Source organism: Aquarana catesbeiana, linkage group LG01 (assembly GCF_042186555.1).
Source record: "Aquarana catesbeiana isolate 2022-GZ linkage group LG01, ASM4218655v1, whole genome shotgun sequence".
NCBI classification, from domain to species: Eukaryota; Metazoa; Chordata; class Amphibia; order Anura; family Ranidae; genus Aquarana; species Aquarana catesbeiana.
The window spans coordinates 811,726,330-811,870,508 of NC_133324.1; the positions used below are offsets into that span (position 1 = coordinate 811,726,330).

General features: G+C 42.5%; 1 protein-coding gene across 1 annotated transcript; it reads left to right on the forward strand.

Moving 5' to 3' along the window:
• The first annotated feature begins 34,647 nt into the window (after positions 1–34,647).
• Positions 34,648–99,188, forward strand: MSR1 (macrophage scavenger receptor 1). Its single transcript, XM_073608231.1, has 10 exons — positions 34,648–34,801; positions 37,540–37,653; positions 39,573–39,680; positions 45,257–45,603; positions 50,101–50,287; positions 65,726–65,788; positions 67,850–67,909; positions 68,416–68,529; positions 87,065–87,247; positions 98,748–99,188. Exons 2-10 carry the CDS (start codon positions 37,548–37,550, stop codon positions 98,879–98,881), a joined length of 1,302 nt encoding a protein of 433 aa, XP_073464332.1. The 5' UTR covers positions 34,648–34,801; positions 37,540–37,547; the 3' UTR covers positions 98,882–99,188.
• The last annotated feature ends 44,991 nt before the right edge of the window (positions 99,189–144,179 follow it).

Consider the following 144,179-nt stretch of genomic DNA (forward strand, 5'->3'; position numbering starts at 1 on the left):
CCATGCTGGAGAGGTTATTGAAGGGCAAATATGTATGAAGGACATAAAATAATAATTACATAAAAATCCAGCATGCATGAGAACAAAGGGGACATTCACAGCATATTACAATCATGGTCATTAGGGAATGAGGAAAAAAATACAATATATTAGCAAACATTCAATACAATAAAATGTGATATAAAAGGAAAAAAATCTTACCTTCATATACTCCTTCTGCAGGACCTGGATGATGGCAGAACAGGTCTCTGGGATAATGATCCCCAGAGCCTGGGGGGAGATGCCTGTCGAGAACTTGAGGTCCTGCAGGCTTCTCCCTGTGGCCAAATACCGCAAGGTAGCGACCAACCTCTGCTCCGGAGTGATGGCTTGCCTCATGCAGGTATCCTGCCTGCTAATATAGGGGGTCAGCGAAGCCAACAAAAGGTGAAATACGGGGTCCGTCATCCTGAGAAAGTTCCTGAAATCATCAGGATTATTCTCACGGATCTCACGGAGCAAAGGCATATGACAGAACTGGTCACGCTGAAGCAACCAATTCTTGGTCCATGAACTCCTCCCCACCCTGTTCATGGACTGGACTTGTGTCAAGGTCAGGACCCCAACACCAAGCCCCCGCACAGCACGAACTCTACGAGGAGTACGCATACGAAACATGGCTAGAAAACGGTCGGCTTCTCAGAACGAAGTAACAGAACGCACTGAAGAACAGCAAGGCCTGTGAAGAGCGACCTGAAAACCAGTAACGAACGAACAAGAATACAATGACTCCTTAAAGTCACGCGGAACTTGCTGCACGTACTGAAGAGCAGATACAAACCCACAAGCACAAACTGAACGGCAAAAAACGATCTGAAAGCCACGAGTCTGAAAAAGCGCGAATCGTCTCTCACCAAACTTTTACTAACACGAGATTAGCAAAAGGAGCCCAAAGGGTGCCACGCTTGGTTCTGAACCGGCCTTTTCTAGTCTCGTCGTACGTGGTGTACGTGACCGCGTGGTTGTCAATCGGAAATTCCGACAACTTTGTGCGACCGTGTGTAGGCAAAACAAGTTTGAGCCAACATCCGTCTGAAAAAATCCTAGGATTTTGTTGTCGGAATGTCCGATCAATGTCCGACCGTGTGTACGGGGCATAAGTGGGATCCAAGGATGTGCCAATTAAAAAACAGGGATATCACAAACCAAAAAGACCAATAAGAAGGGTCAAATGGTAATCTGCAGTGGACCCCGCTGTAAAGCACGTGTGGTGTAGCCACCGGCCGCCATATCATCCCCCACCTCCTGCTACGTGCAAGGATACTGCTTCTCATAGACGCTGACGTCATATCCAGTGCAGCGAAACTTGCGGCGTGTGCATCTGGCTGATGCAAAGGTGCCACCATGCATTATGCAATCTCATCTGAACCTGAAGCATGCAGGTGCATGACCCATGATTAGGGAGTGGCACAAAACCTTCCTGGACCAGAGTTCATAGCCCATAACAGAGGATGTGAAACCCTCCACAGAAAGCACGACACTTCAGACAGGAAGGTACTCCCCCACTCCAGGAAAACCTGTGCGGGGGCCATGCATGCTGGGAATGGTAAACTGGAATAAGAAATCAGAAAAGGGATCACAGATGCTGGTCCATAAAAAAACAATAATAATAATAATTATACAATGGCCAAAAATTAACCAGGAAGTATTATATTCAAAAAAATTGTTATATAATATTACAAAGCAAAATATTTACTTCAATATAATCAACAGAAAAGAAAAGAGAAAGAAAAAAAAAAAAAGGAGAGAAGAAAAAAAAAAAAAGAAGACCAAAAAGGACTGGAAAAACAGTTACTTCAAGTATTCAGTTTTGCCAGAGGTGAAGCCCTCCAGAAAAGGTAGATAACTAAAGACCTCATTAAGTCCTGGTGGGTTATTTGCTTGAGCAAAAAAATCCAACGAGAATTCCTCTGCAATATTATCCTGTTGTCTGGATCTACGTGTTCCAGAGCCCAGAATAGGAGTTGAGGAATATGATAGTTATGCTTCTGAATAGGGATGAGCTTCGAGTTCGAGTCGAACTCATGTTCGACTCGAACATTGGCTGTTCGCAAGTTCACCGAACAGCGAACAATTTGGGGTGTTCGCGGCAAATTCGAATGCCGCGGAACACCCTTTAAAAGTCTATGGGAGAAATCAAAAGTGCTAATTTTAAAGGCTAATATGCAAGTTATTGTCATAAAAAGTGTTTGGGGACCTGGGTCCTGCCCCAGGGGACATGGATCAATGCAAAAAAAAGTTTTAAAAACGGCCGTTTTTTCAGGAGCAGTGATTTTAATAATGCTTAAAGTCAATCAATAAAAGTGTAATATCCCTTTAAATTTCGTACCTGGGGGGTGTCTATAGTGTGTCTGTAAAGGGGCGCATGTTTCCTGTGTTTAGAACAGTCTGACAGCAAAATTACATTTTGAAGGAAAAAACTCATTTAAAACTACCCGCGGCTATTGCATTGCCGACAATACACATAGAAGTTCATTGATAAAAATGGCATGGGAATTCCCCAAAGGGGAACCCCGAACCAAAATTTAAAAAAAAAAATGACGTGGGAGTCCCCCTAAATTCCATACCAGGCCCTTCAGGTCTGGTATGGATATTAAGGGGAACCCTGGCCAAAATTAAAAAAAAAAAAATGACGTGGGGTTCCCCCTAAATTCCATACCAGACCCTTCAGGTCTGGTATGGATTTTAAGGGGAACCCCGCGCCAAAAAAAAAAAAAAAAACGGCGTGGGGTCCCCCCAAAAATCCATACCAGACCCTTATCCGAGCACGCAACCTGGCAGGCCACAGGAAAAGAGGGGGGGACGAGAGTGTGGCCCCCCCTCCCTCCTGAACCGTACCAGGCCACATGCCCTCAACATTGGGAGGGTGCTTTGGGGTAGCCCCCCAAAACACCTTGTCCCCATGTTGATGAGGACAAGGGCCTCATCCCCACAACCCTGGCCGGTGGTTGTGGGGGTCTGCGGGCGGGGGGCTTATCGGAATCTGGAAGCCCCCTTTAACAAGGTGACCCCCAGATACCGGCCCCCCCCCCTGTGTGAAATGGTAAGGGGGTACATAAGTACCCCTACCATTTCACGAAAAAAGTGTCAAAAATGTTAAAAATGACAAGAGACAGTTTTTGACAATTCCTTTATTTAAATGCTTCTTCTTTCTTCTATCTTCCTTCATCTTCTGGTTCTTCTGGTTCTTCTGGCTCTTCTGGTTCTTCCTCCGGCGTTCTCGTCCAGCATCTCCTCCGCGGCGTCTTCTATCTTCTTCTCCTCGGGCCGCTCCGCACCCATGGCATAGGGGGGAGGCTCCCGCTCTTCTCTTCTTCTTTTCTTCTCTTCTGTTCTTCTTCATTTTCTTCTCCGGGCCGCTCCGCAATCCATGCTGGCATGGAGGGAGGCTCCCGCTGTGTGACGGCGCTCCTCGTCTGACAGTTCTTAAATAACGGGGGGCGGGGCCACCCGGTGACCCCGCCCCCCTCTGACGCACGGTGACTTGACGGGACTTCCCTGTGGCATTCCCCGTGACGTCACAGGGAAGTCCCGTCAAGTCACCGTGCGTCAGAGGGGGGCGGGGTTCACCGGGTGGCCCCGCCCACCCGGTTATTTAAGAACTGTCAGACGAGGAGCGCCGTCACACAGCGGGAGCCTCCCTCCATGCCAGCATGGATTGCGGAGCGGCCCGGAGAAGAAAATGAAGAAGAACAGAAGAGAAGAAAAGAAGAAGAGAAGAGCGGGAGCCTCCCCCCTATGCCATGGGTGCGGAGCGGCCCGAGGAGAAGAAGATAGAAGACGCCGCGGAGGAGATGCTGGACGAGAACGCCGGAGGAAGAACCAGAAGAGCCAGAAGAACCAGAAGAACCAGAAGATGAAGGAAGATAGAAGAAAGAAGAAGCATTTAAATAAAGGAATTGTCAAAAACTGTCTCTTGTCATTTTTAACATTTTTGACACTTTTTTCGTGAAATGGTAGGGGTACTTATGTACCCCCTTACCATTTCACACAGGGGGGGGGCCAGGATCTGGGGGTCACCTTGTTAAAGGGGGCTTCCAGATTCCGATAAGCCCCCCGCCCGCAGACCCCCACAACCACCGGCCAGGGTTGTGGGGATGAGGCCCTTGTCCTCATCAACATGGGGACAAGGTGTTTTGGGGGGCTACCCCAAAGCACCCTCCCAATGTTGAGGGCATGTGGCCTGGTACGGTTCAGGAGGGAGGGGGGGCCGCACTCTCGTCCCCCCCTCTTTTCCTGCGGCCTGCCAGGTTGCGTGCTCGGATAAGGGTCTGGTATGGATTTTTGGGGGGACCCCACGCCGTTTTTTTTTTTTTTTTTTGGCGCGGGGTTCCCCTTAAAATCCATACCAGACCTGAAGGGTCTGGTATGGAATTTAGGGGGAACCCCACGTCATTTTTTTTTTTAATTTTGGCCGGGGTTCCCCTTAATATCCATACCAGACCTGAAGGGCCTGGTATGGAATTTAGGAGGACTCCCACGTCATATTTTTTTTTTAATTTTGGTTTGGGGTTCCCCTTTGGGGAATTCCCATGCCGTTTTTATCAATGAACTTCTATGTGTATTGTCGGCAATGCAATAGCCGCGGGTAGTTTTAAATGAGTTTTTTCCTTCAAAATGTCATTTTGCTGTCAGACTGTTCTAAACACAGGAAACATGCGCCCCTTTACAGGCATACTATAGACACCCCCCAGGTACGAAATTTAAAGGGATATTACACTTTTATTGTTTGACTTTAAGCATTATTAAAATCACTGCTCCTGAAAAAACGGCCGTTTTTAAAACTTTTTTTTGCATTGATCCATGTCCCCTGGGGCAGGACCCAGGTCCCCAAACACTTTTTATGACAATAACTTGCATATAAGCCTTTAAAATTAGCACTTTTGATTATTCATGTTCGTGTCCCATAGACTTTAACGGTGTTCGCATGTTCGAACAAACTTTTTTCCTGTTCGCATGTTCTGGTGCGAACCGAACAGGGGGGTGTTCGGCTCATCCCTACTTCTGAATAATGTGATGTCCAATTGGAGAATAGATATTGCCTATTTCGGCCGCATGTGTGTGCTCATAAATTCTTCTCCAAAACTCGCGAAAGGTCTTGCCGATAATAAAGCCCCAAAAGGGCAGGTTATAATATAAATTTGGAGCAAAAAGTGCATCCATTTTGAAGAAGGGGGGTGATGTTAGGACAGATATATTTGCAATAATTGCAAGTGCTGCATGCAAAGGTGCCCAACTGTGTTGGTATATCAGGTGCACCACTCGCTACAAAATTGCTTGACACCAACCTGTCACAAAGGGATGGAGCACGTTTCAATATAATCTGAGTACATGAAAGGACAGTCTTAGCGTTTTTGGGATCAGACATGAGAAGATGCCAATGTTTTTGCGTATATTTAGTAGCCCCTGTCAAGGAGGCAAAGTTTGAGTTCATCAGCAGCTTTCTTGAATTTTTCCCCATCAAGTAATTGTGCGCAAATACTGTGAGTACGGAATAGATTGTACAAGAGGTTTGGGGTGGAAACTCTGTGCTTGCAAAATTGTATTGCCAGCGGTGGGATTCCTATATAGATTACTAGTTCAGGGTGCCAGCATTGTTGACCTCAATTTCCAAGTCCAAAAAAGTAACTCTATGATAATAAAATGACATGGTGAACATGAGGTTATAAGAATTTAAATTCATGGTTACAAGACACTCATGTAGGAATTCAACAGGGCCATTCCCATATTACAAAAATGTTGTCTACATATCATTGCCAGGTGAGACAATTGATGACATATTTTGCCATATTGTCTGAAAGTAAAAAAGATCGCTCCCACTCACCCAAGTACAGATTGGTGTAGAAAAGGGGCACAGCAAGTCTCCATTGCTACGCCTTGCACCTGGGGAAGTGGAAATCCAACACTTGAATCACAAAATCAGAAAGAATGTTGTATGCCCTGATCAAATACATTTGTAAACGCTTTAATGCCATTAGAATGTGGAATAGAGCAATACAAGCTTTCCACATCAATTGTTACCAATATTGCACCCGGGGGAACAACAAGATCCTCAATGATTTATGAAAAATTAATAGTTTCTTTAACATAAGATGATAAACTTAAAACAAAGGGTTGTAAAAAGGTATCAATCCATTTACTGGCATTTTCAGTCAGATTAGAGTTACCCGAGATAATGGGTCTACCAGGGTGATCTTCTTGTGATTTGTGAATTTTAGGTAACGTGTAAAAAGCGGCAATTTTTGAGAATTTATTGTATAGATAGTCCCGTATAGATAGTTTTTCAGAGATAATTCCATTGTCACAAGCCATTAGAATCAGAGACCAAAAGGTTAAATTAAATCTATCAATGCATGTTACAGAGATTGGACAATACCAGTTAGGATTGTTTAAGATGTCCATGCACATCCTACAAAAGTCAGTCTGGTCCAAAACTACAGTGTTCCCACCCTTGTCAGCAGCCTTGATGACAAGGGATGGGTTATTCTGTAGATTGTAAAGAGCCTCAATATGTTCACGGGACAGGTTGGAGTCAACGACCCCACAGTGGCGGATTCCCTCAATGGCTTTGGTAACGCACCTAATGAAAGCTGAAACATTGGGGTTAGAATTAATGGACGGAAACTTATGAGACTTTTTCTTGAGCAGAGTATGGTCTGGGAGGGGGCCTTTTGTCTGGATATCTAAGAGGAGTTATTCAAGATCTACCTGATTAGACATGTGCACTGCCAAAAATGTGTTTGTTTTCATTTCATTTGTTTTTTTTTTTTTCATTTTTCGGGTCATTCGTTATAATCGCAATTCGTAAATTTGTAAATTCGAAAATTCGTTAATTCCAAAATTCGTAAATTCGAAAATAAGAAAGAAAATCTGAAAATTCGAAAGAATACCTAACTAATAATAACTATTAAAATTATAGGTACTGGCATTTCCTTTCAAATTTGGCTGTTAGTAATGTAACGAATAGAAATTTATCCGAGGTTACAAATTATCCAAAATAATAAATACCATATCTAAACAAATGGAATGAAACAAATTAATAATTAAATAATAATAATACGTTTTAAGCCAAAGCCAAATTTGAAAGGACATTCCAATACCTATAATTTAATAGTTAGTAATAGTTAAGTTATTATTAGTTAGTTATTATTTCAGATTTTCACATTTTCGGATTTTCGGATTTTCAAATTTCCGAATTTACTAATTTATGAATTTACTAATTTTCAAATTTACAAATTTATGAATATTCAAATTTACGAATATTCGGAAAAATTTGTTAAACAGGTTTTAGTTAATTTAGACATTTCTGAATTAACAAATTTGTTGAAATTCATTAAAAAACAAATTTGGAATGAAACAAATTGCACATGTCTATACCTGATCAATGAGATCCATCGAGCCATCAAGTCAAGATGAATCATGAGTCTCGGTGGAATTGCTCTCCTCATACAAAAGGATTAAATCATGGAGAGCTCCACACTCACGCATTAGCAATTTGGCCTCAGGTTCAGGTTCTGAAGTTTTATCAAAAAGTAAACGTAGAATGATTTTACAGGCAAATAAATGTAAATCTTTAATAACAGTAAATTTGTCTATTGCGGCCATGGGACAGAAGCTGAGGTCCAAAGAGAAGACCCGCGTCTCCTCCAAAGATAGTGAGTGAGATGATAGATTGATTACCTTTAATCCCGCTTCACTGTGGAAGGAAGATTGGTGAGGTGAATTTCGATATTTTTACCTGTTTTGAGGCGGTGAGGGTCTAAAGGGAAGTGAGAGGTGATAGAAGGAAAAACATTAGTGGTGGAAGCTGAGGATTTGGCTGTGGCACCTGATGATAGGGGAGGAGGGCCAGCATGAGGTCCCCCAACAACAGGTGATCTCAATGCAGCCATGGCAAGTGAGGACCCACCAAGAGTGTTACCTGACCCAGGGGGTCCCTTTTGGGTTCTGATGTTTCTTTTTTGAATGGAGAATTTTATAATTCATGTATTTTTTTGTATGAATTTTCATTTTCCATATACTTTTGTACGTTTTATATAATTATATGTCTATTATTGGTGCCTTTAAAGTCCCTTCCATATTTCTTTGCTTCTTTACAAACTAGCACCAATTTAGACAAGAGCCAATTAACCACTTAAGGACCAGCCGCCGCAGTTGTACTGCGACAGGTTGGCTCTCCTGCGTGAATCGCCGTAGCTGTACAGAGGCTCACACAGGCGCAGTTGTGGGCGGCACGCTCTCGCACCTGCTGCATACTGCGGGAGCGTGCCCGCGGGTCAGGCGGACTCAATGTCCGCCGGTGACCCGCGATCGTCTAGTACAGAGGCAGAACGGGGATCTGCCTTCGTAAATAAGGCGGATCCGCATTCTGACAGATGACATGACAAAGATCTACTGTTCCCAGTGATCAGGAACAATGATCTCTGTCATGTACCAGACAGCCAATCCCCCAGTTAGAACACACCTAGGGAACACAGTTAACCCCTTGATTGCCCCATAGTGTTAACCCCTTCCCTGCCAGTGTCCTTTTTACATTGATCAATGCATTTTTATAGCACTGATCAATGTAATAATGTCACTGGTCCCCAAAAAGTGTAATTTGGGGTCAGATTTGTCCGCCGCAATGTCGCAGTCCCACTAAAAATTACAGATCACCGCCATTACCAGTAAAACAATAAAAAAATAAAAAAATCTATCCCATAGTTTGTAGACCCAATAACTTTTGCGCAAACACATCAATATACGCCTATTGGTATTTTTTTTTACCAAAAATATGTAGAAGAATATATATTGGCCTAAACTGATGAAAAAATTAGTTTTTTTTATCATTTTGTTTTGGATATGTATTATAGCAAAACGTAAAAAAAAAACATATTTTTTTCAAAATTGTCGCTCTTTGTTTATAGTGCAAAAAAAAAAACTGCAGAGGTAATCAAATACCACCAAAAGAAAGCTCTATTTGTGGGAAAAAAAGGACGTCAATTTTGTTTGGGTACAGCGTCGCACGACCGCGCAATTGTCAATTAAAGCGACGCAATGCCGTATCGCAAAATATGGCCTGGTCATTAAGGGTGTAAATTCTTCCGGTACTTAAGTAGTTAAGCTATCAGTAGAGAGCCTAGAGGAAAACCACACAAGTAGAGGGAGGACATACAAACTCCATGTGATTTTATTTACCAATCTGTAGAATAATAAACAGATACATTCATTTGTATGTTCATGGTACATATTATTTTCAATATAAAGATGGAAAGCAGATGGAAATGTTGCAGAAGTTCCTACAATTAACAAATAACACAATAAAACAAAGTAATATAACATTAAAAAGCTTTTTTGAGAAAACAAAAATCATCTTCACGTCACTTACAAAGATTTTGTACCTGCTTTTGCTCCACTCAGTCCCAACTAAACACACTTTTAGCTGGGTAAATGCTCTTAAAAAAATAACAAGCAGGTTAATATTTACCTGCTCTGTGTAATTGAATTTCACAGAGTAGCTCAGGCCCCCCCAGCAGTGCTCCTGGCTCCCCCCCTCCACCGAGTGGCCCCATAGAAAGCTGCTTTCTAAGGGAGCACTCATGCAGGCTCACTCCTGAGCCTCACTGCCTACCTATTGACACATATAATGGGATAATGCCCCCTGCTCCCTTATTGCTTACTTTGATTGACAGCAGCGGGAGCCAATGGTTCCCACTGCATCAGAAAAGCCCAAGAGACCAGGAAGTGAGGTGAGAGGGGAGCTGCAAATGGGCACAGGGTTGGATTGAATGAGGGCTCAGGTAAGAAAAAAGGGGGGGGGTGAGGTGGGATTCTGATTCCTAAACATGTTTTATCTTACTGCAAGGAATGCAGTAAGGTAATAAATGTTTAGGCTTTATAACCACTTTAATTTACAAAATTGCTAGCACTGCATATCAGTTTTTTCCACAAAAGTGTTCTCCTTTAGTTTAGTGACTCATATTAGCATGGAAAATACTGTCTTTGTCAGGCTAATAGATTTACAGAAGTTTGCATTTCTGTAAATACATGTATCATCAACATTTATAAGTCACAGGTCATTGCATAATATTTGGTTTATATTATTAACAATAAGTCCATAACTTCTCGTTTGACTAAATTCAATTTTCGTAACCAAATGAGGAACTTAGACTTGAAGTTTATTTTCATATGGAGTTGATGTGGAAACAAGAATGCACAGTTTGTACTTCAAATTTTATTACGTAATAAATGTATTTATAATACCAGCAGTGTCTAGGTAGTGTACAGGAGCTTTGTAAAAATAAAATTGTTTATGTTTTTGCATATTCAGCATTGTCCTGAAGAATTCCACAGCACAGAGAAGATGATTTACTTAAGAGAACATTTTCATCCTCAAGCAGGTGCTGTGGGCTCTTCTTTTTATTAGTAAAGTCACCTGAACATGATTATTTTTTTAAGTTAACAAAAGTAATATAAATTACTAATTTTCTAGAGTAAAGCTAAACCCCTATCAACTAGGTAATTAGTAAAGTAAAGAAAAGTACTTTTATACATCTGTTATAAGTAACTAAATTCTCTTGGTAGCAGTCTCATGTAATCCCTAGAACAACAGATTAGAAAATGCTTGGGGCCAACCAGGCTCTACTGCAGTGGACATACTGCATAAGGACCTATTTTTGAAGAGTGAGAGATACCATGTCAAGCACAGGGAGCTATATGTGGGAAAAAAGATAGAAAAGACCACCGTTTTTTTCTGGGCAGCACAATTAGCCAGTGACCTCTTGCTACATCCTGTATCTATAAGTGAGATCTCTGAGTGTTTGGCATTTGGACTCAACACAGATGGTCACTTTCACCCAGGTATCCGCTACATTATAATTCCTCAGACAGGACTCAAGACCGGTAAGATATGCTGCTTCTCTCAGTGTAGTCACTTTCATCTATTTTAAATTCATATTTATATGCTTGCCTGGAGTGTGCCTTTGGGGCTTCTCACCCATAGACCTGTCAGATTGAGACCAGCAGCTATGTCCATGCATTTTCTGCCTCTTTATAGACTTGAATTCGGTTGCCTGAACGTGTCACCTGGCGGCTCAAGCTGTATATGCACCAAACCCATGCAAAGACTATGGATCTCAGCGCCCATGTAAATGAAGCTTTGAAAGGGCTGATAGAAAATAAAAACTAAAATTGCCTGGTAAAGAAAAGTTAATTAAAAAGTTATTACTTGGTTTGAAGCTTTGTATTTTCATGGGATCCTACCAATTATTTCCTTTTTTTTGCTCAGTGCAAAGAGGAGACTCTAGATTTGAATGGTCAGTCTTGGATAGCTTTTCAAAGCACGTGATGATTCTCAGTACTCCTCAGGTGACTGTAGGATATGCAAGTTTCAATTCTTCTCCCTTTGCACTATAAAAATAATTTGTAGGTTTTTGCTTTTACTGCTCGAAAATTGAATGTAGCAGGAAATTACTCCTTTCAGATCCAACCCCTTACAGAGTTTTGTTTACTCAGTAGGGTAGACACCTTTGTAAAGACATTCCCTAGTGCCTATTCTCCAGCAAACATTGTCTTTCCACCTTGCATTCCCTGATACCCCCCATGTCCACACTACATTGTCTGGTAGCTGCACCATCCACACTAGAGTCTCTGGTGGCCCTCTATTGACCAGTTATAGTATGTATCCATTCTTAGGAGATTTCTACTGCAAGAATAGAATATTGCATATCAGACAGTTGTTTTTAACCACTGGGCACTTAAACCCCCTTCCTAACCAGGCCAATTTTCAGCTTTCAGTGCTCTCACATTTTGAATGACAATTACTCAGTCATGCGACACTGTACCCATATGAAATGTTTGTCCTTTTTTCCACACAAGGAGTGCTTTCTTTTGGTGGTATTTGATCACCACTGGGTTTTTTATTTTTTGGCCAAAATTTATACTGCTACATAGCTTTGGTAAAAATAACCCAAATAAGTGCATGTTATTTGGTCTTTGTGAAAGTTATAGAGTCTACAAGCTATTGTGCCAATCACTGAGAATTGATCTCACCTGATATCACCTGATGTACTATGGCCTATCTAATGTCTTGAGACCCTAACAGGCCAGGAAAGTACAAATACCCTACAAATGACACCTTTTTAGAAAGTAGACAGTCCAAGATATTTAGTAAGAGGCACTGTGAGTTTTTTGAAGTTGTAATTCTTTCCCAAAATTCTTTGCAAAATGAAGATTTTTTTTTTCTCTTCTTTTTTTTTTCACAAAATTGTCATAACACCAAGTTATGCCTCACACACAGCATATGCATACCACAAATGACACCCTAAAATACATTCTACTACTCCTCCTGAGTATGTCGATACCACATATATGAGACTTTTACTCAGCCGGGTCACATACAGAGGCTCAACATGCAGGGGGCACCATCAGGCGTTCTAGGGACATCATTTCTAGACCACCTCTTACACTTTTGAAGGCCCTGGAGCACCAGGACAATGGAAACGTCCAAAAAAATTACCCCACTTTGGAAAGTAAACACCCCAACGTATATTTTATGAGGCATAGTGAGTCTTTTAAACATGTAATTTTTTCCACAAGTTTATGGAAAATGTGTAAAGAAAATGAAAATGTATTTTTTTGTATGGATGTGGCATGAATGTGGCATGGATGAGCACTGATGTGGCATGGATGTGGCACGGATGAGAACTGATGTGGCATGGATGAGCACTGATGTGGCATGGATGATAATTAGGGATGAGCCGAACACACCCCGGTTCGGTTCGCACCAGAACCTGCGAACGGACCGAAAGTTTGCGCAAACTTTAGAACCCCATTAAAGTCTATGGGGCTCGAACGTTTGAAATCAAAAGTGCTAATTTTAAAGGCTAATATGCAAGTTATTGTCCTAAAAAGGGCTTGGGGACCTGGGTCCTGCCCCAGGGGACATGTATCAATGCAAAAAAAAGTTTTAAAAACGGCCGTTTTTTCGGGAGCAGTGATTTTAATGATGCTTAAAGTAAAAAAAAAAAAAAAAAAGGGAAATATTCCTTTAAATATCGTACCTGGGGATGTTTATAGTATGCCTGTAAAATGGTGTGTGTTTCCCGTGCTTAGAACAGTCCCTGCACAAAATGATATTTGTAAAGGAATAAAAGTCACTTAAAACTGCTTGCGGCTTTAATGTAATGTCGGATGCCGGCAATATGGATGAAAATCAGTGAGACAGACGGCATGGGTACCCCCCCAAGTCCATTACCAGGCCCTTTGGGTCTTGTATGGATATTAAGGGGAACCCCGCAACCAAATTAAAAAAAGGAAAGGCGTGGGGCCCCAGGCCCTATATACTCTGAACAGCAGTATACAGGCGATGCAAACTAGACAGGGACTGTAGGTTTGTTGTTAAGTAGAATCTGTTTGTAATTTTGAACTGGTACATTTATAAAGTGTAGATCCAGCCAAAAAAATCTATTTTTCAGCTTTTTGGAAAACACAGGGAAGGGTTATCACCCCTGTAACATTTGTTTTGCTGTCTGTGCACCTCTTCAGAAGATTTCATGTTTTTCCCATTATTAACTCTTACAGGAGAGAATTTCCCTTCCTAGGGGTAGATTTCATCTCACTTCCTGTTGTCTCCTTCTGTTTGCCAGTAGGAGTCGTTTTTAAGTTGGATGTTTGAAAGTAGGGGCCTGCCCTATATATTCTGCAGAAATTGGGGCCTTAGGTGTTGGTGAGGGCCTTAGCCCTCACAGTTACTCTTAGTGGGCACAGGAACAGGCCCTGCTGTGAAATATTAGATCAAGAATTGTAATTACATGCCATTGTTGAACAGTGGTAGAAAAATTGAGCCTTTGGTGATGGTGGTGGTGGTGCTGGTGCCACAACACTGTAAGTCCTCACAGCTACTCTTAGTGGGTGCTGGAACGGGCCCTGCTGTGAAATATTATATCCAGAATTGTAATTATATGCACCTGTTGAACAGGGGCAGAAAAATTGGGCCTTTGGTGGTGGTGGTGTTGCCACAACACTGTAAGCCCTCACAGTTACTCTTGGTGGGCGCAGGAATGGGCCCTGCTGTGAAATATTAGATCAAGAATTGTAATTACATGTCCCTGTTGAACAGAGGCAGAAAAATTGGGCCTTAGGCACTGGTGCTACAACACTGCAACCCCTCACAGATGCTATAGTATAGTTGGAGCACAGGAACGAGCCCTGCTGCAAAGTATGGCATCAAAAATTGTAATTACACTCCCCTGTGAAACAGGGGCTGAAAAATTGGGCCTTGGGCACTGGTGCCACAACACTGCAACCCCTCACAGATACTCTAGTTGGAGTGCAGGAATGAGCCCTGCTGCAAAGTACTGCATCAAAAATTGTAATTACACGCCCCTGTTAAACAGGGGCTGAAAAATTGGGCCTTAGCCAAGCCACTGCTGCCACAACACTGCAACCCCTCACAGATGCTAACGTTGGAGTGCAGGAATGAGCCCTGCTGCAAAGTATTGCATCAAAAATTGTAATTATACGACCCTGTTAAACAGGGGCTGAAAAATTGGGCCTTGGGCATTGGTGCTGGTACCACAACACTGCAACCCCTGACAGATACTCTAGTTGGAGAGCAGGAATGACCCCTACTGCAAAGTATTGCATCAAAAACTGTAATTACACGCCCCTGTTAAACAGGGGCAGAAAAATTGGGCCTTGGCCACTGGTGGAGGTGCCCAGAACCAAAAATGTTCTTACAAGCTATCAGCATGAAAATTGAGGAGGAAGAGGATTGTCACTCAGCATAACAGGATAGTCACTTAGCATCAACATAGGCAGTCTTGAAGGGATCTCACATTAAAAAAAAAATCAATCGGTTACATCAGCATCAGGTGTTGGGTAGCTGGTGATCCAAGACTGATTCATTTTTATGAAGGCCAGTCGATCGACCGATTCAGTGGACAGGCGCACCCTGTGATCGGTTACAAATCCTCCAGCTGCACTGAAAGTGCGTTCCGAAAGAACGCTGGATGCAGGACAGGCCAGTAGCTCAATTACATACTGTGCAAGCTCTGGCCAGTGATCCATCCTCAAGACCCAGTAACCCAGAGGATTTTCGGTGGGAAAGGTGTCCGAGTCTGATTTTGAACCTAGGTAATCCTGCACCATGTGAATCAGACGCTGGCAATGGTTGCTGGAACTGATCAGACCTTGGGGCTGCAGACTAAAAAATTGTCTGAACGCATTGGTCAGATGGCCACCTTCTCCACCGCTCCTTCTGTGACTGACCGAAGCCTCAGCAACACGTTGTCCAGAAGGACCAGGAAATTGTAATCTCCCAGGCTCTGGAAACGCATTGCACAAACCTTTCTGCAAGGCCTCCCGAAGTTGTTTCATCCTCTGCTCCCTCTGCGACGGCAAGATAAGGTCTGCAACCTTACCCTTGTACTGTGGATCAAGGAGGGTTGCCAGCCAGTAATGATCCCTCCCCTTAATACCACAAATATGAGGATCCTTCCACAGGCTTTGCAGGAACAGGGAGGCCATGCAGCATAGGTTTGCTGAGGCATTCAGTCCAGAGTCCTCTGGGTCACTAAGGATGACATGATCCGCAGCCACCTCCTCCCAGCCACGTACAAGTCCATGGGTTTCTTCGGACTGTAAATGATCCCTTGAAGACTGCTGCTGATGCTGAGTGCCAGACTCCACCTACATGCTGACACAATCCTCCTCGTCCTCTTCCTCTGTGATCGGCGGGCACGCAGGAACACTGTCTGGATAAAGGGGGCCTTGAGAGGTAAGGAAGTCCTCCTCTTCCTCCCTCTGTTCTGCCTTAAGTGCCCTGTTCATTATTCTACGCAGCGTGTGCTCCAACAGGTGAACAAGAGGGACGGTCTCACTGATGCATGCACTGTCACTGCTCACCATCCTCGTGGCCTCCTCAAATGGTGACAGGACAGTGAATGCATCCCTGATCATAGCCCACTGATGTGGGGTACTAATAGGATCAGAAGAACACCACCAATTTTCTTCAGGTGCACACTGTGCAGAAGACACAGTACACTAACTGTAAATACTGTAGCTGCCTGCCTGTGGTACTAATAGGATCAGAAGAACACCAGCAATTTTCTTCAGGTAGCTTTAGGTGCACACTGTGCAGAGGACACAGTACACTAACTGTAAATACTGTAGCTGCCTGCCTGTGGTACTAATAGGATCAGAAGAACACCAGCAATTTTCTTCAGGTAGCTTTAGGTGCACACTGTGCAAAGGACACAGTACACTAACTGTAAATACTGTACTGTAAATACTGCTTGTCAGTAGGAAGAGAATAACAGGAACAGATCTAGCTAAACTGAATACAGTGTGTGTATATATATATATATATATATACAACACCTAGGATGCATATATATATATATATATATATATATATACATATATACATATATATATATATATATATATATATATACACAACACACTGTAAATGCAGCTGACTCGCCTGCCTACTCTATCTAACTTAAATCAAATGACACTGTCTCTCTGTCTATCTCTCTCCGCTGGCCTTATATAGTGTGATAAATGTGCCATTGATTATCACTGATGTGGCATGGATGAGCCCTGAATGAGCATGAATGAGTCATGGATGGGGATGGATAATCATGGAGCATAAATAAGGATGGATGATCCAGGGATGAAGCATGGATGAGCACTGCTGTGGCATGGATGGGACATGGATAAGTGCTGATGTGGCATGGATGATCACTGATGTGGCACGGATGAGCACTGATATGGCATGAATGTGGCACAGATAAGCACTGATGTGGCATCGATGTGACACGAATGATCACTGATGTTGTATGGATGCGGCACAAATGAGCACTGATGTGGCATGGATGTGACACGGATGATCACTGATGTGGTACGGATGAGCACTGATGTGACATGGATGTGACATGGATAAGCACTGATGTGGCGAGGATGTAACACGGATATGGCACCGATGTGGCATGAATGAGCACTGATGTGGCATGGATAAGCACTGATGTGGCATGGATGATCACTGAGTGGCACAGATGATCACTGATGTGGCACGGATGAGCACTGATGTGGCACTGATGATCACTAATGTGGCATAGATGTGGCATGGATGAGCACTGGTGTGGCATGGATGTGGCATGGATGATCATTGATGTGGCATGGATGATCACTTATGTGGCCTGGATGTGGCATGGATGAGCACAGATGTGGCATGGTTGTGGCATGGGTGAGCACTGATGTGGCATCAATGTTGCACAGATGATCACTGATGTCGCATGGATGTGGCATGGATGATCAATGATGTGGCATGGATGTGGCACAGATGATCACTGATGTGACATGGATGATCACTGATGTGGCACTGATGTGTCAGGGATGTGGCACAGATGATCACTGATGTGGCATGGATGTGGCACGGATGATCACTGATGTGGCACGGATGAGCACTGATGTGTCAGGGATGTGGCACAGATGATCACTGATGTGGCATGGATGTGGCACAGATGATCACTGATGTGGCATGGGTGTGCCACGGATGATCACTGATGTGGCATGGATGAGCACAGATGTGGCATGGTTGTGGCATGGGTGAGCACTGATGTGGCATCGATGTTGCACAGATGATCACTGATGTCGCATGGATGTGGCATGGATGATCACTGATGTGACATGGATGTGACATGGATGTGGCACGGATGATCACTGATGTGTCAAGGATGTGGCACAGATGATTACTGATGTGGCATGAATGTGGCATGGATGATCATTGATGTGGCACAGATGATCACTGAAGTGGCACAGATGATCACTGATGTGGCACGGATGAGCACTGATGTGCCACGGATGTGCCACGGATGATCACTCATGTGGCATGGATGAGCACTGATGTGGCATGGATGTGGCATGGATGAGCACTGATGTAGCATGGATGTGGCACAGATGATCAGTGATGTGGCATGGATGATAACTGATGTGGCATGGATGTGACACGGATGAGCACTGATGTGGCATGAATGTGGAACGAATGAGCACTGATGTGGCATGGATTAGCACTGATGTGGCATGGATGTGGCACGGATGATCACTGATGTGGCACAGATGATCACTGATGTGGTATGGATGTGGCACGGATGGGCACTGATGTGGCATGGATGTGGCATGGGTGAGCACTGATGTGGCATGGATGTGGCACGGATGAGCACTGATGTGGCATGGATGTGGCACGGATGAGCACTGATGTGGCATGGATGTAGCACAGATGAGCACTGATGTGGCATATATGTGGCACGGATGATCACTGATGTGGCATGGATGTGGTACAGATGATCACTGATGTGGCATGGATGTGGCACAGATGATCACTGATGTGTTATGGATGTGGCACAGATGATCACTGATGTGGCATGAATGAGCCATGTATGAGCATGGATGAGCCATGGATGGGGATGAATGTGGATGGATGAGCCAGGGATGGAGCATGGATGAGCATGAATGTGGATGGATGGGCCAGGGATGGATCATGAATGTGGATGGATGAGCCATGGATAGAGCATGAATGAGGATGGATGATCCAGGGATGGAGCATGAATGAGCCAGGGATGGAGCATCAATGAGGATGGATGAGCCAGGCATGAAGCATGGATGAGCATGAATGTGGATGGATGAGCCAGGATAGAGCACGAATGAGGATAGATGAGCCAGGGATGGAGCATGGCTGAGCATGAATGTGTATGGATGAGCCAGGGATGGATGGATGAGCCAGGGATGGGCACAGATCAGCACTGTGGGCACTTCAGATCCAGACCCCAGCTCTACTGCACTGGCTCCCTCCTCACATGCTGTATTGATCGGCATGAGGAGAGAGGAGGAGACATCCAAACACGCTCTGGTTTGTTTACAAGTGATAACTCCTTCATTGGACAGGACGATCATGTGGTAAAGAGTTGCTGTCATTGGCCCTTTACCCTGATCCGTGATTAGCTGGGTCTGGGAGACCCGATGGTCATGGACATTCCCGGGTGCGCGCCCCAGGGGGCGCACAGGAGATGCGATTCTGGGAGGACATTATAGTATGCCCTCCCAGATTTATCCGACCGCGCTGTAATCATTTTTTGGCTATGGCCCGGACGGTAAGTGGTTAACCGCTTGTCGACCAGCCACCGTCATTATACTGCGGCAGGTTGGCACAGCTGTGTAAATCGGTGTAGGTGTACCTTGGCCGCTCTAAAAGACATAGGGTGCTCTGCGACACCAGAGCTGATGCGCGTGGCCGGCGGCTGCGATGTCTGCCGATCACCCGTGAAAGCTCCACAAAGAGCCAGAACGGGGATCTGTGTATGTAAACAAACAGATCCCCATTCTGACAGGTGAGCAAAGAGAGATTTGCTGTTACTAGTGATCAGGAACAGCAATCTTTCTCCTACTCCAGTCAGTACACTCCCCCCCCACTGTTAGAAACACCTCCCTAGGGAACACTTAACCTCTTGATCATCCACTGGTGTTAACCCCTTCCCTGCCAGTGACATTTATACAGTAATCAGTGGCTATTTTTAGCTCTGATCACTGTATAAATGTCACAGGTCCCAAAAAAGTGTCAAAAGTGTCCAATCTGTCTGCCGCAATGTCGCAGTTCTGATAAAAATTGCAGATTGCCGCCATTACTAGTAAAAAAAAAAAAATAACAATAATAAAAATGCCATAAATCTATCTCTCATTTTGTAGGTGCTATAACTTTTGTGCAAACCAATCAATATATGCTTATTTCCATTTTTTACCATAAATATGTGGAAGAATGCATATTGGCCTAAACTGATTAAGACTATTTTTATTTATTTTTTTGGATATTATTATAGCAAAAAGTAAAAAAAAATATATTTTTCTTTAAATTGTTGTTCTTTTTGTGTTTATTGCACAAAAAATAAAAACCACAGAGGTGATCAAATACCACCAAAAGAAAGCTCTATTTGTGGGAAAAAAAAGGACTTACATTTTGTTTGGGTACAACGTCACACAACCGAGCAATTGTCAGTTAAAGTGACACAATGCCATTTCGCAAAAAATTGCCTGGTCATTAAGGGGGCAAATCCTTCCGGTCCTTATGTGGTTAAACAACAAAGATCCATAAGCCATGTCAAAATAAGACAACAAACCTAATAATGTGTTATATGATTGTTTTCAAAATCAGAGGAAGCATCACACGTTAATTAGGATGGTAACATACAAGACCCTGATTTAGGTTTTACCTTTAGAACTATATGTATTCTAGTTTTTATTCTGACCAAGGTGACCCTAGAATAAATGTCATCAAATGCTTGGTAGGAAAGCATGTCTTTAATATAGGATTCAAAACATGCAGTGAGAGTAATGTTACATATCATCTGTTTTACCCACATAAGGCCAATTATTACCTTGTAAATAATTTAGTTTAATTTAAAAATATACCTTGAAATTCTAAAGCAGATGACTAAAAACAGGTTTACGTGCATGTAGAGCTATATTATCAGAAGCTAATTTTATGTATAAAAATGTTGGTTGCTTTAGATTTTTTCAGGTTCTATTTTGAGATTTGCTCATTTGTCTTCCCTTTTCTGCCAGGGCTACATTAAAAGACTAGTAAAATATGCTTCTAGTAATAGTGAGAGTAGTTTAACCACTTCAGCCCTGGAAGGATTTGCCCCCTTAATGATCAGGCCGTTTTTTGCGATACAGCACCGTGTCACTTTAACTAACAATTGCACGGTCGTGCAATGCTGTACCTAAACAAAACTGACATCCTTTTTTTCCCACAAATAGAGCTTTCTTTTGGTGGTATTTGATCATCTCTGCAGTTTGGATTTTTTGCTCTATAAACAAACAAAGAGCAACCACTTTTAACTTTTTGCTATAATGCATATCCAAAAAAAAATTTACATAAAAAAACAAATTTATTCATCAGTTTAGGCCAATATATATTCTTCTACATATTTTTTGTAAAAAAAAGCCCAATAGGTGTATATTGATTGGTTTGTGTAAAAGTTATTGCGTCAAAAAACTATGGGATAGATTTAGGGACTTTTATTTATTTTTTATTGTTTTTACTAGTAATGGCGGCGATATGAGATTTTTAGTGGCACTGCGACATTGCAGCGGACAAATCTGACCCCAAATGACACTTTTTGGGGACCAGTGACGTTATTACATTGATCAGTGCTATAAAAATGCATTGATCAATGTAAAAATGACACTGGCAGGAAAGGGTTTAACAGTAGGGAGCGATCAAGGGGTTACCTGTGTTCCCTAGGTGTGTTCTAACTGTAGGGGGGATGGGCTGCCAGGGACATGACAGAGATCACTGTTCCCGTTGACTGGGTACAGTAGATCTCTGTCATGTCCCCTGTCAGAACGGGGATTTGCCTTGTTTACAAAGGCAGATCCTCGTTGTGCCTCTGTATTAGGCGATTGTGGGTCGCTGGTGGACATCGAGTCTGCTCGACCCGCGGGCACGCTCCCATAGCAACTGCACCTGTGCGAGCCGACGTACAGCTGCAATGATTCACGCAGGAGAGCCAACTTGCCGCTGTATAATGACGGCGACTGCTTGGCAAGCAGTTAAAGAAGATGTATGCTAATTCATTTTTTACATTTAGATATAAAAGGCTTCAGCTTCAGTACATAATCTTTATTGCCAAGAAGAAGATTCTATATTTCCTACAATATCCCTGAACTGAATTAAAGGGATGTTAACCATTTGAGTCCCTGGCCTTTTACTCAAAAAAAAAAAACCCTCTCCCCTCCCAGAGCATTTTTTTTTCATTTTGTCAATACAGCAAAACCTTGGATTGAGAGTAACTTGGTTTGAGAGTGTTTCAAGACAAGCACATTTTTTTAAATAAGTTTTTACTTAATAAACAAGTGATGTCTTGATATACAAGTAGCATTGTAGCATCATGTCACAACTGAGTATAAAAGAGAAGAGATGTGCCTCTAAGTGTAGCGATATGGTTACATTTAATGAAGGTACAACATTTAGCAACTCACATGGTTGTTGATTAAAACAGGCACATGTATGCAGGCATCTGGGGTAAAGCTGTCCACATAGACCATCCCCCACACTGCACTCCACGAGTGCTTCTAGCCTCACTTTCAAAAAACAAGGAAAATGGGGTGCCTCTGAGTTTGTATCAATAAACATTTATTATAAAAAATTATATCCACTCACATGGAAGATAGCATATCTGCATTCAGTCATGTCTCTGGATGAGAGGAGAGGGACTGCAAGCTTCAGCATGTCCACAAACGGCTGGCGAATCCACATAGGATGATGTGAGGTGGTGGGGCACAGCGGTTCTTCTCCTTGGCACACAGAACTGAGATGTGATGGTATGTAGAAGCATCCAGGCATGTGTGGGTTCCAGTGGAGAGGGAAGGAGGACGCCGGGTCCTGTCACAAACAGTGCTGTGATGTTGTCAGTCTCCTCTGGTAGCACGGCCGTGGAGAGGGAACCAGAAAGAGGCTTGGCACGCACAGCAAAGTGTGATGCGGAGCCGTGACGTCACCAATGTGCGACGCGTTTCCGAGTATACAGGCTATGGATGGTCGGCATAGCACCACTCCTTTGTCAAGCATGGGGTGTGTGGGTCTAGGCAAAGTTTTATAGTCTTAACAGGGGGAGGGGCCAGATAAATACACACTAGGTTTAACACATTGTAGGCACAAAGGGGCTGGAGGATAATCAGCATATCAGGAAACAATGAGATAAACATGGCAAAGAAATACTTGATGGAAAAAAATGCATGAGAAATAAGTAAGCATTTAAATAAGTAAAATGCAGTTTAATAAAATAAATTAAAATAGGGAGATAATTAACATTTATAATAAATATCATTATCCAATGAATACATGGACCACCAGTCAAAAAATAATAAAATATAAAAATAATTAAAAAAAAAAAAAAAAAAATATATATATATATATATATATATATATATATATATATATATATATATATATATATATATATATATATAGTAGGGTATAAATATGTGTGGGGTACATTAAATAAATGAGAAATGGTAGAAAGATAAGGGATGGGGTTAGAGAATCCATATATTAATGTTTAAAAACGGGGAAGAGGGGGTGAATATATTATTATATAATATATTACACAATATGTTTTACATGGAGCATAGTGGGGAATGTAAGGGAATATATATATATATATATAACAAATATATATGAGACAATATATATAGGTAATAGTCACTGTATGATGGGAGAGGAGAAAGGGGAGGGGAGAGGAGAATGGGGGGGGAGGGAAGGGGAAGGGGTTGGGAGGGGAGAAGGGGAATGGGGGAAGGGGGAGGGGGTATGGGGGGGGAAGGGGGGGAAGAGGGAGAAAAGAAAAAAAGAAGAAAGGGAGGGAGGGTGGGGAAGGAAAAGAAGGGGGAAAGAAAGATGGGAGGGGGAAGGAAGGGGGGATAGGGAGGGAAAGGGGGAGGAAAGGGGGGAGGGGGGTGATGGGGGCATGCCAATACTTACTGGAAGGGACCGAATCAGCTCCCCCCATATATTAAAACATAATGTGTGAAAAAAGATACCTGTAGTGAAAAAATGGCAGAGAATGGGTGAATAAGAGATCAATGTAAACATCCAGGCTAATAATAGATAACTATAGTACGGTAACAAGTTATAACACTGTGGCGATTTCAATAGCCTCGTTTAAACCACCGGGCGAGAGGACATCTAGAGTGTAGATCCAGAATGTCTCTCTCGCGCACAGGTTTTTAAAACGCTCAGCTGCAGTGAGTGATTTGGAAATTTGCTCAATCACCCAAACTTTTAGGCCAATGGTGGATTTTTTATGGTGCTCAGCGAAATGTCAGGGAACGCTGTGCACGTCCTTGCCACCCTCAATCAACCTGCGGTGTTGGCCGAAGCCTTGTCTAAGGGGGCAGATCATTCGACCAACATAAATTAGGCCGCAAGGGCATGTGAGGCCATATACCACAAAGTCAGAAGAGCAATTGTAAAATTGATCTAACATGTAGGTTTTTCTTTTAGAGAGAAATGATTTTTGACCATGTTCGATGAAAGAGCAGGTTTTACATCAGATTTTTTTGCACTGGTACATACCAACTAAAGGTATAAGAACTGTGGGGTTGGTAGATGTATTAGTTGTTTTAATTTTGCTGGGGGCAATTTTGCTTTTTAGGTTGGGAGCTTTTCGGTATGTAACTTTTGGTACTGGGGGGAGGGTAGTTTTTAGGAGGGGATCTTGTAACAAGATATCCCAATGTTTGTTCAAAATGTTCTCCATTTTTTTGTATTGGAAGTGGAAAGTGGTGATGAATCTAGTAGAATGATCTATTTTATCTTTTTCTAGTTTGGTGGGTTTTCCTTTTGCATACAGAGCACGTGCTTCATCTACCAGCTCTTTGGGGTATTCTTTGTCAGCAAATTTTTGTTTGAGTGAAATACTAGATGAGGCATAGTTGCTATCCAAAGTGCAGTTGTTTCTTAGGCGACAAAATTGTCCTTTAGGTATATTCTTGATCCATTTTGGATAATGGCAGCTGGTATAGTGTAAAAAGGAGTTACCTGCCGTGGGTTTAGTGTCGTTTTTTGCTATTGTATTCTCACCTATGTGGCCTAATTCCAAATCGAGGAAGGCCAGGTTGGTTGGGTCTGAGACATGGGTGAATGTTAGTCCGTACGGGTTGTGGTTGCAATGATCAACAAAAAGAGCAATGAGGTTGGGGGGACCATCCCAGATGATTATTATATCATCGATATAACATCCAAAAAAACGAGATTGGGTGAGTAGGGGTTGTTGTGCCAAATGAAGTTTTTTTCCCAATACCCCATGTCTAGGTTTGCATAGGATGGAGCAAAATTGGCTCCCATAGCAGTCCCTTGGATCTGTAGAAAAAATTCATCATCAAAAGAAAAATAATTGTGGGTTAGACAGAATTTTGTGGCCTTCAAAATGAAGGCAACTTGTCTGGGATTAATGAGGGGTTCCTGAGCAAAAAAACATTCTAGGGCCATTAGGCCAAAATTGTGGGGGATGGAGGTATAAAGGGAGGCGACGTCAAGGGAGAGCCACATGTATGTGGGCTCCCATCTGTAGGGCGCTAAAAGTTCTAAGAGGTGAGTGCCATCCCTAATGTATGAGGGCAACTGTTGAACTATGGGTTGTAGAAATAGGTCAATGTATTGACTAAACCCAGTGGTGACGCTGTCTATGGCAGCCACAATGGGTCTGCCAGGGGGGGATGTAAGACTTTTGTGTACATTTGGCAGGTGATAAAAGTAGGGAACCTGATAAAAAATTTTCCGAAAAAAAGAGGGTTCCATTTTGTTGATCACTCCTTTATCAAAAGCTGACTGAATGAGACAGTGGGCCTCAGTAGAAAAATTGCTGGTAGGATCTTTACGAAGCTTATGGTAGTTGGTTTGATCTGAGAGGAGTCTGTGGGCCTCTTTCATATAGTCAGCTTTATTTTGTACGACTATACCACCCCCCTTGTCGGCAGTTTTGATAATAACGTCAGTGGTTTGGATGAGAGATTCTAGGGCTCGAGTTTCAATAACAGAAAGGTTGTGTACATGGGGAGGTATAGAGGAAGATGACTGGCAGAGCTTAAGGAAGTCTGCATTCACAACCCTATAAAAGCTTTCCAGGTAAGGGCCCTTGGACTGTGCAGGATAAAAAACTGACTTGGGTTTGAATGATGAATGTATGATGGGTGGTGAAGTGGCCAAATGCTGAGGGAAGAGGCTAAGTGTATCCTCATCCTCAGTAAGGGATTCTAGAACGTCTATTAGATCACCATCGTATTCAAAATGATTAGAGGATAAAGGGGGTTAGATGGGGCTGCGTCATTCACAGTGGGTTTGCTCTGTTTGGCGTGAAAGAACCTTTTTAAAATGAGATTGCGGATGTATCTATTCAGGTCCTTGAATAGAAGGAAAGGGTTGGACTTATTTATTGGGGCAAAATTGAGTCCCCTATTAAGTAAGCTTTTATCGGCAGTGGGGAGTTCGAGGGAGGATAGATTGAAGATCTTCATAGTTTGCGGAGTTTTGGTGTGTTTATCTCTAGATTTGTTGCCTCGTCCTCCTCTACAGCCTCTCCGGTAAGTTTTCTTTTTCTCCAGTTGGCTAGAGGAGGACTGTGCACTAAAAAAGAGGGATTGGAGGGCAAGGAGGAACATGGAACTGAAAGTGTGGATGTGGATGGGATGGGAGGGAAGGTAACCCCAAAACAAGAGGATCTGGATTGTCTCTCTTGCTGGATCTTGGGGGGTAGATACCAGAGGGAAGATCCACAATATTTCCAGATTGAGTCTCCATAAATTCATCTGTAGTATTACTGAGGGAATTTTGGTTAGGTAGGTCAGCAACTTCATCATGTTTGGTTGAAGGTGTGACTTCAGATGAGGGGCCATGAGTCTGGTGGGGAATGGATGTGTTAGTGGTAGTGGCGGGGTTGGTACCCTATTTCCTGTAGGAGGGTCTATTGTAAAATTTATTAAGAACAGCTAATAAATTGTTGGTTTTATTGGAGGGGGGTTTAGGTCTTATGTGTGTATTAGCACAGGATGTGGGCCACTGGGAAAAGGTTTTAGTAATGGAGATCCCCATGAAGGGAGGACGATATGATTGATGGGATGGTGGTGGAAGACGGGGCTGTGGACGAGTGGTGTGGGGAAGTGCAGAGGGAGGAAGGGAAGGGGGAGGGAAGGAGCGTCTGTGGTCAGTGGTGGATTTTTGTTTCCAATTGAATACCCGATCCAGATTAAAATCATCCAGATCTCTCTTGAATTTGCCTAATTTAGTTTTAACCAGAAAATCTTCATCTGATTTAGTATTTTTGTGTAAAATACCAAGCCAGGAGAGTGGAGCAGTGACTTGATGGTCCGTGATCTCTTTGGCTATGGTATGAGCTTCTGATTTGAGTTTCTTGTTAACAGCACACCAAACACAGAAGCAAACACATACTTTGCCATGTGAAAAAATGAGCGAAAAATGCATGAGCTAGTTTGCCACAGGTAAGACAACTCACTAAAATCAACAGGCTGCCCTATGCATGTCACAGTAAAAATGTGCCATAAAAATGTGCGCTTCCACTATGCTAAATGTGAATGGGGCCTGAAGGTGAAATCGGTTTGCTTACACAAGAGCAATGAGGCTGATGGTATATTGGTTTATAGGGGAGCTGGAATTTAGGGGGAAAAAAAAGTTGAACTTATCCTTTAACCTTTTTTGATTTTCTTCTGCAAATGTAAGTTGTTTATTGGTCTCTGGCTTTTTTAATACATTCTGAGTCTTGGCCTGCAATAAATATACAGCCAGTCAAGTCAAAACTCTTGATATTTTATATAATTAGGGCCAGTGAAGAAAGTGAGAGGTCACCAATCAGAGCCTACATTTTTCTTTTAGTGTCTTGAAAAAGTATTCATACTCCTTGACATTTTCCACATTTTGTCATTTTACAACCAAAAACATAAATGTATTTTATTTGGGATTTTATGTAATAGACCAACACAAAGTGGCACATCCATGTGAAGTGGAAGGAAAATGATAAATAGTTTTCAAAATTTTTACAAATAAATATCTGAAAAGTGTGGTGTGCATTTGTATTCAGCCCCTTTACTCTGATACCCCTAACTAAAATCTAGTGGAACCAATTGTCTTCACAAGTCACCTAATAGGTAAATAGAGTCCACCTGTGTGTAATTTAATCTCAGCATAAATGCAGCTGATCTATGAAGCCCTCAGAGGTTTGTTAGAGAAACATAATTAAAGAACAAACAGCATCATGAAGGCCAAGGAACACACCAGACAGGTCAGTCGGGGATAAAGTTGTGGATAAGTTTGAAGCTGGGTTAGGTTATAAAAAATTATCCCAAGCTTTGAACATCTTACGGAGCACTGTTTAATCCATCATAATCCATCAGAATGGAAAGAGTATGGCACAAATGCAAACCTACTAAGACATGGCCATCCACCCAAACTGACAGGCCGGGCAAGGAGAGCATTAATTAGAGAAGCAGCCAAGAGGCCCATGGTAGCTCTGGAGGAGCTGCAGAGATCCACAGCTCAGGGGGGAGAATCTGTCCACAGGACAACTATTGGTCGTGCACTCCACAAATCTGGTCTTTATGGAAGAGTGGCAAGAATAAAGCAATTGTTGAAAGAAAGCTATAAGAAGTCATTTTTGCAGTTTGTGAGAAGCCATGGGGGGAGACACAGCAAACGTAGAAAAAAGGTGTTCTGGTCAGATGAGACCAAAATGTAACTTTTTGGCCTAAAAGCAAAATGCTATGTGTGACAGAAAACTAACACTGCACATCACCCTGAACACACCATTCCCACTGTAAAACATGGTGGCAGCATCATGTTGTGATGATGCTTTTCTTGAGCAGGGACAGGGAAGCTGGCCAGAGTTGATTGGAAGATAAATTGAGCCAAATACAGGACAATCTTAGAAGAAAACTATTAAGAGTCTGCAAAGACTTGAGACTGGGGCTGGAGGTTCACCTTCCAGCAGGACAATGACCCTAAATATACAGCCAGAGCTACAATGGAATGGTTTAGATCAAAGCATATTCATGTGTTAGAATGGCCCAGTCAAAGTCCAGACCTAAATTCAATTGAGAATCTGTTCCAAGATTTGAAAATTGCTGTTCAGAGGGGCTCTCCATCCAATCTGACAGAGCTTGAGCTATTTTGAAAAGAATAATGGGTAAAAATATCACTCTCTAGATGTGCAAAGCTGGTAGAGACATCCCCAAAAAGACTTGCAGCTTTAATTGCAGCGAAAGGTAGTTCTTCAAAGTATTGACTCAGGGGGGCTGAATACAAATGTACGCCACAATTTTCAGATATTTATTTGTAAAAACATTTGAAAACCATTTATCATTTTCCTTCCACTTCATAATTATGTGCCACTTTGTGTTGTTCAATCACATAAAATCCCAATAAAATACATTTATGCTTTTGGTTGTAACATGACAAAATGTGGAAAATTTCAAGAGGGGTGAATACTTTTTCAAGGCACTGTAAGGAAGGTGCCTGTAGTTTGCTTACATAGTAAGTGTACAGACCACTAATGCTCTGTCAGATGACAATATGAGTCAGCATTCTTTATTAAAGGAAAGAAGTCTCATTTGAAATCCTAGTTTCATATGGAAATCTAGGAACGTTACTTCACTACTTCATCCTATTTCAGCGTGAAATAAAGGTGAGACTACTAATAATTTGATAAAAGTTATAATTTAGCTTCTATTAATCTAAATAAGCAACAAGCTGAAGGAACTTTTTATTTTCTTTTTATTCATGATACTCACACAGCCTTAGTGCACATTTTTAATTACCTATATACTTATTTTTAATGAGACTGCATAATGTTGCTTACATAAGACAGCCATCACAGTCAATGCTGCATCAAAAGAGAGCCATTCATATTTGTTGTGTGGTCTGTGCTTGACTTAATAAATGTCTCTATAGAGTTTGCTTTCCTTATTAAAGGAATAGAGAGGGCAGAGAGCAGATTAAATAGTCATAGCTGGCAGAAGTTCAAAGTGTAGAGTACAGTAATGACAATGAAAAATACCTCATTTGTATCCCCTCAAATGTTAAGCCTACAGTCCTTATATTACAATTCTATAAGTTCACTGTAGTTTTTGTTATACCCTGTTCATATTGACTTCTTTGCAGTGCTTTACAGATCATGTTTAGGTTTAATTTTTCAGTATTTAAAAAGTCATCAAATAAAACACAACATTTTCTGCTGAATCAATTTTGATATTTAATCACTTGACCTCTGGAAGGTTTTACCCCCTTCCTGACGAGGCCTTTTTTTGCTATTCGGCACTGTGCTACTTTAACTGGTAATTGCGTGGTCAAGCAACGCTGTACCCAAAACGTCATTTTCGTCATACAATTAGAGCTTTCTTTTGGTGGTATTTAATCACCACTGGTATTTTTATTTTTTGCGATATAAACAAAAAAAGGCAGACATTTAAAAAAAAAAACAAAAAAAAACAAAATTTTCTACTTTTTGGCTGGGTTCACACTGCTGCGGTGCGGCAACGCAGCGAATTTACTGCGGGTTTTCGCATCACACCAACTCGCACGGCAGTTCACACTGCCATATGCGAACTGCTGGGGAGTGTCATACAATGTTAATGACACCCCCAGTTCAGCCCGCATATCGCACTGCGAACTGACAATTCGGACATGTATGGGATCGCATAGGTGTGAACACCCATGCGATCCGATTCTGGTCCGAACAAAAAAAGGGTCCTGTACGAGTTTGGACCGAATGCGGCGCGATATCAGCCATACTATCTGTATGGCTGATATCGCACAGCACAGACATCGCATGTGATGTGAACAGCAGTGCGCTGCAAATCACATACGATGTCTGACACCGCAGCAGTGTGAACCCAGCCTTTATTATAAAACAAATAAAAAATATTTTGTCATAAATTTAGGCCAAAAATATATTCAGCTACATGTCTTTGGTAAAAAAAAATCCCAGTAAGCGTATATTGATTGGTTTGAGCAAAAAAGTTATAGCGTCTACAAACTATGGTGTATATACTGGGACTTATGCAACTTTTACTTTCTGACTGCCTATCACATTTCTTGAGGTGCTAAAATGCCAGGGCAGTAAAAACCCCCCTAAATGACCCCTTTTTGGAAAGTAAAAACCCCAAGGAATTTGCTGAGAGGCATGTTGAGCCCATTGAATATTTTATTTTTTGCTACAAGTTTCTGGAAAATTACAAAAATGTATTTAAGTTGTCACTTAAATGATATATTGCTTACTCATGCCATAAGTATATGTAAAATTACAACTTAAAATACATTCTGCTACTTCTCTTGAGTATGGGAATACTATATGTGTGAGACTTTTTGGGAGCTTAGCTGCGTACAGGTGCTGAAAACCAATCACAGCCTTCAGGCTTTAAAAGGACATACATTACTCATTTCACTTCCTCACTACCTATCACAGTTTTGAAGCCCTTGAAATGCCAAGATAGCACAAAACTCGCCCACATGACCCCTTTTCAGAAAGTAGACACCCCAAGGAATTTAATAAGGGGCATGGTTAGTATTTTGCAGGTCTCATATTTTGTCACAAGGTTTTAAAAATTGAAAAAAGGTTGTGTACATGGGGAGGTATAGAGGAAGATGACTGGCAGAGCTTAAGGAAGTCTGCATCCACAACCCTATAAAAGCTTTCCAGGTAAGGGCCCTTGGACTGTGCAGGATAAAAAACTGACTTGGGTTTGAATGATGAATGTATGATGGGTGGTGAAGTGGCCAAATGCTGAGTGAAGAGGCTAAGTGTATCCTCATCCTCAGTAAGGGATTCTAGAACGTCTATTAGATCACCATCGTATTCAAAATGATTAGAGGATAAGGGGGTTAGATGGGGCTGCGTCATTAACAGTGGGTTTGCTCTGTTTGGCGTGAAAGAACCTTTTTAAAGTGAGCTTGTGGATGTATCTATTCAGGTCCTTGAATAGAAGGAAAGGGTTGGGTTTATTTATTGGGCAAAATTGAGTCCCCTATTAAGTAAGCTTTTATCGGCAGTGGGGAGTTCGAGGGAGGATAGATTGAAGATCTTCATAGTTTGCAAAGTTTTGGTGTTTATCTCTAGATTTGTTGCCTCGTCCTCCTCTACAGCCTCTCCGGTAAGTTTTCTTTTTCTCCGGTTGGCTAGAGGAGGACTGTGCACTAAAAAAGAGGGATTGGAGGGCAAGGAGGAACATGGAACTGAAAGTGTGGATGTGGATGGGATGGGAGGGAAGGTAACCCCAAAACAAGAGGATCTGGATTGTCTCTCTTGCTGGATCTTGGGGGGTAGATACCAGAGGGAAGATCCACAATATTTCCAGATTGAGTCTCCATAAATTCATCTGTAGTATTACTGAGGGAATTTTGGTTAGGTAGGTCAGCAACTTCATCATGTTTGGTTGAAGGTGTGACTTCAGATGAGGGGCCATGAGTCTGGTGGGGGAATGGATGTGTTAGTGGTAGTGGCGAAGTTGGTACCTTATTTCCTGTAGGAGGGTCTATTGTAAAATTTATTAAGAACAGCTAATAAATTGTTGGTTTTATTGGAGGGGGGTTTAGGTCTTATGTGTGTATTAGCACAGGATGTGGGCCATGGGGAAAAGGTTTTAGTAATGGGGATCCCCATGAGGGGAGGAGGATATGATTATTGGGAGGGTGGTGGAAGACGGGGCTGTGGACGAGTGGTGTGGGGAAGTGCAGAGGGAGGAAGGGAAGGGGGAGGGAAGGAGCGTCTGTGGTCAGTGGTGGATTTTTGTTTCCAATTGAATACCCGATCCAGATTAAAATCATCCAGATCTCTCTTGAATTTGTCTAATTTAGTTTTAACGAGAAAATCTTCATCTGATTTAGTATTTTTGTGTAAAATACCAAGCCAGGAGAGTGGAGCAGTGACTTGATGGTCCGTGATCTCTTTGGCTATGGTATGAGCTTCTGATTTGAGTTTCTTGTTAACAGCACACCAAACACAGAAGCAAACACACATTTTGCCATGTGAAAAAATGAGCGAAAAATGCATGAGCTAGTTTGCCACAGGTAAGACAACTCACTAAAATCAACAGGCTGCCCTATGCATGTCACAGTAAAAATGTGCCATAAAAATGTGTGCTTCCACTATGCTAAATGTGAATGGGGCCTGAAGGTGAAATCGGTTTGCTTACACAAGAGCAATGAGGCTGATGGTATATTGGTTTATAGGGGAGCTGGAATTTAGGGGGAAAAAAAAGTTGAACTTATCCTTTAACCTTTTTTGATTTTCTTCTGCAAATGTAAGTTGTTTATTGGTCTCTGGCTTTTTTAATACATTCTGAGTCCTGGCCTGCAACAAATATACAGCCAGTCAAGTCAAAACTCTTGATATTTTATATAATTAGGGCCAGTGAAGAAAGTGAGAGGTCACCAATCAGAGCCTACATTTTTCTTTTAGTGTCTTGAAAAAGTATTCATACTCCTTGACATTTTCCACATTTTGTCATTTTACAACCAAAAACATAAATGTATTTTATTTGGGATTTTATGTAATAGACCAACACAAAGTGGCACATTCATGTGAAGTGGAAGGAAAATGATAAATAGTTTTCAAAATTTTTACAAATAAATATCTGAAAAGAGTGGCGTGCATTTGTATTCAGCCCCTTTACTCTGATACCCCTAACTAAAATCTAGTGGAACCAGTTGTCTTCACAAGTCGCCTGATAGGTAAATAGAGTCCACCTGTGTGTAATTTAATCTCAGCATAAATGCAGCTGATCTATGAAGCCCTCAGAGGTTTGTTAGAGAAACATAATTAAAGAACAAACAGCATCATGAAGGCCAAGGAACACACCAGACAGGTCAGGGATAAAGTTGTGGATAAGTTTGAAGCTGGGTTAGGTTATAAAAAATTATCCCAAGCTTTGAACATCTTACGGAGCACTGTTTAATCCATCATAATCCATCAAAATGGAAAGAGTATGGCACAAATGCAAACCTACTAAGACATGGCCATCCACCCAAACTGACAGGCCGGGCAAGGAGAGCATTAATTAGAGAAGCAGCCAAGAGGCCCATGGTAGCTCTGGAGGAGCTGCAGAGATCCACAGCTCAGGTGGGAGAATCTGTCCACAGGACTACTATTGGTCGTGCACTCCACAAATCTGGTCTTTATGGAAGAGTGGCAAGAATAAAGCAATTGTTGAAAGAAAGCCATAAGAAGTCATTTTTGCAGTTTGTGAGAAGCCATGGGGGGAGACACAGCAAACGTAGAAAAAAGGTGTTCTGGTCAGATGAGACCAAAATGTAACTTTTTGGCCTAAAAGCAAAATGCTATGTGTGACAGAAAACTAACACTGAACCATCACCCTGAACACACCATTCCCACTGTAAAACATGGTGGCAGCATCATGTTGTGATGATGCTTTTCTTCAGCAGGGACAGGGAAGCTGGCCAGAGTTGATTGGAAGATAAATTGAGCCAAATACAGGACAATCTTAGAAGAAAACTATTAAGAGTCTGCAAAGACTTGAGACTGGGGCTGGAGGTTCACCTTCCAGCAGGACAATGACCCTAAATATACAGCCAGAGCTACAATGGAATGGTTTTGATCAAAGCATATTCATGTGTTAGAATGGCCCAGTCAAAGTCCAGACATAAATTCAATTGAGAATCTGTTCCAAGATTTGAAAATTGCTGTTCAGAGGGGCTCTCCATCCAATCTGACAGAGCTTGAGCTATTTTGCAAAGAATAATGGGCAAAAATATCACTCTCTAGATGTGCAAAGCTGGTAGAGACATCCCCAAAAAGACTTGCAGCTTTAATTGCAGCGAAAGGTGGTTCTTCAAAGTATTGACTCAGGGGGGCTGAATACAAATGTACGCCACAATCTTCAGATATTTATTTGTAAAAACATTTGAAAACCATTTATCATTTTCCTTCCACTTCATAATTATGTGCCACTTTGTGTTGTTCAATCACATAAAATCCCAATAAAAATTTCAAGGGGTGTGAATACTTTTTCAAGACACTGCAAGGAAGGTGCCTGTAGTTTGCTTACATAGTAAGTGTACAGACCACTAATGCTCTGTCAGATGACAATATGAGTCAGCATTCTTTATTAAAGGAAAGAAGTCTCATTTGAAATCCTAGTTTCATATGGAAATCTAGGAACGTTACTTCACTACTTCATCCTATTTCAGCGTGAAATAAAGGTGAGACTACTAATAATTTGATAAAAGTTTTAATTTAGCTTCTATTAATCTAAATAAGCAACAAGCTGAAGGAACTTTTTATTTTCTTTTTATTCATGATACTCACACAGCCTTAGTGCACATTTTTAATTACCTATATACTTATTTTTAATGAGACTGCATGATGTTGCTTACATAAAACAGCCATCACAGTCAATGCTGCATCAAAAGAGAGCCATTCATATTTGTTGTGTGGTCTGTGCTTGACTTAATAAATGTCTCTATAGAGTTTGCTTTCTTATTAAAGGAATAGAGAGGGCAGAGAGCAGATTAAATAGTCATAGCTGGCAGAAGTTCAAAGTGTAGAGTACAGTAATGACAATGAAAAATACCTCATTTGTATCCCCTCAAATGTTAAGCCTACAGTCCTTATATTACAATTCTATAAGTTCACTGTAGTTTTTGTTATACCCTGTTCATATTGACTTCTTTGCAGTGCTTTACAGATCATGTTTAGGTTTAATTTTTCAGTATTTAAAAAGTCATCAAATAAAACACAACATTTTCTGCTGAATCAATTTTGATATTTAATCACTTGACCTCTGGAAGGTTTTACCCCCTTCCTGACCAGGCCTTTTTTTGCTATTCGGCACTGTGCTACTTTAACTGGTAATTGCGTGGTCATGCAACGCTGTACCCAAAACGTCCTTTTCGTCATACAATTAGAGCTTTCTTTTGGTGGTATTTGATAACCACTGGTATTTTTATTTTTTGCGATATAAACAAAAAAAGGCAGACATTTAAAAAAAAACAAAAAAAACCAAAATTTTCTACTTTTTATTATAAAACAAAAAAAAAATATTTTGTCATAAATTTAGGCCAAAAATATATTCAGCTACATGTCTTTGGTAAAAAAAAAATCCCAGTAAGCGTATATTGATTGGTTTGAGCAAAAGTTATAGCGTCTACAAACTATGGTGTAAATACTGGGACTTATGCAACTTTTACTTTCTGACTGCCTATCACATTTCTTGAGGTGCTAAAATGCCAGGGCAGTACAAACCCCAAGGAATTTGATGAGAGGCATGTTGAGCCCATTGAATATTTTATTTTTTGCTACAAGTTTCTGGAAAATTACAAAAATGTATTTAAGTTGTCACTTAAATGATATTTCGCTTACTCATGCCATAAGTATATGTAAAATTACAACTTAAAATACATTCTGCTACTTCTCTTGAGTATGGGAATACTATATGTGTGAGACTTTTTGGGAGCTTAGCTGCGTACAGGTGCTGAAAACCAATCACAGCCTTCAGGCTTTATAAGGGCATACATTACTCATTTCACTTCCTCACTACCTATCACAGTTTTGAAGCCCTTGAAATGCCAAGATAGCACAAAACTCGCCCACATGACCCCTTTTCAGAAAGTAGACACCCCAAGGAATTTAATAAGAGGCATGGTTAGTATTTTGCAGGTCTCATTTTTTTGTCACAAGGTTTTAAATATTGAAAAAAGAAAAGAAAAATAAATTTTATTTATTTTTTTTTATTTTCCAAACAATTGTGGCAACAAATGAGATCTGCAAAATACTCACCATGCCTCTTAGCATGATAATGTACGATAATGGTGGTCTCTGCGGTGGGTTCACAGCGAGATCACCGTTATCAGCAGCGGGAGAGGTGCCACCCCCCTCCCGCCGCTCTCCCGTGCCCTCCGCCGCTTACCGGAGCCGTCGGTAGTGACGCAGGCGATCGGGTCCTCTCACTTCTGAGGTATGGAGACGAGTGAGGCTAAGATGGCCCCCACCCGTCTCCATACCAAAGGAGGGCGGAAGCGACGTCATGATGTCAGCTCCGCCTATTTGTCTTAAAGGCACATTTTTTTTTGTCATTTTTTCAAACGACTTTTTTTTTTTTTTTTGCATTAAAGTCCAAATATGAGATCTGAGGACTTTTTGACCCCAGATCTCATATTTAAGAGGACCTGTCATGCTTTTTTCTATTACAAGGGATGTTTACATTCCTTGTAATAGGAATAAAATTGATCCAATTTTTTTTAAAAAACAGTGAAAAAATAAAAATTAAAAAAAAGAAAATAAATAAGAAAAAAAAAAATTTAAAGTGCCCTGTCCCTACGAGCTTGAGCGCAGAAGCGAATGCATACGTGAGTAGTACCCGCATATGAAAACGGTGGTCAAACCACACATGTGAGATGTCACCACAACTGGTAGAGCAAGAGCAATAATTCTAGCTCTAGACCTCCTCTGTAACGCAAAACATGCAACCTGTAGAAGTTTTTAAACGTCGCCTATGGAGATTTTTAAGGGTAAAAGTTTGACCCCATTCCACGAGCAGGTGCAATTTTGAAGCGTGACATGTTGGGTATCAATTTACTCAGCGTAACATTATATTTCACAATATAAAAAAAATTGGGCTAACTTTACTGTTGTCTAATTTTTTTATTCAAAAAAGTGAATTTTTTCCAAAAAAAAGTGCGCTTATAAGACCGCTGCGCAAATACGGTGCAAAAAAAAGTATTGCATTGACCACCATTTTATTCTCAAGGGTATTAGAAAAAAAAACAATATATAATGTTTGGGGGTTCTAAGTAATTTTCTAGCAAAAAAAACTGTTTTAAACATGTAAACACCTAAAATCCAAAACGAGGCTGGTTCTTAAGTGGTTTTAAGGAAGATAGAATTATACTTCGGGAATATGCAACTGCACAATACTTGTAAATTGTGTTATATTTTACAGTGATCTATATGGCAAGGTGGTCAAAAACATATGAAAATAATGAAGGCGTTACTTGCCTTGACCCAATTGAGGATCAGTTGGATAATGTGTCACAGAAGTCCCTTCTTCCATCTGGTAAATATTTGTGCTGTTTTAACAAAATATAGTCTTCTTGAGTTTCTTAACTCATTTAATGAGTTAAAAGCAATTTTTTTTCCCCAAATATTTAAAAAACAATTTCAAAGTAGAATATGTTTGCTTTTTATCTCTCTGGCAGAATTTTTCTAATGTCTGCTGAATCTTGAGGGATCATATTGAAATTGGACAGCTAAGTTAAAGTATATTTCCACTTTTACAACCAAATTGGGATAACAACTACTTTATGGTAAACACAATATTTAGAAACCGGTGCCTACCTTTTTACCTGCCCTTTTCTGAAAACTCTAAAACTGAAAATTCTGCTTAGCTCTCCTTATTATATACAATGTTTAAGAGGGGCTATAAAGTTAGGGGTTGATCTACTAAAGGCAAATAGTGTGTGCACTTTGGAAGAGCAGTTGCTTCAGAGCTTTATAAACGAGCAGAAGCTCTTCTGACTTTTTAATTTTCCTTGCACTTGATTGGGTATTCTTTGAAAAGTAAAGCTTTACCTTATTTACTAAGCTCTGGAGCAACTGCACTTGCAGATTGCAACTGCACTTTGCAAAGTGCACAGTCTATATACCTTTGGTAAATCTACCCCTTAGTTTTTACCATAAATAATTCTGTACTGTTCTGGGAGATCTCATTATCAATTTTAACCACTTGCTTACTGGACACTTATACTCCCTTCCTGTCCAGGCCATTTTTCAGCTTTCAGCGCTCTCACATTTTGAATGACAATTGCGAGGTCATGCTACACTGTACCCATATGAATTTTTTAACATTTTTTTCACACAAATAGAGCTTTTGTTTGGTAGTATTTAATCACTACTGGGTTTTTTTATTTTTTGCTAAAAAAACAAAAAAAAAAGGGTTTTCATATTTTGTTATAACATTTTGCAAACAGGTAATTTGTCTCCTTCACTGATGGGCACTGATGAGGCTGCACTGATGTGCACTGATAGGCTGCACTGATGGGCATTGATAGGTGGTACTGATGGGCACTGATGAGGTGACACTGGTAGGCATTGTTCAGGAGACACTGATGAGGCTGTACTGATGGGCATTGATAGACGGCACTGATAGGTGGCACTGATGGGTGCTATTAGGCATCACTGATAGGCAGCACTGATGATGAGGCGCTTATTGGCAGCACCAATGGGCACTGATAGGTGGCACTGGTGGGCACTGATAGGTGACACTGGTGGGCACTGATATGTGGCACTAGTGGGCACTGATATGTGGCACATTTGAGTGCTAAGGAGACAGAAGTTCCTTATAAAGAATCTGCGGCTTCTTTTACCTTAACGCTGACAGCGTGAAGGGAAAAAAAACAATAACCAGCACCTGTTTATTTCCGTGATCAGCTGTCAGCTGACAGCTGATCAAAAGCCTGCTATGATTGGCCCTTTACCCGATCTCTGATCAGCCGAGTCTCCCTTCTTTTGGCTATAGCGTGGGCGGCAAGTGGTTAAACTAGATCTGAACCATCTGTCCTAACAAAGGGTTATAGTTCTAAAAGCTGGGCTTTTCTTTTTTTTTTTATGAAAATATGTTTATTAGAGTTTTCATACCATACACATTAACCTGGTCTACTCCATCCTGAAGCTGGGCTTTTGGGATTGTATGTTAATATGGGAACTATATTCACAGTAACTTGCAGTCTGCCCAGAGGCATTCTCCAGAGAAACATCTAAAAGGTAAGAAATATTTTTTAAATTATTTTTAGGTTTGCTTTTTGAATGGAGATACATAACAAACAAATAGTGGTGTTTTCTCAAATTTGACTGAAAAAGTGAAAAAAATAATTGTTCTTCGGTGCCCAGATTGACTTCCAACCTTCTCTTGTTACATGTGTATAAGGATGGATATATATTTAAATCATTTGACTCTACACTCTTTTTTAATTTCAGGTATAACTACACCAAAAAATGAAAGGAAACTGAAATGTGTGATTGCTGCCATTGTTTTACTTTATATCATTGTACTTGGTCTTCTAGTAGCTACTCTCAGGCTAAAAGGTACAGTGCAGACATAACTGCAGAAATAAACATTAAAATTCCTTGTTGGTTATCCCAATTGAAGCTTAAAGTAGAATTCCAGCTAAAGCCTAACTGACTAACCTGTGTAAAAAAAGATGTATATACTTACCTATTTTGTGCATGCTCCATTGTAGTCACGTGATTTGGACCCCCTCTGTCAGCCAGTGGTGGTTGTAGGAAAGAGAAGGGACCGACTACAATGATTGCACCATTGGAGCCTATGAGTGATGTCATTGGTCCCAGCTTTCACAGCCATTGTTGGGCACTCTCTCCTCTCCCCTGACGCCATCACTGTCTGACAAGTGGGATCATGTGACTGGACTGGGGTGGGCTGAAAATAGGTAAGTATATACAGTACACCCTTTTCTACACAGGCTAGTTAGTATGGTCGTTGGGAGGGGGGAAAGAAGCATTTTTTTAAGACTATTTAGGTTTTATCTGGAATTCTACTTTAAGATGTGTGTGCAGGTAATATTTGCCAATGCCTAGGGTGATGCTATGGTAATGACCTTGGTCATAATATAAATAGTGAAAATAGAGACATAAATAACCCAGATTATAGTCATACATATGAAACACTTTAGGGCAAGATTCTGGACAAACCTGACAAAGAACATGTAGATTTAAAAAGACAGAATCCTTTTGACTGAGCAAATATATTATTTCATGTTAATTACAGACACATTGCTTCCAGCTCACCCTATGCCATTTCACCCTGTTTCAAAGGCAGGCAGTAAATGTTGCACTATAAGGCAAACACTCTTTTGGCAAGCTTAGCTTAGCCTGCACACAGGGACTGAGCTGTGTAGAGGATTTCCACTTGAGCAAACTATCCTTCTAGTACTCATGAACTTCTTTATTGCTGAACACATTAACAGCTTGTCAGAGACTTTTTCACAACTTATTATTTTTTTTTCACTTGTCATTCCTATCTTCCTTAGTAAATCTATTGTAACCATTTTGTCATTCCTATCCTCCTCAGTAAATCTGTCTGAATCCTACAGCACTTTTGCTCCTTATCATCAGAATCCAACACACTGAAAGGGATTAATTTTCCCTTTTCTCCATCTCCGTCTCTAAATTGTCTGTCCCAAGTGTGGAAACACACATTTTTATCCAAGTGAAGTAATTCATTCTTCACCTTGCCAGAATACTGTTCTCATAGTAAAACCCACTGCCTGCATTTTCAACCTTGAAAATTAATTTCACCACAATGCTTATAGACACAGAGGTAGAATAGGGCTTGTTTTAAGCTGCTTTACTGCATCTTTAAAATATGTAAATACTTTAGTGTGCACCATCTGGGCACAGGTCACTTAAACCCTTTCGCCTTCTCATGTCGAGCTGTCAGCTTTCTTGTGGAAGTGATTCTTGTTGTAATAAAGTCACCAGATCCCATTCACCTGTACTGTGAAGTGCCCCATTTGTCCTGTCATGTGTTATGTTGATTTATTAAAGTGATTGTAAAGGTTTTTTTTTTTTTTTTTTTTTTACATAACAAACATGTCATACTTACCTGCTCTGTGCAGGGGTTTTGCACAGAGCGGCCCCAATCCTCTTCTGGGGTTAACCGGTGGCCCTCCTTGCTCCTCCTCCTCATCAAGTGCCCCTACAGAGAGACACTTTCCATGGGGGCACTCCTGTGGGTGCGCTCCCGAGTCCTGCTGCTGCGTCCATTGACACAGAAAGCAGGACTCAGCCCTGCCCCCGGCTTCTGTGTCACTGGATTTGATTGACAGCAGCGGGAGCCAATGGCTCCTGCTGATATCAATCTATCCAATGAGGACCCGAGACAGCAGCTGGAGCTGCTGTGCTCATACCCGTTGCTGGATCGATCGGGTTAAGGTAAGAAAAAGGGGGACTCTGAGGGGCAGCTGCAGCACAGGAGGTTTTACAACTCCTTTAAAGACAAATAGACTGTGTACTCTGCACGTGCAGTTGCTTCAGAGCTTAGTAAATGAGGGAAAGCTCTGCTGACTTCCATCATCCAATCATGTGCAAGTAAAAATTAATTTCTCTTATTTGCCTTGCATGTGATTGGTTATGTAAATCAACACCATGTTGCCACCATTGTCTAACAAACAGCATGGGGGGTGGAGACTGCCTTGGGGGACATGTAAAAAAATTCCATTTGGTGTGGAGCACAAATTTTAGTAATACTTAAAGTGAAACATTACAATGCTAAATTCCTTCATAAAGCCTCGACGATGCCCTGACCATATCTGTGAAGATAATGATAAAAGTGTGTTTAAAAGGCTGGCTAGGTCCTATTTGTAAACAGAGTAGCCAGGCATTCTCCATCTATAGCAGAAGCATATTCTAGCTAAGGACCCTATATAAATGTTAATCGATGACCCCCCAAAAAAAGTGTGGCATGGAGTTCTCCCCCCCGGCAAAGCATGATGCCCTTGTTGATGAGGACAAGGATGCCATGTTGATGAGGACAAGGATCTCTTTCAAACAACCCTAGCCAGGCATTTGTGGTGATCTGCAGGTGAGAGCTTGTAGGAATTTGGAAGCAACCTTTAACACAATAGGGGGCACCCAGACCCATATCTATTTTAATGATTAAAGATTTCAAAATCGAACGTTAAAAGCAAATTAAATGTTTAAGTACTTTCAAATGACATTTGTCAAGTCATCTACTGAGAATTTCCATACGAATTTTCTACTGGTGTATGGCCAGCGTAAGGGGTACATAGTACCCCTACTTATTCACTAACAAATTGTAAAGTATAAAGAAAAACAAGCCATTTAGGAAAATAAAAGCAGAAACAGTCTCACAGTGTAATCCACTGGTAAACATCTAATCCATGTCAGTCACGATTCCTGCTGCAAGCCGCCCCGCTGAAAGAAAAAGACCCATGTCGGTTCCTGACTCTTTACTTCTGCCGAATGACAGCTGTTATAAACAAAGGGTCATGGTCTCTCGAGTGATGTCTTTGACCAAATATGGACATGACCATATTTGGTCAATGACATCACTTGAGCCCCCAAAAAATGTCAAAGCCATTTGCACACATTATAGTGAGAACATTAATTCTAGGGACATCATTTACTGTTAACTCTAAATGCCCATGGACAGTTTTATGGACTGTAGTTTTTTGCCATTTCATTGAACTACACACTTTTAAGGCTTTATGTATTTGGTATCTAAATTTGAGTGCTCCTCACTGGACATCGTGGTCACATGGTCATGCTGACCAATGAATGCTTGCCATTTCAGGCAATACCATTGCTAGATTTATGATGGATACTCACTCTGGGGCTGTTTATTGTGGTGTATGGATTGCTATATCGGCATCCTAGCTTCTATGTGAAGCGGGGTGCCACAAAAGAGTCCTTAATTTACCAGGTGTAAATTAGCTATCAATCATTTTTTCTATTGAAGTAGAGTCACATCAGTCATAACAAAGTACAGTACATGGCGCCAACATGAAAGACCCAGCACATTGCAAAATGTTAACCCACTGTTACTCCTGTGTCAGATCTACATCATCAGGCATCAACCATCATGACTGATGTGCATCTAAATCGCAGAATGGTGTCACTGATCTCTTTTAATTTACTGCCTATTTTTTTTTCAATTAGTAACAAGGGGAAATACCACCTCTATATGCCAGAGTTCCAGCTGCTCCAGCAGGAGGTTTGGCCAGTTTGTGTGCATGTTGGCAGAACAGGCTGAGTTTGGGACAAATTCATATACAACCAGAACCCAAAGCTCATCCCCATTAGTTACTGGTAGAGCTTGTGAACCTAGCTGTTGAAAGGAGGACTACAGAGCTTTTGCTGTGAACTTTGTTGATTCATTTCTCTACTCCACAGCTACAGTGAGGCTTGTTTTAAAGCATATTTACTGATTGCTACAAATATAAATAAAAAAACAGTAAATATTTTAATGTCCAGTGTCCATTTTGAAGTGGAACTTCTTAATAACTTTTTATATTCTTATAGTGGCCAGCCCACATTGACCAGACCAGTCAGCTCTGTTATCTACCTATGTGTAGTATGACCATTCAAATCACCACCCTGTAGTCCTTTAGAAAAATCCAGGTTGTAGATTTTGACAGCGTTGACAGGGTTTACCTCAGCTCTCCTTGCCCAGTTTGCTGTGCAATGCTTTATAAGTAGAAGGAAGGTTTATGTCTCCTAAAAGCCAGTCCACCGACTACCGTATATACTCGAGTATAAGTCGATCCGAGCATAACTCAAGGCCCTAATTTACCACAAAAAACTGGGAGAAACTTATTGACCCGAGTATAAGACGAGGGTGAGAAATGCAGCAGCTACTGTAAGTGGAAAAAGAGGGTCAACAATGCCCATCTGCAGCTGTATACCTCCCTGTGTCCTGTGCATGTGTCTCTGTGTATGTGTCCCTGTGTATGTGTGCATGTGTGCATGTGTCCTGTGCATGTGTCTCTGTGTATGTGTCCCTGTGTATGTGTGCATGTGTGCATGTGTCCTGTGCATGTGTCCCTGTGCATGTGTCCCTGTGTATGTGTGCATGTGTCCTGTGCATGTGTCCCTGTGTATGTGTGCATGTGTCCTGTGCATGTGTCCCTGTGTATGTGTGCATGTGTCCTGTGCATGTGTCCCTGTGTATGTGTGCATGTGTCCTGTGCATGTGTCCCTGTGCATGTGTCCCTGTGCATGTGTCCCTGTGCATGTGTCACCTACCTGTGTCCTGTGCATGTGTCCCTGTGTATGTGTGCATGTGTCCTGTGCATGTGTCACCTACCTGTGTCCTGTGCATGTGTCCCTGTGTATGTGTGCATCCTACCTGTGTCCTGTGCATGCCTCTGTGTGGCGATCTCCATCCTCCGTGTGCCGCTCTTCACCGATCAGCGTGCCATAATACAATTCGGCCATTCTACTGTTCAAAAGCCGCGCCTCCTCCTCGTCTGTGATAGGCAGAAAACTCCATTTCCCAGCAGTCAGTGCACAGCCTATCATGGACATTCTCTCATCCTCATACCACGGACGAGAATGAGAGAATGTCCATGATAGGCTGTGCACTGACTGCTGGGAAATGGAGTTTTCTGCCTATCACAGACGAGGAGGAGGTGCGGCTTTTGAACAGTGAATGGCCGCCGAATGGTAATATCACACGCTGGCCGCCGTCTGCCTGCATGACACGCTGATCATGTAGGCAGACGGCGGTGACTCGAGTATAAGTCGAGGGGGGCACATTCAGCCCAACAAAAAGGGCTGAAAATCTCGACTTATACTCGATTATATACGGTACCTTCATAATGCACAGATAAAGAAGGTATTTTCTGTAATACATTTTTGCCCAACGATCACCTTTAACACCAAGATGTAGTTTTCAGCATTTTAAGTTCTGTGTCAGGTGGCAATGAATATAAGACCACTCTGTTCTAAAAATAATAACTGAAACCCATCTCTGATTCAAACAAAGTTCATTTAGCTATCTTGTTCCTGTCACTGGCTTTTTGGAATCTTTCTTAATAACCAGTTTCTGGACAAATAAATCTGCGACTGGAAGTACATGTGAAATTTATAAATTATGTATTACTTTCTAATCTCTTTTGAAGGTCAGATCTCCCAGTTTGAAAAATACAAACACATTTGCGAGGAAAAGCATGAAGGAGAAGATGGCAAAGAATCAGAAACAGGAAGCCTCCATGATTACTCCATTATTTTGAGCCAGCTTATACAAAACCTCTCTGACTGTAAATCACAAGTTTCACTGAACTCAGCAAAACTGCAATCTCTAAGTAAAATATTAAATGAGAGCATATCACAGAGTCAGGAAAAGGACAAATGCATGCAGGACATACAAAAAACACTAGGACAGTTAACCACTGCACTGGATGACAGCGACATGAAAATGGATTATATAAACATGACATTTTCTGAAAAGGTTCACATTCTGAAGGAGGTAAGAGCATATGAAGGCTAGTTTCAAATGTTTAAGAAAAAAAACAGAAAACAGAATTATATCAAGAATACACATGTGAATTATCAGGAATTATTCAAATATTCATTTTGGAAAACCTAAAATGAGTTCCCTCTTTCAAGAGTTTAAATGAAAAGCTGCTACTGTTATAATGTGCACACCTACCCACACATAACTTCAACAGCCTCTCAACTCTTCCTTTCATGGGCTGAATATCAGCTTGTTTTAACAGGCAAAGCTTGCCTTACTCTACCGACCTTTTGTACATGCATAATGGCCAGAGAGGCTACTCATCATAGTGGTGAGCCAGTAGGAATGAGTCTGGGGGTTGGGATTAGGGGCAAGCTCCAACCTTACCCAAAAGCATCAGAACATTGCCTTTAAGAACTGGCCAGGATACTGTACTCACTCTCTGCTATACTGTAAATATAACCACTAGAGGTATATTAATAATGAACAGCAAACCATTTTTCACCTAGGCATACCTAGAGGATGAATCAAGTGGGTTTTGGTCAAATTTGCTCATTACACTTACTTCCAACATCTCTGAGTTCTTCAGCATTAATGTTATATAGTGGAAAGCAACATTTTCAAAGCCATCCATATTAGAAAATTACCAGCCCTTATTGTGCTTAAAATATAGCGTAATGTGCTTAAATATGACTTAATTGATCTGTAAATGTCAAAAATCCAATTTTATAAAAATTTATGGGTGCTTTTACAATTCAACTTTATTAACATCCATGGATGCATTTACTTGCAAAAATTGTAAATGTTAATAGCAAGACTGACACAAAATTGAACTTTCTATTTTAGGATTAGTGGTCCTTGAAATTATAGCATGTATTTCCAGATTATTACAGTATACTTCTGGAGGAACCACCATGTCAGATTTCACCATTAGTCACCAACCTGACAGCTGCAATAAGGGGTGTAAGTGGTGAAACTATGTTTAAAATGAAAAACTTGCTGAAAGTTTGGAGTTAAAGTTCCACCCTTTATTGGTTAACTTATGTTATGAAATCAGCAAGCTTTCAGGATAACATAGTTCCCTTATTAAGGCTTGTATGAAGCTAAAACAGTAAAATGCTCTATTCCAACTGTTTAAAATATACTTTTAGGAAAATATATAGCATTTGATATAACCTTCAGGCAGCTGGATTGATATCTGATTTTGCCATATATGCTTACACTACTATAGCACGTGTTTTGTAAATTAATATGTAACACCAGCTTTCTGTGGAATAGATACCTTCAAAAATATTATTTAGGCATTCTTATGTTCTCTTCTGCATATACACCTTTGCTGTATTCTAAGTCTCCCAATAGTCTATACGTTTTTTGTTTGTTTTTTCAAAATGTAGCTTGTTTTAATTGGGGAACTTGGGAGACATGGATGTGTCTAGGAAACACTCCCCTATTTACTCCCAGCTTCAGTGCCTTCTGTGGAAATGGCTGGGCCCCATAAACAATAGATATGGGACCTATAGTCTGGAATGCACAGCTAGACGACTGTGAAGGTTCCCATTCATCCAGCTAATGGTATAGCTGGTAGTAATTAGTCACATTCTACAGGACTTATTCTGTAGTGTTTAAGATAATTTGCTGCTTATCAATGCAGCATCTTTGTTTCTAATGTTATATTGTAGAGTATATGTATAGTGAGTATAATGTTAACATTACATAACTGAAGAAAACTGCTTGCATAAGTAACATGCCCAGTTAAATGTGACTAACTACTGGTAGCTTTACAGCTATAACAGAATGGCTCATGACAGGTTATTTTGCTCAGTGTGACCTCATAAGAAACTGTACCACCATGGCCAAGTGACTGTGTGTATCCACCTGGTGACTCCAACTGCTGTGAGGTGCAGACATCCAGAGGGCCGGTCTGACCCCATATCGCAAACTTACAGTAATAAAGGTGAAACTGCACACAAACTGCCTGGTAATAGAAATATAAAAACTGACTTCAGCTAGTCTACTCCCATGCCTCACCCCTTTGGTGCGTTTCACCTGACTAAGCCTTTGGGAGGGTGAAACAAGTCAGAGGGCCATGGCATGGGAGGATGCTATCTGAAGCCGGTTATTACACTTCTATTACTGGATGGATTGATTGTGTGTAGCTTCACCTTTCTTATTATAAGGTTATTTTGCTAATTATCTAAAGGGAAGTGCATGGAACTACATTTCAGTAACCATATTTGTTCAGCAATCCCATCTACAGTATGTAAAGATATCCTGCTCACTTTGTATTGCTTCCTTCGTGTGAAATTCCTGGCATTCCTGCTAGTCCCTCAGCTTTCCTGTTAAAAACTGATCAGTTTTCTAGCTATGCTGAGAACTCAGCCTGCTCGCCTCCAATGATCAGACTTGTCCTGACATGCCCCCCCCCCTGCACAGACATTTACTGGGAAGATTAGTGTACTGCTGCTTCTCCTCCCACCTACTTTTATGCAGCTGAGAACAGAGGGAAGGTACTCACTTACAGCGGGGATGGAAAGTATTCAGACCCCCATAAATTTTTTACTCTTTGTTATATTGCAGCCATTTGCTATTTCATTAATGTACACACAGCACCCCATATAGACTGAAAAAAACAGAATTGTTGACATTTTTGCAGATTTATTAAAAAAGAAAAAATGAAATATCACATGGTTCTAAGTATTCAGACCCTTTGCTGTGACACTCATATATTTAACTCAGGTGCTGTCCATTTCTTCTGATCATCCTTGAGATGGTTCTACACCTTCATTTGAGTCCAGCTGTGTTTGATTATAGTGATTGGACTTGATTAGGAAAGCCACACACCTGTCTATATAAGACCTTACAGCTCACAGTGCATGTCAGAGCAAGTGAGAATCATGAGGTCAAAGGAACTGCCTGAAGAGCTAAGAGACAGAATTGTGGCAAGGCACAGATCTGGCCAAGGTTACAAAAAAATTTCTGCTGCACTTAAGGTTTCTAAGAGCACAGTGGCCTCCATAATCCTTAAATGGAAGACATTTGGGATGACCAGAACCTTTCCTAGAGCTGGTCGTCCAGCCAAACTGAGCTATAGGGGGAGAAAAGCCTTGGTGAGAGAGGTAAAGAAGAACCCAGGAGATTACTGTGGCTGAGCTCCAGAGATGCAGTCGGGAGATGGGAGAAAGTTGTAGAAAGACAACCATCACTGCAGCCCTCCACCAGTCGGGGCTTTATGGCAGAGTGGCCCGACAGAAGCCTCTCCTCAGTGCAAAACACAGGAAAGCCCGCATGGAGTTTGCTAAAAAACAACCAAAGGACTCCAAGATGGTGAGAAATAAGATTCTTTGGTCTGATGAGACCAAGATAGAACTTTTTGGCCTTAATTCTAAGAGGTATGTGTGGAGAAAACCAGGCACTGCTCATCACCTGTCCAATACAGTCCCAACAGTGAAGCATGGTGGTGGCAGCATCATGCTGTGGGGGTGTTTTTCAGCTGCAGGGACAGGACGACTGGTTGCAATCGAGGGAAAGATGAATGCAGCCAAGTACAGGGATATCCTGGACGAAAACCTTCTCCAGAGTATTCAGGACCTCAGACTGGGCCGAAGGTTTACCTTCCAACAAGACAATGACCCTAAGCACACAGCTAAAATAACGAAGGAGTGGCATCACAACAACTCAGTGACTGTTCTTGAATGGCCCAGCCAGAGCCCTGACTTAAACCCAATTGAGCATCTCTGGAGAGACCTAAAAATAGCTGTCCACTAACGTTTACCATCCAACCTGACAGAACTAGAGAGGATCTGCAAGGAGGAATGGCAGAGGATCCCCAAATCCAGGTGTGAAAAACTTGTTGCATCTTTCCCAAAAAGACTCATGGCTGTATTAGATCAAAAGGGTACTTCTACTAAATACTGAGCAAAGGGTCTGAATACTTAGGACCATGTGATATTTCAATTTTTCTTTTTTAATAAATCTGAAAAAATGTCAACAATTCTGTGTTTTTCTGTCAATATGGGGTGCTGTGTGTACATTAATGATGAGGAAAAAAAATGAACTTAAATGATTTTAGCAAATGGTTGCAATATAATATATAATATATATAGTTATAATATATAAGAGTGAAAAATTTAAGGGAGTCTGAATACTTTCCGTCCCCACTGTATAAGAAAGGGGAAAAAAAGTATTTATAATGTTTTCTATATCAATACTAAAGTGTTTTGCCTTTTATTTCCGTTTTAAACTGAATATTTTTTTTTTTTTATAAGTTGAGGGTTTACAATCACTTTAACATTATTTTATTATACTAACATACAACTTCAGCCAAAGTGTTCTCTTTTTAAATGTGGGGGTAGATTAAAGCTTTGTGGGGAAGATTTTCACCCACTTACTGACCCTTTGAAAAAAAGGGTAAGAAATGGGTAAAACTTGTATCACCACTACAAAAACAAAAAACAAAACCCACAACTTTAAAAACAACTTTTAAAATTCCTTTATTAATTCTTCCTAAAGGAAATTGGTCAACAGTATACATACTTTCAGAATGCATCATCAGATATCAACATTGTAAAACAGCAGTATATGACAATGCAACAAGAAATGAAAGAGGAAGTGAAAACACTGAATCAGATTACCAATGATCTTCAGTTAAAAGACTGGGAGCATTCGCTTACACTGAAAAACCTAACAATAATTCAAGGTAAATACATTTACAAGTTTAATTTATTTACAGCACTGTCCATTTATTAAACTCAGGCTATAAGCACTGTGTAAAAAAAAAAAAAAAAAAACTTCCTCATATCACCTATAGTTGTGAACTATTAGGGCTAGGAGTTAATTAAAGTGTATATCAACCCCAGATTAAATTGTATATGTAACAATTTTCCAGTCCTTACATGCTGTGGTTGCATTAGTTATTTTTTATGGAATATTTCTCCTTTCTTTCCACCTGGTGATCCTGCCAGTAGCACACTTCCTGTCCTAGGGTGGCAATGCTTATCTACTGTATGATATCTATGGAGGAGCAGCATTGTCATCTAGAACGGAAGTTTTTTTCTGTATTCCACTGAGAAAACTGGGCAGGCATGATGACACTACTAACTGAGAAAAGTCAGCTGAGGCAGAGAGCATAGGGAGTTATTAGCTCACTTGATTTTTAGCAAGATAAACAGGTATCTTTTGCACTTGTTGAACAGATACAACAACATTCTTTCAATGGTATATTTAATAAACCAAAAGGGAACAAGTAAGAGAAGTTAATTGTTGAGTTTTACCTATACTTTAAGGAATTGGTTAGGCTCCATGCACTTTTAAAAAATGCTACTTCTCTTGGTAGAATAAATGCTCATATAAAACATTTTTTGTACAGAGTTTAGATGAGTTTAGGAGAGTTTTGTGTTTTTTCTGCCAGAAAGCTCCAATCAGAAATGCAAACCAGAAGTTTTTTTTTTCCTGCCTCTAAATGTTGAGCCTGAAATATGCCTGTAATCGTCCTAATGTACATGAACACATAGGATAGCATTGAGCTGCTTCTACAGGCAAAACACAAAACTCCTGTAGAAGAAGCAATTTTTAAGCCAGTGTGAATGAAGCCTTAAAGTGGAGCAAAAGTCCCACAAAAAAAAATTACAATAAGTTAGAGATTACTGGCAAAGGAGACATGCAACTTTTACTGTCTACAGCTCTGACTCATTCTTGGCATTTGTAAGGCGCCGAGAACAGACCTGAGTGGTGTGAATGACATAACCCAGTGCGCTTTTGAAGGAGTTGTATGACCAGTAGCTGACCAATGGCTAAAGAGGAACAGTGGTGATAGCAGTGGTGGGTGGCAGTGTGGCGACAAGTCACTGCTGAAGCACAGCGTAAGGTAAGTATGGTAAAATGTGTAAGTATATTTTGAGCAGTGGTGGTTAGGCGGTATTCCCACTACATCGCAGATCCGCCCGCTATTTGACAGCATCGAGGTGTGAATGACAATGCGGCACTTGCATTGGAGATGCCATTCATTTGAATGACACCTCCAATAGCGGCGCGGGTCTGCCGCAATTCTCGAGCGCTAAAACGTGCTGCAATTGCGGCAACCCGTATTGCGGAACACATGTCGCCCAAAAATAGTTTAGAAGCTACTTGCGGGTTGCCATAATTGGAGCACAATTTATCATGCGACAATCGTGGCAGACCCACATCGCGATTTGAGGTGTAGTTCAAATGAATGGCATCTCGAATACGAGTCCCGCGTTTTGTCATTCACACCTCAGTGCTGTTAAATTCGCTGGAAATCTGCCCGCAATTCAAAATGCTGTAATGTGAATGCAGCCTTTGGGACCCTAGGCAAAAATCAAATCAGGGTGTTCTTGGCTGGAATATTGCAGACTCTTTGACAGGACTCACTTCATAGCATACAAAATACTCTGCTTCTTTTTCCCCTTTCTAATGTAAATCACCTAACCGGTAAACAGATGTTTTGAATTAATTGAATACTATACTGTATCTTATTATTTGGAATACTACGCTATAGGAGCTTTATTTAATGAGAGAGGATAGGAGAGAATGAAGAGTAATTAGAGGAAAACAGACGTGGTGAAAATTTTGCGAAGGAACACATATACAATGCACAGGACGAATTAAAAAGCATGTGAGTTTAGAAGGTGGAGGGATTAAGAAACAAAAGGAATGTGTAGTGCTTATTTACTGAATAGTTTAAAGCAAGTAAAATTGATTGTTACTGAACGCTACTTGCATATATTTTCTCTTTATTATTTGCATATATTTTGTGGAGAAGACGGTGGATCCCTAAACTTTCAAAACAAAAATTCAGTTTACTGTCTGTCACACTGCTTGGAGGATCAACTGTTGTCAGTGACAGTAAAATAATGCCATGCATTGATGATCAGAGGGAGTAATAAATGTTTTTGCATCAGTGTTCAATGGAGGTAAAACATGCCTCTATGTCAGTGGTCCATGGGAGTAAAAAATGCCCATGCATGAGTGGTCAACAGCAATAAAATATGCTCCAGCATCAGTGGGAGAAAAACATGCTCCAGCATCAGTGGGAGTAAGAAATTCCCCAGTGTTAGTGGTCAGTGGGAATAAAAAAAGGCCCCAATGTCAGTGGTCAGTGGGAGTAATAAATGCCTTGGTGTCAGTGATCGGTGAGAGTAGAAAATACTCTGGTATCAGTGGGAGTAAAAAATGTTCTGGTCTTCCTTGAGTGGTAGGAATGGTGCCCTGTGACAGTGGGGAACCATCCGGAAGGAGATTTCTCTACCCAGTATTGCCATTTATATTGCTAGGTACTATAACACTTTGTATTCCAGCTACCGACACCCTCCACTGCCTCTCTGCATATAATGTCTCACTATGTGCAGCTTCCAATGAGAAAAGCCTTCTCATTGCAAAGGCTCATCTACAGCAACTAACTTGCTCACGGTCGATAGTTTGGGGGCGAATGCTTTTAATGAAAGGAACCATAAAAAGTGGAGTTTTTTTGGGGTAAAAAGTGGAAAGAAACATTTAAGAGGAAAATCTGTTTCTGGACTTATTGTAATTATCACAATTTTCATCACATTTGCACTAAGGGGTTTTAAGGTATAATAATAAAAAATTGTTGTAATAATGACTGGATTTTACACACATCACATTATGTACACACAAGCATATACTGTTTATTATTTGCACCACCACACAAACATGCACACAATCAGTACATTACCACACACACAGCACTGCATTATATATACGTAAAGCTGCATTTGCATGAGTGTTGAACAATGGTGCAAATCCCAGCAGCAGGAATCTATTGATTCCTGCAGCTGGTCTGACAGCTGGGATCAGATAGCCCTACACTGCAATGACAGGCTATTAGCGGCCACAGCTAATTGTGACAGCTCACACAACCAGCGATTAGTTGTGGTGATCACAGCTGGATGCACTTTAGTTATTCTCTGACTGTGTGAACAACCACAAAAAAACTATGGCTGCTGACAGCCTGTCATTGCAGTGTATAAGATAGGAGGCTGCATCTATCCATTCCCAGCTGTGAAAATCAATAGCAGCAATCAATCACCTGTGTGAATGCAACCTAAATGCTGTAAACATACAATCTGCACAGTACACACAATTTGCAATACATACATAAACATACACACAATCTGCACATTACACACAAACACATGGTTTTAATATTATAAACATACACACATCACTGCATTATATTCATAAACAATCACAGAATGTACACATTACACACATACACATTTTTAGGGACTCGATAATGACTGAAGTAGTACTACTGGGTTGGCGTAGGGGCTAATGCGGTGCCCATATTGAAAAAGGGATCAAAGTCTTTACCAAGTAACTATAGACCTGTTATGGGCCGTACACACGATAGGATTTTCTGACAACAAACGTTGGATGTGAGCTTGTTGTTGGAAATTCTGACCATGTGTATGCTCCATCGGACATTTGCGGTCGGAATTTCCGACAACAACTGTTTGGGGGCAGGTTCTCAAATTTTCCGACAAGAAGACTTGTTGTCGGAAATTCTGAGCGTGTGTACACAATTTCAATGCACAAAAGTTCACGCATGCTTGGAATCAAGCAGAAGTGCTTCACTGGCTATTGAACTTCATTTTTCTTGGCTCGTCGTATGTGTTGTACGTCACCACGTTCTTGACGATCGGAATTTCCAACAACATTTGTGTGACCGTGTGTATGCAAGACAAGTTTGAGCCAACATCCGAAGGAAAAAATCCATGGTTTTGATGTTGGAAAATCCTATCGTGTGTACATAGCATTAGTTTAACTTCTATAGTCGGGAAGATACTGGAGAGTTTAATAAAAGACCACATAGACGAGTTCTTGCTGGAAAAAAATATTTTAAGAAATGGGTAGCATGGTTTCATGAAAGAAAGAAGTTGTCAAACGAACCTGATTTCTTATGAAGAGGTAAGTAAAACCTTGGACAGAGGGGTGTCTGTGGACATGGTATACTTGGATTTTGCAAAACTGACACAGTTCCCCACACACGACTAATGTGTAAGGTAAAGTCTACAGGCTTGGAAAGATCAATTTGTAAATGGATAGAAAACTGGTTAAAAAAAAACGAATTCAGAGAGTAGTGGTTAGTGCTTCTTACTCCGAATGGTCTAAAGTTCTCAGTGGTGTACCCCATGGTTCAGTGTTGGGACCCTTACTATTTAATACCTGTATAAATGATATAGGGTCTGGAATTAAAAGTATTATTTCTGTCTTTACAGATGACACCATACTACGCAGTGGAATTACGTCCTTACAGGATGTCTCTAATTTACAAGCTGACCTCAATGCACTAATGTCTAATTGGGCAAAAAAGTGGCAAATTAGGTTTAATGTTCATAAATGTAAAGTTATGCACTTGGCTAAGATTATGCATGCATCATACATACTAGGGGGAGTACAACTAGGGGAATCCATAGCGGAGAAGGATCTGGGGGTTTTGGTAGATCCTAAGCTCAATAATAGCATGCAATTCCAAGCTGCGGTTTCCAAAGTGAGCAAAGTCCTTTCTTGTATTAACCACTTACCAACCGGCTCTTGTACATATACGTCGGCACTTTGAAGATGGATATCTCGGTAACGGCAGCAGCTGCTGCCACAACCGAGGTATCCATATTTACAGGAGCCGGTTCTGTGTACGATAATGGTGGTCTCTGTGGCGGGTTCGCCGCGAGATCACCGTTATCGGCGGCGGGAGAGGTGCCACCCCCCCTCCCGCCACTCTCCCGTGCATTTTAGTCCAAATATGAGATCTGAGGACTTTTTGACCCCAGATTTCATATTTAAGAGGACCTGTCATGCTTTTTTCTATTACAAGGGGTGTTTACATTCCTTGTAATAGGAATAAAAGTGATCCAATTTTTTTTTTAAAAAAAACAGTGCAAAAATAAATATAATAAAGTAAAATGAATAAGAAAATTAAAAAAAATTTTTTTAAAGCTCCCTGTCCCGACGAGCTCGCACGCAGAAGTGAACGCATACGTGAGTAGCGCCCGCATATGGTCAAACCACACATGTGAGCTATCGCCACGACCGGTAGAGCGAGAGCAATAATTCTAGCCCTAGACCTCCTCTGTAGCACCTCCTCTGTAGCACAAAACATGCAACCTGTAGAATTTTTTAAACGTCACCTATGGAGATTTTTAAGGGTAAAAGTTTGACGCCATTCCACGAGCGGGCGCAATTTTGAAGCGTGACATGTTGGGTATGAATTTACTTGGTGTAAAAAAAATTGGGCTAACTTTACTGTTGTCTTATTGTTTTATTCAAAAAAGTGAATTTTTTCCAAAAAAATTGCGCTTATAAGACCGCTGCGCAAATACGGTGCAAAAAAAAGTATTTCAATGACCGCCATTTTATTCTCTAGGGTGTTAGAAAAAAAATATATAATGTTTGGGGGTTCTAAGTAATTTTCTAGCAAAAAAAAACTGTTTTAAACATGTCAAAAAAAGGAAGATTAAGGTCTGGTGTGACCCCTCTGACACCTCCATCCCTAATAGTGCACAAAAAAACAAGAAAAATAGCCCTGGGACTTTAGATGAGGTGAGAGAGGTTTAGCCAATGTCCACAGCGAACACTGAGACAAAATCAATTTATTCATTTCAAAACGTTATGTAACGGAGCAGTAACAACAATGATTGTGAGTTACCAGGCATAATAGCCAATGTACACAACACAGATGAACGTAAATATACAAAGATTTATTACAAATGTTATACATCAATGAGCAACAATAAAACTTGAAAGTTGCTGGGTCAGTAAATACACATACAAAATAAGATGATAAAATGTACATACATGTGGACAGGGAAGTATGTGAACATAATGCAGACATCAATAATACCCAGCATGTACCGACATAAAACAAGCATCAATAAAGCCCTATGCATTTCGCGAGACCCTGCTCGCTTCTTGTTAGAAAAAAAATATATAATGTTTGGGGGTTCTAAGTAATTTTCTAGCAAAAAAAAATTGTTTTAAACATGTCAAAAAAAGGAAGATTAAGGTCTGGTGTGACCCCTCTGACACCTCCATCCCTAATAGTGCACAAAAAAACAAGAAAAATAGCCCTGGGACTTTAGATGAGGTGAGAGAGGTTTAGCCAATGTCCACAGCGAACACTGAGACAAAATCAATTTATTCATTTCAAAACGTTATGTAACGGAGCAGTAATAACAATGATTGTGAGTTACCAGGCATAATAGCCAATGTACACAACACAGATGAACGTAAATATACAAAGATTTATTACAAATGTTATACATCAATGAGCAACAATAAAACTTGAAAGTTGCTGGGTCAGTAAATACACATACAAAATAAGATGATAAAATGTACATACATGTGGACAGGGAAGTATGTGAACATAATGCAGACATCAATAATACCCAGCATGTACCGGCATAAAACAAGCATCAATAAAGCCCTATGCATTTTGCGAGACCCTGCTCGCTTCTTCAGGGGCAGATGCATGAATGTTGTATCGAAGTCTGAGATAAATCGCCAAACGCTGGATATCAAGATGGCAGCAGTGTTATGCATCCAGCTCGGGAGCTGAGGAGGCGGAACAAAACAAAGGCCACAATAGGGGAACATCCGGAGGATCAGCACGGTCTGGATAGAGGTATTTCTCACTGCGGTCTCCACTTAGCCCCTTAAAATTGTGTCTGGAAAATGTCGAAGTCTGAGATAAATCGCCAAACGCTGGATATCAAGATGGCAGCAGTGTGATGCATCCAGCTCGGGAGCTGAGGAGGCGGAACAAAACAAAGGCCACAATAGGGGAACATCCGGAGGATCAGCACGGTCTGGATAGGGGTATTTCTCACTGCGGTCACTACTGCCTTTGTTTTGTTCCGCCTCCTCAGCTCCCGAGCTGGATGCATCACACTGCTGCCATCTTGATATCCTGCGTTTGGCGATTTATCTCAGACTTCGACATTTTCCAGACACAATTTTAAGGGGCTAAGTGGAGACCGCAGTGAGAAATACCCCTATCCAGACCGTGCTGATCCTCCGGATGTTCCCCTATTGTGGCCTTTGTTTTGTTCCGCCTTCTCAGCTCCCGAGCTGGATGCATCACACTGCTGCCATCTTGATATCCAGCATTTGGAGATTTATCTCAGACTTCGATACAACATTCATGCATCTGCCCCTGAAGAAGCGAGCAGGGTCTCGCGAAATGCATAGGGCTTTATTGATGCTTGTTTTATACCGGTACATGCTGGGTATTATTGATGTCTGCATTATGTTCACATACTTCCCTGTCCACATGTATGTACATTTTATCATCTTATTTTGTATGTGTATTTACTGACCCAGCAACTTTCAAGTTTTATTGTTGCTCATTGATGTATAACATTTGTAATAAATCTTTGTATATTTACGTTCATCTGTGTTGTGTACATTGGCTATTATGCCTGGTAACTCACAATCATTGTTGTTACCGCTCCGTTACATAACGTTTTGAAATGAATAAATTGATTTTGTCTCAGTGTTCGCTGTGGACATTGGCTAAACCTCTCTCACCTCATCTAAAGTCCCAGGGCTATTTTTCTTGTTTTTTTGTTTTAAACATGTAAACACCTAAAATCCAAAACGAGGCTAGTCCTTAAGTGGTTAAGAGAGATATGGACTCCAGAGAGCCAGATATATTTTTGCCCCTGTACAAATCATTAGTAAGACCTCATCTTGAATATGCAGTTCAATTTGGGGCACCAGTTCTCAAAAAGGATATCCGAGAACTGGAGAAAGTGCAGAGAAGGGCAACCAAACCGATAAGAGGCATGGGGAAGCTCAGCTATGAGGAAAGATTAGAGGAACTGAATTTATTCTGTCTTGAGAAGAGGAGATTAGGGGGGATATGATCAACATGTACAAATACAAAAGTGGTCCATATAGTGAACTTGGTGTTGAGTTATTCACTTTAAGGTTATCACAGAGGACAAGGGGGCACTCTTTACGTCTAGAGGAAAAAAGATTTCATCTCCAAATACAGAAAGGTTTCTTCACAGTAAGAATTGTAAAAATGTGGAAGAGACTACCTCCAGAAGTGGTTCTGGCCAGCTCAGTAGATTGCTTTAAAAAAAGGCCTGGATTCTTTCCTAAATGTACATAATATAATTCAGTACTGACATTTATAGGTAAAGTTGATCCAGGGAAAATCTGATTGCCTCTCGGGGATCAGGAAGGATTTTTTTCCCCTGCTGTAGCAAATTGGAGCATGCTTTGCTGTGGTTTTTCGCCTTCCTCTGGATCAACTGTGGGTGAAGGATTGTGTACATGGAATTGTATTTTATTTTTTTGGTTGAACTAGATAGACTTGTGTCTTTTTTCTTTTTTCAACCTGACTAACTATATAACTATGTAACACACACAATCTGCACACTACATGGAAACAAACACATTATTCAAATGTTACAAACATACAAACAGCACTGTTAGCACTATATTCTTAAACATACACACAAATATACCAGTACCATATGTACAATCAGAAGCCAGCCCTTGCTTTAGTCCCAGCTTACCTCAGTGAAGCTCTACTTGATATGTAGTATCTAGTTTCTGTCTTCCTGCAGAGAAAGGAAGGTGAGCAGCTCCTTGGGACCTTTAGGATTTGCAGGGCCTATGCAACTGCCCATCCTAAATTTGGCTCTGGCTGTGAATACTTGCAGAATATGTCAAGGATCTAGCCCCCTGTGAGAACTTTAGTTCTGCTTTAAATATCTTTCTAGTTGAATTCCTTTATGTGTCTTAATAATTTAATGCTTTCCAATTTCAGGACATCCTTTCTATGAACTGATTTAGGTACATTTACTACGTATCATTTAACACAGGAAAGCATCTTACTCGTTTCCTTGTCTAGAAGCTCCAGATTGGCATTGTGTGCTAATCTTTAGTCTGTAATAAATAAGTAGGAATCTCTCTACTAGGTATACCCACATAAAAGGTCTACCCCTCTGTCTCCCTTGCTGGAGTCGATGGTGCTTGAATCCCCCCAAAACAATACAAGAAAACTGTTGTTTAGTGGCACATAAATTTTCCCTCGTCCCCGTTCCCTCATTAAAATCGCAGCCTTGCTTCTGCTGCCTTGCTTGTCCCTGGTCCTGCAAGGAAACCAACCCTCCTTCTTTACCTCCCTTCATTGTCAAAAGGAAGGGGCGGACTGTCAAATGTAAACAGTAGTTTACATTTGTGATTGCTTTGATGGCCAATTCTGATTGGCTCAGTGCCTTTGGTCCATTGCCTGTTTATAGGCATTGTGCGCACACAGGACATACACGCCAACAGTAAGCACAATGAAATTTTTGAACGTTCACTTAGAATAATTGCCCTCCATAGCAGCCATTTAGTACAATGGCCAGTTGGTGGGTGGTTAAAAACCACTGGCATTTTTTACTATACACACAACCATAAGGTGGCTGTACAGTATCCAGAGCCTGCATAAACACATTACCAGTAATCTGCAGCTGCCGTTTATAGCCATCCATACCTATTAGACAATGTAGCTGTATGGAGCTATGTGAAAAGCACTGACATGTGCACGGATGTATGCCACAAATGTAGATAGTGCTTTATGTAACCCCTGATGCATACCCTTGCACAGCTGCATCTTCAAATTGATGACTAATGGTGGCTGTCCGCAGCAGCTTTGGGTCCTGCAAAAATATATTTGTAGGCTCTGGATGCTGTACAACCCCCTTAAAGGCTGGGTTCACATTGGTACGACACGACAGCCATCCTACTTTGGATCTGACTTTGCCCTGCGACTTGGAGCTGACATACATCCGACTTTCAATGAACAGGGATCCAACTTGCATCCCCACCAATACCAGGTACTGTGTTTGGTATGAATCTTGAGGGGGAACTCCACGCCAAATTCTAAATAAAAAAACGGCATGGATTCCCCCTCCAAGAGCATACCAGGCCCTTTGGTCTGATATGGATTTTAAGGGGAACCCCCCTATGCCGAAAAACGGCGTGGGGTCACCCCTAAATCCATACCAGACCCTTATCCGAGCACGTAGCCCGGACAGTCAGGAAAAGGGGTGGGGATGAGTGAGTGCCCCCCTCCTGAATGTACCAGGCCGCATGCCCTCAACATAGGGGGGGTGGGTGCTTTGGGGCAGGGGGGTGCCCTGCGGCCACCCACCACAAAGCACCTTGTCCCCATGTTGAGGAGGACAAGGGCCTCTTCCTGACAAACCTGGCCATTGGTTGTCGGGGTCTGCGGGTGGAGGGCTTATCGGAATCCGGGAGCCCCCTTTAATAATGGGGCCCCCAGATCCCGGCCCCCCACTCTATGTGAATGAATATGGGATACATCATACCCCTACCCATTCGCCTTGGAAAAAAAGTGTCAATAAAAAAACACACTAGACAGGTTTTTAAAGTAACTTATTAGGCAGCTCCGGGGGTCTTCTTCTGACTTCGAGGGTCTCTTCCTTCTTCTCCGCGGTCTCTTCCTTCTTCTCCGTGCTCTCTGGCCTCTTCTCCGCGCTCTCTGGTTCTTCTCCCACTCTCCGGTATCTTCTGCCGGGCTCCTCCGCTGTCTTCTGCTCTTTTGCCCGCTCTTTTGCTAGCGGTCTTCTCTGCCGTCTTCTTCCCTCTTCTCTTCTTCTGATGTTGACACGACGCTCTCTCCCACTGTAATGCTGTGCGTGTGGTGCGCAACAACTTATATAGGGATGGGGCGTGGTCACCGGGTGATGTCACCCAGTGACCACACCCCTTATGACGTCACAGTCCCGGGGCATGAGGGGACAAGGTGCTTTGGGGTGGGGGGCCCCATGTTGAGGGCATGCAGCCTGGTACAGTTCAGGAGGGGGGGGCGCTCGCTCGTCCCCACCCCCTTTCCTGACCAGCCAGGCTGCATGCTCAAATAAGGGTCTGGTATGGATTTGGGGGTGACCCCCACGCCGTTTTTTCCCCTTAAATTCCATACCAGACCCTTGGGTCTGGTATGCTCTTGGAGGGGGAACCCATGCCGGTTTTTTACTTAAAACTTGGCGCGGAGTTTCCCCTCAAGATCATCTGAGCACAACTCGCATGCCAAAGTTGGATCATGCAAGATGGCGATCTAACTTCAATGATAGTCAATGGGTCGAAGTAGGAACAAAGTCGGACCAAAGTAGTACAGGGAGCATTTTCAAAGTCGGACCGACTTGTGTCGGACCAGTTAGGACGGCTCCCATAGGGAAACACTGATTTTCACACGTCATGCGACATGAGCTCCCAATGTCAGAGCGTTTGTCGCACTAGTGTGAACCCGGCCTAAGTCCTAAAAAAGAAAAAAGATCAAAAAGAAAAAAAAATGGTTCTCTCCTATGAAGCCCCATGGTTTTAGTGGGTGGGGGTTTGTCAAGCTTCTTTTAGGGCTCATTCACTCAAATTAATCTGCATTACTAAACGCAAGGATGCTAAGAGAATGAGGGGTTGATTTATTAAAGGCGAATAAACTGTGCACTTTGCAAAGCGCAGTTGCACTCTGCAAGTGCAGTTCTCTCAAAGGTAAACATGTGCAGTGTTCACATCTGTGATTGGTCATCACAGCAAGACACAAAGCCACTCTGATTGACTCTATGCCTTTTGCCTGTGACTTGTGCTGTCTAATGACAGTGGAATCCCAGATATTGGGAGAGTGCCTGGCTCGCACATCTCTTCTGTACTAAATAATTATTTTAATTATAGTAAACAAGCTGTAGGTTGGGAGGTGCTTTGCTTTTTTTTAGCTCCAAGTATCCACATTGAACCCCAAGCAGCTAAAAGTCAAAACTGCTTCCATTGCATTCCACTTCATTGCAAACACATGAATATTATTAAACCCAAACTATAATAATTGTGGCAGGGTGAGCCCGTGCCACTGTTTAATTTGGTGGTTTACACCAGATTTTGTAAGAAGCAAGCACACTAATGGAACAGGAATGTGTTGGCTTTATATGAGAGCTCAGAGCATTAGAGCTCGGAGTCCCATCCTCCAAAGGGGGTCAGTGTGTGAAGGGAGCAGTGAGAGGTGCTCATATGCACTGTACTGTCCAGGACAGGACAGACCAAGGCGTGAGCCTGAGAGAGAGTCCAGGAGGAACAAAGCAACAGGGAGCTGCCACAGCTGAGGTATAGCACCTGTGCACAAACACTGGGATGCATTTGATGGTCAGGAGGACCAAAAGGTACTAATGGTCAGGTGGACCAAAAGGTATTAATCAGAGCAGTAAAGCTGCCAAGAGAGCCAGGAGGCTGAATGTTTGGTTTGTACTGATGATGAGAACCCCCTGCATGGGAAGACATACCTGTATGAACATTTGATGTTCTTTAATTTTGGAGTGGGCAGGAAAGCCCTGAAAACTATTCCGGGCATGGAGTAAACTCACTGTTTTGGCACTACCACTGAGCTACAACTTGTCACATTATGTACAAGAAAAAAAGAGTAATGAGAGTAATGGAGCTTGGGGTAGACCCCTTAATAACCCCAGGCTACACACGAGCGGACTTTCCAGCAGACTTGGTCCGACGGTCTTTCCGCCAGACTTTCCGGCGGACTACCTGAACGGACGGACTTGCCTACACATGACCGGACACGACCGGACTTTCTGGCAGGCTAGGTCCGCCCGTCTTTCCAACAGACTTTCGCTGGAGTTACGGCGGACTTTCAGAATGAATGGACTTGCCCACACACGGACAAGTCCGTTTATTTTGAACGTGACTCAAGTATGATGGGACTAGAAAAGGAAGTCAATCGCCCCTAGAATCCATACCAGACCCCGATCCGAGCACGCAGCCCGGTCGGTCAGGAAAGGGGGTGGGGACGAGCGAGCGCCCCCCCTCCTGAACCGTGTCAGGCCGCATGCCCTCAACATGGGAGGGTGGGTGCTCTGGTCCGCCGGACCAAGTATGCCGGAAAGTCCACTCGTGTGTACACGGCATAAGAATAATTTTAAACCAACAGATCTTATATATCTTATGCCAAACACTTTTTCCAGAAGCCAAATGAATTACTTCCATAGCCAACCTTTATTTCACATTTTTGTTTTTCCCCATATAAAGAATATAGATTTGTATTTAACACGTATCTTTCATAAATCCATTCTGGCTATAATTTTTTATTTTATTTTTCATTACATACTTTTTTATATGGTCCTTTACTAACCACTCCAAGGTCTTTCTGACAATAGAACTTAAATGTCCTGCTCTGTGGTTATTGGGTGAAGGCATTGATTACCTTTTGAAGTACCACATTTGTTTTACTCCAATCCCTTGACACCCAGCCAGTCATTAAAGAGCATATACAAATTAGGTACAATGGCTTTGAAATAACTAAGCTCCTCTTTTGAGGATTTATGGATGTAAGCTATCTAGCCCAGGTGCTTTTTTCATGTTTATTTTGCTTAATCACATTTTAATCTTAATTTTATTCAGATTTTAATCTTGAAGCTTTTGTCTATGGATTGCAAAAAACATTGTTTTGCAAGAAAATATCACCAAACATCTTTTGTCTATGGATTGCACAAAAATTATTTTCCAAGAAAATATCACCAAACAAAAGCAGTTCATCCCCCCAAAAAAATAAATTTGTTACTTTGTTATCCTAAAAAGTAAAAAACAACAATCCCACCTAGGTGATCAGTGTATACTTCAGGGCTTTTAACAGACTTTGTAGCAGATACCTGTTTCAGCTGTGAAGAAAAAGCTGTTTGTTGCGCTATGTCCTTTGGATAGCGATTCTGAATAGAAGCGTTCAGTTCAAAATAATCAGTTGGTGCACTCTTCGCGTTCTGCTGAAAAAAGCTACAGTGTCTGCATTTCTAATGCAGATGATACCTAAAATGTAACTTGCACCTCAGTGCAGACTTGGGAAATCAGTGAGCCAATCACACAAGCTGGAAATTACATTTGTGGGGGTGTCCTGTACACCAACAACACAGAGAACGCTTCCAGGTTGCCATATTGCATTGAACTTTACAGAAAATTACAGTGGATGCAGATTGAAAAGTAAATGCAATTTTTAATAACATTTCTCTTTTTAATTTCCTTAGCACAGAGCACATTTTCTGTTTTTTCAGCATTGCTGGGATAGGGAGAGGGAGTGTGCACTTCACATGTGCACTTTTTTGAAAAAGGTGTTTGCTACTTTAATGCTGAGAATAAGCACCCACGCTCTGGGCATTTACTGGGCAGGCTTCAGGGGTGCACGCAGAGGCCTACAGGTATACCAATCACATTGGACTGTATTTTGCAAAAGTTCACAGTGCATTGTAATATAGTAGGGCTCACTTGTCTGCATGGACTGTTTTACTCATGAGGTGAATTTAGTTGTTAAGCCACTGCACTGCATTTGAAATAATATCAAAACATTAGCATGAACATTCTCTTTTGCATACACAAAGTTAAAGAAAATATTTAATTTGCTTTCTTGTTGTTCTCAGTGACTAAATCTGAGTTCTCATTTATTAGAGGGCCTACATGCGCACACCTTGCCCTTTTGCTTTTAAAGATTTGTGGGAATTTTATTTTCTGTGGGATTTTTTTCTCATATATAAGTCAGATTTTTTACCTCTTTGACTGGGTAATGTTAACCCAAAGTTACTACTAATAAAAAAATAATAAAAAACGTACTTTGTACCACATCCCTAAAAATAGATTTTAGGAAAAAGAAGGATCACATAAATAGAATTCAGCCTTGGGGCTGAAATCCTGGTGTTTTTCAAGGGGTCCTTTGTATCTAACATCCTATCAGACAATATTTCCTTATATAAACAGTTGTAGAATCAGAGAGTTTCCCATTAACTGCCTTACAGAGATAATAAATGAGTAACCTAAGTAACCAATTCAGATTCTGGGAATTTTAATGAAAAAGCAACACTGGCTTAAAGTTGTTATGTGACCTTGCCCTGTCAGGTGATGTGAATCAGAAAGCCTGGTCAGAAACTACTAGGACCTTCTTGCAAACCTGCTAGATAGTAGGTTCATGAAAAAAGTATTTGATCTAATTTGTTATTAGTTGTTATTTGATATCTGTACATGAATATGAAGCATTTTCAACAGTAGTACCAATTTATTTCAACTATCCCTTTTGTTATTTAAACTGCTGAATTTTATATTCTAGGTCCTCCTGGTCAAAAAGGAGAAAAAGGTGACAATGGCTTAGCAGGAATAATTGGAAGACCAGGTACATTTTTTTGTGATGTTTTTGGAATGTTTAAGATTTGAATACTTCAGCACAATTGGGAATTTCAAAGAATCTTTTGCCTGTATTGCATTAGTTACTAAAAGCTCAAAATGTCCAGGTCCAGGAGCCAGCTTAAAGCACACCTGTCTAGACAGAATCATAGGAGCTGTCTTCTTTTGGTTTCCTTCTGATAACATTGGTTGCCTGTGTCTGGCTTCAGAGTCACTTGGAGTCACTGGTCTGGAATATACGGTATGTGCAGCAAATAAGACCCTGTTCACACCAGCATTAGAAACAGGTATTTGAGCCATGTTTTTGTCGCTCCCTGAATAGCCTACAATTGGACAAAGTGGACAGCGGACAAAGCTGTTCACATTTGAAAAACATGTAGCGTTGCTTTTCATTTCCGTGTGGCAAAAATAGGCTACATGTTGAGTCTGGGAGGAGTTGAAGCTTGTCAATTCTTTCTATGCAAGTCTTTGATAATGCACATTTTTTACCACACTTTAAACACACAATAAACACGTCAAAAAATGCCCATTAATGCAATAGGTGCATTGGGTTGCATTTGTGTCTGCATCAGAATTTTAGACTGGTTAACTTACAGTAAACTGAACAATTTAGCGGCTTAGTGACCTAAGTGTGGTAAGTGTTATCACATGCAAAGGCACAGCAAAGAAAGGTTTTTGAAAACTAGATCTAAAAGCATACACTTTCAACAAATGAAGTATTGTGCAACAAATTATAGTTATCCAGATCAGTATTCTGTATATCCTATTCTCTTACATGATTGAATGAATCGGGGTAATTCATTAGAATTCTCAAAGCTATAAACAAATTGTTCTTTTTTTACTTAAAGTAAAATACACTAAAATGTTCAATTACATCAGTTATTGAAACTGACTGGACTCTGAAAGTTGACTTCCAAGCAGAAGACAAAAACATTTGCAGCGTAACTACCTGAATTTGACTTGTTAAAAGCAGCTTGCTGGTCTTGTACATTAGAACTCAGACTGAGATGAGTTGTGTTGTACTGCTAGAATGCATACGCAGAGAATTCAGGTAGGGGGAGGGAACACAGAGGTTAATTTACAAAAGGATCTGAAAATGTTCATGCAATAAATTGTGTGAAGATTCACTTCAATTAATCCATCCTGTGCAGATGATTTTTTTATTAAGTGAATCCATTTCTATGTCATTACAACAAGGTGGATCCACAACTTTCACATCTGCCTTCCTGTTCTTGGACAATTAACATATGCCTTGACATATTCCTTTGTGATTGGATTAATGTGCTTATGCTATCTGTGTAGCTATAAATGCTAGTCTATTGCTCCTGACACTCATTAGAACTGAAGGAGTGGCTGGTGTAAGTGACAAAATGTCTTTAACATTACAGAAAAAGTCCAATTGAACGTGATTAACTACTAACTACTGGACTTTCTGGTAGCATACAGATTTGGAGGCACAGGGGCTGGTCATTACGAGAAAATATGTGTGCACCCAGCCTGGTACATAAAGATTACTATTACAAGAACTTAGAGGACTGTGTCATGTATTGACAAGCATCTTAGTTCAGGAAGTGGATGCTGCCCATGGATGGTGGCTGACCAAAGATGGTGCTATCCTTCTGGGTAGTAAGTAAGATGCAGGCATTGTCAGGGGGAGTAAAATCTTTGAAAAATAATACATTGCTACAAATGTTAAAATAACACATTACTTATGCATGCACATAAAATAAAACAGCCTTGTTTGAGGATAGGTTAACTTTAAAACATTGGGGTTGATTTGCTAAAGGAATATAATTCACTTAGAAAAGTGAATTTTCACTTTGCAAGGGAATTTTTTCACATTGCTCAGTGAATGAGCTGAAGCTCTGCTGACTTCGGCCATTCAATCATGTGAAAGCAACTATCATGGTTTCTTTCCCCACAAAGCTAAATTAAGCTAAGATACGATTCACTTTGCTAAGTCTAAACTCATTTAGTAAACCAACCCATTGATTTCTATTTTTACTTAATATTTTAACTTGGGAATATGCTTATTTTAATGTATTTCCAGGACCTCCAGGACCCGCAGGACCAAAAGGACTGCAAGGTTATGCAGGACGTGGAACTAAAGGTAGAATTTTTAATGTTATGTTACAGAATAGTTTAGGGAGAAAGAGAGAGAAAAAAGAAAGCGAAAAAAGAAGAGAGAAAGAGGAAGAAGAGAGAAAAGGGGAGAAAAAAGAGAGAGATAGAAAGACAGAGAGAGAGAGAGAGAGAGAGAGACAGAGAGAGAGAGAGACAGAGAGAGAGTAAAAAGAGAAAGAGAAAAAGAGAGAAAGAAAAGGAGGGAGAAAATAGAGAAAGAGAGAAAAAGAGGGAAAGAAAAAGAATGAAAGAGAGAGAAAATGGGAAAGAGAGAGAAAAAATAAAGAGAGATAGAGGGAGAGACAAAGAGAAAAGGAGAAAAGGAAAGAAAGAAAGTAAGAAAGAAATGATTCAATTGTTGCAACACATGAAATACTTTACCAACTCATGGTATTGCCTGGGACTGAGCATTTTTTCCTATACCACTGTCAACTAAGTAAACATCACCTCAATTAATCAACAAAATTATTAAAACTCTAACATTTCTAAAAGGTGAGTCAGGTGCCAAAGGTGAAAAAGGACAAAAGGGAGAAAAAGGAGAAAATGGACAAAAGGGAGAAGGAAATTCTGCGACTGTGGCCCTTACAACCCCTTCTACTAAATCAGGTTTGTGACATTCTAAAACATGTCAACTTAATTTTTTCTTCCACCATTTTAACTAAAGCAATATGAAGCTAAACATTTTAAAACAGTGTTGGATGTAAAAGTATACAAACTGGAATACAGACCATATTTTCAGTTCTCTCTTCTACTGCACTCAGACTCACCAATCATAAAGACACATTTGACCACAATATCGGGAAACTAAGACAATTGCAGAATTATTTAGTAGGGCAGTAAAAGTGCAAAAAAGATAATCAAAATGCAGTAATCCACAGCAACAATAATGTAGTGTATTCTGCCTAGATTCTACATGACAGGACATTATTAACATTGCTGTTAAAATTAACTTATAAAAAAACTAATAGGATGTTGGTTATAACCAATTAAGTACATCATATAAATATTCTGAAGGACTTCACTTAAGTTGTTTAGGTTCTTGCACAATGTGTTGTACTTTTTTGGTTATGTTAATTTCCTAGTGTTGTGGTAAAAAAAAACATCCGAAAGCCCAACTTCAGGATGCTTGAACGTTATCCCTTGCAGTGGGGCAGCTTTAATTGCTGCTTTAGTCAGGGACAATAAAAGTGCTTTTTATTTATCAGATCCACTCCCTCGCTGTACTGTCCCTCAGCATTCTCACATCCAATGCAGGGCTATTGGTGTTGATTACATCAGGACCTTAGACCTTTGGAGTATAGTGGAGGGGATGCTGGGGGACCAGTCTAGCAGCATGGAGGAGTAGAGGATTGGGTAAGTAAATCTACTTTAACACAACAAAGAAAGAAGGCGCCAACAGGTAACCAGACCCTGTGTGTGTGTGTGTGTGTGTCAGTCTCTGTATAAATAGTTCATAAGAAGTTCATAAGATGTCCATATAAGTATGAAGTTCATAGGACAGGAGGAAGTGATCCAACAAGAAAGAGGGGGATCCTAGGACATTGCAGACATCCAGCACTGACATTCCGGATTCCGCTATCCTGATAGTACTTCATGTCATGTGAGTTGCCCCTAGTATTTTATTGCACCTAATAAACCTGTAAACTGTCTGCACTTAGTGCTTTTGCTTAGTGCTTAGTGCTTTTTCTTCTCTCTCAAATCTTCTTTAACAAGTCCCCTAGACTTAAATGATCAATTAACTCTTGCAGTGGGACGCAAATTCACTACAATGTAGAATTTCCATGCTTCTCAGAGTTGGGTTTTAAAACATAACTTTGTTTATAGTGATGGGTGAACAGTTGGGGTGTCTGCCAAACACCCAAATTTGCGGGGCGCTCAGAGGGATGTTTGCCCACCAAGCGCTGCACAGTGCATTCTAAGTTCTGTTTGGTTAAAGCAATGCAAGGCTTTGCCCAATCAGGGCACAATGAATAGCTGGTTGTTAAGGAGTGGGCCCAGAAGCCGGCCGCCATGTCCTTAGCAACAGATGAGTCATCAGCTGTCAGCGGGCTTCCCCGCTGATAGCTGAATGACAAAAAAAAACATTGCCAGTAATACAAAAATGTGAAAAAAAACAGCCCTTTGGGTCTGGTATGCATTTTAACCCTTCGCCAAAACTTAAAAAAAAAAACAAGGCATGCCCCCCCCAAAATCCCAAACTCCCCCAAAGTCGGTGACATCACAAGGGGGGCAGTCCTCATCTATTTAAAAACTGGCACATGGTGAAGCAGGCAAACAGCAGTAGCCTTCATTGCGGGTTGAGCTTTTTTTATTAGAGTCCGGCAGTACAGTGGGCATCAATGACAATGGATCTACATTGGGGGATATTATTTTTTATTTTAATAAAGGAATTGTATAAAACTGTGTGTGTTTTTATTTCTTTTTGACACTTTTTTTGGTGAATGAGAAGGGGTACAATTTAACCCAAAATCATTCACGTAGGTGGGCCAGGATCTGGGGGCCCCATTGGTAAAGAGGGCTTTCAGATTTTCATAAGCCCCCTGCCCACAGACCCCAACTACCACCGCTCAGGGTTGCAGGGAAGAGGTTCTTGTCCCCAATCCCCATCAACATGGGAACAAGGTTCTTTGAGGTGGGGGGGGCAGAGGCTCCCCTGCCCCAAAGAAACCCCCCATGTTGAGGACATGTGGCCTGGTGTGGATTAGCAGGGAGAGAGTGCTCCCTCATCCCCTTTCTTTCCTGGCCTGCCATGCTGCATGCTCGAAAAAGGGTCTGGTATGGATTCTGGGGGGACCCCATGCCATTTTTAAGAAAAAATTTGTGTGGGGGTTCCCCTCAAAATCCATACCAGACCTAAGGGTCTGATATGGATTTTGGGCAGGCCCCTCTGTGTTTTTTAGAAATAATTTTGGTGTGGGGTTCCCCTTCAAATCCATACCAGACACCAAGGAGCGTTTTTTTCACATTTTTTAATTGCCGGCAATGTTTTTTTTTCTTTCTATGTAGTTTTGCTGCAGCAGGCCCTATACACTGTACAAATGCACCACTTTAGAGGAGGACTAAGGGGACCCCCCAGGCGCTATATTTAAATAAATTTTTCATTTTTATTGTTTTACTTTAAGCATCATTAACCCCTTCCCGACCAGCCACCACAGTTGTACTGCGGCAGGTTGGCTCCCTGGGCGAACCAAAGTAACTGTACGTCGGTTCGCCTTTTGACCACTGGGGGGCGTGATGACCGCCGGGCACCCGCGATTGCTCCCCACAGAGACAGAATGGAGATCTGTCAATGTAAACAGACAGATCTCCGTGCTGTCAGAGGTGAGGAGAGTGATCTGTTGTTCAAGTATGAACAACGATCACTCTCCTCACCCAGTCAGTCCCCTCCCCCCACAGTTAGAATCACTTCCTAGAGAACACAGTTAACCCCTTGATCGCCGCCTAGTGTTAACCCCTTCCCTGCCAGTGACATTTACACAGTAATCAGTGCATTTTATAGCACTGATCGCTGTATAATTGGCAATGGTTCCAAAAATGTGTCAAAAGTATTCAGTATGTTTTGTTTATAGCACAAAAAATGAAAACCGCAGACATGATCAAATGCCACCAAAAGAAAGTTCTATTTGTGGGGGAAAAAAGGACATCAATATTGTTTGGGTACTACGTCGCATGACTGCGCAATTTTTAGTTAAATTGATGCAGTGCCATTTCGCAAAATATGGCCTGGTCATTGAGCAGTCAAATCTTCCGGGGTTGAAGTGGTTAAAGTGGAGTTCCACCCAAAAATTGAACTTCCGCTTTAAGTGTTGGTGACCCCCTGACTAGGGATGAGCTTCGTGTTCGAGTCGAACCCATGTTCGACTCGAACATCGGCTGTTAGCCCGTTCGCCGAATTGTGAACAATATGCCCCGTTCGCGCCAAATTCGTGTGGCGCGTCACGGCATCGCAGTGCATTGCTGGCTGATGATTGGTCAAGCATGCACTATGACCCGCATGCTTGGCCAATCACAGCGCCGTCTGTAGAGAGAGCTATAATTGGCCAAAGCCAGGGTGGCTTTGGCCAATTATGGCTCAGGGGGTTTAGAACATGCCCCACACTATATAAGGCGCCTGCACGGCGGCCCTGTGTAGTGTGTTCAGGCTTGAGAGAGAGATAGACAGAGAGAGAGACAGTGTCATTTGATTTAAGTTAGATAGATTAGGCAGGACAGTCAGTCAGTTAGCTGCACTTACAGTGTATTGTGTATATATATGCATCCCAGGTGTTGTATATACATATATATATATATATATATATATATATATATACACTGTATTCAGTTTAGCTAGATCCGTTCCTGTTATCTTCCTACTGGCAGGCAGGCTTGTGTTGTTACAGTATTTACAGCTACCTGAAGAAAATTGCTGGTGTTCTTTTGATCCTATTACTACCACAGTCAGGCAGCTAGACTATTTACAGTTAGTGTAGTGCGTCCTCCTCACAGTGTTCAGCTAAAGCTACAAGTTAGTTTAGTGTGACCTCTGCGCAGTGTTCAGCTAAAGCTACAAGTTAGTGTAGTGCGTCCTCCTCACAGTGTTCAGCTAAAGCTACAAGTTAGTGTAGTGCGTCCTCCTCACAGTGTTCAGCTAAAGCTACAAGTTAGTTTAGTGTGACCTCTGCGCAGTGTTCAGCTAAAGCTACAAGTTAGTGTAGTGCGTCCTCCTCACAGTGTTCAGCTAAAGCTACAAGTTAGTTTAGTGTGACCTCTGCACAGTGTTCAGCTAAAGCTACAAGTTAGTGTAGTGCGTCCTCCTCACAGTGTTCAGCTAAAACTACAAGTTAGTGTAGTGCAACCTAGGCACAGTGTTCAGCTAAAGCTGAAAGTTAGTGTAGTGCGTCATCCTCATAGTGTTCAGCTAAAGCTACAAGTTAGTGTAGTGTGTCCTCCTCACAGTGTTCAGCTAAAGTTACAAGTTAGTTTAGTGTGACCTCCTCACAGTGTTCAGCTAAAGCTACAAGTTAGTGTAGTGTGTCCTCCTCACAGTGTTCAGCTAAAGCTACAAGTTAGTTTAGTGTGACCTCTGCACAGTGTTCAGCTAAAATTACAAGTTAGTGTAGTGCGACCTCTGCACAGTGTTCAGCTAAAGCTACAAGTTAGTGTAGTGCACAGTGTTCAGCTAAAGCTACAAGTTAGTGTAGTGCGTCCTCCTCACAGTGTTCAGCTAAAGCTACAAGTTAGTGTAGTGCGTCCTCCTCACAGTGTTCAGCTAAAATAACAAGTTAGTGTAGTGCGACCTCTGCACAGTGTTCAGCTAAAGCTACAAGTTAGTGTAGTGCGTCCTCCTCACAGTTTTCAGCTAAAGCTACAAGTTAGTGTAGTGTGACCTCTGCACAGTGTTCAGCTAAAGCTACCTGTAGAAGGTTGGTGGTGTTTTCCTGATCCTATCACTACCGCAGGCAGCTAAATAAGCTACAAGTTAGTGTAGTGCAACCTCTGCACAGTGTTCAGCTAAAGCTACCTGTAGAAGGTTGGTGGTGTTTTCCTGATCCTATCACTACCACAGGCAGCTAAATTATTTACACGTTAGTGCAGTGCGACCTCTGCACAGTGTTCAGCAAAAGCTACCTGTAGAAGGTTGGTGGTTAGGGATGAGCCGAACACCCCCCGGTTCGGTTCGCACCAGAACCTGCGAACGGACCGAAAATTTGCACGAACGTTAGAACCCCATTGACGTCTATGGAACTCGAACGTTCGAAATCAAAAGTGCTCATTTTAAAGGCTAATTTGCATGGTATTGTCTTAAAAAGGATTTGGGGACCCGGGTCCTACCCCAGGGGACATGTATCAATGCAAAAAAAAACTTTTAAAAACGGCCGTTTTTTCGGGAGCAGTGATTTTAATGATGGTTAAAGTAAAAAAAAAAAAAAGTGAAATATTCCTTTAAATATCGTACCTGGGGGGTGTCTATAGTATGCCTGTAAAGTGGCGCGTGTTTCCCGTGTTTAGAACAGTCCCTGCACCAAATGTCATTTTTAAAGGAAAAAATCTCATTTAAAACTGCTTGCGGGTTTAATGTAATGTCGGGTCCTGGCAATATGGATGAAAATCAGTGAGACAAACGGCATGGGTACCCCCCAGTCCATTACCAGGCCCTTTGGATATTAAGGGGAACCCCGCACCCAAATTAAAATAAGGAAAGGTGTGGGGCCACAAGGCTCTATATACTCTGAACAGCAGTATACAGGCGGTGCAAAGAAGACAGGGACTGTAGGTTTGTTGTTAAGTAGAATCTGTTTGTCATTTTGAACGGGTACATTTTTAACGTGTTTAGCTCCAGCCAAAAAATCTTTTTTAAGCTTTTTGGAAAACATAGGGAAGGGTTATTACCCCTGTGACATTTGTTTTGCTGTCTTTCCTCCTCTTTAGGAGATTTCACCTCACTTTTTGTCCCAATGACAAATGTTTTTTGAAAATTTGGGTTTTTTTGTGGAACAAGGATTGGAAAGCATCAGTGGAAAGGAGAAATGTTTTTCCCATATTAACTCTTACAGGAGAGAATTTCCCTTCCTAGGGGTAGATTTCATCTCACTTCCTGTTGTCTCCTTCCGTTTGCAAGTGGGAGTCGTTTGTAAGTTAGATGTTTGAAAGTAGGGGCCTGCCCTATATACTCATCATAAATTTGGCCCTTAGGTGTTGTTGTGGCCACAACAACGTAAGCCCTCACAGGGCCCTGCTGTGAAATATTAGATCAAGAATTGCAATTACATGCCCTGTTGAACAGGGGCAGAAAAACTGGGCCTTTGGTGGTGGTGGTGGTGGTGCTGGTGCCACAACACTGTAAGTCCTCACTCGCTCTTGGTGGGTGCAGAAATGGGCCCTGCTGTGAAATATTAGATCAAGAATTGTAATTACATGCCCCTGTTGAACAGGGGCAGAAAAATTGGGCCATTGGTGGTGGTGGTGGTGGTGGTGGTGCTGGTGCCACAACACTGCAACCCCTCACAGACACTCTAGTTGGAACGCAGGAACGAGCCCTGCTGCAAAGTATTGCATCAAAAATTGTAATTACACGCCCCTGTTAAACAGGGGCAGAAAAATTGGGCCTTAGGCACTGGTGCTGGTGCTACAACACTGCAACCCCTCACAGACACTCTAGTTGGAATGCAGGAACGAGCCCTGCTGCAAAGTATTGCATCAAAAATTGTAATTACACGCCCCTGGTAAACAGGGGCAGAAAAATTGGGCCTTAGGCACTGATGCTGGTGCTACAACACTGCAACCCCTCACAGACACTCTAGTTGGAACACAGGAACGAGCCCTGCTGCAAAGTATTGCATCAAAAATTGTAATCACACGCCCCTGTTAAACAGGGGCTGAAAAATTGGGCCTTAGGCACTGGTGCCACAACACTGCAACCCCTCACAGACACTCTAGTTGGAACGCAGGAACGAGCCCTGCTGCAAAGTATTGCATCAAAAATTGTAATCACACGCCCCTGTTAAACAGGGGCTGAAAAATTGTGCCTTAGGCATTGGTGGTGGCGCCCAGAACCAAAAATGTTCTTTCAAGCTATCAGCGTGATTATTGAGGAGGAAGAGGATAATTACTCAGGGATAGTCACTCAGCATCAGCATAGGCAGTCTTTGAAGGGATCTGAGATTTAAAAAAAATTATTCGGTTACATCAGCATCAGGTGCTTGGTAGCTGGTGGTGATCCAAGACTGATTCATTTTTATGAAGGTCAGTCGATCGACCGAGTCGGTGGACAGACGCACCCTGTGATCGGTTACAAAGCCTCCAGCAGCACTGAATGTGCGTTCCAAAAGAACGCTGGATGCAGGACAGGCCAGTAGCTCAATTGCAAACTGTGAAAGCTCTGGCCAGTGATCCATCCTCAAGACCCAGTAACCCAGAGGATTTTCGGTGGGAAAGGTGTCCAAGTCTGATCTTGCCCCTAGGTATTCCTGCACCATGTAAAACAGATGCTGGTGATGGTTGCTGGAACCGATCATACCTTGGGGCTGCGGACCAAAAAATTGTCTGAACGCATCGGTCAGATGGCCACCTTCTCCACCGCTCCTTCTTTGACTGACCGAAGCCTCAGCAACACGTTGTCCAGAAACAGGAGTTTGTAACCTCCCAGTCTCTGGGAACGTGTTGCACAGACCTTTCTGCAAGGTCTCCCGAAGATGTTTCATCCTCTGCTCCCTCTGCGATGGCAAGATAAGGTCCGCAACCTTACCCTTGTAACGTGGATCAAGGAGGGTTGCCAGCCAGTATTGGTCCTTCTCCTTGATACCACGAATACGAGGATCCTTACGCAGGCTTTGCAGGATCAGGGAGGCCATGCAGCGTAGGTTTGCTGAGGCATTCGGTCCAGAGTCCTCTGGGTCACTAAGGACGACATGGTCTGCAGCCACCTCCTCTCAGCCACGTACAAGTCCATGTGTTTCTTGGGACTGATCCCTTAAAGACTGCTGCTGATGCTGAGTACCAGGCTCCACCTCCATACTGACACAATCTTCCTCCTCCTCCTCCTCCTCCTCCTCGTCCTCTTCCTGTGTGATCGGCGGGCATGCAGAAACACTGTCTGGATAAAGGGGGCCTTGAGAGCTAAGGAAGTCCTCCTCTTCCTGCCTCTGTTCTGCCTCAAGTGCCCTGTCCATTATTTCATGCAGCGTGTGCTCCAACAGGTGGACAAGGGGGACAGTGTCACTGATGCATGCACTGTCACTGCTCACCATCCTCGTGGCCTCCTCAAATGATGACAGGACAGTGCATGCATCCCTGATCATGGCCCACTGGCGTGGGGAAAAAAAAACAAGCTCCCCTGACCCTGTCCTGGTGCCATAGTCGCACAGGTACTCATTGATGGCCCTCTGCTGCGTGTGCAGCCGCTGCAGCATGGCCAACGTTGAGTTCCACCTGGTGGGCATGTCACAGATTAGGCGGTTCTTGGGCAGGTTAAACTCCTTTTGGAGGTCCGTCAGTCGAGCACTGGCATTATATGACCGTCGGAAATGCACACAGACTTTCCTGGCCTGCCTCAGGACATCCTGTAAGCCCGAGTACCTGCCCAAGAACCGCTGCATCACCAAGTTAAGGACGTGAGCCAAACAGGGCACATGGGTCATTTGTCCCTGTCGGAGGGCAGAGAGGAGGTTGGTGCCATTGTCGCAAACCACCATTCCTGCCTTAAGTTGGCATGGCGTCAACCACCTCTGAACCTGCCCCTGCAGAGCTGACAGAACCTCTGCCCCAGTGTGGCTCCTGTCCCCCTAGCACACCAGCTCAAGCACCGCATGGCATCTTTTGGCCTGCGTACTTGCGTAGCCCCTTGAATGGCTACGGAGCACCGCTGGTTCCGAGGACAAAGCACAGGAAGAGGCCATGGAGGAAGAAGAAGAGGAGGGGGTGGAGGAGAGAGGTGTGTCACAATCATTAGCATTTTGGAGGCGTGGTGGCGGAACAACCTCCAACACTACTGCACCTTGTCCTGCATCCTTCCCAGCTGCCAGCAGAGTCACCCAATGCGCCGTGAAACTTAAGTAACGTCCCTGTCCATGCCTGCTGGACCATGAGTCAGCGGTAATATGCACCTTACCGCTGACCGCCCTGTCCAGCGAGGCATGGACATTGCCTTCCACATGCCGGTAGAGAGCCGGAATCGCCTTCCGTGAGAAAAAGTGGTGTTTAGGTACCTGCCACTGAGGAACCGCACATTCCACAAACTCGCGGAAGGGGGCAGAGTCTACCAACTGAAAAGGTAGCAGTTGAAGTGCTAGCAATTTTGCCAAGCTAGCATTCAACCGCTGCGCATGTGGATGGCTGGGAGCAAACTTCTTTCGGCGGTGCAGCAGCTGGGGCAGGGAAATTTGCCTGGTACAATCTGACCTCGGTGTACCAAAAGCAGATTGCCCACAAGTACTTGGCTGTGACACACCTAATTCTACACCTTCATTCCTCTCAGTGCAGGTCTCAGAGAGGACTGAAGGTATAGTGGGGTTGGAGATCTCAGCTGATGAGGAGCAAGGAGAGGTCCTCTTTGTTCTTTGGTGTGGGTCTTTTAGATACGCTTGCCAACGAACTGCATGGCAGGTCAACATATGTCTGGTCAAGCATGTGGTACCCAAGCGGGAGATGTTTTGGCCACGCGAGATACGCTTAAGACATATGTTGCAAATAGCAGCAGTGCGATCTGATGCACTCATCTCAAAAAAGGCCCACACCAAAGAACTTTTTGAATAACGCGCAGAGACTGCAGCGCCCTGCACATGTGGAGCTTTGGGGTGTGATGCAGTCAATGTGCTGCCCTTAGGCTGGCCCCTGGAGGGCATCCTGCCTCGTTGGTGATGTGCCGCCTCCTCCTCCTCTCTCCTATCAGGCACCCACGTTGAGTCAGTGACCTCATCATCCCCTCCCTCCTCATCACTGGAGCAAACCTGGCAGTATGCTGCAGCAGGGGGAGCATGACTGCCAGATTGCTGTCCTTCTTGGGCACCCCCTCTGTCTGCGCTCATGTTACTGCCTTCATCAAGCTCAGTATCATCATCAGAGCCTTCCAAACGCTGGGCATCCTCCTGGAGCATGTGCCCAACACTGTGGTCAAACAGTTCGAGGGACTCCTCAGGAGGACATGGTGGGGCTAGGGAAGGAGTCACTGATGACATTGAGCCGAGGGAAGAGGCCGCTGCTTTGCCAGACAAAGTACCCTGGGCATGGGTGAGAGAGGATGAGGAGGATGAGGACGGCTTGGTCATCCACTCAACCAAGTCTTCCGCATGTTGTGGCTCAACACGGCCAGCTGCCGAAAAAAAGCCCAAGCGTGTCCCACGGCCACATGCTGATGAGGATGCACCGTCTCCATGACCAGCACTAGACACAGAGCCTGCTTGCCCTCTCTTATTGGCTGCCTCTCCTTCTTGGCCTTCCAGACATACTAATGGCCTGTAGCTGCACTAAGCTGGGATATGTATATATATATATATATATATATATGTACTGATACTGCAGCTAGCAAAATCAACTGCCTGCCTGTAGTATGAGAACACCACCAACCTTCTACAGGTAGCTTTAGCTGAACACTGTGAGGTGGACGCACCCCACTAACTTGTAGGTTTAGCTGAACACTGTGAGCAGGACGCACCCCACTAACTTGTAGGTTTAGCTGAACACTGTGAGGTGGACGCACCACACTAACTTGTAGGTTTAGCTGAACACTGTGAGGTGGACGCACCACACTAACTTGTAGGTTTAGCTGAACACTGTGAGCAGGACGCACCCCACTAACTTGTAGGTTTAGCTGAACACTGTGAGCAGGACGCACCCCACTAACTTGTAGGTTTAGCTGAACACTGTGAGCAGGACGCACTGCACTAACTGTAAATAGTCTAGCTGCCTGACTGTGGTACTAATAGGATCAAAAGAACACCATTAATTTTCTTCAGGTAGCTGTATATACTGTAACAAGACAAGCCTGCCTGTCAGTAAGAAGATAACAGGAACGGATCTAGCTGAACACTGTGAGCAGGACGCACTGCACTAACTTGTAGGTTTAGCTGAACACTGTGAGGTGGATGCACCGCACTAACTTGAAGGTTTAGCTGAACACTGAGCAGGACGCACCCCACTAACTTTTGTAGGTTTAGCTTAACACTGTGAGCAGGACGCACTGCACTAACTGTAAATAGTCTAGCTGCCTGACTGTGGTACTAATAGGATCAAAAGAACACCAGTAATTTTCTTCAGGTAGCTGTATATACTGTAACAAGACAAGCCTGCCTGTCAGTAGGAAGATAACAGGAACGGATCTAGCTGAACACTGTGAGCAGGACGCACTGCACTAACTTGTAGGTTTAGCTGAACACTGTGAGGTGGACGCACCACACTAACTTGTAGGTTTAGCTGTACACTGTGAGCAGGACGCACCCCACTAACTGTAAATAGTCTAGCTGCCTGACTGTGGTAGTAATAGGATCAAAAGGACACCAGTAATTTTCTTCAGGTAGCTGTATATACTGTAACAAGACAAGCCTGTCTGTCAGTAAGAAGATAACAGGAATGGATCTAGCTGAATACTGTGAGCAGGACGCACTGCAATAACTGTAAATAGTCTAGCTGCCTGACTATGGTACTAATAGGATCAAAGGAACACCAGTAATTTTCTTCAGGTAGCTGTAAATACTGTAACAAGACAAGCCTGCCTGTCAGTAGGAAGATAACAAGAACGGATCTAGCTAAACTGAATACAGTGTATATATATATATATGCAACACCTGGGATGCATATATATACACAATACACTGTAAGTGCAGCTAACTGACTGACTGTTCTGCCTAATCTATCTAACTCAAATCAAATGTCACTGTCTGTCTCTCTCTCTCTCTCAATGAACGCCGGAACACACACTACACAGGGCCGCCGTGCAGGCGGCCTTATATAGTGTGGGGCGTGTACTAAATCCCCTGAGCCATAATTGGCCAAAGCCTCCTTGGCTTTGGCCAATTACGGCTCTCTGTTCAGGCTGCGCTGTGATTGGCCAAGCATGCGGGTCATAGTGCATGCTTGGCCAATCATCAGCCAGCAATGCACTGCGGTGCCGCAGTGAATTATGGGCCGTGACGCGCCACACGAATTTGGCGCGAACGGCCCATATCGTTCGCAATTCGACGAACGATCGAACAGCCGATGTTCGAGTCGAACATGGGTTCGACTCGAACACGAAGCTCATCCCTATTGGTGGTGTTTTCCTGATCCTATCACTACCGCGGGCAGCTAAAGTATTTACACGTTAGTGTAGTGCGAACTCTGCACAGTGTTCAGCTAAAGCTACCTGTAGAAGGTTGGTGGTGTTTTCCTGATCCTATCACTACCGCAGGCAGCTAAATAAGCTACAAGTTAGTGTAGTGTGACCTCTGCACAGTGTTCAGCTAAAGCTACCTGTAGAAGGTTGGTGGTGTTCCATTAGTATGTCTGGAAGGCCAACAAGGAGAGGCAGACAGTCACAAGCCAATAAAAGAGGGCAAGCAGGCTCTGTGTCTAGAGGCAACATGCTGGTCCTGGAGACGGTGCATCCTCATCAGCACATGGCCGTGGGACACGCTTGGCCTTTTTTTCGGCAGCTGGCCGTGTTGAGCTGCAACATGCGGAAGACTTGGTCGAGTGGATGACCAAGCTGTCCTCATCCTCTTCATCCTCTCTCACCCATGCTCAGGGTACTTTGTCTGGCAAAGCAGCTGCCAACGCGGCCTCTTCCCTCGGCTCAATGGCATCAGTGACTCCTTCCCTAGCCCCACCATGTCCTCCTGAGGAGTCCCTCGAACTGTTTGACCACAGTGTTGGGTACATGCTCCAGGAGGATGCCCAGCTTTTAGAAGGCTCTGATGATGATACTGAGCTAGATGAAGGCAGTAACGTGAGCACGGACAGAGGGGGTGCCCAAGAAGGACAGTAATCTGGCAGTCATGCTCCCCCTGCTGCAGCATACTGCCAGGTTTGCTCCAGTGATGAGGAGGGAGGGCATGATGAGGTCACTGACTCAATGTGGGTGCCTGATAGGAAAGAGGAGAAGGAGGAGGAGGCACATCACTAACGAGGCAGGATGCCCTCCAGGGGCCAGCCTAAGGGCAGTACACTGACTGCATCACACCGCAAAGCTCCGCATGTGCAGGGCGCTGCTGTCTCTGCGTGTTATTCCAAATGTTCCTTGGTGTGGGCCTTTTTTGAGACGAGTGCATCAGATTGCACCGCTGCTATTTGCAACATATGTCTCAAGCGTATCTCGCGTGGCCAAAATATCTCCCGCTTGGGCACCACATGCTTGACCAGACATATGTTGACCTGCCATGCAGTTCGTTGGCAAGCGTATCTAAAAGACCCACACCAAAGAACAAAGAGGACCTCTCCTTGCTCCTCATCAGCTGAGATGTCCAACCCCACTATACCTTCAGTCCTCTCTGAGTCCTGCACTGAGAGGAATGAAGGTGTAGAATTAGATGTGTCACAGCCAAGTACTTGTGGGCAATCTGCTTTCGGTACACCAACGTCATATTGTACCAGGCAAATTGCCTGCCCCAGCTGCTGCACCACCGAAAGAAGTTCGCTCCCAGCCATCCACATGCCCAGCGGTTGAATGCTAGCTTGGCAAAATTGCTAGCACTTCAACTGCTACCTTTTCAGTTGGTAGACTCTGCCCCCTTCCGTGAGTTTGTGGAATGTGCGGTTCCTCAATGGCAGGTACCCAAATGCCACTTTTTCTCATGGGAGGCGATTCCGGCTTGGACAGGGACGTTACCTGTTTCACCGCGCATTGGGTGACTCTGCTGGCAGCTGGGAAGGATGCAGGACAAGGTGCAGTAGTGTTGGAAGTTGTTCTGCCACCACGCCTCCAAAATGCCACTAATGATTGTGACACACCTCTCTCCTCCACCCCCTCCTCTTCTTCTTCCTCCATGGCCTCTTCCTGTGCTTTGTCCTCAGGACCAGCAGTGCTCCGTAGGCGTTCAAGGGGCTACGCAAGTATGCAGGCCAAAAGATGCAATGCGGTGCTTGAGATGGTGTGCTTGGGGGACAGGAGCCACACTGGGGCAGAGGTTCTGTCAGCTCTGCAGGGGCAGGTTCAGAGGTGGTTGACGCCACACCAACTTAAGGCAGGCATGGTGGTTTGCGACAATGGCACCAACCTCCTCTCCGCCCTCCGACAGGGACAACTGACCCATGTGCCCTGTTTGACTCACATCCTTAACTTGGTGGTGCAGCGGTTCTTGGGCAGGTACTCGGGCTTACAGGATGTCCTGAGGCAGGCCAGGAAGGTCTGTGTGCATTTCCGCCGGTCATATAATGCCAGTGCTCAGCTGGCAGACCTCCAAAAGGAATTTAACCTGCCCAAGAACCGCCTAATCTGTGACATGCCCACCAGGTGGAACTCAACGTTGGCCATGCTGCAGCGGCTGCACACACAGCAGAGGGCCATCAATGAGTACCTGTGTGACTATGGCACCAGGACAGGGTCAGGGGAGCTTGTTTTTTTTTCCCCACGCCAGTGGGCCATGATCAGGGATGCATGCACTGTCCTGTCACCATTTGAGGAGGCCACGAGGATGGTGAGCAGTGACAGTGCATGCATCAGTTACACTGTCCCCCTTGTCCACCTGTTGGAGCACACGCTGCGTGGAATAATGGACAGGGCACTTGAGACAGAACAGAGGCAGGAAGAGAAGGACTTCCTTAGCTCTCACCAATCACACTGCCCGCCGATCACATAGAAAGAGGACGAGGAGGAGGAGGATTGTGTCAGTATGGAGGTGGAGCCTGGCACTCAGCATCAGCAGCAGTCTTTAAAGGATCAGTCCCAAGAAACACATGGACTTTTACGTGGCTGGGAGGAGGTGGCTGCGGACCATGTCGTCCTTAGTGACCCAGAGGACTCCGGACCGAATTCCTCAGCAAACCTATGCTGCATGGCCTCCCTGATCCTGCAAAGCCTGCGTAAGGATCCTCGTATTCATGGTATCAATGAGAAGGACCAATACTGGCTGGCAACCCACCTTGATCCACGTTACAAGGGTAAGGTTGTGGACCTTATCTTGCAGCACAGAGGGAGCAGAAGATGAAACATCTTCGGGAGGCCTTGCAGAAAGGTCTGTGCAACGCGTTCCCAGAGACTGGGGGGTTACAAACTCCTGTTTCTGGACAACGTGTTGCTGAGGCTTCGGTCAGTCAAAGAAGGAGCGGTGGAGAAGGTGGCCATCTGACCGATGCGTTCAGACAATTTTTTAGTCCGCAGCCCCAAGGTATGATCGGTTCCAGCAACCATCGCCAGCATCTGTTTTACATGGTGCAGGAATACCTAGGGGCAAGATCTGACTTGGACACCTTTCCCACCGAAATTCCTCTAGGTTACTGGGTCTTGAGGATGGATCACTGGCCAGAGCTTGCACAGTATGCAATTGAGCTACTGGCCTGTCCTGCATCTATCGTTCTTTCGGAACGCACATTCAGTGCTGCTGGAGGCTTTGTAACCGATCACAGGGTGCGTCTGTCCACCGACTTGGTCGATCGACTGACCTTCATAAAAATGAATCAGTCTTGGATCACCACCAGCTACCAAGCACCTGATGCTGATGTAACCGAATAATTTTTTTTTAAATGTCAGATCCCTTCAAAGACTGCCTATGCTGATGCTGAGTGACTATCCTGTTTTTCTGAGTAATTATCCTCTTCCTCCTCAATGATCATGCTGATAGCTTGTAAGAACATTTTTGGTTCTGGGCGCCACCACCAGTGCCTAAGACCCAATTTTTCAGCCCCTGTTTAACAGGGGCGTGTAATTACAATTTTTGATGCAATTCTTTTGCAGCAGGGCTCATTCATGCGTTCCAACTAGAGTATCTGTCAGGGGTTGCAGTGTTGTGGCACCAGCACCAGTGCCTAGGGCCCAATTTTTCATCCCCTGTTTAACAGGGGCGTGTAATTACAATTTTTGATGCAATACTTTGCAGCAGGGCTCGTTCCTGCGTTCCAACTAGAGTATCCGTGAGGGGTTGCAGTGTTGTGGCAACAGCACCAGTGCCTAAGGCCCAATTTTTCAGCCCCTGTTTAACAGGGGTGTGTAATTACAATTTTTGATGCAATTCTTTTGCAGCAGGGCTAGTTCCTTTGCTCCAGATAGAGTATCTGTGAGGGGTTGCAGTGTTGTGGCACCAGCACCTGTGCGTAAGGCCCAATTTTTCTGCCCCTGTTCAACAGAGACATGTAATTACAATTCTTGATCTAATATTTTACAGCAGGGCCCGTTTCTGCGCCCACCAAGAGTAACTGTGAGGACTTACAGTGTTGTGGCACCAGCACCACCACCACCACCACCAAAGGCCCAATTTTTCTGCCCCTGTTCAACAGGGGCATGTTATTACAATTCTTGATCTAATATTTCACAGCAGGGCCCTGTGAGGGCTTACAGTGTTGTGGCCACAACAACACCTAAGGCCCAAATTTCCTGCTGAGTATATAGGGCAGGCCCCTACTTTCAAACATCCAACTTACAAACGACTCCTACTTGCAAACAGAAGGAGACAACAGGAAGTGAGATGAAATCTACCCCATAGGAAGGGAAATTCTCTCCTGTAAGAGTTAATATGGGAAAAACTTTTCTCCTTTCCATTGATGCTTTATCACCAATCCTTGTTTCACTAAAAACCCCAAATTTTCAAAAAACATTTGTCATTGGGACAGAAAGTGAGGTGAAATCTTCTGAAGAGGAGAACAGACAGCAAAACAAATGTCACAGGGGTGATAACCCTTCCCTATGTTTTCCAAAAAGCTTAAAAACAGATTTTTTGGCTGGAGCTACACTTTAAAAATGTATCAGTTCAAAATTACAAACAGATTCTACTTAACAACAAACCTACAGTCCCTGTCTTGTGTGCAACGGCTGTATACTGCTGTTCAGAGTATATAGGGCCTGGGGGCCCCACACCTTTCCTTTTTTAATTTGGGTGCGGGGTTCCCCTTACTATCCATACAAGACCCAAAGGGCCTGGTAATGGACTTGGGGGTACCCATGCCGTTTGTCTCACTGATTTTCATCCATATTGCCAGGACCCGACATTACATTAAAGCCGCAAGCAGTTTTAAATTACTTTTTTTCCTTTAAAAATGTAATTTTGTGCAGGGACTGTTCTAAGCACGGGAAGCGCGCGCCACTTTACAGGCATACTATAGCAACCTCCCAGGTATGATATTTAAAGTAATATTTCACTTTTTTTTTTTTTAACTTTAAGCATCATTAAAATCACTGCTCCCGAAAAAACGGCCGTTTTTAAAAGTTTTTTTGCATTGATACATGTCCCCTGGGGCAGGACCCGGGTCCCCAAACTCTTTTTAGGACAATACCATGAAAATTAGCCTTTAAAATAAGCACTTTTGATTTCGAATGTTCGAGTCCCATAGACGTCAATGGGGTTCTAACGTTCGTGCACATTTTCGGTCCATTTGCGGGTTCTGGTGCAAACCGAACCGGGGGGGTGTTCGGCTCATCCCTACCCCTGACATGCCACATTTGGCATGTCATTTTATTGGGGGGGCGGATACCCTCTTTTTAGAGGCATCCAGCTCCTACTTCCTCTCGGGGCTCCGCGGTGCCGGAAGGAAGTTTACCTCTCCCCCCTCCCTCCCTGCAATCTTCTGGGACATGTCACAGGTCCCAGAAGATTGCCCGGCCATTCACAGCATGCAGCGTGGCTCGCGCATGCGCAGTTCATGCCTGGCTGTAAAGCTACAGCCGGGTGCCCACAATAGGAATGCCGGGGCTGTTGAGAGATTTTTTTTTCGGCGGAGTTTAAAATCACTGCTCCTGTAAAAATTATCTTTTAAAAAAAAATGTTTTTGCATTGATAAATATCCCACAGGGCAGTACCCAGGCCCTCATACCCTTTTTATGGCCAATAACTTGCATATAAACCTTTAAAATGGGGACTTTTGGGTCCCATAGACTTTAATAGGGTTCGCTGTTTGGGGTTGAACTTTTTCCATGTTTTAGAGTTCTGGTGCGAACCAAACTGGGGGGTGTTTGGTCCATCACTATTTGTTTATTTGCAAATAACTTTCAGAAGTACAAACAGTGACAGTTATGGATTAAGATTTCTCAGTATCTATAGTAACAAGCATTTTTTCATGCTCACTGGTTAAAATTAGCTTATTTTATATAATGTGGCTTCTTTAAAGTCTCCCTGTTGGCACACTTTACTCTAATAAAGAATGTGAACAAGCAAATACCGTAGATGTAAACCTTTACTTACTTTAACTGTGTATTGGGTATTTAAAATCAGTTTAATATTTGCTTTGTAAATTCCACTCAAATAATTTCTGTCTATGAAAAAAATGTACTTATAAGATTCCTAAATGTCTTACTTTTTTCTTTTGATCAAAGCAGCCCACGGTTTAATTTTCTTTTTTTCTTTTTTTAATACATCTGTAAATTAATTTTCAAAAAAGTAAGAAAAAAATCAGTGTTCTCAATCTGAGTAATCAAATCATTAAATAAACAAAAGAGTCTACCATACACCAATTTATTTGTGTTAATAACTAACTATAGTTGTCAAAGTGGTGCACAGCCTTTTAGGATATCTGATGTTATTTTCTTTTCCTCTCATTTTTACTGTAGAACCCACCATTCGTCTCGTTGATGGCTCTGAGCCTCACAAAGGAAGGGTTGAGGTTTTTTACAATGGACAGTGGGGCACCATATGTGATGATCACTGGGATAATAATGATGGAAAAGTGGTGTGCAAAATGCTGGGATTTTCTGGAGTTTCCCAGGTTTTTACCAAAGCATTCTTTGGTCAAGGTAACATTTCAAATCATAACATACTACTAATGCACAGGTGTTTAATCCATATTGACTAATAAGTGGTGAGTCAACTCAAAACCAAAAATCTCTCTACTGCATTAAGCAGGGAGAACTCTGGATACTACAGGATGCATACTGAGGCGTACATTTTATGAACAGGCAAGTATGCAGTGTTACTGCAGATTTTAATACAGAGCAGATAGTGCCCCAGATGAGCCCCATAAAGTGTATCTAAACCCGAAAACAAACATTTTATATATTGCAGCTTACCAATCCTTAAAAATTGTGGCTGCATTGGTGTTCCTTAATTTTCCTTTTTTTTCACCTTGTGATCTGGCCAGTAAGTCTGTTTGTTGGATATCGTGACTAGTGATGAGCCAAACTGCCCTGGTTTTGGCTCAAGCAGAGTTCAGCAAAGAAGATGCTGAACCCAAACTTCATTGAAATCAGGGGTGAGCATTGCCCTTTACAAAGGAAAAAAGTATTACAATTGCAAATGAGATGTCATTAAAAGTTTCTTTCTTTAAAAAGAAGAAAAAAGCACACAGATCCACAGACCTCTCTAATGCCCCGTACACACGGTCGGACTTTGTTCGGACATTCCGACAACAAAATCCTAGGATTTTTTCCGACGGATGTTGGCTCAAACTTGTTTTGCCTACACACGGTCGCACAAAGTTGTCGGAATTTCCGATCGACAACCACGCGGTCACGTACACCACGTACGACGAGACTAGAAAAGGCCGGTTCAGAACCAAGCGCGGCACCCTTTGGGCTCCTTTTGCTAATCTCGTGTTAGTAAAAGTTTGGTGAGAGACGATTCACGCTTTTTCAGACTCGTGGTTTTCAGATCGTTTTCTGCCGTTCAGTTTTTGCTTGTGGGTTTGTATCTGCTCTTCAGTGCGTCCAAGCAAGTACCATTGACTTGTCAGTGTGTTCTTGTGCGTTCGTTACTGTTTTTCAGGTCGCTCTTCACAGGCCTTGCTGTTCTTCAGTGCGTTCTGTTACTTCGTTCTGAGCAGCCGACTGTTTTCTAGCCATGTTTCGTATGCGTACTCCTCGTACAGTTCGTGCTGTGCGGGGGCTTGGTGTTGGGGTCCTGACCTTGACACAAGTCCAGTCCATGAACAGGGTGGGGAGGAGTTCATGGACCAAGAATTGGTTGCTTCAGCGTGACCAGTTCTGTCATATGCCTTTGCTCCGTGAGATCCGTGAGAATAATCCTGGTGATTTCAGGAATTTTCTCAGGATGACTGACCCCGTATTTCACCGTTTGTTGGCTTCGCTGACCCCCTATATCAGCAGGCAGGATACCTGCATGAGGCAAGCCATCACTCCGGAGCAGAGGCTCGTCGCTACCTTGCGGTATTTAGCGACAGGGAGAAGTCTGCAGGACCTCAAGTTCTCGACAGGCATCTCCCCCCAGGCTCTTCTTTGTGGACATTTACTGCTTGTGTTTGTTTTAGCTGACCCTGACAGAAATGTGTGGAGTCCAGAAAATGTTGTGATTTTGTAACCTTATACAAAGCACTGTTGGCTGTTATTTACTAAATGCAAAGACACTTTTCACTACAAGTGCACTTGCAACTGCACTGAAACTGCACTTGTAGTGCAAAGTGGATTTCCCCTTAGGAAATTACCCCCATTTTCTCATCAAACAACAATTACATCACCCCAAAAGTGTTGTAGCGTTGAGACAATAATCCACACATTCTTGATGAACAATCTTTTTACTACCTGCACAATCACATGTGCATTTACCAAAGGTTTTTCTGACAAACCAACATGTTTGTTGTATACCAATTTTTGTGGTGTCATTATCCAAAATCAAAATGTGCATTTTATAGAAAACAGGCCTGTGTAAAACCCACAAGAAAGACACAAATCTTGATCTTACAAAGTTCACATTTGGTAGAACTGGAAGGCAATATCAGACATGAGTATTTAGGAACTGTGTTTGATATTGCGTTCAGATGGGGGGAAATCACCCCTGGAAAAGCCAAATTTGGAAGATACACACAAATTTCCCAATGTCAACATGTGCTATCTGCCATCACGGGGGATCAAGGGACGTGTTTTTGGGGAGAAAGCCCTTCCTCACCGCTACTTTATTATTGAGGAAGGGGTTGCACCCCCAAAACGCGTCCATTGATCTCCCGTGATGGCAGATAGCACATGTTGGCACACTGTGTGCATCCTCCAAATTTGGCTTTGGGAAAAATCACAAAAACATTTCGCACATTGTAGCACACAAAAGAAGAAAGTGATTTTGAGGGGCTTTAAACTCGCCCCAAAACATCAATGATGTTTTTATATTTTGGAATAACATCATTGATGTTTTGCTTGATGTTTTCCAATTGTAAATTACACCCCATGATCTCCCCGATCACGATCTGGGCACTTTCGGATGTGAAAGGATCTGGATCCACAACATCACGATCACCTAAAAAGAAAGGAAACCCAAAATAAATTAGGTCTAAAAAAAATGCCGCCATCCATCTCTTATCTGAGCCTGTGGTCGCAGACACTCACCTGTTGTGGTGACTAGTTCCACCACGTCTTCATCCTCCTGCTCATCTTGTGTTGGGTGGATTTCCCCTTCTTCCAGAGGGGGGGGGCTCTGGTCTCCTCGGATGAGGGGTGTCCTCCGAGTCTTTTCTCCCTTATGTAAAACAAAAATGGTATACTTAGCACACAGATATTTAATGTCAGAACTATAAAGATGAAACATTGCTTGGAAGTGGGGTACAATTGTCTATTTTAGCCGAGTTCCAAGATGTAGCTTTTTTAGTGTCCTTTGTCAAGCTGCAATACTTTACCTGTTTTGTACAAGCTTCACAGATGTAGCCCCCCCTATAGTATACACTGGAGCACCTGTGTGGCCCCCCCTAATAAAAATGGTGTTCTTGTGTCCCACACTAGTGCTCCAGTGTCCAGATGTGAAAACAGCTGCTCAGTGTCCTCTCCTTACACAGAATCTAATTTGCATTTCATTCTAGTAACAAAGCCATCTACACAACCCAATTCTTTGAAGACAAGTATAGGGCCTCAAAATGGTGGCCAAATGCATATGGGCTAAACAATGGTATTTTATAGTCCTAAAAAAAAATGTGTGATCCGAACGAATAATGTGCCCATGAACATGAAAGTTGCCATTTTAAACTGTACAACAGTTCCTAAAAGCACATGGAGCAGCACAAACGTAATAAACACAAGAACAATAGGAACACAGCACAACTACTTACTTTTTTGCAGCACTCTCCGGATCTTTCTGTACTGCTCATGTTCTCGTAATTTCAGGTCCGACCACCGCTTCCTGAGCTGATCTTTCGATCGTCGTACCCCGAATTTCCGGTGCAGACTCCTGACCACTTTCGCCATGATCTTGGCCTTTCGGACATTGGGGTTGGGGTAAGGCCCATACTTTCCATCATAGTCGGCCTTCTTCAGGATGTCCACCATTTCCAACATCTCCCCAAAGGACATATTTGAGTCCTTTAATCTCCTTCTGGATCGGGACAATTCAGGCTCCAGCCTTTCCTCCTCCTCCTCCTCCTCGTTGCTGTAATTAGCACGATCCTGCTGTCTATCCACCATGTGCTCTTCCTCCACTGCGCCGAACAAAAAGGGGCGGGGAATAGAATAGAAAGAACGTCAGGGGCGGGCGGAGTTATACGCATGCGCAGTGTGTATAAATCATAACGCGCGCGTCTTACGTACGATCTGTGAGCGGAGGAAGGAGCATCGGAGACGCCGATCGTGCTAACGAAGGTAGGATCTAAACTTGGGCCTATACTGCTTCGAAATGGAAGCCTATATTGTAACAAGATTAGGGGAGTTTGGCCTGACATTAGGGTTTGTCTTGTGTTGTGTCTTGCAGAGAAAATGGATGGGTTCAACGACCACAATTTCCTGCCCCTGTTTATTGACAAGTACAGAGAGCTGCCCTGTCTGTGGCAAGTGAGACACCCCCACTATAACCACAAACAGAAGAGGCAGGCAGCGCTGGAGAAACTGCTGGAGTTGGTGAAGTCGGTGGTCCCCACAGCAACCATCCCTTATTTAAAAGCTAAAATTGATGGCCTGAGGAGCACTTATCTTAGGGAGCGCAAGAAGGTCACAGATTCCCAGAGGTCCGGAGCTGCAGCAGATGACGTTTATGTCCCCAGGCTGTGGTACTATGAGAGACTGCGATTTCTGTCAGACCACACTGAAGTCAGGGAATCCCTCTCCACTCTTCCTTCCACGCTTCCTTCCATCCCAGCTGAGGCTTCCGATGTCCAACCTGGGCCTTCCAGCCAGGAAGAAGTGGAGGAGCCCAGCTGGAGTCAGGTATAGCATTCTTCTACAGATTTCTGGGCAATAAATAAATGATGTTTACTAGATGTTATTATTGATCACTAATTGCTGCTTGAAAGTGTTTTACATATCAATACACAGTAGTGGGCACCCAAAATTGGGACAAGAATGCAAAATGCTGGGCTCAGAAGGATAGTCTGTTATATTTGTTAACATTCAATTTGCAGCAGTCAGGAGGTGAAAATTGTGTGTGATTGATGAAAACAATACTAAAACTATGTCCCTTTTTCATACACAGGAAGACCTCAGCCAGGAGGAGGCTGTGGAATATGGCAGTCAGGAGGAGGCGGGGATTAGTGGCAGCCAGGAGGAGGCGGGGCTAAGTGGCAGCCAAGAGAAGCCTGGGACAAGTCGCAGCCTGACTGAGTCTCAGGTCCCTCCTCTCCGCCTGCCATATAAAAGGGCCAGGAAGGCCACTCCCAGTCCTGTGCAGGATTCAGCGTACAGGCTGATCCAGGAGGCTTCGGCGTCCCTCAGAGCCTTCCCCAGTCCTGAAGAGGCCTTTGCCTGCATGGCTGCCACCAAATTGCAGGGCATGCAGGAGGGCCAACGCAAGATTTCTGAGGACCTGATTTATAAAGTCCTTCGTAAGGGGGAGAGTGGGGAACTGACACCCAAGACGGATGTCATTGAGATGGACCATCCTCCTCCTCCTCCTCCTCCTGCTGCCACAACTCCACCACCACAGCCAAAGGCTGGAAGGAAGCGTGGAAGGAAGACCAAAGAGTGATTGCCCTGGGTTCAGTCTGGTCTGACAGAAGCTGCAGTCTCTTGTATGACCACAGCCTGGGGACACAGATGTCATCTGCTGCTTTCCGGATCTCTGGGACTTCTGGACCAGACTGCCCTCCCTTAGATATGGACTCCTCAGGCCACCAATTTTGCTTTTAAATAATTGATGTCTGCCCCGGGGGTCCAAGGCTTCGCCCACTTCTGCAGTTTCTCCAGCGTTGCCTCCCTCTTTGTTTATAGTTGTGACCCCTTAATAAAATATTTTTAGGTAAATTCTACTCTCCTGTGTGTGTTTTCATCCAAAAAGGACAGTTTGTTGGTGAGTATTCAGGTACATTTCTAAAGTACAATGTGAAATTAACAAGGGACAACAACACCAAACAATCTCCTCCTACAGATTAAATAGAACAACATATCAATGGTGTTGTGGGAACTTGTCACAAAAAACACACAAACATTTTCGGGAGTACAAATCAAAATCACCAAAAAAATAAAAATAAAAAGAGAAACACAAAAAAAGATTCTACATTAAAGTAAAAAAAAAAAAAAATATGTTGTCAGATGTGAGAAATCAAAATATATTGAGGGAATCCCGATAAATAGTAACGAAAAAAGTTTGTGAGAAGTGTGTGTGAATATGAGCATCAAAACGACTTAATTCTTGTCACATTATAAAGAAGAAGAGAGTGCGCTGTATTAAACCATTTTGAACATTGCAGCGTGACGAAAGTGCTTTATCCATTACGAACGCTAAGTTTACCAGAACGAGCTGTCCCGTGTCGGAATTTCTTCTGAGCATGCATGGCACTTTGTGCGTCGGAACAGGCCGCACACGGTCGGAATTGACGCGATCGGATTTTGTTGTCGGAAAATTTTATCTCCTGCTGTCCAACTTTGTGTGTCGGAAAATCCGATGGAAAATGTCCGATGGCGCCCACACACGGTCGGAATTTCCGACAACACGCTCCGATCGGACATTGTCCATTGGAAAATCCGACCGTGTGTACGGGGCATAAGGGTCTGTTATGTATTAGGGGGGGGCCTTTGGAGGGGTGTTGTGTGCTGTTTTTTTTTTTTTTTTTGCTGGCAATGAATGTAAATGCCAACAATTTAAATTATATAATTTTTTTTGTAAATGTCCTTTTTTATATAGCACATCCTACAGCAAGAAGAAAAACAAGTAAAAACAAAATTGCAAGTTCCCACCACAAAATACATACTAGACCATTTGAGTGTGGTCTGGATTTTAGGAAGGTACCTCATGCATAAACAAAATTACAGAGGTCTCCCAAAAAATCTAAACCCAATTCTTAGGGTCAGGTATGGAGTTGAAGGCTTTTCTCCATTCAAAAAAATGCATGATGCCCCCCTAAAAATCAATATCAGACCCTAGAATGGCCATTCAGCCGCGATGGCCAAGAAGGGGGGGGTAAGTGTGCACACCTCTTCTGAACCATACTAGGCCACATGCCCACAATATGGGGGGTGCCTTGCCAGAGGGTATTTTCCTGGCAAAGCTCCTTCTCCCCATGTTGATGAGGACAAGGGCCTAATCCCACAGCCCTGGCTTGTAGTTGTGGGGGTCTGCAGGTGGGGGCTTACTGGAATCTGGAAGGCCCCTTAATAATAAGCCCCCCCCGATACTACTCGCACAAGTGAATTAGCATGGGTACATAGTACCCCATATTAACTCACACAAAAATGGTGTAACTTAGTAATAAAGGCATCAAAATGTTCTGCAAATCCGTTATTAAAAAATAAAAAAATAAAAATCCCCCCAAAAAATCCCTTTTTGTTAATCCACTTACTGTATGTAGTCAATGCTACTACACTATGTTATAGTGTGCACAGTGGTTGCATTATTATGTAATGGAAATAGCCCTTTTGGGCCAGCTTGGCTAAAACAAGCTATTTGAATAATAGGAAAGCTGTAATTCTACTTTAACGAGGTGCTTACAAGGGCCATCTTTTATTTATTTTTTTTATATAAAACCATTATCAAAAAAAAGAAATAAAACAGTTTCATTGATTGTATAAAAGTGATAAGTTGGGTAGACACAGATCTTTTTTTTTGTTCAACTAGTGAACTGGAATAAAAAAAAGACCTGAATGCAGGAATCCCTCCCCCCTTCCCAGCTGGGACATAATAATAATCTGACAGTGGGCACTCCACAGGGTGGGCTACACACAGATCGAATTTCAGCTGCTCCCTGCTGAACCTGCCACGTTTTGATCCATGCCTACCGAGCTTTCATTTGCTAGTCAGGTCCATCAAAATTTGCTAGTGAATCTAACATTACCCTCTCCAATTCTTTTATCCAAGGGTGGTTCCATTGCCTCTCCATAGAGTGGAGTTACCCTAAGACAGGAATTATGTTCTTGGTCAGATCACTAGGTGAAAATAAATGGAAATAAGCCTAAAAAATCTAGTGCAGCTACCACATTTATGAATTGGTAATATTTATTTTCAGGGACCAGTGTCTGTAGTTCACTCATGTAAGGTAGTATCCAGTATATTAATTTTGCATAAGTGTTTTTATATTTTTCTTCACATTTATTTGCTGACCTAGTTGTCCAGCAAAAGTGACAATGACAGTGGTGGGGACATACTTTGATATTTCTATTTTTTGTGGTAGTCCTTTAATAATGATGACTGCAAAAGACTAATATCAAGTATAATTCAGTTATGTGCACTGCTTCCATGTAAAATGATCATAATGATTTAGCCACTTCCCACCCAGCCTATTGGGCGGGACATTCGTCGTCCTGAGTGAACGTCATATGACGTCCCCCAGAATACGCATCCCCATGCTCCCCACAGGCTGCGCTGCAGCACAATCTGCCATGCGCTGTGTCCTAGCCGATGAGTGATCTGTGACAGCCAATGACTGATCATTGTACTGGCCTGCTGTAGGTACCATGTTATCGCAGTGACCAATCAAAGCAGATCACATTACAATTATACACAGTGGATGACTTCCTTTCATGCCATTCATTGTGTACAATTGTGTTGTTATCTGTGATTGGTCACAGTGATCACATGGTACAGAAAGGGCCAATCACAGCCAATCTGTACCATGTGATTAGCTGTGGCCAATCACAGCTAATCACAACAATAAACACTGAATGAATCAATTTCATTCAGTAAAAATGATTGCTTATAACAGTGAAATTCACTGGTATAAGCAATCATAATGTGTGAGAAAAAAAATCCTGATCACTTCCCCAGAGTAGTACAATGTTACTATGTATGGCTCTGGTGTGTAAAAAAATAATTTTTTTTACATACTGTCTTCAGTCAGTGTCCCTGATCACCACCATGCCATACTTATATAATGACGCTGTACTGCACTTGTGACAGTATGTAAAAAATAAAAACAATTGTGAGAAAAACAATTAAAAAGAAATGTCTTAATTTTCCTAAAAATTGTGACAAAAAATTACAACTTCAAAACACTTGCCATGCCACTTACTAATTACCTTAGACTGTCTACTTTCTAAAAAGGGTCATTTGGGGTACATTTGTACTGTCCTGGCATTTTGGGCCTTAAGAAATGAGATAGACCGTCAGTACATCAGGATTGATCAATTTTCAGATATACAGTATAAACCATAGTTATTGGACTCTATAAATTTACTACATACTAAAAAATAAACACTTATTTTGGTTATTTTCACAAAATAAATGTAGCAGAATACAGTTTGGCCTAAATCTATGAAGAAATATTATTTATTTGCAAAATTTGATAACAGAAACGAAAAAAAAACCCTTTAAAAAAAAAAAAAAAAAAAAGAAATTACCACTAAAAGAAAGCCCTATTTGTGTGAAATGTTAAAAAAAAATTCATATAGGTAGAGTGTTGCATGACCGGACAATTGTAATTGTGTGACAGCAGTAAAAACTGAAAATTGGCTTGGGCAGGAAGGAGGTGAAAGTGCACTGTATTGAAGTGGTTAATAAATACAGAGCTGCATTAATTTGTATCTTTTATATCTGCTTGAAGTTCAGTTTTAAACCATTGTGTTTTGAGCATATGAACCACTTAATGAGCTCATAACAAACATGTGCATGCATGTGTATTACACTCTATTACACATCTGTAACCAATCCATCAGTTTCTGTAAAGCTGGATAAAGTAATAGGGCGTACACATGGTCGGACTTTGTTCGGACATTCCGACAACAAAATCCTAGGATTTTTTCCGACGGATGTTGGCTCAAACTTGTCTTGCATACACATGGTCACACAAAGTTGTCGGAAAATCCGATCGTTTTAAACGCGGTGACGTAAAACATGTACGTCGGGACTATAAACGGGGCAGTGGCCAATAGCTTTCATCTCTTTATTTATTCTGAGCATGCGTGGCACTTTGTCCATCGGATTTGTGTACACACGATCGGAATTTCCGACAACGGATTTTGTTATCGGAAAATTTTATCTCCTGCTCTCCAACTTTGTGTGTCGGAAAATCCGATGGAAAATGTCCGATGGAGCCCACACACTGTCGGAATTTCCGACAACACGCTCCGATCGGACATTTTCCATCGGAAAATCCGACCGTGTGTACGGGGCATAAGGCTTACATTTTAACATCTCACAAATTATCCGCTTAATTTATTACTCTAAAATTTCTGCATAGAGTCCTAACTGGATTGAGTAAAAGCAGATTGATGAACTCCATTAGAGCTAAAATGTTGGTATAGTCAAAACTTTTTTTTTTGGATAGAGTGGAGAAGGATTAGAACCTCTGTAAAGTTTTAATTGCTTGATCCATTGTCCCTGAGACAGTAAGTGATGGAAAATTCAAAACTTTACAGTTGCCACCAGAACAATAAATACGCATAGATTTTCCTTATAGGGACAACTGTTTGGTAACACCTTTTTGTAAGAAGAGGATTTCCCCTCACTTTTTAGAGTAACTGCTAAACATACACACCAATTTGCTTTCGGCCTGCTGATTATAAATGAGGTTGATGTATAGTCACAGTATCATTTTCACGTCTCGTCATTAAGCTGCCAGTGTTATGCGGCGTACACACGAGCTGACTTTTCGACTGGACTGGTCCAACGGACCGAGTCCGGCGGAAAAGCCGATCGTGTGGGCTTCATCAGACCTTCAGCTGACTTTTGTAGTTGAAAATCTGACGGACTTGAAACATGCTTCAAATCTTTCCGACGGACTCGAGTCCGGACGAGAAATCCGCTCGTCTATATGCTAGTTCAACGGACGAAATCCCATGCTAGGGCAGCTATTGTCTACTGGCTATCAACTTCCTTATTTTAGTCCAGTTGTACATCATCACGTACGAATCCGTCGGACTTTGGTGTGATCGTGTGTAGGCAAGTCCATTCATTCAAAAGTCCGTCGGAAGTCCATCAAAAGTCTGACGAAAGTCCGCCGGAATGGCCGTCGGACTTTTGTTGCCGAAAAGTCCGCTCGTGTGTACGCGGCCTTAGGCTGAAATACTGTGAAAACACTGGAAAAGCAATAGATGCATTCAGCACTTTATTCTCTCTCTGCATTAGATTGCTAATACTGGGCAATGCAAAGCAATCTTACTATCTCACACTGGCCCTACCACTTCTAGTCCTTGTCTTGCTGGGATTTAGAGAATGCTAATGCTAAGACAGATTCTGGTACTCATACTAGTTGTATTTAAAATAACATTTTCAAATTGTCTCATTTGCCTGAATTTCATTTACAAATTGGAAGCCCAAGTTAACTTTCTTTTACTTTGGATATAGTCCAGAATGCTTGTTGCAATTTTACTGCTGTCTGTGATCTTTTGAGAAGATTTGGCAGGGGGTTATAATTTATACCATGGTATCCAAAATGTAAAAAAAAAAAAAACATTTAGAGCCCTTTCACACCTGGCCGCCCATAGCGTCAGCGGTAAAACGCAGATATTTTTAGCGGCGTTTTACCATTGGATTAGCGGCGCATTTCAGCCGCTAGCGGGGCGCTTTTACCCCCACTAGCAGCCGAGAAAGGGTTAAAACCGCCCGCAATGCGCCGCAATGGCGGCGTTTTGCCGGCGTTATCCCAGGGCTGCCCCATTGGTTTAAATGGGGAGCAGCGGTGGAGGAGCGGTAAACACACTGCTCCTTCACCGCTCCAAAGAAGCTGCTGGCAGGACTTTTTTTCCCGTCCTGCCAGCGCAGCACTCCGGTGTGAAAGCCCTCAGGCTTTCACACCGGAGGCAATGCTGCAGCTGTTTGAGGGCGGATTGCAGGCGCTATTTTTAACGCTATAGCGCCTGCAAAACGCCCTCGGTGTGAAAGGGGTCTTAGGCTGGAATTCAATTTTAAGTGAAGATCTACTTTAATTGAAAACAAAAGATATTAGCTGCTAAAATGTAGGCTTCTATACAATATTTTCTTTGGTAACAATGGTTTTATTTGTAGGAAGGTCAAAAATATGGATGGATGATGTTAGATGCTATGGATATGAACGTTCCATTACACAATGTAACTTCAGAGGCTGGGGAAACACAGATTGCTCACATGCTGAAGATGCTGGAGTGGAATGCATTAAATAAAGTATATCATATTATTATTTTTGTATAATTTTGTAACCCGGAATAATTACATGTAAACTATCGTGTAAATACCCACTCTTTTTCTTTCATCCAGAATATAAAAGAAAGATCAGAATCACAGCACAACATTTTATGTTGACATATGTATTTGCCAGCATAAGGGGCACTGCTAATGAATGCCAGTATTTCCATTAAAAAGAAACAATATCAAAAATATATGAACAAATTACAATATGCTTATTTGCATTTCTGCATATAATTTTTATTGTTGTTGGAATCCATAATAAAAAGGCAAGCAGCTTGTTAATGTGTGTGTTACCCTAAATATTTTTTTTCTATGTGTCTGTTTGCATATGTGTACCTTATAAATCATAGTCTATATCATTTTCCTGTACTTATTCCATCTGAAGTACCTGGTTGATCCTGCCCATTACCTTGTGCTTGCCTGTGCTTCCGTGGCCAGTTTTCATCTTTTGGCTAGCCATTTGGAGGTACATGACACTGTACAGACACATAGTGTGCCTGTATTTGGTAGTTTGGTCAGCCACCATACCCCCCAATCAATCCCAGCCTGCATCTGGCCCACACCTCCACCTAATCACAGCCTACCTCTTGAAAACGCCTCCTGCACCAACATAGTCCGCATCTTGTTTTAGGATGAAAAGACTACGGAATAGACACAACTGTGCGTCTGCACAGTGTCCTGTAACTCTGCCCCCACTATCAAGAAGAAATTCATGGTCACGTAATAAAACTTTTTAATCCTGTAAGAAGTTAAGAAAGATCATATCTGAAACTAAGCAAAAGCAGTTATGATGCCTGCGTAGTAATGTTTACAACTACTTTACCCTATAAATGTAAAAAAGGAGCACTTGGAAGGGGTAGCCATTACAAATGTTTGAAACAAACTAATTTCTTAACATTCATGCTTTCTATTTAGCAGAGGTGAAAAATGCCAATACCTGTTTTTTTTTTTTTTTTTTATCATGGATGCAGAGGATCCTTGACAGTAGTGTGTATGCCGCTGAGACCTCTCCTTCCGTTAATAATTTAAGAGCAGGTTTTAATTGGGTCCCTTTTGGTAGCTGGAAAAACTGGGGAATTTGTTTAATGCACTTTTAATATCTAAAGTATTCTGGTTTGCTGACCTTTACTTACAGTAATATATGGCTGTATCATTACAATGTTATTAATAAAAAAAATCACATGATGAAATGGAAAGGTTTGTTTAGCATAATAATGCAAAATGTTGAAAGCATGATTTGCACTACTTGCCAGTTTAAAAGTTCTGCAGCAAAAACCAAGGGCTTGCTGCTTGCCATACCCGGCAACAGGCCGATGATAGGCAGAAAACTTTAGTGTGGATGTAGGGATCAGATAGGATGACTCCTCCTGGACCACTGACAGGCATGTAGCTTTTAAAAGGGGCACAGTTGAATTAGGTATGTACAAATTTGGAGTTTGCAATTTCTGTTTAGGCACAGGATGTCAGGATGTTGGAAAATATTACAAGAAAAGTTAAAAGAAAAACAGACCTACAAAGTCTAAATTATTATAACCAATAAAATCTGGAGCCCACAGTAGAACCATGAATACTCCATAGAATTAATAACTGACAATTTTTATTGATTTTTAAGAACAAAGAAAAATGAAAACAAAAAATTGACAACAGAACAGGTACGTCTGTTATAACATCAGCAGACAGATGGATAAAGGTACAGATCAATGCATAACTAGCTCGACTTATTACCGTAGGGCGTATACACAATCATAATGTTATTCAGACAACACAGCATCATGAACTCCGTATAAAAAAAAACAAAACAAAATTGAATAGGAGAGGGGTAGGGTAGAGTAGACAAATAGAGAAGAGTAGAATAGTAATAGAAGGTAAAGAGGAAGAAAGGACAATCAACCACCTCTAGAACCCGGACCTCCCCAACAGAGACCCACCAGAAGTGGTCAAGGGGGACATATCATTAGGATATGGGATTCTCCAAGAGGACACAGGGTTCCCAAATTCGGTTATACTTTTCAAGAGCATCATTTAAAGAGGCTGTCAGGTACTCCATTCTCTTGACATCTCTGATTCTGGAGTGCAGTTCGGATATCGAGGGAGGATTTCTCTGTTTCTACTTTAGGGCCACCAAACATCGCGCTGCTGTTAAGATATGTGACATGAGTTTTTTTGACACTTTAGAGAGAGAGATCGGTGGGAGACCCAGAAGGAAGGCCTTCGGATCTAAGGGAAAATCAGTATCAAAAATGGACTGAAGCAAGGAGTGTACCATATGCCAATAGGGAATGATTAGAGGGCAGGTCCAATAAATATGAAATAGCGTCCCCCTATCTTTACAGCATCGCCAGCATCGGGGGTTGGCTGAGGTGTATATGGAGCGGAGCAAGTCCGGGGTCTGATACCAATGAAATAAAATTTTGTATTGATTCTCTTTATAGAGCGTACATATGGAGCTCTTAGAGGCCTGAGACCATATGAGCTGCCATGTGTTCAGAGGTATGTCTACACCCAGGGCTCGCTCCCATTTATCCATATAGGTATGTCGCGGTCCGACCGGCGATAGGTCCATGGTCAAAAGCTGATAGGTGCGCGAAATCATACCCTTAGGGGACGAGCCCTCCAAGCATAATTTTTCAAATTCAGTTAGAGGCGAGAATTTGAGATTCATTACTAGAGATTGAGCATAATGTCGTATTTGCAAGTAGCTGAAAAAAGCCTGTCTAGGGATATCAAAGGTGTTTTGCAGGTCTTGAAAAGATCTTCTAGGGTCTATTAACTGGCCGTATCGGAATAGGGCTCTGTCAATCCAAAAGTGAGACATCTGCGAGGTCAAGCTGTCTGGAATGTTGGGTGTGAATAAGAAGGAGGTAACTGGGGAAGAAGTGGTGGTTAGCGGATATATCAATTTTCGCCACAGCGAGCGTAGAAGGATCATTGGCCCTAGTAAATGTGAGCTATTCGAGGCTACTTCTGAGCTCCATAACATGGAGTTCAGGTGGGCCGGGGCCATCCATAATTTCTCAATTTGCGTCCATCGATTAAAGGCGTGAAGAGTGCACCAAGAGGCTACAGGGCGTACCTGGGCAGCCAGGTAATACTTGGCTATGTTAGGAAATGCCAGGCCGCCTTGATTGCGGGGGGCCTACAGGACCAATCTAGCGATCCAATGTCTCTTATAATTCCAGAAGAAATTTATTAGGTCGCCCTGAAGTCTCTTAAGGTGCGGGGATGGAATGGGGATGGGCAGCGTCTCAAAGAGATATAAAAGCTGAGGTAAGATTGTCATCTTTAAGTCCGCAAGGCAGCCGAAGAGAGACAACTTTAGGGGTTTCCACTTGGCTAGAGAGGCTCTTATGGAAGTGTATAATTGGGGAAAGTTGGCCTTGTAAAGAGTATCATATGTGGGAGTAAGGTGGACTCCAAGGTATTTTAAAGAGGAGGTCTTCCAAGAGCAGGGAAATGTTTGCGAGAGGGTCGCAAGTGTCTGGTTGGGTATATTAACCACTTCAATACAGGGCTTTTATACACCCTTCCTTCCCAGACCAATTTTTAGCTTTCAGCGCTCTCACACTTTGAATGACAATTACTCAGTCATGTTACACTGTACCCAAACCAAATTTTTATCATTTTTTTCTCACAAACATAGCTTTCTTTTGGTGGTATTTAATCACTGCTGTTTTTTTTTTTTTTTTTGCAATATAAGCGAAAAAAGAGAGAAATTTTTGAAAAAAAAACACTTTTTTTTAGTTTCTATTGTAAAATTTTGCAAATAAGTAATTTTTCTTCATAAATTTGGGCCAAAATGTATACTGCTACATATCTTTAGTAAAAATAACCCAAATTAGTGTATATTATTTGGTCTCTGTGAAAGTTATAGAGTCTACAAGCTATGGTGCAAATCACTGAAAAATGATCACATCTGATCACACTTGATGTACTGAAGGCCTATCTCATTTCTTGGGGCCCTAACAAGCCAGGAAAGTACAAATACCCCCCAAATTACCCCTTTTTGGAAAGCAGATATTAAAAGGTATTTAGTAAGAGGCATGGCGAGTTTTTTGAAGTTGTAATTTTTTCCCACAATTCTTGGAATTTTTTTTTTTGCACAAAATTCTCATAATAACAAGTTATTTCTCTCACACAGCACATGCATACTTGCAATGACACCCCAAAATACATTCTGCTACTCCTCCTGAGTATAGTGATACCACATGTGTGAGACTTTTACACAGCCTGGCCACATACAGATGTCTAACATCCAACTAGCATCGTCAGGCGTTTTACGAGCATAAATTGCACATCTCATTTGATGACAACCTATCACACTTTTGAAGGCCCTGGAGCACCAGGTCAATGGAAACTCCCACAAAATGACCCCCCAACGTATAATCTATGAAGCAAGGGTCTTTTGAACGGTTCATTTTTTTCCAGTAGTTCCAGTAGTTTTTGGAATATGTGGGAAAAAAATGAAAAAACTTTAAAACAAAGTTGTCCATTTATAAGATATTTCCAACACATAGCATGTACATAGCAAAACTGACACCCCAAAATACATTCTGCTTCTCCTCCCGAGTATGGCGATACCACATGTGTGAGACTTTTACACAGCCTGGCCACATACAGAGACCCAACATTGAAGTAGCACCGTCAGGCGTTCTACATGCCTAAATTACACATCTCATTTCTCAACCACCTATTACAGTTTTGAAGACCCTGGAGCACCAGGACAATGGAAACGCCCAATTTTGGAAAGCTAACACCCCAATGTATAATCTTTGAGGCATAATGAGTCTTTTGAACGGTTCATTTTTTTCCAGAAGTTTTTGGAAACTGTGGAAAAAAAATGAAAACGCTTTTTTTTTTACACAAAGTTGTCCATTCATAAGATATTTCCAACACATAGCATGTACATAGCAAAAATGACACCCGAAAATACATTCTGCTACTCCTCCTGAGTATGGCGATACCAAATGTGTGAGACTTTTACACAGCCTGGCCACATACAGAGGCCCAACATTGAAATAGCAGCTTCAGGCATTCTAGGAGCATAAATTACACATCTCGTTTCTCAACCACCTATTACAATTTTGAAGGCCCTGGAGCACCAGGACAATGGAAATGCCCACAAAATGACCCCATTTTGGAAAGCTAACACCCCAACGTATAATCTATGAGGCATAATTAGTCTTTTGAATGGTTCATTTTTTTCCCCGAAGTTTTTGGAATATGTGGAAAAAAAATGAAAACGCATTTTTTTTATACAAAGTTGTCCATTTATAAGATATGTCCAACACACAGCATGTACATAGCAAAAAGGACACCCCAAAATACATTCTGCTACTCCTCCTGAGTATGGCAATACCACATGTGTGAGACTTTTACATAGTCTAGCCACATACAGAGGCCCCACATCCAAGTAGCACTGTCAGTTGTTCTAGGAGCATACATTACTCACAAATTCCTGCCAACCTATCACATTGTTGAAGGCCCTTCATATTTCTAACACATAGCATGTACTGTACATACCAATTACAAACCAAAATACATTCTGCTGAGTAAAGGGTAAAGAAAATATTACCTGCGGTTTTAGTAGTGCAGTGGTCCACAGAGAAGAGCATCGGTCCAGGCAGCAGGCAGGAACGTGGACAGGGACAGCAAAACAGGCAGCAGGCAGGAATAGTCAGTACAGGTAGAGATGTCAGCACAGCCAAAGCATTAGTCCAGATAGCAGGCAGGGATGTGGTCAGCAGCAGCAAAAGGATCAAAGGATCGTCCATGCAGCAGGCAGGAATACTGTCCATAGTTAGTACATGCAGCAGGCAGAGGTATGGTCAACACAGCCATAGTATTTGTCCAGGGAGCAGGCAGTACCATCAAGCTTAGGGCATCGGTCAGGAAAGAATGGGGACAGGGGTAGAGGCTTCTCCCACCCAAATCGCTTTGAAGCCTCCGGGCAACCAGACCCTGTTATGGGGACACAGAAAACCAAAAACTGGTTTTCTGAACTCCGAACACTATTCTGGAGCCCCTCACATATGTGAGACCCCTGCTTAGCAGGGTGAAAGATCAATCCAAGGGGCAGGCAAAAACATGGTCAACAGGCCGAGGATAGTGCAGGTAAAAGGCAGAAATAGACGGTAGGCAGAGGCATAGTTGATACAGTCCAGGGTCAGTTCACGTGAAAGGCAAAAACATGGCGGAAAGACAATGCAGACGGTAGGCAGAGGCATAGTCGAGAAACAGGCCTGGGTCAGTTCACATGGAAGGCAATGATATGGTTGGTTGAGGAAGGGAAATATTCAGGACAGAAATTAAAAACGGGGAAATGGCAGTATTAGAAATATGGACTAATAATTTTCCAGAGTGTGATATCGCCTGAAGCATTCTCCGACGCAAAGGCCAGGTTGGGAGGGACAGTCGGTACAATGGAAGCTGGTATCTTTCCTAATTCCTTTTTTGGTGCACACCCGACATTTTTTTGGCTTCGTCTTCCGGATCCTGTTGGTGGAATATGGTCCGGGAAATGGCGCTCATGTAGTCTGCTGACAGAATTGGAGCGAATGCTTTCTGGGGGGGATACTTGCCGATAAATCAGGGCAGTGACAATGTCTTCAATAAACTTTATGAAGGTGGTGGGTGTTTCTGTTGATTTTTGGTAGATTATGAAAGAATTTAAAAGGACCAAATGAAAAAAGTAAATTGTGACTTTTTTGTACCAGAATAGGGATTTTCTTGTTGAAAGATAGGGCTGCAACAACTGATCATTTAAATCCACCCCCCCCCCATGTATTTATTGTACTCAGTGATACAGGTAGGCTTGCGAACGGTACCGCGTCTTCTGTGAAGTTCCACCGAGGTGTCATCGTGGATGGTGTACATGATGTACACATCTTTTCTATCCCTCCACTTCACAGCCAACACTTCTTCGTTCCTCAAGCTTGTAGATTCCCCCCTTTGAATGTTTGTGGTGACAAGACGCTGTGGGAAGCCCTTTCGTTTTTTTCTTGTTGAACCACAGGCCAAAGTTTGTTTGAGATATAGGTGGCGGAGAAGGGGCAAACTAGTGTAATAGTTGTCCATGTAAATATGGTACCCCTTTTGGAGGAGTGGGAATGTCAACTCCCAAACAATTTTCCCACTTATTCCCATGTACGAGGCACACTCAGGGGGCAGGAGCTGGGAATCTTTGCCTTTGTACAGGTGGAATGAGTGCACATAACCGGTGGCACTTTCACAAAGCTTGTTAAGCTTCAAGCCGTACCTCGCCCTCTTACTGGGGATATATTGCTTGATTCCCAGCCGGCCTGTGAAATGCACCAGGGATTCCTCCACAGATATGTTTTTGTCAGGGACATAAACTTCGGCAAACTTCTGGGAAAAAAAATTAATTAGGGGGCGAACTTTATGTAGTTTGTCAAAGTTTGGGTGATTTCGGGGGGGGGGGGGGGGGCACTGTGAGTTGTCACTGAAATGCAAGAAGCGCATTATGATTTCGTATCGGGACCTGGACATGGGCGATGAAAAAACTTGCATATGGTGGATGGGTTTTAACGACCAATACTTATGAATTTCATTTTTTTTGTAAGCCCCATGTTGAGGGTTAGGCCTAAAAACAATTTTAGCTCCACTACTGTTAGGGGTCTCCATTCAAAAGGGCGGGCATAGCTGGAGCTGGGGTTGGTTGCAATGAATTGTTGGGCAAAGAGATTAGTTTGTTCCACTATTCCTTGAATGAATTTGTCAGGGAAAAATAAATGAAAAAAATCCATTTGTGAAAAACCTGCAGTGTTGACCTGCACACCTGGCTGTGCTGTAAAAGGAGGGATCGTGGCTGACCCTGTGGTAGAAGGCAGCCATAATGGGTTTGCCAAGGAATCTGGAAGATGGGTTTGGGCCCTACTTCTTTGGTGTGCACTTGTGCTGGGCCTTTCCTCCTGGGGTCTAGCAGCGCTTGTACTGGGCCCCTCCTCCTGGGGTCTACCGCCGCTGGCACTTCAGGTAGCTGCCTGGTGTTCAGACCGTCGTCTTTTTGGACGGACTGCTTCCTCCTCTGATTCGGATCCTGATGTGCTGCCTTCAGTGGGCTCATATTTTGAACCAGAATCTGAATTGAGCGGTGAGAGCTCCCCGTTGCTCTCATCGGTCAGACTCAGTATTTGGTATGCCTCTTCTGGGGTGTACACCTTTCTGGACATAGTGGCTGACTGGCTGTATGTACTCTGGTGGCAGGTACTCTGGTGGTAGGTGGTGAGGTGGCGGGTACTCTGGTGGCAGGTGGTGAGGTGGCGGGTACTCTGGTGAGGTGGCAGGTACTCTGGTGGCCGGTGGTGAGGTGGCAGGTACTCTGGTGGCAGGTACTCTGGTGGTGATGTGGCGGGTACTCTGGTGGCAAGTACTCTGGTGGCAGGTACTCTGGTGGCAGGTGATGAGGTGGTGGGTACTCTGGTGGCAGGTGATGAGGTGGCGGGTACTCTGGTGGCAGGTGATGAGGTGGCGGGTACACACCACGTGACTTTATCAAAGGGATCCCTTTGATAAAGTCACGTGGTGTGACGCAACGCGTCAGGGTAGGAGGAGCCAGGTGCCGACGCTTCCCGGGGACGGCCGAACCCGGAAGCTTTCTCGTTTCCGATGATTTCGTTTTAAACTGTAAGTCACTACTTATGTTTATTAAACTTTGATTGGAATACTTCACTATGGGAGCATCTCCTTCTTATTGTCATTTTTGGGGTCTGTGTGAGCGGTGGTGACTACTATAGAAAGCCTGACCCACGCACACCCTCTGGAGGAGGTGAACAGCTTCTGGACCTTGCATATAAGCATTAACCATCTGCTTGATTTGGCCCATTGGGGGCCGCCAATTGAGGTGAGAGGCTGGGGGAAACACTTGTGTGTCGCATCATCGTTGAAGTGAATGAATTCAGCACAAAGTCACCTTATTGGCACGTTTCTGTTGACTATTTGTATGGATATCAAGAGTCGCACTGCATGAAGCAACATTTATTTGGACTTGATCACAATATATGTCATAGTTTTTTTTTTTTTAAATGTATATTTTTTTACAAATTTCCAATTTCATAATAATTCATTTTTTTAGGTGGGAGGAGTGTTGAATTTTGGAACCATTTTTTTAGAATCGCATTTCTATATGCATGTATTTTTCACTAGTGACACTTTGTTTTGCACTTGATCACTTATTGTTGTGGATTATTATGCACATTGTATAATTTATTTTATGAATTGCTATTTATTTAATGTAACATTTTTTCACTATCAATACTCATTTTAAATTTGTGATCACATTTTCACATAGTGAGTTTTAGGAACAATATGCACATTGGATAATTTATATATAATTTCATCATGAATGACCACTAGCATCCAACACTCTAGTATAGTTTTGCTGCTCCTCCACGAGTGAAGATAGGAGTATTTACTGTAGTACAGTGCTCATGTGAATATAACATGCACACTGGTTCATATTGACCCTTTGCAAGTGTTTATTGGTTGCTGTATCGTTCATAGGCAACACGTGCATTGTATAGTAAAGGTAGTACTGAGCTTTTTGCTACTTTGAATCTTTGTCCATCATTGTGAGTGGTACACTTAGATTAGCGCCACATACTTTTACCATTATTAATGATGGCATAAAGTTGTTTAATCTATTTGCTAATAATTTCGTAAAAATTTTCAAGTCTGTATTGAGGAGTGCTATAGGTCTATAGTTGGATGGTAAAGTGTGGTCTTTACCCGGTTTGGGAATCAACGTGAGGAAGGAGTTTTGCATGTCCCTCGGGACAGGTGTATCAGATAGAAATGAATTAAACAAAGTGGTCATATGGGGGAGTAAATGTGGTAAAAAGGTTTTATAGTAGAGGTACGGGAGTCCGTCGGGTCCTGGGGCTTTGTTATTTGGCAGGGATTTAATCGTAGCAGTGACTTCCTCCTCTGTAATGGAGGAATTGAGGGTCGTTAGGGCAGAAGGGGAAAGCTTAGGTAGATCGCAGTCTGCAAGATAGGAGTGGATCGTTTGGGATAAATCAGGTGAAGGAGGGTTATGTGGAACAGTCGGGTCATTATACAAAGTTGAATAGAAGTCATGGAAGATTTGGGCAATTTTGGTGGGATGAGATTGAAGGACACCGCTCTCATCTTTGAGGTGAGACGGCAAAGTGGTCGCCACTCGTTCACGAAGTTGTCTTGCCAAGAGCGTATGTGGTTTATTGGCCTTGTCATAATAGGTCTGTCTCAACCTAAGTAACGCTTTCTCTATTTTACCCAGGTCTATGTTCCTAAGGCCAGCCCTAACGCTTATCAGTTCCCTAAGAGTAGTTAGGGACGGGGAGGAGAGTAACCGGGCCTCCAAGTGCTGGAGCTTTAATAGGACTCGGCGGGTTGCATTAGCGTTCCTTTTTAGAGCAGAGGAGAGTGAGATACACTGACCTCTAAACACTGCCTTATGACCCTCCGATAGGCAAGATGTAGAGACCTCAGGAGAACTGTTTTCTGCAAAATATAGTTTGAGGGTTTGTTCCAGATCTAATCTGGAGGGGTCATGTTTGAGCAGAAAGTCATTTAAGCGCCAGTGACATGTGCGAAAGGTACCCAGGGAAAGTGCGATAGAAAGTTTGATCGGGGCATGATCCGACCATGAGATGGCCTGAATGTCTGAGCCTGTGCAAGCTCTCAGGGTCTTAGCATTGACAAAAAAAGAATCCAAATGCGAGTGGGATTTGTGGGGATGGGAGTAGAAGGTAAATTGTTTAGCCGATGGATAGGTAGTATGCCAGGGGTCAAACAGGGCATATTTTCTAGTTAATTGGCAAAAGAGAGTAGATTTTCTGTCAAGGGCCTTTTGAGTTTTCTCCCGCCCCATGGAGTGTTTGTCAAGGTTTGGGGAATAGGTCAGATTAAAGTCCCCTCCGATGACCAAATATTGGTGGGGGGTTGCAAATAATCGTTTGTACACCTTGGATAAAAAGGAGTTTTGGTTGGTGTTAGGGGCATAGATGTTACATAGAGTAATATCGGTTCCTTTCCATGAGCCTCTAAGAATGAAATAGGGTCCTAAGTAGGGATGAGCCGAACACCCCCCTGTTCGGTTCGCACCAGAAAATTTGTTCGAACACGCGAACACCGTTAAAGTCTATAGGACAGGAACATGAATAATCAAAAGTGCTAATTTTAAAGGCTTATATGCAAGTTATTGTCATAAAAAGTGTTTGGGGACCTGAGTGCTGCCCCAGGGGACATGGATCAATGCAAAAAAAAGTTTTAAAAACTGACGTTTTTTCAGGAGCAATGATTTTAATAATGCTTGAAGTGAAACAATAAAAGTGTAATATTCCTTTAAATTTCATACCTGTGGGGTGTCTATAGTATGCCTGTAAAGGGGCGCATGTTTCCCGTGTTTAGAACAGTCTGACAGCAAAATGACAATTCAAAGGAAAAAAAGTCATTTAAAACTACTCGCGGCTATTAATGAATTGCCGGTCCAACAATACACATAAAAGTTCATTGATACAAACGGCATGGGAATTCCTCACAGGGGAACCCCAAACCAAAATAAAAAAAAAAATTATGTGGGGGGTCCCCCTAAATTCCATTCTAGGCCCTTCAGGTCTGGTATGGATTTTAAGGGGAACCCCGCACTAAAATAAAAAAAAAATGGTGTGGGGTCCCCCCAAAAATCCATACCAGACCCTTATCCGAGCACGCAACCTGGCAGGCCGCAGGAAAAGAGGGGGGATGAGAGAGCGCCCCTCCCCCCTCCTGAACCGTACCAGGCCACATGCCCTCAACACTGGGAGGGTGCTTTGGGGTAGCCCCCAAAACACCTTGTCCCCATGTTGATGGGGATAAGGGCCTCATCCCCACAACCCTTGCCGGGTGGTTGTGGGGGTCTGCGGGTGGGGGGCTTATCAGAATCTGGAAGCCCCCTTTAACAAGGGGACCCCCAAATCCCGGCCCTCCCCCCTGTGTGAAATGGTAAGGGGGTACAAAAGTACCCCTACCATTTCACAAAAACACTGTCAAAAATGTTAAAAATGACAAGAGAGTTTTTGACAATTCCTTTATTTAAATGCTTAAATGGAGTAGGGAATCATTCGAAGATCCCCCAGGGGAGGATAGGATAGACCCAGGATGGGTACAACCCTTTCCCAGGCCTGCCTGCATTTGCAAATGAGTGTGATGCATAAAAAAGTAGAACATAGAACTTGCTTTTATCAACTGATAACCGGTACATCTATAACCATAACTCTAACCCCGGTGGAGAAGAAAAGAAAAAAAAAATGATATAACTATTTGCTCAAAATAGAAGATTAATCTATAGGTCCCATGTCATAAGAGAGACATATCACCCATCCTAGCGTCCTGGAAAGGGGCACCTGAGGAATAGAATTGTCCTCCCAAGCTTTGTGCCATGCCCTCCTGGATGAAAGGAAGGGGCAAAGGGGGAAAAAAAGGGGGGAGAGAGGGGGGGAGGGAAAAGGGAAAGGAGAGGGGGGAATGAGGGGAGGGGGAGGGGGGAGTGGACGGGAGGAAGGGAAAAGAGGGGGGAGGGGGGGAAGATGGTTGGAGGACTGTAGGGAGATACCCCAGCAGCCTGCAGAAATGCTGTCTAATGGCATTAATCAAGACAGTGTACAGGTTGGGACTATAAGCCTACGGTCTCATTAAGCGTATTCGGGTAAGTGAGGGAACTAGAAAGATCCGTCCAGAAACCCCACGCAGGGGATTGGGTGGGAGAAACCAATAAACTGAAGAGCACTGTAGTACAAGACTTCAAGAAGTAGGTATTCATCTTTGGTGGGATGATGAAGGCGGACCAGCAGGACGCGGCCTTGGTCGCTTTCTTTCATTCACTTGAATCCATTGTTCTGGGGGGGTGGCGGGATCGGAAGAGGATCCCATCTAGGGGTGGGTGGAACCGGGATATCCAGCTCCCTACAAAAAGACTGGAGGTCTTCAGGATACCGTAGGGTGGTGGACCTCCCATCTTTCTTTGCGGTTAAACTGAAGGGAAAACCCCAGTGGTAGCGGAAGTCATGTTCCCTCAGGGAGGTGAGAAGTGGTTGTAGTGAACGCCGCTGCTGGAGAGTAATCCACGACAAATCCGGAAAGAGCTGTATGGAGGCGCCATCAAAGTCAGTGGTGTGCATATTACGTGCTTTTCGCATTATGTCCTCTTTAAGGGCATAGTTTTGGACCCTGCAAATCACATCACTGGGCCCCGGTCCACGGGAGCGGAGAGCGCGTTTGGCATGGTCCAGTTTGATTCTCTGGTTTTCTGGGCGGCCCAGGATATTGTTGAAAATAGCTTGTAGGGTTACGTGCAAATCTTCATCCTGGGTAGCCTCTGGGAGGCCGCGGACCCTGATATTGTTACGCCTGCCTCTGTTGTCGAGGTCTTCAAGATGGCGTTGAAAGTTTCTGAGAGTAGAGGCTTGCGATGTCAGGCGGTCATGTATTTGCGAGATTTCAAGCTTGGTATCATCTGCGTCCTCTTCCAGAGATGCGACTTTGGTAGATAGCTGATGGAGGTCGGTGCGTAGCATGTTGATCTCAGATCTGCATGTTTCGCGGACTTCTTGAACAAGCATGTGGAAATCCTGCTTTGTGGGCATACAGCGAACATAGTCTCGCCAGGATGTGCACGCCTCTGGTTCAGGATCAGAGTCCATAGCAGTATGATCATGAGAGTCCTGCAATGTGACCGAATAGGCGGTTAATGGGGGTAGCCTCCTTGAGATGTTTGTGGGAGAGTAATGGTTTTAAGCCCCATTGTCATAGTCGCTGCTTGCGGACGGTCATTATGTGAATGAGCCCCTTGCGGTTGTGATAGCTGTGGAGCTTGGGGAGGTGCTGGAGATTGGCATGACACTCTGTGTTGTGGGGAGGGAGAGGGGAGCCTGTCCCTGGTAGTCTGGGGTCGCTGTGGAAGTGACCAGGGGTCCCAATCAGAGGCAGATGAATCCCATGAGGGGGATGCCTGGCCGGTGAGCGCTGATGGTGGGGGTTCCACAAGGCATGGGGGGAACGGCTTTGACAAGCTCCCCAGCATGTATCCCCCAGAGGGAGCCGGGGACCAAGCAGAGCGGCAGCTGGTGGGTCTGGGGTTTGGCCATATGTTCCAGTGAAGGTATCTGTAAAGACGTCAGCATACCAAGACATTTTGGAAAATTTCATGCTCCCAACTTTGTGGGAAAAGTTTGGGGAGGGCCCCTTTCTGTTCCAACAAGACTGCACACCAGTGCGCAAAGCAAGGTCCGTAAAGACATGGAGTTAGTTTGGGGTGGAGAAACTCGACTGGCCTGCACAAGTCCTGACCTCAACCCCATAGAACACTTTTGGGATGAATTAGAATGGAGACTGTGAGCCAGGCCTTCAGTGCCTGACCTCACAAATGCTCTTCTGGAAGAATGGTCAAACATTCCCATAGACACACTCCTAAACCTTGTGGACAGCCTTCCCAGAAGAGTTGAAGATGTTATAGTTGCAAAGTGTGGGCCAACTCAATATTGAACCCTACGGACAAAGACTGGGATGCCATTAAAGTTCATCTGAGTGTAAAGGCAGGTGTCCCAATACTTTTGACAATATAGTGTATGTTGTAGAGTATTCTATGGAGTATTAATAAAAATGTGAAATGAACAGCCAGCTATGCTTTTCTTTCTCTATATATTTTGAAAGATTTTTCTGTAGTAGACCTTTAACAGCAATCTTTCAAGAAAAGTTATTTTATGTTAGAAAATATGCATTTATAACCTTCAGATGCATGAGATGAACAAAATCAGATGTTTCCCCCAAAGACATTGTATTGTTTGCCAAACGTTATGGTAATACGCCTTGAAACGTGAGTGAGTGAGTAAACTAAACTCTGAAACCAAAAAAACGTTAAAGGTATACTCTTGCCAAACAGAACTTTTTATCCAGCCTTTCTCTGTTAAACCACATTCCACTTTCAATGTTACTTAATCATCTATTGTAATGGTTGTTGATCAACAACAGAATGTCTTGGCCATGTCTTGTGTCAACTTGGAAATAAAACTATCTAAGAGCTTTAGGTATAGCACAGTACACTACCTTTTCATAACATTTAACAATTGCTTATTAACCCCTTATAAGTACCTCAGCACTTCATAGAATGTATCTCTTGTTTTAAAATCTTTTTTTTTTAAAGCAAAACTCAAAATTGGCTGAATATAATTGTAAATAGCAGCCTTAAGCTTCATACACATGGACCAAAAGTTGTCAGATTCAGCAGGAACCAGCCACTTTTTGGTACATGTGTACTGTTGTCTTAACAGCAGTGTCTCAACAGAAGCCGGTCTAATGGTCTTGCTGAAAAGCAGTATTCGATCAGCACTTTGAGCCAATGGCTGCAAGCACTTATCATTGTATTCTGGTGGGTGTTGAGTCCCCTTGTCAGTATACAATAGCACAGTGGGATAAATCCCTGCATCACACGTTATGTTAATGCGGGGATCTGTCAGATATTTTTGCATTCAACCCGCTAGTTGAATGGAAAAAAAAACTGACCATGTATACCCAGCTTTAGACTATTCTGTTACCTAAAAAAACAAGCCTCATGGATGTTGAGGATCTTTATTCCTCAGTGGTGTGGATTTTAGGTCTTGGATTTTTATTTGGTTCAATTCACTGTCACCATTGGCAGGACAAAGCATAGGAATCCCTGCTATGCTCAGCATTTTGTTTCAATTGCCAGTCCCACAGAGGAGAGTTCAAAAACCTGAGCAGCCAGGATCTGGAGCAGTTATGCATGGAAACCAACCAGCTTCTATTATCAGATTGTTCAGGTAAGCTTTGAAAATGAAAAGTAAAAGCTGATTGGTTGTCATGCATAACCGCTCCAGATTCTGGGTGCTCCAGTTTTGCTAAACACCCCCACAGAGTTTTATCTTTGCTCTTGGTTTTGCATTCAGGAGGCTACTAACAGCCTGTGCATGCCCCATTTTTAGATTCTGCATGTGACAGGCAGAGGATAGACAGCTAAAAAGAGAAGCAGTAATGTTAGCATACTATTTCATCAACCATCCCCATGGTTTTACTGTTGCTTGTTGTGCCACTCGGTGGGATTATGGTAGTGCTATGTATAATGCTTGGATAATGTATTGATATTTTGTGGAACTACATGATTATGATGTAATTTCCTGTTTCTGTGTTCCTGTTTTTTAAAAAAAAAAAAAAAACAAGAAGGGTTCAGCCATGTTTCCAGCAATATCTTAACTGGTGGCTTTTCAACATGTCATGGGCCATCTATTGCCAAGCACAAAACACTGCTACAGATACAGCTCAGCATTACAGCAAAACAGTCTCTGAAAAAGAAAAAGGTCAGAAAGCATATATGATGGCTACTAACAGTGTTTCATCATACCTTTCAGCCGCTAATCTGATGAACAAGAACAACCAGTCCTGGAAATTTAAAATGATCCTACTGATAAGAGAGGGTACTTAAAGTGCATACAAGATCCTAGGCAAAACCCACCTACAGATAAGTGGACAGGGAAAGATCAAAAGGTTCAAAGTCCCTGAGCATAGAAGATGATCAAATTGTAACCCCAGAAGAGTGCCATTGCACCATTGCATGCTTTGCACATTGAATGTTATTCAGTAATAGAGCACACAAGCACTCTAATATTAATACCACTCTAGGATGATCAGGATATCTGAGCAGCTCGAGCCCAGGGGTGGCTCATAAGCATGTTAGACCAAACTTAGGTGTGCAGTCACATGCCCTAAGGTGAGGGCATTACTAAAGGGGGGAGCACCAAAGTGTGGAACTTACCTTGAAGTTGGGAGCACTTGTCAGAAGGATTTTCATCATTTTCATTTTCACAAGGAAATTTTCAGCGCATGGTTTACTATGGACTTTCACTATTAAGCATGCTTTGCAGCTAAATGTGCTGTGTGGCACTCTCTGCCCCTGACACCGGTAGGGAGAGTCAACCTTCTAAAGATGATCTATCTCCCAAAATTCCTCTTTTTTCTTCCAAAACACCCCCTCACATATCCCTAGGTCATTTTTCAAAAGGCTAAACATCCCCTCACATATCCCTAGGTCATTTTTCAAAAGGCTGGAGAGTTTACTGATATACTTTGTGTGGGTTGGGAGGCCTACCCGGGTGGCGAGACAGATACTGTACCTCCCTCTGGCTGGAGGGGGAATGGCACTCCCAAATTTTCTACTTTATTACTGGGCGGCTGTCCTGGTCACTGTAAGGTGGTGGTTCTCCCAGCCTAGACAAAATCCAGTGGTCACCCTGGAGGCGGCAATTCTGGGTTCTTATGCAGCCTTGAGTAACTTGCCATTTCGGGGTCTTAGCCCCGGCATGACAACCCTCATGCGGACCACAGTGAAGGTATGGCAGGAGGCCCGGACAATATACAGGCGCCCTAACCATTTGTCACCACACATGCCCCTGTGGGGTAACCCTATGCCCCACCTGAATGGTATTCCAGACCCATCTCTCTGGGCAAAGAAGGGGATCATCGCCTTGAGACATATAGTCCTTGAGGGTAGACTGATGCCTTTCCAAGAACTGAGAAGATCTTACGCTTTATCACACTCCTTCCAGTTCCGGTACTGGCAGCTGAAACATGCCTTTGAGGCCCAATTCCCTGAGTCCTTAACATTGGAGTCGAACTCCATAGAGCGCCTCCTGATTTCTAGGGAAATGGGACGTCCTCTCTCATCCTTATACCTTTATCTTACTGTGGAGTACGACACCAAACTTACCAAAACATGGGACGGGTGGAGGGCTGATATTCCGTCCCTGGGTGAAGAGGAGTGGGAGGAGTGTCTTTCCTCTTATATTCTATCTATGATCGCAGCCAGAGATATATTCATACAATTTAAATTTCTTCATAGGGCCTATTATACCCCAAAGAGGCTGGCATGTTTCTACCCGCAAAGAGACCCCAACTGTCAAAGATGTAAGCAAGAAATAGAATTTAGGATCCTGCACTATACCACGGTTAAGGGCTGAGGGAGAAACCCTGAGGAATTGCTAGCGATTGTTATTAGGTATAACTGTCTCTCCTTGATTTGCCTGGCACCAGCAAGCAGTTATTGGTTTACAATCCACAGATAAGATGCACACTTCTAATGATTTGAACTATGTATTGTAAGTAATTGCTGTAGATATTTGGACTGTACTGCTGATTTGTCTAATAAACTTTTCTGTTAAAAAAAAAAAGCATGCTTTGCACATCGAATGTCATTCAGTAATAGAGCACAGGAGCACTTTAACCACTTCAGCCCCGGAAGGATTTACCCCCTTCCTGACCAGGGCATTTATTGCGATACAGAACAGCGTCGCTTTAACTGACAATTGCGCGGTCGTGTGACGTTGTACCCAAACAAAGTTTATGTCCTTTTTTCCCACAAATAGAGCTTTCTTTTGGTGGTATTTGATTAGCTCTGCGTTTTTTTTTATTATTTGCGCTATAAACAAAAAAAGAGCAACAATTTTCAAAAAACTAAATTCTAAATTCAAAACAAAATAAAAAAAAACAAATTTCTTCATCAGTTTAGGCCAATATGTATTTTTCTACATATTTTTGGTAAAAAATTTCACAATAAGCGTATATTGATTGGTTTGCACAAAAGTTATAGTGTCTACAAAATAGGGGATAGATTTATGGCATTTTTATATATATTTTTTTTACTAGTAATGGCAGCGATCTGCGATTTTTAGTGGGACAGCGACATTGCGGCGGACAGATTGGACACCTTTGACACTTTTTTGGGACCATTTTTACAGTGATCAGGCTAAAAATAGCCACTGATTATTGTTTAAATGTCATTGGCAGGGAAGGGGTTAACACTAGGGGGCGGTGCAAGGGTTAAATGTGTGTCCTAGGGAGTGTTTCTAACTGTGAGGGGATGGGACTACCTGGAGGAGGAGACCGGTCGTTGTTCTTAATTAGTAGGAACAACAGATCTGTCTCCTCTCTCCTGACAGAACAGAGATCTGTCTGTTTACATTGACCTATCTCCGTTCTGTCTGTCTCAGGAGTGATTGCGGGTGCTCGGCAGACATCGTGGCCGCCGGGCACGTGCATCGGCTCCTATGTCATGTGGTGCGCACATGCACGTGCCCCCTATACCCCTTAAAGTGCCCGCCGTACAGATACAGCGATTTGCACAGGGGAGCCAACCTGCTGCCGTATTATGACGGCGGCTGGACGGCAAGAAGTTATTATTTTAAATATTTGTTATGAGATTTTGTATGAATTCATATTAGGTTGTAGAGATCATCTGTTCAGCATGTTACTACGCTGTTTATCAGATCAATTTAAGATTGGAGCACTATATTGCAGTTTTTTGTTATGAATTTTGTGTATAGGAACTTATATTTGGATTGCACCATGCTGCACATTAGCAGCACCATTAGCGTGCAAGATCTTCATTATATAATTACCATTTGTTTATATATTTGCAGTCACATGTATGATATTTATTGTACTTTAGCACAGGTATTGTAGGTTTGTGCTTGGATCTAACGTTTTAAGACAGTGACAACCCTGATCACTGAACATCACCTTCAAGCAGGGAATGGTCAGGGCCGTCTTTACCATGGGGCAAAAGGGGCAGCTGCCCAGGGCCCAGTCATTGCTGTGGGGCCCTAAGCAGCTGCCATCAGCTTGCGTGGAGGGAGACTGTCATGACATTGGGAAGCTCAGCAGCACATATCTAGCGCTGCACACAGTGCCCAGCTGAGTAGGAGGTGCCTGAAAAGTTTTGACAGGCGGAAAGCAAAACGGCAGTGTATGCGGGGAGGAGAGCTGTCAGCACCAAGTTAAGCAGCAGCTTGCCGACATGTGTAGCTCTGTATTAGTGGAGGAATGGATGGCTGTCAGAAACCCTGATGTTGAGTTGGAGCAGGAATGGCTTGCCAGGAAGATCGGGTAAGGCTCTCACACTCAATGGCCAGATGGGGAGGGATCGAGGGGAGTCACAATGCTCCAAAGTGTGGAATCCAAGCCCAAAGAGAGCGCTCTCCGGTCCCAATGGTCAGGGGAGGAAGACAGAACGAATCAGTCTGGAATGGAGTGACAGGAACAAGCGGGAAGCTTACTTCCGGGGTCAGTGCGGACTGAAAAGCAGTGATGATCACAGACAAAGGGCAGTCAGAGGACCGCAAAACAACAGGAGACAAATATAGGACTACATGTTTCGGGCAATCTCCCCTTCGTCAGGTCCCATGACCATCAGGACCGGAGAGCGATCTCTTTGGGCTTGGATTCCACACTTTGGAGAATTGGGACTCCCCTCGATCCCTCCCCATCTGGCCACTGAGTGTATTGAGGGTGAGAGCCTTACCCGATCTTCCTGCAAGCCATCCCTGCTCCAACTCAACATCAGTGTTCCTGACAGCCATGCATTCCACCGCTAATTCAGAGCTACACATGTCAGCCGTGAGTTTTTGTTTTATCCAGGCATCTTTCATTTGACTAATTGTTTGTGACTATCAATGGATACAAGTGTTATTAAAGTTTTATACTTTTTTATTTTATTACAATGTTGGATTATTAAAGTGGATGTAAACCCAATGTCATCCTTTCTAAACTACTGCCATAGGGGTTATCTATAAGGATATACATGCCTCCTGCATATATCTTTACCTGTCAAATGTCTCCCCTCTGTCTGTTACGAGAGCCAAAAAACTGCATATTCTGTGGGTGTGTCTGTTGTCTGGAGCTCAGAGGGTGGAGTGGTGATGTCAGTAGACCCCCCCCACCTCTACACTCCCCTTGTCAATATGCATTTTCTCCTGTGTATTTCTTACACTGAACTTCTGCTATGATCTCTAACATCCAGTGAAAAGACAGGAAAGTAACCACATGACTTCAGCATGCCAAATCATGCTGAGGTGTGGAACAGCCAATCCTTGCAGAGCTGCTGAAGAAAGGAGTGGAGGTGGGAATTAAAAAATAATGCATGTCTTAGGCTAGTGCACAAGATATGTAAATCACCTGTCACTCACAGCAAGGGGGAGGATTTGACAAAGTTTTTCTCTGTTTGTCAAGATTTATCTCACTGAACAATAAAAGAGGATTGCTCAGAGCTGGATTAACTCTGTGTGGCAAGACTGGGCTCAAATGATAGGAAATCTCATACTCTACATTATGACATAAAAAAAAAAAAATTTTGGGTTTACATCCACTTTAATTTACTGGATCAGCGCTCCTTGTTTTGAATTTAATTTTTGTTGTAAGAGTGAGCCCGTTTGGTGAAGCTTGCTGTAGCTTGGCTTTGCTTTGTTATCACTGCTCAGAAAGGTAGTTTGTACCCCCCCCCAAAAAAATTGGGACTTTAAATTGGCAAAGACACTGAAAATTGATTAAAAGATCTGAATTTATTTACAAATAACATGTAGATTGTATAAAAAATCATCTAAACATGATGATTGTGAAAACAGACATTGACAAAGACATGATTACCATAAAAATAAAAAACACAAAGATATATTATCTTGCAATAAATTGTAAGATACATATATAAAGTAAATATCACTCCATTGTCTGGTAGTACTTTCCGGTGTCTGACATCTGGAATAAGTTCTAGCGGTATCCAACGCGTTTCAGGTTTTAGATTCCCTTCATCAGGGGTAATTATATAGGAGGATTTATATTCAAAAATGGGGTGAGTGGCATCATATTCAAGCAAGGGTGGTAATATTGCAGCAAGAATAACTTATGAAGCTGTCAGAGGATGGCCCCTGAAAAGGTTTAGATTAAACCTGGACGGTTCAAGTATTGGTCCACCCCGCGGGGAGGATATTTAGTCCTCTAAGTCCTTTAGTCACTTAGATTGCACACAGGTGGACATCAATGGGCAGGAGTCAGGACTGTGAATTGCTGAAAGGTAGAGTTTAAACATTTTTTATTGCTCCTGGGAGTTGTTGCATACAGTGGGTGCCGCCGATATTGTGTCAATCTCGCCTCTGTTAGCGGCGAGATTGACACCTGCGAGCCCCGTCGCGGGAGCCAGCGCTGAGCTCTGTCGCTCATTCATTGTTTTATTTCCTCTGGATTCCTGCCTAAATCACTTTCACCGCTAGGTGTCGTACGTGCCTTGTTTTCTGTTTGGCTTTTATGCCCCCTTTGTCTCATGACGATGCATCTCGTGGGTCATCACACTACTACTGTGTCAAACAAAGGACGTGTGAAGGTGGACCAGCGGCTGCGTGCCAGCCTTTAATGCCCAGTGTCCAGAGTTCGATTCCCCAGTTAATTTTTTTTTATTGTCTTTTTTTTAATAGAGTATATTCGAGTACAGTACTGTATGTATAGTATTGGATACGTGTTACTGTATGTTTTAAATGTCTAATAATATATGCTTATTAAATAGAGTATTGTAAATGCAACTGTATGCAAATCATGTCTGCACAGATGTTTTTACTGTACAGTATCTTATCAAATATCTCAATGCTGTTTCAGGGTCCTTTCATACAGTACATGCACCAAGCATTTCAGTATGGGCTGTATTACAGCACAGAACCCCCATGATCCCGGCCTGCAGACGGTGGGGAAATGACGTGCAGGATTGTTTCCCTACTGTACAGTACAGTATAATACAGTACCTGTACTCCTGCAGCCCTCCTTCGCCAGCTGAAGTCAGCATTGCACCCTGGCCGGGGGGGGACTCTGCACGGACCAATTAAAGTGTGTCTGCTCCATGCTCTTACACAACTGCTGCCCAGCCCGTTCACTGTACAGTACTGTACAGTACATGTGTGTCGCTCCGCGCTCATGCACCCTTCAGCCGGCGTGGGACGCCATTCGGCAACACTACAGTATGAATTATGGTCTTTGTAGTTCTGCCATGCAGTGATGTGTTCATGGTCTTTGTGGTGGAAGGGGCAGTTACCCTGTACAGTACTGTATTTGCTACAGGAAGTTATCACTGTCTTGTAAAAGCAGCCTAACCTACTGTAAGCCAGCGAGAAAACTGAATGTTTTTTTATTTTTATTTTTGTCTTCTCAAAACCTAATACTGTATAAACTAAGAGTACAGTACTGTACAGTACGTCCCAGTGCCTCTTGGATGCTTTTTTTTCCTTCGTCACAGGCATAGAACAAATCAAGACAGGCCGATCAACAGCTGAAGGCACGATACATCTCCGCCCCATAACTGTATCTATTTTCCCGTAGAAATTTGCAACTTGCATTCCAATACACTGTACAGTACACGTGATGTACAGTACAGTACAACTGGCAGATACAGTACAGTAAGCAAGAGTTTGAATCTACTGTCAATCGGAAACCTTCTGGCTTTTAAAAGAATCATGGCGTGTTGGGAGACCGATGTCTGGGAGGTGCACATACTGTACAGTACTGTACAGTACACTACAGTACAGTTGCAATCATCAATTCAGAAAAGGTATGAACCTTTTTCTCTAGCAGAGTCCCAACAGCCATTGTTCATCAATCTTCAAAACCAAGTCCTGGCGACATCATGTCTGGCACCATGACAACGTTTTCATTTAAATACAGTACCTGTACTGTCCTGGCTCAGCATTCTACTGTAATGGTTCACATTGCTGTACAGTAAAGTACAGTACTGTATCTTGTCTTTCTGCCCAGATTTGTAGGTACTGTACTGCTTTTAGTAGTGAACCCGAAATGATTTCCCAGGACATACTGTACTGTAAGTAGACGAAGGCGGGAAAGGCATCTTGCCGGACATACAGTAGCATGAAACAGATCCAGTCATGGCTGCTGACGTGGGATATACAGTACAGTGCAAGCATCTCTAAGAGGTTGCAATGTGAACAGAGCGGGGGGAGGGGAGGGGTAATTTAAGCTTGCTGAGCCAGAGCTGTGAGCCACACAAATCAACAGCACATCCATGTCCTCCGCTGCCTATACTGTAGTGTTGCCAAACAGCCCTTTCCATGCTGTTTGCATTAAGGGTAAAAAGGTTTTAGATTATTATTATTATTATTACATTTTAAAGATACTGTACCTGTACTTTAGAGTATTTGTGTTTTTTTTATTTACTGTATGTTTAATGTGTACGGTAATTTGGTGTAAGGTTTTCCACCTGACAACGTGTTCAGTACAGTACTCTGCCACTCGAAAGGTTTGCTTGTGCCCCAAGGTCTGGCTCATGACATACAGTACTGTACTGTACAGTGTACAGTACTGTAAGCTGAAGGTTAGCCCATTTCGACTACAGTAGTAAGGTTGGCAAAGTGAATAAATATTACATTTTATATACTGTATAAATAAACATGGTCTCTCATACTGTTCATAAACTATTTTTATTTAACGGAGTCCAGCAAAAATAAACAGTACAGTACAGTAATCACATATTGGTTGCTGCACCATTCCTCTCAATCACCACCGGCAAGACCTTCTTTATGTGGTCAATTGTGTCACAGCAGATTTTAATGGTCAGAATGTCTCTCCAAAACTTAAGAATCCCATCAATTAGCTCCACCTTGTTTGTCGGTTTGTGTACCCTTTTGAGGTACCCCTTCAGATGTGCCCACACCATCTCAATGGGGTTCATATCCGGTGATCTGTAAACACAGTGAGCATACAGTAAGTACACAAGCAAAAAGGTTCAAATTGCAATCTTTGTACAGTGTCAAAAGTGGAAAATGACTGGCATGGTTGTTGTTAATAATTACTGTAAGTGTTAAACGTGTCTTTGGACTCTTACAGTACAGTACTGTGTTTTGGGGATTGTTTACTACTGTATATACTGTACAGTAAGCACATAACATGTACAGTACAGGTACTGTACTGTACAGTACTGTACAGTATGTTTAGCACTGTTAATGCACTTTGCAACCTACTGTACTGTAACCGTTGGATGTCTATCCCTTGCTACACAGTACTGTACTGTACAGTATGTTTTGTATGTAATTCTCATCTAAAAATATTTGTACAGTAATAAATATTGGTTAAAAAACAAAAGTGGCAAATGAAACACAGAGACCAAATGTTCAAAATATCAAAACAAATGGACAAAAATTAATTAGAAATCATTGTAAAAAAAATGACAACAGTAAAGAATAAAAAATAAATAAAAATTATTACTCTGGGGGTGTCCGCAACCAGTTTACCCCATTACTGGCCTTAAATGGTGCAGCACAGGAATGTTTCGGATCATTGTCCATTATCACACGGCATCCATCTGGGTATACTTGCTTTAGGTATGGAACCAGCGCATTGGTGACTATATGCTCTTTGAAAAATGCGGTGTCCATAATACCTGTGATGACAGAAGACGCACGACATTAAAGCAATTGAATAAAAAGATTGAGGGAGTTGTAATCAGGTTGTGGCAGCTGTACAGTACTGTACCTTCAAATAGCACCAATGGTCCAGGTCCAAACTTTGAGATGCCACCCCACACATGGATTTTAACGGGATGTTTTGGCTGTGGCTTAGTAGACAGGTGTCCTTTTTTGCAGAATGCCATTGTATTGAATCTCACAAGCGAAATTGTGGATTCATCAGTGAAAAGCATATGATGGAAATTTTCGCCTGTTTCCAACCAGAGCTTGGCGTGAGCCACCCGTTTCTGCTTGTTGATTTCTCTCGTCATTGGTGAAAACCTACGGTAACAATGTACAGTACAGTAAACACAGAGGATTGTCATACTGTACAGTATTATTTAAAAGCGCATTTAAAAATCACACATCATACAGTAAGTGGGGTAAATGGGGTAACGGATTATACATTAGTTATAATAAATTTTAAAATATTCATACTTAGCTCGTTGCCACTGCCAACCTAAAGCCCGACGGACTTTGAGAACAAGTCCTTTACACACGCTAATCCCATGCTCAGACAGCAGCAACCTCTGTACTTGTGCAGCAGTCCGTTCATCATCCTCACGCATTAATGCGTCAATATGCACAGACAGAACTCTGCAGAAAAAAGAGGGATGGTCAGTCTGGTTTTCTTGAATTCATGTTTTTGTTAAAAAAGAAAAAAGGAAAGCTCAGCCACAGTGCCCCCATTCAGTACAGTAACGTCCTGTGAGCCACCCCTACAGTAACTACAGTACAGTACTGTACAGTATGAGACCAATGAAGTCTCTAAAACCAGTGCTTCTACAGTGTTTTGAATCAGCTGCTACAGTAGCGTTGCACATGTCTCATAAATCATGCATTTATTTTTTTGAAGGGCTTTGATTGCTTTAACATTTAATAATTTTTCTGGAGGTTATACAGTACTTACAGAATTTTTCACGTGAATGCACATTGTCCCTTTTTTTGCAATATTGGATTGCACGAATATCACTTTGTTGTTGTTGATTTATAGCACAATAATATTTTTTATTATTTAGATTTATATTTTCATAGTGCAGCGTATTATACTGTGTATTTTAAAAACATTCAGCTGTGCCTGTCAGTGCGCTATGAATTCTGGTACTTGTGGTTCTAAATAAATTATCGTACAGATTGGTACAGTACTTACTTATCCAGATGTTTGATGGCACGTTTTCTTGGATGTGCATTGCCACTGGCGTGATATTGCACGACTCTTAGAGATGCTTGTATATCCCATGTCAGCAGCCATGACTGGATCTGTTTCATGCTATGCCCAGCAAGACGCCTCTCCCGCATTCGTCTACTTATGTCCTGGGAAATCATTTTGGATTCACTACTAAAAGCAGTACAGTACCTACAAATCTGGGCAGATAGACAAGATACAGTACTGTACTGTACTTTACTGTACAGCAATGTGAACCATTACAGTAGAATGCTGAGCCAGGACAGTACAGGTACTGTATTTGAATGAAAACGTTGTCATGGTGCCAGACATGATGTCGCCAGGACTTGGTTTTGAAGATTGATGAACAATGGCTGTTGGGACTCTGCTAGAGAAAAAGGTTCACACCTTTTCTGAATTGATGATTGCACCTCCCAGACACCGGTCTCCCAACACGCCATTATTCATTTAAAAGTCAGAAGTGTACTGTACAGTGTATTGGGATGCAAGTTGCGAATTTCTACGGGAAAATAGATACAGTTATGGGGCGGAGATGTATCGTGCCTTCAGCTGTTGATCGGCCTGTCTTGGGTAGACAATTTCCAGTCAAACGCAACAGGAAGGTGGCAGAGAAAAACAAGGAAAATGTAAATCCGGTTCCTCAGCCCAAGAAACCGAGACGAGAGAAAAAGAAGAATTCTGTTATTGCTACAGTTGTGGGTGAGTTACTGAACAGTTCATATAGTAATACTGTTGCTGAGTGAAAATGCATGTACAGTACTGTACAGGTACTGTACTGCAATCTACAGTACCTGTAATTGGACTTACTATAGAGATACAGTACTGTACATTAGTATTCTGCTACTGTATATTTTGTAGTCTGATACAGTATAACCTGTACTTTGTTTCTCCCTTCATACAGTAATTGGTGTGGTTTTTTGTATGTAGATCTGAGGGGGACATGCAAGGAAAATAAAAAAACAGCACTTTAGCTTGCACATGATTGGATGATAAAAGACTGCAGAGCTTCCCCTCATTTCAGATCTACTGTACCCCTCAGATCCACAGCGACTGCACTTCCAAGTGCACTTTCTGTGGAATTTTAAGTGCACTTTGCACTTGTAGTGCAAAGTGGATTTGCCTTTTGTACATAACGTGTCCTCTAAAATCTAATGTTTTTAGAATGTTGTACAGTAATTGTGGTTTGTGAGAAATAGAAACATACAGTTTTAGAAATGAAGAAAGCATTATTACTACTGTACTAAAGACATTATTACAACTAAAGAACTGACCGCAATACTGTATTTATAATCAACAGTTTCAGAAGAGGGACTGGCTCTCACAGAACGGCTGAGGAAGGGAGAGGAGCTAACATTTTGCCCAACACCTAAATTCCATGGACTCCATGCTGCACCTGAAATCTATGCACTGTTGGCTCCATCAGAAGCGCTTGCACGTAATGTAACCCCTGCACAGCCAGCAACACTTGAAGTGGATGACCTGCCTGGGCTTTCTGCAGCATCTGCATCCATAGTGCCTGTGCACACTGTAACCCCAGCACAGCCAGCAACACCTGAAGTTGACAAACTCCCTGCATCTGAAGTAAAAAGGGTTCACGGACTTCAAAAGAGAAAGCATTTTTTGAAGCAGGCAGTTGACAGACAGCATAATAGTGAACCCCTTATGCATCTCAAGCGGCTGGAACGCCAGGTGCGCTTACTGCGTAAAACACTAGTGGGAGCAGTGGAGTACATACTGCAGATTCACACTGGACATGAAGAACTTAAGTCTGGACAGGAAGAACTCAAGGCTGGGCAAGAGAGGCTGGAGCAGGAGTTTGCGAACACTTGGTTGCACAGAATTAGCCAGATGAATTTGCAAGGGGATTACATGGCACCACAAGAGATGGGTGGCGATTCACAGATTCCTCTTTCTCCTATTTTGCAAATACCTCTGACACCACCAATGTATGACAAAGTTACTGCTGTGGCACCCTTGGATTCTATGACGACCCCAGTCAGAAGCAATCCAAATCCAGTGTCCTTCACATCTGTCACACCCATGGATTCTATGACCACCCCAGTCAGAAGCAATCCAAGCCCAGTGTCCTTCACTTCTGCCACACCCTTGGATTCTATGACCACCCCAGTCAGAAGCAATCCAAGCCCAGTCTCCTTCACATCTGTCACACCCATGGATTCTATGACCACCCCAGTCAGAAGCAATCCAAGCCCAGTGTCCTTCACATCTGTCACACCCATGGATTCTATGACCACCCCAGTCAGAAGCAATCCAAGCCCAGTGTCCTTCACTTCTGCCACACCCTTGGATTCTATGACCACCCCAGTCAGAAGCAATCCAAGCCCAGTGTCCTTCACTTCTGCCACACCCTTGAATTCTATGACCACCCCAGTCAGAAGCAATCCAAGCCTAGTGTCCTTGACATACCCAACGACAAGCGCTACAGGCAGCAGGGTATCGTCCGTGTCAAGGATGAAAAAGACCATGTCTCCATTACCAGACTGTGCCCTCCCAGTCATAACTGAAGAGGATACAGCCCTTATAGTCCTGCATTCGGTCAACAAACCAGGCAATATGGCCCGGCTTGTTTTTAAACATTTAATATCATGGGAGCAATACCAGCAGTGGACCAAGAGGGTTCATTTTGATGGTGATAATCGCAAACCAGGAATCCCCGCAAATCTGAAAGCAACCATTCTTGACTTTGTCCACAAAAGATTCCATGGGGACAATGTGCAAGCTTGTAGGGACAAAGTTAACGAATTCCTCAGGATGTCACGAGAATGCCCTTGGTCAAAGTTGTAATAAAGACACTAAAGTTACAGTGTTAAATTATATCATGTACAGTAGTTACAGTAATGTGCTTTAGACACTGCAGAAACTGTACTGTACCATTTTGCTGTGCTGTTGATTGGTTTTGTGGGTGGGAGGAGGGACACCTTTCAGTGCTAGACAACTTTGTGTCCTACAAACAGTAACAGACTGCCTAAGGCTGAAACTTTTTATCTTTTTTCTCACAGCTCTGGCTTAGCAAGCTTAAATTACCGCTCCCCTCCCCCCCCGCTTTGTTCACATTGCAACCTTGAGAGCCGAGGAAGAGAATGAGTGCCATGGGCGGTGCCTACTGTACTGTACTGTATGTCTATGGTACTTTTAATTTAGTCTTTCTACCATACAGTACAGTACATTATGTACAGTATCTATTCCTGGCACTGCTTAGATGGCAGAACCTCCTGGCAGGAGCAAAAAATAACTACTGTTATTAAACAATTTGTACAGTTTATTTTTGCTGGACTCCATTAAATAAAAATAGTTTATGAACAGTATGAGAGACCATGTTTATTTATACAGTATATAAAATGTAATATTTATTCACTTTGCCAACCTTACTACTGTAGTTGAAATTGGCTAACCTTCAGCTTATAGTACTGTACACTGTACAGTACAGTACTGTACAGTATGTCATGAGCCAGACCTTGGGGCACAAGCAAACCTTTTGAGTGGCAGAGTACTGTAGAGAGTAGAGATGCTTGTACAGTATATCCCACGTCAGCAGCCATGACTGGATCTGTTTCATGCTATGCCCGGCAAGACGCCTCTCCCGCCTTCGTCTGCTTACAGTATGTCCTGGGAAATCATTTTGGATTCACTACTAAAAGCAGTACAGCACCTACAAATCTGGGCAGATAGACAAGATACAGTACTGTACTGTACTTTACTGTACAGCAATGTGAACCATTACAGTAGAATGCTGAGCCAGGGCAGTACAGGTACTGTATTTGAATGGAAACGTTGTCATGGTGCCAGACATGATGTCGCCAGGACTTGGTTTTGAAGATTGATGAACAATGGCTGTTGGGACTCTGCTAGAGAAAAAGGTTTACACTTTTTCTGAATTGATGATTGCAACTGTACTGTAGTGTACTGTACAGTACTGTACAGTATGTGCACCTCCCAGACATCGGTCTCCCAACACGCCATGATTCTTTTAAAAGCCAGAAGGTTTCCGATTGACAGTAGATTCAAACTCTTGCTTACTGTACTGTATCTGCCAGTTGTACTGTACTGTACATCACGTGTACTGTACAGTGTATTGGAATGCAAGTTGCAAATTTCTACGGGAAAATAGATACAGTTATGGGGCGGAGATGTATCGTGCCTTCAGCTGTTGATCGGCCTGTCTTGGGCAACTTCCAGTTAAACGCAACAGGAAGGTGTCACAGAAAAACAAAGGAAAATGTAGTTAAAATTGGCTAACCTTCTGCTACTGTAGTACTGTACTGTACAAGGTCTGTGCCCTCAGACCTTGGGGCACAAGCAAACCTTTCGAGTGGCAGAGTACTGTACTGAACCCATTGTCAGGTGGAAAACCTTACACCAAATTACCGTACACATTAAACATACAGTAAATAAAAAAAACACAAATACTCTAAAGTACAGGTACAGGTACAGTATCTTTAAAATGTAATAATAATAATAATCTAAAACCTTTTTACCCTTAATGCAAACAACATGAACTGTTACAGATAAAGCTTTCCACAAGCTGTAAATTTTTATACTGTACAGTAATTGGTGAATGGAAACATCTCCACTGCTCCCTGTGGAGAGCATGCGGGGGATCTGAGAAACGCATTACGAGTCTGGAGTGAAGCAGTGTACTGTATACTGTACAGTACTATACTGTACTGTCCAGTACTGCAGATTAAGGTGGATTTGTATAACAAAACGGAGTACGGAGGTCCAGTAAAAGCCCTGTCAGATTTGTTCTATGCCTGTGACGAAGAAAAAAAAAGCATCCAAGAGGCACTGGGACGTACAGTACTGTACTCTTAGTTTATACAGTATAAGGTTTTGAGAAGAAAAAAAAAAACATTCAGTTTTCTCGCTGGCTTAGGCTGCTTTTACAAGACAGTGATAACTTCCAGTGGGTGCCCATAAGGTTACCAGAAAAACAATATGTACAGTACCAATAGGAGTGCCAGACCAATGATAAGAGTCCGAATTGATTTATTGGCTTGCATTAAAGACATTCAACACGTTTGAGAGACCTGAAGACCCCCCCAACTTCATCAGGGCATAAGGAAGTTACAGTACTTGCTGGACCAAGAGAGTTACTGTACAGTACTAGCCACCAACTTGGTGAACAGCGGTAAAGATCTTTTTGGGATGTTTTTTTTTTTTTTGCATACAGTACAGTATATATACAGTATATTTATTTCATTTTCATTTCATTTTCAAACAATGGAAAATCACTCCCGATTCTGCTACAGGTGAGCACAGAAACAGTGTTTAGTACTGAATACTGTAGCAAATACAGTATTGTACAGGGTAACTGCCCCTTCCACCACAAAGACCATGAACACGTCACTGCATGGCAGAACTACAAAGACCATACGGTAATTTATAGTGTTGCCGAATGGCGTCCCACGCCGGCTGAAGGGTGCATGAGCGCGGAGCGGCACACATGTACTGTACAGTACTGTACAGTGAACGGGCTGGGCAGCAGTTTTGTAAGAGCACGGAGCAGACACACTTTAATTGGTCCGTGCAGAGTCCCCCCCCCCGGCCAGGGTGCAATGTGTGCTGTACCGTGGCCCACTGACTTTTTACCCTTAATGCAAACAGCATGGCAACACTACAGGCAGCGGTGGACAAAAAAAAAAGTACATACAGTACAGTACAGTAGGAGTACAGGTACTCTACTATACAGTACAGTAGGGGAACAATCCTGTACTGTACAGTACGTCATTTCCCCACCATCTGCAGGCCGGGATCATGGGGGTTCTGTGCTGTAATACAGCCCATGCTGAAATGCTTGGTGCATGTACAGTACTGTATGAAAGGACCCTGAAACTGCATTGAGATATTTGATAAGATACTGTACAGTAAAAACATCTGTGCAGACATGATTTGCATACAATTGCATTTACAATACTCTATTTAATAAGCATATATTATTAGACATTTAAAACATACAGTAACACATATCAAATACTGTACATACAGTACTGTACTCGAATATACTCTATTAAAAAAAGACAATTAAAAAAAAAATTAACTGGGGAATCGAACTCTGGACACTGGGCATTAAAGGCTGACATGCAGCCGCTGGTCCACCTTCACATGACCTTCTTTTGCCACAGTAGTAGTGTGATGACCCATGAGATGCATCATCATGAGACAAAAAAGATTGGCCATGGCTGGGATCGAACCGGGGTCTCAGAGAAAGACTGAACAAAAGCTGACATGCGCACAAAGGTTTTTGTCCAGCGCCACCCCGCGGTTACGTGTAGCAACAACAGTTTGAGAATGTATTAATTAACAGCGCGAGACCCATCGCGGATGGTCTCGGGGCAGCGAGCGCGAGAAGCACAGCCTCGCAGCGGTGATTTCCAGCGCAATCCCATCGCGCTGGAAACACAATGTCGGCGGCACCTACTGTATGTCAAAAGGTTTTACATACAAGGGACAGTTTCAATATATAGGGATGACGGTGCCTTCAGATTGATGACATATATAGTATATGTTTGATTATCTCCTGTAGTACATCTGCAGTCTCTGATTGTCTCCTGTAGTACATCCACAGTCTCTGATTGTCTCCTGTAGTACATCCACAGTCTCTGATTGTCTCCTGTAGTACATCTGCAGTCTCTGATTGTGTCCTGTAGTACATCCGCAGTCTCTGATTGTCTCCTGTAGTACATCCGCAGTCTCTGATTATCTCCTTTCGTACATTTGCAGTCTCTGATTGTCTCCAGTAGTACATTAGCAGTTTCTGACTATCTCCTGTAGTACATTCTCAGTCTCTGAAGTCTCTTGTAGTACATTTGCATGCTCTGATTATCTCCTGTAGTACATTCCCAGTCTCTAACCATCTCTTGTAGAGATGTCTGCCACTAAATAATATGCACAACCCTTTGGTGTGTCAGGGGCTGCAGTTGAGGCCCCCAGAATCTCATCAGTTGACCATACTGTAGTAGAAAAGCTATACTGTATGTCCAAAAAAATAAATGGAGTATATGAGTGTCAGATTAAGACCTTTGTGGCTTAAAATGGCCATTTCACATGTACTGCAGTCCCTTCTGCCCCTCTATAAGGTGATCCACGGTGGATCGCTTTGCAGAGGCAGTTTGCAGGCATTCAGGAGGAGATACTGTGTTTGGCTTGTGGTTGGGGCGATTGTGACTTCAATGGGCAAGTTTGATAGGTGACACCGCCTGTGAAACTTGACATGTCTTGGGGGGCCCAAAAAAATGTTTGCCCAGGGTCCAATCAATATTAAAGATGGGCCTGGGAATGGTGGATGCATGAGCACTCATTTATACTGTATATGTTCTGTGTGGACACTTGTTTATGTATTGGGATGTTACATATCACTTGTTATATATATTTATATTGTTATTTTTGTTCAAGAAGACAAATTTTGGAGTTTAGTACATGCAGCAGCGCACCACACAGCCTATTGTGAAAACAGAAAAAGGAACAGCAAAAACTCCATGTGAGCTATGAAATGGAAGGAAGCCTGACCTCAAACACATCAACATATTTGGAAGCAAAATTTTCTACATGTTTCTAAAGAAAAGCAAACAAAATGAAAACATTTTGCTAAGGAAAGTATATTTGCCGGTTGCAGTGAGTGTCAAAAGGGTTACAGAATTCTGCATACAGACACCAAAAATATAACAATCAGCAGACGTGTTTTTATTAATGAAAAACCTGTGTGTCAATAGCCTCATGAATTTACACAATCAGCACCGTCTGAACAACATTCTCAGTAGGAAGCTTCACCAGTACTGCAGGAATGGGAACAGAACACCACTAAATCTGAAATTAGCACCAGCAATTTATCTGAAAAGGAAGAAGCTGAACCACCTGAAAAGGTGTAAGCACACCAATGAAAACAGTTTACCTTGGAAGGAGAAAAGATCTTTCACCTAACAAAGAAAAGTACAGACAAGCATTGCAACCATTGCCATTTTTCTGCAGATGTATAAGTAAATCCCAACTAAAGCCAAAATGTGAAGAACTCTAAAAGACAATAGGACTTGCATGAGAATAAGTTGTTGAGTGGAGTGTTAGCATGCTGTTCACACAGACATACAGTAGGTGCAACAACAATTATATACAAATATATAAATATTATATTGTGATTATTGGTTCTGCCACTAGGTGGTGGTGTTGTGTTTAAAGCTTTTACAAGGATTTTTTTTCTTTCTTGTGGAATTACAAGGTCATGATGTAATTATCTGTCTCTCTGTTCCTGCTGTTTCCAGTAAAACAATAAAAGTAGAGGTTTAAAGGTGAGCCAAACTTCTCTGAGTTCAGTTTGAGTAGAAGTCAAAAATTCAAAGAAGCTCCAATGCCACACCAAATTTAAACCAATGGGAGCCAAATCTGTCAAATCAAAAATTCCCATTTTCTGGGCTAATAGGCAAAGGGTTGTCAAAACCAGGAGCGGACTGACCATTCGGGCACTCGGGCGCTGCCCGAGGTCAGGGGGGCCCCATAAGTGGCTCAGTCCGCCCCTGGATGTGCCCAAAGCTTATCATTCAGGATAGAGGAAGTTTATGCACCACGGAGGCAGTGAGCGATGGTATCCCTGCCTGTAGTTGATGCGGCTATATGAGAGGACTCGGGTGCTGGCCGGGATTAGCAATCATGGAGCCATGAGAATGATAGCATTGACAGGCGCTCTGGCCACCTCTCCTCCTGGGGAATTCAGCAGAGGGGTGGGGTGCCATTCAGTGTACAGATATCAGTGTTGTATATAAGGAATAACACTCAGTATACAGATATCAGTGTTAGGGAAAAGCACTCAGTGTATAGTCTAGATGTCAGTTATATATAGGAACTAGCACTTAGTGATATTCCCTATGTGTTACACTGACATCTATACACCGAGTGCTTTTCCCTAACACCGATATCTGTATACTGAGTGCTATTCCTTATATACAACACTGATATATGTACACATTGGTGGTCAGTGAGAATAATGTCCCTTGCACTGGTGATCAGCAGAAAGAATGTTCCTTACATTGGTGGTCAGCAGAAAGAATGTTCCTTACATTGGTGGTCAGCTGAAATAATGTTCCTTACATTGGTGATCAGTGGGAAGAATGCTCCTTACATTGGTGGACAGTGGGAACAATGTTCCTTACATTGGTGGTCAGCAGAAAGAATGTTCCTTACATTGGTGGTCAGCAGAAAGAATGTTCCTTACATTGGTGGTCAGCGGAAAGAATGTTCCTTACAATGGTGGTCAGTGCAAAGAATGTTCCTTATGCCGCGTATACATGAGCGCAACGTCCGACAGAAAAAGTCAGACGGAAGCTTTTGATCGTCTATTCCGATCGAGTGTGGGCTTCATCTGACTTTTTTTTTTCGAAAATTCTGACGGACCTAGAAATAGAACATGCTCTAAATATTTTCGACGGAACCAATTCCTATCGGGAAAACCGCTCATCTGTATGCTGTTCCGACGGACCAAAAACAACGCTTGCTCTGAAGCAAGTACGAGATGGAAGCTATTGGCTACTGGCTATTGAACTTCCTTTTTCTAGTCCCGTCGTACGTGCTGTACGTCACCGCATTCTGGACGGTCGGACTTTGGTCGGACTTTGGATTGACCGTGTGTATGCAAGACCGCTTGAATGGAATTCCGTCGGAGTTCCGACAGAGAAACCCTCGGAGTTTATTCCGGCTAAACCGGTCGTGTGTACGCGGCATAACATTGGTGGTCAGCAGAAAGAATGTTCCTTACATTAGTGATCAGTGAGAATAATGATCCTTACATTGGTGATCAGTGAGAATAATGTTTCTTACATTGGTGGTCAGCGGAAAGAATGTCCCTTACATTGGCGGTCAGTGGGAAGAATGCTCCTTGCATTGGTGATCAGTGGGAAGAATGCTCCTCACATTGGTGGACAGTGAGAAGAATGTCCCTTACATTGGTGATCAGTGGGAAGAATGCTCCTCACATTGGTGGACAGTGAGAAGAATGTCCCTTACATTGGTGATCAGTGGGAAGAATGCTCCTCACATTGGTGGACAGTGAGAAGAATGTCCCTTACATTGGTGATCAGTGGGAAGAATGCTCCTTACATTGGTGATCAGTGGGAAGAATGCTCCTTACATTGGTGATCAGTGGGAAGAATGCTCCTTACATTGGTGATCAGTGGGAAGAATGCTCCTTACATTGGTGGTCAGTGAGAAGAATGTCCCTTACATTGGTGGTCAGTGGGAAGAATGCTTCTTACATTGGTGGCCTGTAAAAAGAATGCCCCTTACATTGGTTATCAGTGGGAAGAATGGTCCTTACATTGGTGGTCAGTGAGGAGAATGTCCCTTACATTGGTGGTCAGTAGGAAGAATGCTTCTTACATTGGTGGCCTGTAGAAAGAATGCCCCTTACATTGGTGATCAGTGTGAAAAATGCCCCTTACATACGTGATCAGTGGGAAGAATTTTCCTTACATTGGTGATCAGTGGGAAGAATTTTCCTTACATTGGTGATCAGTGGGAAGAATGTCCCTTACATTGGTGATCAGTGGGAAGAAGGTCCCTTACATTGGTGATCAGTGGGAAGAAGGTCCCTTACATTGGTGATCAGTGGGAAGAATGCCCCTTACATTGGTGATCAGTGGGAAGAAGGTCCCTTACATTGGTGGTTAGTGAGAATTATATAAAGTAAATAAAATTATTTTTAAAAAATGTAAAGCACACCCATGACCCCCGCACACGTTCTATATGAAAAGCTTTATGTAGGATGAGCACATGTATGTAAACAATAATGGCGCCAGACATGTATGGTATCGTCGGGAACGTTGCAGTAAGAGCAATTCTAGAGCCATAATTTTGTAACATGCTGGACAGAGCTTTTTATTTTGTATATTTTTTATCAAACTGTTCAGCTAAGAAGACATTTGTTGCCCCTGTTATATTGTGTTAATTTATGAAATCTTTAATTTTGGAAATGTACCATTGTCGCACTTTCTTTAATGTAAGTTTATTTTTCTTTTTATTTTATAATAAACATTTATTTTGAACATAGTGTAGAGAAATTCTGTGACCAATGAATGCATGTAGTGTGGGCAGTGCAATATGTATGTGGGGCTTTGTGTGGGTGTGGCTTGAGTGTGGGCAGGAACACATGGGTGGGGATAGGGGACCCCAGGATCTCCTATTTCTCGGGGGCCCCATGAGTTGTCAGTCCGCCCCTGGTCAAAACATAACATGGGGGCAGGCATTGCCTGGGTAAATAATACAAATTCCATTTGGCCAGAATCAGTGATTCTTTAAAGCACTGACATTTACAAAGGAAAAATTGTTCTAAATTGCTGGCAAATGACATTTTACTTCTAGTTTATATTTAAATAAAAGGCACACAGACTCCTTTGGAGGGGTCTGTGTGCTTTTTTTTTCTTAAAAAAGAACCCCGACAATAAAATGTCATTTGCCAGCAATGTAAACTGTATCTTTTTTTTTTTTTGTAAATGTCAGTTTTGTTGTGGTGCATCCTACAGCAAGAACGAAAAACAAATTTGTGTAGGACCCCTCCCCCCAAAAAATGCATACCAGACCATTTGAGTCTGGTATTGATTTTAGGAGGGATCCTCACACACAAAAAAAATAGACCCTTAATCCAAGAATGCAGTCTGGTTGGGGTGAGCAAGTGTGGGGGGTGCAATGTTGCCATGTTGATAAAAACAAGGACCTCTTCTCCCCAACCCTGGCCAGTGGTTACGGGAGTATGTGGGCTGGGGCTTATCAGAATCTGTAAGCTCCCTTTAAAAATAAAGGTCCCCCCAGATACTGATCTCTCCTGCGTAAATGAGTAAGGGAGACCTAATATCCCTACTTATTCACAAAAAATGTAACCTAGAAATAAAGACACCAAAACATATGACAAGTCCTTTCTTAAAAAAATACAATTCCCAAAAACATGTTCATCATTGTAAATCCATTGTCAAATATTAATGACCACCGACTTGCCAAAAGAAAAAATCTTAAGGACCCAGCACACTTTATCAATTTCAATGTTACTGCTCGCCTAATAACAGCTCACCAAGCTGTCATCAGCTATATAAGGGAAGGAGCAGAGACAGTAGTGACAACAATGGCCAAATATGGCCAAATATTTGGTTAATGTCATTGCCCAAATATGGTAAGTAGTGTGCCAGTGACAATGATGATTGCTAGGGATGGAGCAAGTTCCAGCTTCTTTAGGGACCACTGACAGTGGGTAGCTGTCACATATAGAAACAGTAGAAATACTGATTCTATATATGATGCTTGCTGAACAGGGGGCTAAATGGGCAAAAGTTTGGGGGTTTGTCCAAACCCCTAAACATCCAAATCATCTGCCCATTGTAAAAGAAGGGCTCAGCCATGTGCACAGAAATATCCTGACTGGTAAAAGTCTTATCTACAGCATCTGTACAACAAGTACAGTATACAGCAAAGTTGATTTCTTATTATACATTCTTTCAAACTGTGCTTTTGTAATTGCCTGTGACATTTATTGATATATTCACACCATCAAAGGAAAATGTAAATGATAAGCAGTAGGACCTCTGAGGTTTGACTCATAATCATAACTGTAAGATTTTGTCTGCATCTGACATCTGGGTGAAGGATTTGTCTGCAGGAGATGTGGGTGAAGGAGATGTTCAGGCTATACACTGTAAATCACATTTATATACATAGGTGCTGTGCCTTATAAGCAGGAAATAAAGCCCAACTCCACTTTGGGCAATGATACATTATTTTATAGACAACAAATGTAAAAGATAAACATCAGCTCTGACTGCAAACACCCTGTCCCTGACCAAGCACTGCTCCTCATCTGGGTTGAATGATGTCCAGCTTCATTCAATCAACTTTCAGCGAGCCTAGAGGGTTAAGTCTCTACCCTTTATCCTGAACTCACAGGAAAATGGTGCAGAGAGTGGTGTCACTTTATTACGTGGCACTGCTCAGTGCAGCATTTATGATTCGCCCACTGTATGGAAGGATTTGCAGGTTTCTTACTGGGGGAAGTGGGGAGTGGGCAAATGAGGGGTTACCTTTGAGTTGGACATTAAATATAATCTGCTGGTACTGAGCTATGGAAATTGCCATTTCTCTTTTAGTACATTTTTATTGAAAAGATTTAAGAAATACAGAGTGTAACTGTGATCAGATGTACAGGAACTGGCTTTCTCATTTTTCCTTTACTGCTTGGTAAGTCTGTGATCTGGAAAAGGCATATGGATTCATGATATGAAAATGCTTATCCTTGGTCAGCGGTTTACAAACAAGTAGAAGCATTGTATTCCTTGCAAGGGATCACAAACAATCTTGTTTTGGGAAACAAAGTAGAGACTGTAAAGAAAGTAGCCACGATAAAAGGAGTCAGGAACAGGGGGGAAAGTAGCCACAATAAAAGGAGTCAGGATCACGGGGGGGCATGGTTGACACAAGAGCTCCATGGACACTCAGTGCTAAAGCTCTCCACACTGATCTAGGCTCAGCAACACATTACAGTATATAGATATGTCCACTACACGGAAGGAGGAGAGGCACCCAAAGAAATGAACAGCCTTCCTCTTCCAGCCGAATTCTAGACCCAGACAAGATGGCACCATGGCTGCAGCACAAGCTCCTCTCCCCTCATGGCTCCCAGCTTCACAGAATACGGCTGATTCCAACCATACAGAAAGAGAAATGGAGGTTGCCAAAAACACATCTCACTTGTCCTAATTCCTAACATGCACACCAAGTGCCAGGAGTCCTTCCAAAGCAAGAATGAGATTGGATGTCACATCCACAGATTTACTAGAGGTAAACCAAAACATTATATATTTGGCACCTAATCTAATCAGCCAGTACTGAATTCTACACCCAAAGAAATGCTGAGGTCCTTAAGAAGCTTTCTGCAAAATGACATGTTGTCTATCATGCAGCACTTTCCCTCTGACCTTACATCAGTCATTGATAGAGTCACCCATATTGAACACCAAATGAGAGACTTTGCTATAACTGTAAATTACCTAGTAGATGCTCATGAGGAAAACCTGGAAGATCGAACATGGATCAAACATAATCTGGGGGATCTGGAAGACAGGTCATGCCGCAACACCAACAAAATCAGAGGAATTAGTGAAACAGTACAGGCCCCTAATTTGGCTAGCTACAGTATGCAAAGGGATTGATCAAATCTCTGTTGCTTGACCTTAAAAACATCAAACTGGCGATTGATTGCATTCACCGCCTTCCCAGGCCAGCTTTTCTGTCCAAAACATTCCAAGACATGTGATCCTATGCATATACTTCTATCACATCAAGGAACACATTTTGCAGAAAACCAGGAACATTAAATTTCTTTCAGATCCATATGCGCACCTTCAGATATTTGCTGACCTTTCACAACATACGCTCCAGCTATGTAGGCAACTCAATACAGTGACCAAAGCATTGAGGAACCACAACATACTTTATCAGTGGATCAACCCTGCAAAGTTATTGACTACCCACAATGGCATGAAACACTCCGTAACTACCCTGGCGTATGGCCTGGCGGATGGCCTGCAACACCTTCATTCTTGGGGCATACTATCAGATCCCCCTGACCCACCATTTCAAAACCATGGGCCAGACAAGCCTTCCTCTTACTGGAAACTTCTTCAATGCACCTGCATCCCACACAATCGCTGATTGGGGAACCTGGCTTACACCAGCCTTCACCTTCCAGAACAGTTATAGAAACCTATCAGTTAATTGAACTCCCCCCCCAAGACACAACCAAGAAGGTGCCAAAGCACCCCTGCTTGGAATTTTATATTCCTTGCTACTTGGTTACCTGTTTTGTTTCTTTTTTTTTCTCTGATCATGCAGTTTGTTCTTGGTGACCTTTTCTGATCCTGTTTTCTACTTATTTTTTCTGATCCAATTACATTCAAAGTGCTCGGCATATACCTACACCTCTTTGTGCCTAGCTCCCTCCGGGAATCCTCATCTAATCAGAACTATAATAGCTGCTTTTGTCCCAACTCTTCCGGGAACACCACTTGTGAATTCTACAACTACTGATGCCTCAGTATCCCACCCCTGAAGATGACCTTTAAAATACTTTCTGTTAATACCAACCACCCATTGAACCTATCCCCCCTTTGGAAACTGGCTACTGATACCCACTGTGATATCCTGTGTGTGCAGGAAACACACTTTAAAGCTTCCTCCACGCCTTTGTGCACTAAGAATTTACATTTCCTGCACATTTTATCAGTTAGCACAGATTCCAAAAAATAGGTGTATTGCTGGCGATTAAATCTTCCCTCTTCTTTCAACTGCACAAAAGCATCTATGATTCAGCTGGAAATTTTTTTTACTTGTATGTTCTCTCAACAACTCCCAGTACACACTGGTCAACGTTTATGCACCCAATGTCCACCAAATCAGATTCCTAAGGTAACTTAATTGGAAGATCGATGCTGTTCAGAAGGGTGCCCTTCTATGGTGCAGAGATTTTAATTTAGTACCAGACAGTTATATGGACTCTTCTTATCCATCCAAACACCATAACCTGTCACTGAATCCGCTCCTGAAAGAATTTCTACTACAAGATGTGTGGAGATGTCAACATGTGGGAGAACGTGACTATACTCTTTTCTCTCCTTGTCACAATTCCTATTCCAGTATTGATTTGTTCTTGACTGACCAGTAGACTCTTCAAAAAATATTTTTACTTCCCACATTCATTCGATTACATGGTCAGACCATTCTCCTGTGAGCATGATCATTGCAGACCTCATTCCTTACTTACCTTTCCTTGGCGAATGAATACTCATATTTTGCAATCAAAAGCATCTGGAGAACTTTTTCTGCATTAACAAGGACTCAGTCACCAACCACGTCACTGTATGGGCAGCATATAAAGCCTACGTCTGATATATTTATACGACAAGCGTCTAAAGTAGGGATGAGCCGAACACCCCCCAGTTTGGTTCGCACCAGAACATGCGAACAGGCAAAAAATTTGTACAAACAATCAAACACCGTTAAAGTCTATGGGACAAGAACATGAAAAATCAAAAGTGCTCATTTTAAAGGCTTATATGCAAGTTATTGCCATAAAAAGTGTATGGAGACCCGGGTCCTGCCCTAGGGGACCCTGGGGCAATGCAAAAAAAAAAGGTTTAAGAACGGACGTTTTTTCAGGAGCAGTTTAATAATGCTTAAAGTGAAATAATAAAAATGAAATATTCCTTTAAATATCGTGCCTGGGGGGTGTCCTTAGTATGCCTGTAAAGTAGTGCATATTTCCTGTGTTTAGAACAATACCACAGCAAAATGACATTTCTAAAGGAAAAAATCTCATTTAAAACTGCTTGTGGCTTTTATTAAAAAAAAAGAAAAAAAGTCCCACGATGTAAATCCATCGTCCATCATGCCGCCCGACGAACTGAATATAAAAAAAAAAAAACGCAGCAATTCCGCCTCCATGCGTTTTTATTTTTTTGTGCTATGAAACAGAAAAAGACAGACAAATTAGAAAAAAAAAAAATATTTTTTACTTTCTGCTATCAAAAATATCCAATAAAAAAATGGAAAAAATTGAATTTCTTCATAAATTTAGGCCCATATGTATTCTGCTACATGTTTTTGGTAAAAAGAATCCCAATAACCAAATATTGATTGGTTTTAGGTGAACGTTATAGCGTCTACAAACTATGGTATATATATATATATATATGGAATTAATGTTTTTACTAGTAATGGTGGTCAGCAAGTGGTTAACCACCTCATGGAACCCCTAACTCAAAAGGTTTGCTCCCTCCAGACCATTTTGGGCTTCTTAATTGGCCACAGGGAACACAAAATCCACCTGTTTGCTGATGACGACATATTTATGCTAAACAACCCGGATTCCTCCCTGGCTATGGTATAAACAACACTATTGGAATTTAGCTCTATATCTTACTATAGGGATAGGGTAAATGAATCCAAATCTTACATTTTAGGCCTTAACATACTTCCTAATGTTCAAACTATCCTGACTGAATGCTTCCCCTATGCATGGACAAAGGACTATATAACTTATCTGGGAGTAAAACTCACATTTACTACCACATATTTTGTTCAGAAGAACTTTATCCCCTTTTTGCAAACCTTGCAAGCTGACTTATCTAACTTATCTTTATTTACGCTCTCCTGGTTCAGCAGACTAATTGCCTTTAAAATGCTTAAACTGCCACAATTACTATACCTCTTTAGGTCCCTACCCATTCCTATAACCACATCATATTTTAGGAGACGTTTAGGAAAAGCTGTAGGGCGTATGGGATTGTGACCAACCCTTGTCACAATCACATGGTTAAAGAGCCACGGCTGCAGCCCTTTACAGAGATCGGGGCCGTGCCATGTCCTAGCAACACAGCGCTAGGGGGGTTCAGACAGAGGCAGTGGTGATGGTGGCGACGGGGGTTCAGACAGAGGCAGCAGTGGTGGGGATGGGATCAGTGGCACTGGCACTTACTTGCTCTCAGTGTCAGTTGTGCCTCCAGGGATCCCTCCGCCAACATGGTGTCTCCGCACACAGCACAAAGCCCCTCCCCTTTATGCTGTTGACCGTCAGTTTCCGCCTCCTGTGCTGACATGGCATCTGTCTGCAGCAATGGGGGAAGCCATGGAGAGGATGGGTGGGCAGCAAGTGCTCTGTGAACTCCCATCTTTACCTCTAACAGCAGCGACGCCCGGCCCTCTTTACAGTGGGATAAGCGGCGGGCCCCCCCACAATGAAATAAGCAGGGGAGCGGGGCAGGGCAAGCCCTGCTATGAATGCATGTTTGCTTCGAGTAAAGGACTCCTTCATGCTGCCCAAACGGAGTAGTTCCACTGGCTTACCTGGTACAATGAACTATATATTCTCAATACTTAACTACCAGGTAAATATAAATCTTTTTTTTTTGTATGTAACCTTACTTCAAGAATGGCAGCTACTAGTCTCCTTTATTAATTATTAACCCCTTTGTTACTCTGTTATTGTTCTATCCTAAGAAGTGTTATGGTATTACCTGTGACAGACATTGTGCTTCTTTCTTTATCTTCTTACCTATGTTGGCATTATTCTGCAATGCTGTATATACCTACAAAACTTCAATAAACAACACTGAAAGTAAAAAAGGAGTCACTTACACAGAAAATGGACAAGTATAACAGGTTTCAGCTGCCATTAAATACCACCTATAAATCCATTTTATTTTTATTTTTTTTTACTGGTGTTGCTCTTTAAAAACCACCTATAAATCCATTGTATTTTTTTTTTTGGCTGGTGTTGCTCTTTATATTAATATGTCCTTTTTCTCTTTCAGTTGTAATCATGCTATCCAGCTAATAGACATACTTTAAATAAAACACCACACTAAATTGAGACTTGATTTTTTTTTTTTTTTCAACCCCATGCTTAAAACCGATTTTCTGTATCAGTAACTTGTTGAAGAAAATGTTATTTATTCAAGCTTCACCAATTTATTGTAATTTCCAATTATTTAGTGAGCGTACTGGACTAATAGTTTAATAGCAATTTGAAACCATTAAGCTATTTAAAATCATTAGTGAAGGAAAATGCTGTCTAAAGTTATCCTAGGATTACAAAACGCAGCAGTTAGATGGAACTGAAGTAATTTGAAAGCAGTGATTTGGCAAAACCTGTTACCTCAGATGTGCAATACAGCACAGCGGGACAGCTGGGAATGCTCCGTGTATTGTTTTCAGGCTGTGTGGAGATTTTGCAGA

Coding starts and splice junctions, on each gene's coding strand:
- MSR1 (XM_073608231.1), top strand. CDS start 37,548: ATGGCAAGGTGGTCAAAAACATATGAAAATAATGAAGGCGTTACTTGC. Junction 37,654..39,572: donor GAAGTCCCTTCTTCCATCTG/GTAAATATTTGT, acceptor TTTTAATTTCAG/GTATAACTACACCAAAAAAT. Junction 87,248..98,747: donor CAAAGCATTCTTTGGTCAAG/GTAACATTTCAA, acceptor TTTTATTTGTAG/GAAGGTCAAAAATATGGATG.